Source organism: Triticum aestivum, chromosome 2D (assembly GCF_018294505.1).
Source record: "Triticum aestivum cultivar Chinese Spring chromosome 2D, IWGSC CS RefSeq v2.1, whole genome shotgun sequence".
NCBI lineage: Eukaryota > Viridiplantae > Streptophyta > Magnoliopsida > Poales > Poaceae > Triticum > Triticum aestivum.
Genome location: NC_057799.1, coordinates 638875182 through 639019360, shown reverse-complemented (window position 1 = coordinate 639019360; position 144179 = coordinate 638875182). Strand labels below are relative to the sequence as shown.

At 43.1% G+C, this 144179-nt stretch overlaps 8 protein-coding genes and 3 pseudogenes across 8 annotated transcripts; all 11 read left to right on the top strand.

Moving 5' to 3' along the window:
• Positions 1-5278: 5278 nt before the first annotated feature.
• LOC123050675 (probable indole-3-pyruvate monooxygenase YUCCA10) lies at positions 5279-6873 on the top strand. Its single transcript, XM_044473434.1, has 4 exons — positions 5279-5890; positions 6159-6392; positions 6478-6600; positions 6694-6873. Exons 1-4 carry the CDS (start codon positions 5279-5281, stop codon positions 6871-6873), a joined length of 1149 nt encoding a protein of 382 aa, XP_044329369.1.
• Positions 6874-26297: 19424 nt separating this feature from the next.
• Positions 26298-27838, top strand: LOC123056125 (probable indole-3-pyruvate monooxygenase YUCCA10). Its single transcript, XM_044479851.1, has 5 exons — positions 26298-26472; positions 26740-26855; positions 27124-27357; positions 27443-27565; positions 27659-27838. The coding sequence occupies exons 1-5, from the start codon at positions 26298-26300 to the stop codon at positions 27836-27838; spliced, it is 828 nt and encodes a 275-aa protein (XP_044335786.1).
• A 14162-nt stretch (positions 27839-42000) lies between these two features.
• Positions 42001-43595, top strand: LOC123050674 (probable indole-3-pyruvate monooxygenase YUCCA10; annotated as a pseudogene).
• A 15050-nt stretch (positions 43596-58645) lies between these two features.
• LOC123050673 (probable indole-3-pyruvate monooxygenase YUCCA10) lies at positions 58646-60240 on the top strand. Its single transcript, XM_044473433.1, has 4 exons — positions 58646-59257; positions 59526-59759; positions 59845-59967; positions 60061-60240. The coding sequence occupies exons 1-4, from the start codon at positions 58646-58648 to the stop codon at positions 60238-60240; spliced, it is 1149 nt and encodes a 382-aa protein (XP_044329368.1).
• Positions 60241-66626: 6386 nt separating this feature from the next.
• LOC123050672 (probable indole-3-pyruvate monooxygenase YUCCA10) lies at positions 66627-68221 on the top strand. The gene is made up of 4 exons (XM_044473432.1): positions 66627-67238; positions 67507-67740; positions 67826-67948; positions 68042-68221. Exons 1-4 carry the CDS (start codon positions 66627-66629, stop codon positions 68219-68221), a joined length of 1149 nt encoding a protein of 382 aa, XP_044329367.1.
• A 6355-nt stretch (positions 68222-74576) lies between these two features.
• Positions 74577-76171, top strand: LOC123050671 (probable indole-3-pyruvate monooxygenase YUCCA10). Its single transcript, XM_044473431.1, has 4 exons — positions 74577-75188; positions 75457-75690; positions 75776-75898; positions 75992-76171. The coding sequence occupies exons 1-4, from the start codon at positions 74577-74579 to the stop codon at positions 76169-76171; spliced, it is 1149 nt and encodes a 382-aa protein (XP_044329366.1).
• Positions 76172-82553: 6382 nt separating this feature from the next.
• Positions 82554-84148, top strand: LOC123050670 (probable indole-3-pyruvate monooxygenase YUCCA10). The gene is made up of 4 exons (XM_044473430.1): positions 82554-83165; positions 83434-83667; positions 83753-83875; positions 83969-84148. Exons 1-4 carry the CDS (start codon positions 82554-82556, stop codon positions 84146-84148), a joined length of 1149 nt encoding a protein of 382 aa, XP_044329365.1.
• A 7068-nt stretch (positions 84149-91216) lies between these two features.
• On the top strand, positions 91217-92811 carry LOC123050669 (probable indole-3-pyruvate monooxygenase YUCCA10; annotated as a pseudogene).
• A 7083-nt stretch (positions 92812-99894) lies between these two features.
• LOC123050668 (probable indole-3-pyruvate monooxygenase YUCCA10) lies at positions 99895-101483 on the top strand. Its single transcript, XM_044473428.1, has 4 exons — positions 99895-100506; positions 100775-101008; positions 101094-101216; positions 101310-101483. Exons 1-4 carry the CDS (start codon positions 99895-99897, stop codon positions 101481-101483), a joined length of 1143 nt encoding a protein of 380 aa, XP_044329363.1.
• A 28165-nt stretch (positions 101484-129648) lies between these two features.
• On the top strand, positions 129649-136501 carry LOC123050667 (probable indole-3-pyruvate monooxygenase YUCCA10; annotated as a pseudogene).
• Positions 136502-141255: 4754 nt separating this feature from the next.
• On the top strand, positions 141256-142935 carry LOC123050666 (probable indole-3-pyruvate monooxygenase YUCCA10). The gene is made up of 4 exons (XM_044473427.1): positions 141256-141954; positions 142221-142454; positions 142540-142662; positions 142735-142935. The coding sequence occupies exons 1-4, from the start codon at positions 141256-141258 to the stop codon at positions 142933-142935; spliced, it is 1257 nt and encodes a 418-aa protein (XP_044329362.1).
• The last annotated feature ends 1244 nt before the right edge of the window (positions 142936-144179 follow it).

Below are 144179 nucleotides of genomic sequence, written 5' to 3'. Positions count from 1 at the left end.
TTCAGTCCATCGCTTTTATCAACTGACTCGTTGGACTTTACTGACTTCCAACACTAAATATACTCGGATGGAAAAGATTGCTGATGCCAAAATTGAATTGGCTGAAAGCTACTATAACTTTTTTTGATGGAAGAAAGGTACTATAACTAGTAACTGAAAGATGATCATAAGACTCGTGGATTGGCGGAGTGTACCTCTGTATTTTATTTCCCCTTTTCCTATATTTCTTAAAATTATATATTATATATTATTATTTAATATATGTACACGAACTCCCTACTGTTCACAGCAAAGAAGAAACGCAAGGCTAACATATCTATAATAGGTAAAGGCTGAAGTTCAAACTACGAGGTGATACAAACATCAAAAATTCGTTGCCATGTAGTGCTTAATTCACGTTACTGTGAGCCGTCAAGATGGAACAAATAACCAATTTCAAAAATAAATGACAATGCACTAACAAAGAACGACAATTAGCCATGGTAGATTCCGTTTTCTGCCATTGTCTTCTCACCTTCTATCTCAGTGTTTTGGAACTGAAAAAAAAATCATAAGACCAGCTGCCGTTATTTTCCCTCTGAGGTTACCTGCTGCCAAATAGTAGTATATACTAGGTACTAGTAGATTATTTTAGCGACTATATATACTAGTTCTGATTTTTTTAGAATACATACAACTCCGTAGTTCTTATTTTATTTGAGATAAGTATACTTTTTATATTTGTCTTGCAAAAAAGTACTTCTATATTTAGAATGTTTGCCATTTTTTCATCTTATTTAGAATGTTTAACTTTTTTAGATAAATTTAGAATATTTACTTTTTATAAACATTAATTAGAATGTTACTAGTTCCTATGATCTGTCAAATATATCACATCTTTTTTAGGGGTAAATAGCACATCTAACCTTTTTTTAGACAAAAATAGCACATCTAACTGAGGCATTGTTCCTAAAAAAACTGAGGCATTTTTTGGCCAGCCTCCTGATTATTTATGATATAATGGGCCGGCCCCTTAAGCAAGGAGAAGGAAGCAAGCAAGCCCAGCAATGAGAAGCGAGGCCTCCACAAGTCAACATAAAAAAAACCAGCCAATCCGCTATCCTCCACGTCCTCTAGGGTTTTAAGGCCAACTCCAACGCGCAACCCCATCTTGTCCGCTCGCGTCAGTTTGGGGGTAAACGGACGGATCAGGCCTCCCAATGCGCGGCCGCAAACGGACTGTCGTCCGTTTTCGACCCATTTCCGACTCAAGTTTGGGCCAAACTTGCGGCCGAATGGACACGCGCGGACGGCGCGTGGCGCCTGCCCATGTCCTCCCCTGGCCCGCCCGTTGGGGAGACAGACCCCTCTTTTCTTATCCCCACCGAACCCCTTCCAGCCGCACCCCTCCACTCTCGTCCCTCGCCACCGCCCCCGACATTGCCTCTGTGCAGCTCGGTCGCGTGCTCGCCCCAACCCTAGTCGCAGCCCCCGTTCCCTCGATGCCCCGAGCTACCCAACCACGGCCACCTGATTTGCACTCCCGGCGGTCGGATTTGGAGCGGATCCGGCCGGACTTGAGCTCGCCCGGCTGCGGGAGGCCACGCCGTGGCATGGACTGGCCGGGCACCGGGCCGGAAAGGCCCCGGCAAGGCCGCGTGCAGGTACTGATTCCTCCTCTAGCCGCTCGGATCTACACCTTCGGCGGTTCGCCGACAGATACACGAACGGCCATCGGCCGGGCTCGTTGCTGGCCCAAAAGCTCGTCGGCGAACCGTTGCCACTCATTAAGTGCGATGACTGCCCAGAGAAGGTCTTGCGTCGCGTGTCTACAACGCCGGAACATCCCGGATGGGTGTTCATCAAGTGCTCAACCAATGGGGTATGTGCTACTTAGTTTCGGTTGTGCTCTTGGATTTGACTAGTTGTGCTAACTTAAATTTTTATTTTGTAGAATGGATGCAATTTTTGGTATTGGAAAGAAGAGTACATCGATATATTGATAGAGCGTAATTTAGTAGATGTTCGTGCACTTGTAGCTAGAATAGAGGCTAGAGATGAGACTAGTGCACTTGTTGCTAGAATAGCGGCTAGACATGAGACTAGATGCGAGGAAGCAACGTCTACTTATTTATACTCGAAGAAGAAAGAAGCATGCAAGATCGAGCCTCCGCAGATCAACAATGAATGCATCGAGAAGGCACTAATCCAACTTACGGGAGCAGTTATAGAAGTTGGATATCTTCTAAAATGTCTTCTTGTGGTTCTTGTTTTCTTTGGTCTTGCTATTCTAGTTAAGATTTGGTGATGTGCTTCCATGTATCAAAAATCAATGATGAAAAATTAAAAGATGTGTTTGCGAAAAAATGCATGCGGACGGGATGTGGCCGAAATGCGGCCTTGCGTTGGGCGCACGGCCGGCGCATCCAGAAATCCGGTTGGACACGGCCCATTGTCACCCCCAAACGGATGAAATCCGGACAAAGCGGACATCCATTTGGGGTCGCGCGTTGGAGTTGGCCTTACCACGCAGCCCGGACGTCTTCCTCCCCTCCTCCGTCCTCTGTGTGTGTGTGCGCGCGAGCACTTTAGCTTCTCTATACCGCTTCCAGATTGTTTTACCAAATCTGGCAGAACTGTGTTGAGTGGCATTTTTTCTATGCTAGTTCAGTTATTTGGATGCATGATCCTGACAGCATTGGTTCGCTTTTGTTCTAGGCAGCAACTAGGGCTGCCGATCTTCTTTGTGCGATGCCCTGAATAAGCTAAGCAATGCCCAATTTCCTAACTATGTATGGACGTCCAAGATGCAAAGCCCCTCAAAAATGTTGAACCCGACTCTGCTTGTGGATCTAGTTATTGTCTTAACCATCCACAATCGAAAAGATTGTTCACAGTTGCATATGGTAGCTGTATTATGTGAGTCCTTCATACCCCTCGTGCTCTGAGTTTCAATCTTTGCTGAATGCGCTTCAACAAATATGGTCTTGTAGGGTAGAGTATGAACTCCCAAACCTTATTGTGGAAGCTATTACAAAAGAAAGTCTGTATGGTGCATTTGATAACGGGATCACTGCTGAACAGGTAATCATCTTAATCACACATTTCTACATGATTCATTGTTACATAGATACATGCAGTTATGCTTTATTCTTTTTCTTCTTCAGATAATTTCATTCCTTCAGCAAAATGCCCACCCTTGTGTCATCGACAAAATACCACTAGTCCTAGAGAATGTTACAGATCAGGTAAGCACAGAAACCCATCCCTCATATACCAGACATCATCTGTTCAACGGATATAAAACTGAAGACTACCAATTCTCCGGTGCAGATTAGGCAGTGGGAGAATGACCGTAACAAGGGCGAGATGGTCCTGTCACATGTATACGAGGATTTTCCGAGCAAGGTATAAACCCTTCACCCACCAAACCCTGCCAGCTCCTTGCGGATGGATGGTGCTTGGACACATTTGAAAACATGTACTCTAGTAGTCTGATTACCACTATACTTACATCTGGGTGCCGCTTTGTAAGCTACCAACTTATATGTTTCGAATTGGGGAGGAATTCGCCATGGGAGGCGGATACAAGCTCACACACACACACACACACACATGAGGTTCTGGCCGAAGCCACCAGTTCCTTCCCAGATCCACACGCAACACACGCCAACAGATATATCTCGCGAGTGGGCCAAGCTGCCGGCCCACGAGTCGAATCCTTGGCCTCGCGCGCTCCTGGTTGCTCTGTTCCGGTGCCTTGATTGCTGACACGCTTACTTGTGCAGGACATGTTTGAGCAATGCTGTGACCATGCCAGGGATAACAGGTACTTGCTGTGGGAGGACGCGAAGAAGATGTGATTGATAGTGAACGCGGAGTTCCACCAAGAAATGCGGGAGTTCCTGCGCAGGCAAAGATGATCCAAGGGAAGTGACCATCTTGGAGAGAAGAAAAGAAGCAACTTGTCTGAACCACACGCAACTTCATGTGAGGAAGGCCTGAATCCACCCGCCAACCAGACAAGTCTTTTACAACATCCATCAGCACGACAAGTCTTTACAAGATCCATCACCAGGAGGCAGCGAGGCAGAGTGGTTGTCTGGTAGATGTTGAAATCATTTGAACGCGATGGTCGTAAATCGAGTGTAATCATATGTTTGATAGGTCCAGTCTGCAGTTTGTGTCATGCTAAGTGTAGGTCACAGAAGGTAGTCGATTATCTAGTTAGTCAAATCAAAATTGGATGAACTGTACGTGCTCCACTTCTCCAGTTTAGTTTTGCATGGAAGTCGCGTACAATTGTGATTGGCCTGTGTCAGTCAGTTTGGAACCAGACAAGTTTGCAAAACCGCATCGGGACAGGATTGACAATTTTGATTTTCAGTAAAGTGGTTTAGTATCTTTTTAACAAAATACGTGGGGGTTTATGAGGATTCACACTCTGGTGTGTAGAGTTAAAATACAATGAGCGCTCAATTTGATGTTCAGGCGTAGGACAATATACATGTACCAAAGTTGAAATATGGCCTCACATTAAACGAGTGTTCAGTATAGAAACGAATTTATATTAAAAAAAATTGGTTTCAAATATTTGAACTAAAGTTCCACTTTTTGTTTGTTCACAACATCGAATGGCTCGTTGTGTTGACACCAAAGATATCGTGGCAATGGTCGTCAACTGAACCGGAGGCAAAACTGGCCGTCATACAACTGAACCGGAGGCAAAACTAGCCGGCAAAACCAGTTAACATGGTTGGTACCAAATCCTTCTGAGATGATATTGTTTCCATGTCATCCACATTATGTTAACCTGAGAAATTAAAATAGGACTTTGCCTATAAATGTGTGTTTGGAAATTAGACTTATCCTTATCCTATATCGTATAGAAAGAGGAAGAAACACTTGAATATTAGAGTAGTAATTGTCATTGGTGACGATGCGAAAGGAAAGAAACACGAAGAATCTTTAATCTACACATAAAAAGATGGCCGATAAGTTTCCAATAACAGCAATCGATCAAGAGTGTGTTTCCTGCCTATTTTGTATCAGTACATGTTTTCACACCAACAACGGTTCCATTTTTAGATGGAAATACTCGTACGCACCAGGATTAGACCTCAATAAATATTTACCCTTTTCATCCCTCAATCCAAAAAACAGATTGGCCCATGAAAGATACCAATATATATATGCCCCCATACGCGAGCCTGTCATCCAAAGTTCATCGAGCAAACACACAAACACTGCAGCCTACCACCGGACTTATCCCACAACTTCGTCAACTCTTCCCCTTGAAATGGAGAGTGTTCCAGTGTTGATTGTTGGTGCTGGGCCAGCAGGCCTTGCAACGGCAGCATGCCTTGGTCAATTCTCGATTCCTTATGCCATCGTCGAGCGCGAGAGCTGTAGCGCGTCACTCTGGCGCAACCGTGCATATGATCGCCTCAAGCTGCATCTCGCAAAGGAGTTCTGTGAGTTGCCACACATGTCATACCCTGTAGATGCACCAACATACATACCAAAAACCTTGTTTGTGAAGTACTTGGATGACTATGTTGAGCGTTTCAACATTCAACCAAAGTATCTCACCAGCGTGGAGTCATCCACATATGACAATGATGAAAAATGTTGGTCCATTGTGGCAACGGACATGTCAAAGTGCACCACAGTCAAGTTCACGGCAAAGTTTCTTGTTGTGGCAAGTGGTGAGAATAGTGCAGAGAATATTCCAATGATCCCTGGACTAGAAAACTTTCCAGGTGATGTCATCCACTCCTCAAGCTACAAGTCAGGCAAGAGCTACTCTGGCAAGAATGTATTGGTCGTTGGATCTGGCAACTCCGGGATGGAAATTGCTTATGACCTTGCGACCCATGGTGCCAATACATCGATTGTTATACGAAGCCCGGTATGTACACGCACTTTATATTTTCATTGGGTACATGAACGCAAATTCTTAGTATAGTTACTAATAGAAGAGATGCAATTTTTCAGTGTTATTACTAATAGGAAGTATTGCACATAGAAAAAGAGATGGACAGTTTATATCACACACAAACAACTAAAAAACTAGAGGAACCACATGACAATGTTTTAATTCTTGAAAGAAGAAATTCTATGAAATTTTATTTATCATGCATACTTCAAAAGAGGTGTGACATGTTTTGTGGTTGCAGATTCATGTAATGACAAAGGAATTAATTCGTTTGGGGATGACACTTGCTCACCATCTTCCATTGAATCTAGTGGATAAACTCCTTGTGATGGCAGCGTATTTAATATTTGGAGACCTGTCACGACATGGCATCACAAGGCCAAAAATGGGTCCAATGACCCTCAAATCAGAAACAGGCCGATCTGCGGTGATTGATGTTGGGACTGTTGGATTGATCAAAAAAGGCATCATCAAAGTAAGTATATCCTTGACATGACATAAATTTATAACATATGTTGATTTGATATGCCAAGTTATCAATGTATTTTTATCTCCTATAGGTTCAGGGGAGCATTAGTAAGATCAAGGGCAACATAGTTAAATTTCAATGCAGTAAAAGAATCTCATTTGATGCGATTGTGTTTGCAACTGGATACAAAAGCACGGCAAATATATGGCTCAAGGTAATATAGCTTGTGTTTGAACATGTCTGAGTTTGTTTTCTTGGTGTAACCATTATTAAATCTGCTAACAAGCTCTATGCTTTTTTGATCCAGAATGGTGAGAGCATGTTAAATGGCAACGGACTGCCCATCCAAAAATATCCGAATCATTGGAATGGTGAAAATGGGCTCTACTGTGCTGGCTTAGCGAGGAGAGGATTAGCCGGTATTGCAGCAGGTGCCAAGAATATCGCTAATGACATCAAATCTGTGATAGACTCTATGTCAAGTTAAATCATCTTTTACATGTAGTTTACCATGGCAAGCATGCTAGAAGGTTGATTCTTTGAGAAATATATCCCTTATGTCACCTTTGTATCTAGCTTTTAGACAAGTAGATTTATGTTTATTTCAAGGTTCATATGTGCCCTGAAGAGAGATGTACTATTATACTATAATAAAGGGGTTTGTAATCTTATTGTGCAGAGAGATTTGTCATTTTGCTTGAACCTACCACTGTGTATTATATTTTATTTACTTGAAATTATATGTGCAAAAGGCATGCACTCAATACTCCGTTGTCTATACCAAAATCTCTTGTGGCATGTTTACCCCATCGGTGTATGAGGTAGTAGTCACATCAACCCAAAAAACCCTGCATAGTTCACTACATCCATTACAGTAGGTACTGTGGTGCTATTTAGTCTTAGAATGACACTAATTATCAACCCGTGCAACTACATGGGCTAGCTGACTTACTATAGATCATTAAAAATATCTGTGAACATATTTAGAAACTTAAAACTAAAGGTTAGAACACCATATGATGGAAAACTACTATGTAGAACATGTATTTGTGGTTACGTGATACTGGTATCCTTAACTGTTGTGGACACAATTTGTTGTGCCCGAAGCGCAGGGTTTGCAGTATGCAGTAAGTTTTCCATCGGCTGAGATCCAAGGTACCCATCCGTGTAGTCCTGGATATAAATTGCTTATGACCTACCATGGTGTCAATACTTCAATTGTTATACGAAGCCTGATATGTACTACATGCACTGTATAATTTCATTGGGTACATGAACACAATTTTTTAGTATAGTTACCACTAGAAGAGATGCATTTTTTCAGTATTATTACTAATATAAAGTATTTCACACATATAAGAAATGGATTGTTTTATATCATGCACAGACAATGAAACAACTAGAGGAACTAAATGAAAAAAAAATTAACTCTTGAAAGAAGAAATTCTATGAAATTTCGTTTTATCATGCATGCTTCAAAAGATGCATGCCATGTCTATTGGTTGCAAATTCATGTGATGACAAGAGAATTAATTCAGTTGGGTTGACACTTGCTCACTATCTTTCACTAAATATAGTGGGTGACCTCTTTGTGACGGCGGAGAATGTCATATTTTAAGATCTATCGAGGCATGGCGTCACAAGGCCCAAAACCAAAAACGGGTCGAATGACCCTCAAGTTAGGAACCGACCGACCTATCGATTGAGTTGAGACTGTTGGACTAACAAAAAAAGCACCATCAAAGTATTTGGAATATTCGAAGGAATCCGCCTTAATTAATCATATTTTATAATTAAAAATAATAAGTACACGTTTTCTCTCATAATGTCAATTTTATTTTCTAGTTGGCACTTCTAGAGAGATCCAAGTTATCTACAGAGATAATGTAGACCTGACTCAAATACGCAATTATATATTTCACAAATTAGGCACTTACATGATGAACAAGGCCGCTACTTGCATATATACCGGATGTTCATTATATTTGAAGGCATAGCAAGCAAGCAATCATTCCTTTTCTTTTTGGGGGAAACACCGATATTGTCAATGGAATAGATAGAACATCAATTGAATCAGTACAATAAGAAATGCTATGTTTTTTTACAAGGCAAACTGACGGAATAAAGCATATATAGGGGATGAGCCTCTCCCAATTCAGTCCATCGCTTTTATCAACTGACTCGTTGGACTTTACTGACTTCCAACACTAAATATACTCGGATGGAAAAGATTGCTGATGCCAAAATTGAATTGGCTGAAAGCTACTATAACTTTTTTTGATGGAAGAAAGGTACTATAACTAGTAACTGAAAGATGATCATAAGACTCGTGGATTGGCGGAGTGTACCTCTGTATTTTATTTCCCCTTTTCCTATATTTCTTAAAATTATATATTATATATTATTATTTAATATATGTACACGAACTCCCTACTGTTCACAGCAAAGAAGAAACGCAAGGCTAACATATCTATAATAGGTAAAGGCTGAAGTTCAAACTACGAGGTGATACAAACATCAAAAATTCGTTGCCATGTAGTGCTTAATTCACGTTACTGTGAGCCGTCAAGATGGAACAAATAACCAATTTCAAAAATAAATGACAATGCACTAACAAAGAACGACAATTAGCCATGGTAGATTCCGTTTTCTGCCATTGTCTTCTCACCTTCTATCTCAGTGTTTTGGAACTGAAAAAAAAATCATAAGACCAGCTGCCGTTATTTTCCCTCTGAGGTTACCTGCTGCCAAATAGTAGTATATACTAGGTACTAGTAGATTATTTTAGCGACTATATATACTAGTTCTGATTTTTTTAGAATACATACAACTCCGTAGTTCTTATTTTATTTGAGATAAGTATACTTTTTATATTTGTCTTGCAAAAAAGTACTTCTATATTTAGAATGTTTGCCATTTTTTCATCTTATTTAGAATGTTTAACTTTTTCAGATAAATTTAGAATATTTACTTTTTATAAACATTAATTAGAATGTTACTAGTTCCTATGATCTGTCAAATATATCACATCTTTTTTAGGGGTAAATAGCACATCTAACCTTTTTTTAGACAAAAATAGCACATCTAACTGAGGCATTGTTCCTAAAAAAACTGAGGCATTTTTTGGCCAGCCTCCTGATTATTTATGATATAATGGGCCGGCCCCTTAAGCAAGGAGAAGGAAGCAAGCAAGCCCAGCAATGAGAAGCGAGGCCTCCACAAGTCAACATAAAAAAACCAGCCAATCCGCTATCCTCCACGTCCTCTAGGGTTTTAAGGCCAACTCCAACGCGCAACCCCATCTTGTCCGCTCGCGTCAGTTTGGGGGTAAACGGACGGATCAGGCCTCCCAATGCGCGGCCGCAAACGGACTGTCGTCCGTTTTCGACCCATTTCCGACTCAAGTTTGGGCCAAACTTGCGGCCGAATGGACACGCGCGGACGGCGCGTGGCGCCTGCCCATGTCCTCCCCTGGCCCGCCCGTTGGGGAGACAGACCCCTCTTTTCTTATCCCCACCGAACCCCTTCCAGCCGCACCCCTCCACTCTCGTCCCTCGCCACCGCCCCCGACATTGCCTCTGTGCAGCTAGCTCGCGTGCTCGCCCCAACCCTAGTCGCAGCCCCCGTTCCCTCGATGTCCCGAGCTACCCAACCACGGCCACCTGATTTGCACTCCCGGCGGTCGGATTTGGAGCGGATCCGGCCGGACTTGAGCTCGCCCGGCTGCGGGAGGCCACGCCGTGGCATGGACTGGCCGGGCACCGGGCCGGAAAGGCCCCGGCAAGGCCGCGTGCAGGTACTGATTCCTCCTCTAGCCGCTCGGATCTACACCTTCGGCGGTTCGCTGGCAGATACACGAACGGCCATCGGCCGGGCTCGTTGCTGGCCCAAAAGCTCGTCGGCGAACCGTTGCCACTCATTAAGTGCGATGACTGCCCAGAGAAGGTCTTGCGTCGCGTGTCTACAACGCCGGAACATCCCGGATGGGTCTTCATCAAGTGCTCAACCAATGGGGTATGTGCTACTTAGTTTCGGTTGTGCTCTTGGATTTGACTAGTTGTGCTAACTTAAATTTTTATTTTGTAGAATGGATGCAACTTTTGGTATTGGAAAGAAGAGTACATCGATATATTGATAGAGCGTAATTTAGTAGATGTTCGTGCACTTGTAGCTAGAATAGAGGCTAGAGATGAGACTAGTGCACTTGTTGCTAGAATAGCGGCTAGACATGAGACTAGATGCGAGGAAGCAACGTCTACTTATTTATACTCGAAGAAGAAAGAAGCATGCAAGATCGAGCCTCCGCAGATCAACAATGAATGCATCGAGAAGGCACTAATCCAACTTACGGGAGCAGTTATAGAAGTTGGATATCTTCTAAAATGTCTTCTTGTGGTTCTTGTTTTCTTTGGTCTTGCTATTCTAGTTAAGATTTGGTGATGTGCTTCCATGTATCAAAAATCAATGATGAAAAATTAAAAGATGTGTTTGCGAAAAAATGCATGCGGACGGGATGTGGCCGAAATGCGGCCTTGCGTTGGGCGCACGGCCGGCGCATCCAGAAATCCGGGTGGACACGGCCCATTGTCACCCCAAACGGATGAAATCCGGACAAAGCGGACATCCATTTGGGGTCGCACGTTGGAGTTGGCCTTACCACGCAGCCCGGACGTCTTCCTCCCCTCCTCCGTCCTCTGTGTGTGTGCGCGCGCGAGCACTTTAGCTTCTCTATACCGCTTCCAGATTGTTTTACCAAATCTGGCAGAACTGTGTCGAGTGGCATTTTTTCTATGCTAGTTCAGTTATTTGGATGCATGATCCTGACAGCATTGGTTCGCTTTTGTTCTAGGCAGCAACTAGGGCTGCCGATCTTCTTTGTGCGATGCCCTGAATAAGCTAAGCAATGCCCAATTTCCTAACTATGTATGGACGTCCAAGATGCAAAGCCCCTCAAAAATGTTGAACCCGACTCTGCTTGTGGATCTAGTTATTGTCTTAACCATCCACAATCGAAAAGATTGTTCACAGTTGCATATGGTAGCTGTATTATGTGAGTCCTTCATACCCCTCGTGCTCTGAGTTTCAATCTTTGCTGAATGCGCTTCAACAAATATGGTCTTGTAGGGTAGAGTATGAACTCCCAAACCTTATTGTGGAAGCTATTACAAAAGAAAGTCTGTATGGTGCATTTGATAACGGGATCACTGCTGAACAGGTAATCATCTTAATCACACATTTCTACATGATTCATTGTTACATAGATACATGCAGTTATGCTTTATTCTTTTTCTTCTTCAGATAATTTCATTCCTTCAGCAAAATGCCCACCCTTGTGTCATCGACAAAATACCACTAGTCCTAGAGAATGTTACAGATCAGGTAAGCACAACAACCCATCCCTCATATACCAGACATCATCTGTTCAACGGATATAAAACTGAAGACTACCAATTCTCCGGTGCAGATTAGGCTGTGGGAGAATGACCGTAACAAGGTCGAGATGGTCCTGTCACATGTATACGAGGATTTTCCGAGCAAGGTATAAACCCTTCACCCACCAAACCCTGCCAGCTCCTTGCGGATGGATGGTGCTTGGACACATTTGAAAACATGTACTCTAGTAGTCTGATTACCACTATACTTACATCTGGGTGCCGCTTTGTAAGCTACCAACTTATATGTTTCGAATTGGGGAGGAATTCGCCATGGGAGGCGGATACAAGCTCACACACACACACACACACATGAGGTTCTGGCCGAAGACACCAGTTCCTTCCCAGATCCACACGCAACACACGCCAACAGATATATCCTCGCGTACACCCTTAACGGGCCCAGTTCTGGCCTGCAAGCCACCGGGGAAGATGCCGGTCGCGAGTGGGTAAGCTGCCGGCCCACGAGTCGAATCCTTGGCCTCGCGCGCTCCTGGTTGCTCTGTTCCGGTGCCTTGATTGCTGACACGCTTACTTGTGCAGGACATGTTTGAGCAATGCTGTGACCATGCTAGGGATAACAGGTACTTGTTGTGGGAGGACGCGAAGAAGATGTGATTGATAGTGAACGCGGAGTTCCACCAAGAAATGCGGGAGTTCCTGCGCAGGCAAAGATGATCCAAGGGAACTGACCATCTTGGAGAGAAGAAAAGAAGCAACTTGTCTGAACCACACGCAACTTCATGTGAGGAAGGCCTGAATCCACCCGCCAACCAGACAAGTCTTTTACAACATCCATCAGCACGACAAGTCTTTACAAGATCCATCACCAGGAGGCAGCGAGGCAGAGTGGTTGTCTGGTAGATGTTGAAATCATTTGAGCTCGATGGTCGTAAATCGAGTGTAATCATATGTTTGATAGGTCCAGTCTGCAGTTTGTGTCATGCTAAGTGTAGGTCACAGAAGGTAGTCGATTATCCAGTTAGTCAAATCAAAATTGGATGAACTGTACGTGCTCCACTTCTCCAGTTCAGTTTTGCATGGAAGTCGCGTACAATTGTGATTGGCCTGTGTCAGTCAGTTTGGAACCAGACAAGTTTGCAAAACCGCATCGGGACAGGATTGACAATTTTGATTTTCAGTAAAGTGGTTTAGTATCTTTTTAACAAAATACGTGGGGGTTTATGAGGATTCACACTCTGGTGTGTAGAGTTAAAATACAATGAGCGCTCAATTTGATGTTCAGGTGTAGGACAATATACATGTACCAAAGTTGAAATATGGCCTCACATTAAACGAGTGTTCAGTATAGAAACGAATTTATATTAAAAAAAATTGGTTTCAAATATTTGAACTAAAGTTCCACTTTTTGTTTGTTCACAACATCGAATGGCTCGTTGTGTTGACACCAAAGATATCGTGGCAATGGTCGTCAACTGAACCGGAGGCAAAACTGGCCGTCATACAACTGAACCGGAGGCAAAACTAGCCGGCAAAACCAGTTAACATGGTTGGTACCAAATCCTTCTGAGATGATATTGTTTCCATGTCATCCACATTATGTTAACCTGAGAAATTGAAATAGGACTTTGCCTATAAATGTGTGTTTGGAAATTAGACTTATCCTTATCCTATATCGTATAGAAAGAGGAAGAAACACTTGAATATTAGAGTAGTAATTGTCATTGGTGACGATGCGAAAGGAAAGAAACACGAAGAATCTTTAATCTACACATAAAAAGATGGCCGATAAGTTTCCCATAACAGCAATCGATCAAGAGTGTGTTTCCTGCCTATTTTGTATCAGTACATGTTTTCACACCAACAACGGTTCCATTTTTAGATGGAAATACTCGTACGCACCAGGATTAGACCTCAATAAATATTTACCCTTTTCATCCCTCAATCCAAAAAACAGATTGGCCCATGAAAGATAACAACATATATAAACCCCCATACGTGAGCCTGTCATCCAAAGTTCATCGAGCAAACACACAAACACTGCAGCCTACCACCGGACTTATTGTTGGGAATCGTAGCATAATTTTAAAATTTTCCTACGTTCACCAAGATGCATCTATGGAGTGTACTAGCAACGAGGGGAAGGGAGTGCATCTACATACCCTTGTAGATCGCGAGCGGAAGCATTCCAATGAACGTGGATGACGGAGTCGTACTCGCCGTGATCCAAATCACCGATGACCGAGTGCCGAACGGACGGCACCTCCGCGTTCAACACACGTACGGTGCAGCGACGTCTCCTCCTTCTTGATCCAGCAAGGGGGAAGGAGAGGTTGATGGAGATCCAGCAGCACGACGGCGTGGTGGTGGATGTAGCGGGTCTCGTGCAGGGCTTCGCCGAGCTTCTACGAGAGAGAGAGAGGTGTTGCAGGGGAGGAGGGAGGCACCCAAGGCTGTTGTCTGCTGCCCTCCCTCCCCCCTTTATATAGGCCCCCTGGGGGGGGCGCCGGCCCCTGGAGATCAGATCCAAGGGGGGGCGGCGGCCAAGTGGGGGGGGAAGGGGTGCCTTGCCCCCCAAGGCAAGGGGGAACTCCCCCCTAGGGTTCCCAACCCTAGGCCCATGGGGGGAGGCCCAAGGGGGGCGCCCCAGCCCACTAGGGGCTGGTTCCCTTCCACTTTCAGCCCATGGGGCCCTCCGGGACAGGTGGCCCCACCCGGTGGACCCCCGGGACCCTTCCGGTGGTCCCGGTACAATACCGATAACCCCCGAAACTTTCCCGGTGGCCGAAACTGGACTTCCTATATATAATTCTTCACCTCCGGACCATTCCGGAACCTCTCGTGATGTCCGGGATCTCATCCGGGACTCCGAACAACTTTCGGGTTTCCGCATACATATATCTCTACAACCCTAGCGTCACCGAACCTTAAGTGTGTAGACCCTACGGGTTCGGGAGACATGCAGACATGACCGAGACGCCTCTCCGGTCAATAACCAACAGCGGGATCTGGATACCCATGTTGGCTCCCACATGCTCCACGATGATCTCATCGGATGAACCACGGTGTCGAGGATTCAATCAATCCCGTATACAATTCCCTTTGTCAATCGGTATGTTACTTGCCCGAGATTCGATCGTCGGTATCCCAATACCTTGTTCAATCTCGTTACCGGCAAGTCTCTTTACTCGTACCGCAATGCATGATCCCGTGACTAACGCCTTAGTCACATTGAGCTCATTATGATGATGCATTACCGAGTGGGCCCAGAGATACCTCTCCGTCACACGGAGTGACAAATCCCAGTCTTGATCCGTGCCAACCCAACAGACACTTTCGGAGATACCCGTAATGCACCTTTATAGTCACCCAGTTACGTTGTGACGTTTGGCACACCCAAAGTACTCCTACGGTATCCGGGAGTTGCACGATCTCATGGTCTAAGGAAAAGACACTTGACATTGTAAAAGCTCTAGCAAGCGAAACTACACGATCTTTTATGCTATGCTTAAGTTGGGTCTTGTCCATCACATCATTCTCCTAATGATGTGATCCCGTTATCAATGACATCCAATGTCCATAGTCAGGAAACCATGACTATCTGTTGATCAACGAGCTAGTCAACTAGAGGCTTACTAGGGACACATTGTGGTCTATGTATTCACACATGTATTACGATTTCCGGACAGTACAATTATAGCATGAATAATAGACAATTACCATGAACAAAGAAATATAATAATAACCATTTATTATTGCCTCTAGGGCATATTTCCAACAGTCTCCCACTTGCACTAGAGTCAATAATCTAGTTACATAGTGATGAATCGAACACCCATTGCGTCCTGGTGTTGATCATGTTTTGCCCTAGGGAGAGGTTTAGTCAACGGATCTGCTACATTCAGGTCCGTATGTACTTTACAAATATCTATGTCTCCATTTTGAACACTTTCACGAATGGAGTTGAAGCGACGCTTGATATGTCTGGTCTTCCTGTGAAACCTGGGCTCCTTCGCAAGGGCAATAGCTCCAGTGTTGTCACAGAAGAGAGTCATCGGGCCCGACGCAATTGGAATCACCCCTAGGTCGGTAATGAACTCCTTCATCCAGACTGCTTCCTGTGCTGCCTCCGAGGCTGCCATGTACTCTGCTTCACATGTAGATCCCGCCACGACGCTTTGCTTGCAACTGCACCAGCTTACTGCTCCTCCATTCAAAATATACACGTATCCGGTCTGTGACTTCGAGTCATCCAGATCTGTGTCGAAGCTAGCGTCGACGTAACCCTTTACGACGAGCTCTTGGTCACCTCCATAAACGAGAAACATATCCTTAGTCCTCTTCAGGTACTTCAGGATATTCTTGACCGCTGTCCAGTGTTCCTTGCCGGGATTACTTTGGTACCTTCCTACCAAACTTACGGCAAGGTTTACATCAGGTCTGGTACACAGCATGGCATACATAATAGACCCTATGGCCGAGGCATAGGGGATGACACTCATCTCTTCTATATCTTCTGCCGTGGTCGGACACTGAGCCGTGCTCAATTGCACACCTTGCAATACAGGCAAGAACCCCTTCTTGGACTGATCCATATTGAACTTCTTCAATATCTTGTCAAGGTATGTACTCTGTGAAAGACCAATGAGGCGTCTTGATCTATCTCTATAGATCTTGATGCCTAATATATAAGCAGCTTCTCCAAGGTCCTTCATTGAAAAACACTTATTCAAATAGGCCTTTATACTCTCCAAGAATTCTATATCATTTCCCATCAATAATATGTCATCCACATATAATATGAGAAATGCTACAGAGCTCCCACTCACTTTCTTGTAAACACAGGCTTCTCCATAAGTCTGTGTAAACCCAAACGCTTTGATCATCTCATCAAAGCGAATGTTCCAACTCCGAGATGCTTGCACCAGCCCATAGATTGAGCGTTGGAGCTTGCATACTTTGTTAGCATTCTTAGGATCGACCAAACCTTCCGGCTGCATCATATACAACTCTTCCTTAAGGAAGCCGTTAAGGAATGCCGTTTTGACGTCCATCTGCCATATCTCATAATCATAGTATGCGGCAATTGCTAACATGATTCGGACGGACTTCAGCTTCGCTACGGGTGAGAAAGTCTCATCGTAGTCAACCCCTTGAACTTGTCGATAACCCTTAGCGACAAGTCGAGCTTTGTAGATGGTCACATTTCCATTTGCGTCCGTCTTCTTCTTAAAGATCCATTTGTTTTCTATGGCTCGCCGCTCAACGGGCAAGTCAGTCAAAGTCCATACTTTGTTTTCATACATGGATTCTATCTCGGATTTCATGGCTTCTAGCCATTTGTCGGAATCCGGGCCCGCCATCGCTTCTTCATAGTTCGAAGGTTCACCGTTGTCTAACAACATGATTTCCAGGACAGGGTTGCCGTACCACTCTGGTGCGGAACGTGTCCTTGTGGACCTACGAAGTTCAGTAACTTGATCTGAAGCTTCATGATCATCATCATTAACTTCCTCCTCAGTCGGTGTAGGCACCACAGGAACATTTTCCCGTGCTGCGCTACTTTCCGGTTCGGAAGGGGTGACTATCACCTCATCAAGTTCCACTTTCCTCCCACTCAATTCTTTCGAGAGAAACTCCTTCTCTAGAAAGGACCCGTTCTTGGCAACGAAGATCTTGCCTTCGGATCTGAGGTTGAAGGTATACCCAATAGTTTCCTTAGGGTATCCTATGAAGACGCATTTTTCCGATTTGGGTTCGAGCTTTTCAGGTTGAAGTTTCTTGACATAAGCATCGCATCCCCAAACTTTTAGAAACGACAGCTTAGGTTTCTTCCCAAACCATAATTCATACGGTGTCGTCTCAACGGATTTAGACGGTGCCCTATTTAAAGTGAATGCGGCAGTCTCTAAAGCATAACCCCAAAATGAGAGCGGTAAATCGGTAAGAGACATCATAGATCGCACCATATCTAATAGAGTGCGATTACGACGTTCGGACACACCATTTCTCTGAGGTGTTCCAGGCGGCGTGAGTTGTGAAACTATTCCACATTTCCCTAAGTGTGTACCAAATTCGTGACTTAAATATTCTCCTCCACGATCTGATCGTAAGAATTTTATTTTTCTGTCACGTTGATTCTCAACCTCACTCTGAAATTCCTTGAACTTTTCAAAGGTTTCGGACTTGTGTTTCATTAGGTAGACATACCCATATCTACTTAAGTCATCAGTGAGAGTGAGAACATAACGATATCCTCCGCGAGCCTCAACACTCATCGGACCGCACACATCGGTATGTATGATTTCCAATAAGTTGGTTGCTCGCTCCATTGTTCCGGAGAATGGAGTCTTGGTCATCTTACCCATGAGGCATGGTTCGCACGTGTCAAATGATTCGTAATCAAGAGACTCCAAAAGTCCATCTGCATGGAGCTTCTTCATGCGCTTGACACCAATGTGACCAAGGCGGCAGTGCCACAAGTATGTGGGACTATCGTTATCAACTTTACATCTTTTGGTATTCACACTATGAACATGTGTAACATCACGTTCGAGATTCATCAAAAATAAACCATTGACCAGCGGGGCATGACCATAAAACATATCTCTCAAATAAATAGAACAACCATTATTCTCGGATTTAAATGAGTAGCCATCTCGAATTAAACGAGATCCAGATACAATGTTCATGCTCAAAGCTGGCACTAAATAACAATTATTGAGGTTTAAAACTAATCCCGTGGGTAGATGCAGAGGTAGCGTGCCGACGGCGATCACATTGACCTTGGAACCATTCCCGACGCGCATCGTCACCTCGTCCTTCGCCAGTCTCCGTTTATTCCGTAGTTCCTGTTTTGAGTTACAAATATGAGCAACCGCACCGGTATCAAATACCCAGGAGCTACTACGAGTACTGGTAAGGTACACATCAATTACATGTATATCACATATACCTTTGGTGTTGCCGGCCTTCTTGTCCGCTAAGTATTTGGGGCAGTTCTGCTTCCAGTGACCACTTCCCTTGCAATAAAAGCACTCAGTCTCAGGCTTGGGTCCATTCTTCGACTTCTTCCCGGCAACTGGCTTACCGGGCGCGGCAACTCCCTTGCCGTCCTTCTTGAAGTTCTTCTTACCCTTGCCTTTCTTGAACTTAGTGGTTTTATTCACCATCAACACTTGATGTTCCTTTCTGATCTCCACCTCCGCTGATTTCAGCATTGAATATACCTCAGGAATGGTCTTTTCCATCCCCTGCATATTGAAGTTCATCACAAAGCTCTTGTAGCTTGGTGGAAGCGACTGAAGGATTCTGTCAATGACCGCGTCATCCGGGAGATTAACTCCCAGCTGAGACAAGTGGTTGTGTAACCCAGACATTCTGAGTATGTGCTCACTAACAGAACTATTTTCCTCCATTTTACAGCTGAAGAACTTGTCGGAGACTTCATATCTCTCGACCCGGGCATGAGCTTGGAAAACCATTTTCAGCTCTTCGAACATCTCATATGCTCCATGTTTCTCAAAACGCTTTTGGAGACCCGGTTCTAAGCTGTAAAGCATGCCGCACTGAACGAGGGAGTAATCATCAGCACGTGATTGCCAAGCGTTCATAACGTCTTGGTTCTCTGGGATTGGTGCTTCACCTAGCGGTGCTTCTAGGACATAATCTTTCTTGGCAGCTATGAGGATGATCCTTAGGTTCCGGACCCAGTCCGTATAGTTGCTGCCATCATCTTTCAGCTTGGTTTTCTCTAGGAACGCGTTGAAGTTGAGGACAACGTGGGCCATTTGATCTACAAGACATATTGTAAAGATTTTAGACTAAGTTCATGATAATTAAGTTCATATAATCAAATTATTCAATGAACTCCCACTCAGATAGACATCCCTCTAGTCATCTAAGTGAAACATGATCCGAGTTAACTAGGCCGTGTCCGATCATCACGTGAGACGGACTAGTCAAGATCTTCGTCACCTCCATAAACGAGAAACATATCCTTAGTCCTCTTCAGGTACTTCAGGATATTCTTGACCGCTGTCTAGTGTTCCATGCCGGGATTACTTTGGTACCTTCCTACCAAACTTACGGCAAGGTTTACATCAGGTCTGGTACACAGCATGGCATACATAATAGACCCTATGGCCGAGGCATAGGGGATCACACTCATCTTTTCTCTATCTTCTGCCGTGGTCGGGCATTGAGCCGTGCTCAACTGCACACCTTGCAATACAGGCAAGAACCCCTTCTTGGACTGATCCATATTGAACTTCTTCAATATCTTGTCAAGGTATGTACTCTGTGAAAGACCAATGAGGCGTCTTGATCTATCCCTATAGATCTTGATGCCTAATATATAAGCAGCTTCTCCAAGGTCCTTCATTGAAAAACACTTATTCAAATAGGCCTTTATACTTTCCAAGAATTCTATATCATTTCCCATCATAGTATTTCATCCACATATAATATGAGAAATGCTACAGAGCTCCCACTCACTTTCTTGTAAACACAGGCTTCTCCATAAGTCTGTGTAAACCCAAACGCTTTGATCATCTCATCAAAGCGAATGTTCCAACTCCGAGATGCTTGCACCAGCCCATAGATTGAGCGTTGGAGCTTGCATACTTTGTTAGCATTCTTAGGATCGACAAAACCTTCCGGCTGCATCATATACAACTCTTCCTTAAGGAAGCCGTTAAGGAATGCCGTTTTGACGTCCATCTTCCATATCTCATAATCATAGTATGCAGCAATTGCTAACATGATTCAGACGGACTTCAGCTTCGCTACGGGTGAGAAAGTCTCATCGTAGTCAACCCCTTGAACTTGTCGATAACCCTTAGCGACAAGTCGAGCTTTGTAGATGCTCACATTACCATCCGCGTCCGTCTTCTTCTTAAAGATCCATTTGTTTTCTATGGCTCGCCGCTCATCGGGCAAGTCAGTCAAAGTCCATACTTTGTTTTCATACATGGATTCTATCTCGGATTTCATGGCTTCTAGCCATTTGTCGGAATCCGGGCCCGCCATCGCTTCTTCATAGTTTGAAGGTTCACCGTTGTCTAACAACATGATTTCCAGGACAGGGTTGCCGTACCACTCTGGTGCGGAACGTGTCCTTGTGGACCTACGAAGTTCAGTAACTTGATCCGAAGCTTCATGATCATCATCATTAACTTCCTCCCCAGTCGGTGTAGGCACCACAGGAACATTTTCCCGCGCTGCGCTACTTTCCGGTTCGGAAGGGGTGACTATCACCTCATCAAGTTCCACTTTCCTCCCACTCAATTCTTTCGAGAGAAACTCCTTCTCTAGAAAGGACCCATTCTTGGCAACGAAGATCTTGCCTTCGGATCTGAGGTAGAAGGTGTACCCAATAGTTTCCTTAGGGTATCCTATGAAGACGCATTTTTCCGATTTGGGTTCGAGCTTTTCAGGTTGAAGTTTCTTGACATAAGCATCGCATCCCCAAACTTTTAGAAACGACAGCTTAGGTTTCTTCCCAAACCATAATTCATACGGTGTCGTCTCAACGGATTTCGACGGAGCCCTATTTAAAGTGAATGCGGCAGTCTCTAAAGCATAACCCCAAAATGAGAGCGGTAAATCGGTAAGAGACATCATAGATCGCACCATATCCAATAGAGTGCGATTACGACGTTCGGACACACCATTTCTCTGAGGTGTTCCAGGCGGCGTGAGTTGTGAAACTATTCCACATTTCCTTAAGTGTGCACCAAACTCGTGACTTAAATATTCTCCACCACGATCTGATCGTAGGAATTTTATTTTCCTGTCACGTTGATTCTCAACTTCACTCTGAAATTCCTTGAACTTTTCAAAGGTTTCAGACTTGTGTTTCATTAGGTAGACATACCCATATCTACTTAAATCATCAGTGAGAGTGAGAACATAACGATATCCTCCGCGAGCCTCAACACTCATTGGACCACACACATCGGTATGTATGATTTCCAATAAGTTGGTTGCTCGCTCCATTGTTCCGGAGAACGGAGTCTTGGTCATCTTACCCATGAGGCATGGTTCGCACGTGTCAAATGATTCGTAATCAAGAGACTCCAAAAGTCCATCTGCATGGAGCTTCTTCATGCGCTTGACACCAATGTGACCAAGGCGGCAGTGCCACAAGTATGTGGGACTATCGTTATCAACTTTACATCTTTTGGTATTCACACTATGAACATGTGTAACATCACGTTCGAGATTCATCAAAAATAAACCATTGACCAGCGGGGCATGACCATTAAACATATCTCTCAAATAAATAGAACAACCATTATTCTCGGATTTAAATGAGTAGCCATCTCGAATTAAACGAGATCCAGATACAATGTTCATGCTCAAAGCTGGCACTAAATAACAATTATTGAGGTTTAAAACTAATCCCGTAGGTAGATGCAGAGGTAGCGTGCCGACGGCGATCACATCGACCTTGGAACCATTCCCGACGCGCATCGTCACCTCGTCCTTTGCCAGTCTCCGTTTATTCCGTAGTTCCTGCTTTGAGTTACAAATATGAGCAACCGCACCGGTATCAAATACCCAGGAGCTACTACGAGTACTGGTAAGGTACACATCAATTACTTGTATATCACATATACCTTGGGTGTTGCCGGCCTTCTTCTTGTCCGCTAAATATTTGGGGCAGTTCCGCTTCCAGTGACCACTTCCCTTGCAATAAAAGCACTCAGTCTCGGGCTTGGGTCCATTCTTTGACTTCTTCCCGGTAACTGGCTTACCGGGCGCGGAAACTCCCTTGCCGTCCTTCTTGAAGTTCTTTTTACCCTTGCCCTTCTTGAACTTAGTGGTTTTATTCACCATCAACACTTGATGTTCTTTTCTGATCTCTACCTCAGCTGATTTCAGCATTGAATATACCTTGGGAATGGTCTTTTCCATCCCCTGCATATTGTAGTTCATCACAAAGCTCTTGTAGCTTGGTGGAAGCGACTGGAGGATTCTGTCAATGACCGCGTCATCCGGGAGATTAACTCCCAGCTGAGACAAGCGGTTGTTCAACCCAGACATTCTGAGTATGTGCTCACTAACAGAACTGTTCTCCTCCATTTTACAGCTGAAGAACTTGTCGGAGACATCATATCTCTCGACCCGGGCATGAGCTTGAAAAACCAGTTTCAGCTCCTCGAACATCTCATATGCTCCATGTTTCTCAAAACGCTTTTGGAGACCCGGTTCTAAGCTGTAAAGGATGCCGCACTGAACGAGGGAGTAATCATCAGCACGCTGCTGCCAAGCGTTCATAACGTCTTGGTTCTCAGGGATTGGTGCTTCACCTAGCGGTGCTTCTAAGACATAATCTTTCTTGGCTGCTATGAGGATGATCCTCAGGTTCCGGACCTAGTCCGTATAGTTGCTGCCATCATCTTTCAGCTTGGTTTTCTCTAGGAACGCGTTGAAATTGAGGACAACGTGGGCCATTTGATCTACAATACATAGTGTAAAGATTTAGACTAAGTTCATGATAATTAAGTTCATATAATCAAATTATTTAATGAACTCCCACTCAGATAGACATCCCTCTAGTCATCTAAGTGAAACATGATCCGAATTCGACTAGGCCGTGTCCGATCATCACGTGAGACGGACTAGTCAAGATCGGTGAACATCTCCATGTTGATCGTATCTTCTATACGACTCATGCTCGACCTTTCGGTCTTCCGTGTTCCGAGGCCATGTCTGTACATGCTAGGCTCGTCAAGTGAACCTAAGTGTGTTGCGTGTGTTCCGAGGCCATGTCTGTACATGCTAGGCTCGTCAACACCCGTTGTATTCGAACGTTAGAATCTATCACAACCGATCATCACGTGGTGCTTCGAAACAACGAACCTTCGCAACGGTGCACAGTTAGGGTGAACACTTTCTTGAAATTATTGTAAGGGATCATCCTACTTGCTACCGTCGTTCTAAGCAAATAAGATGCAAAAACATGATAAACATCACATGCAATCAAATAGTGACATGATATGGCCAATATCATCATGCTCCTTTGATCTCCATCTTCGGGGCACCATGATCATCTTCGTCACCGGCATGACACCATGATCTCCTTCATTGTGTCTTCATGAAGTCGTCACGCCAATGATTACTTCTACTTGTATGGCTAACATGTTTAGCAACAAAGTAAAGTAAATTACATGGCGTTATTCAATGACACGCAGGTCATGCAAAAATAATAAAGACAACTCCTATGGCTCCTGCCGGTTGTCATACTCATCGACATGCAAGTCGTGATTCCTATTACAAGAATATGATCAATGTCATACATCACATATATCATTCATCACATCTTCTGGCCATATCATATCACATATATCACTTGCTGCAAAAACAAGTTTAGACGTCCTCTAATTGTTGTTGCAAGTTATTTTTACGTGGTTTGTAGGTTTCTTAGCAAGAACGTTTCTTACCTACGTATGAACACAACGTGATTTGCCAATTTCTATTTACCCTTCATAAGGACCCTTTTCATCGAATCCGTTCCGACTAAAGTAGGAGAGACAGACACCCGCTAGCCACCTTATGCAACTAGTGCATGTCAGTCGGTGGAACCAGTCTCACGTAAGCGTACGTGTAAGGTCGGTCCGGGCCGCTTCATCCTACAATGCCGCCGAAACAAGAAACGACTAGTAGCGGCAAGAAGAATTGGCAAACTCAACGCCCACAACTGCTTTGTGTTCTACTCGTGCATAGTAACTACGCATAGACCTGGCTCATGATGCCACTGTTGGGAATCATAGCATAATTTTAAAATTTTCCTACGTTCACCAAGATGCATCTATGGAGTGTACTAGCAACGAGGGGAAGGGAGTGCATCTACATACCCTTGTAGATCGCGAGCGGAAGCGTTCCAATGAACATGGATGACAGAGTCGTACTCGCCGTGATCCAAATCACCGATGACCGAGTGCCGAACGGACGGCACCTCCGCGTTCAACACACGTACGGTGCAGTGACGTCTCCTCCTTCTTGATCCAGCAAGGGGGAAGGAGAGGTTGATGGAGATCCAGCAGCACGACGGCGTGGTGGTGGATGTAGCGGGTCTCGTGCAGGGCTTTGCCGAGCTTCTACGAGAGAGAGAGGTGTTGCAGGGGAGGAGGGAGGCACCCAAGGCTGTTGTCTGCTGCCCTCCCTCCCCCCCTTTATATAGGCCCCCTGGGGGGGCGCCGGCCCCTGGAGATCAGATCCAAGGGGGGGGGGGGCGGCGGCCAAGTGGGGGGGAAGGGGTGCCTTGCCCCCCAAGGCAAGGGGGAACTCCCCCCTAGGGTTCCCAACCCTAGGCGCATGGGGGGAGGCCCAAGGGGGGCGCCCCAGCCCACTAGGGGCTGGTTCCCTTCCACTTTCAGCCCATGGGGCCCTCCGGGACAGGTGGCCCCACCCGGTGGACCCCCGGGACCCTTCCGGTGGTCCCGGTACAATACCGATAACCCCCGAAACTTTCCCGGTGGCCGAAACTGGACTTCCTATATATAATTCTTCACCTCCGGACCATTCCGGAACCTCTCGTGACGTCCGGGATCTCATCCGGGACTCCGAACAACTTTCGGGTTTCCGCATACATATATCTCTACAACCCTAGCATCACCGAACCTTAAGTGTGTAGACCCTACGGGTTCGGGAGACACGCAGACATGACCGAGACGCCTCTCCGGTCAATAACCAACAGCGGGATCTGGATACCCATGTTGGCTCCCACATGCTCCACGATGATCTCATCGGATGAACCACGGTGTCGAGGATTCAATCAATCCCGTATACAATTCCCTTTGTCAATCGGTATGTTACTTGCCCGAGATTCGATCGTCGGTATCCCAATACCTTGTTCAATCTCGTTACCGGCAAGTCTCTTTACTCGTACCGCAATGCATGATCCCGTGACTAACGCCTTAGTCACATTGAGCTCATTATGATGATGCATTACCGAGTGGGCCCAGAGATACCTCTCCGTCACACGGAGTGACAAATCCCAGTCTTGATCCGTGCCAACCCAACAGACACTTTCGGAGATACCCGTAATGCACCTTTATAGTCACCCAGTTACGTTGTGACGTTTGGCACACCCAAAGTACTCCTACGGTATCCGGGAGTTGCACGATCTCATGGTCTAAGGAAAAGACACTTGACATTGTAAAAGCTCTAGCAAACGAAACTACACGATCTTTTATGCTATGCTTAAGTTGGGTCTTGTCCATCACATCATTCTCCTAATGATGTGATCCCGTTATCAATGACATCCAATGTCCATAGTCAGGAAACCATGACTATCTGTTGATCAACGAGCTAGTCAACTAGAGGCTTACTAGGGACACATTGTGGTCTATGTATTCACACATGTATTACGATTTCCGGACAATACAATTATAGCATGAATAATAGACAATTACCATGAACAAAGAAATATAATAATAACCATTTATTATTGCCTCTAGGGCATATTTCCAACACTTATCCCACAACTTCATCAACTCTTCCCCTTGAAATGGAGAGTGTTCCAGTGTTGATTGTTGGTGCTGGGCCAGCAGGCCTTGCAACGGCACCATGCCTTGGTCAATTCTCGATTCCTTATGCCATCGTCGAGCGCGAGAGCTGTAGCGCGTCACTCTGGCGCAACCGTGCATATGATCGCCTCAAGCTGCATCTTGCAAAGGAGTTCTGTGAGTTGCCACACATGTCATACCCTGTAGATGCACCAACATACATACCAAAAACCTTGTTTGTGAAGTACTTGGATGACTATGTTGAGAATGATGAAAAATGTTGGTCCATTGTGGCAACGGACATGTCAAAGTGCACCACAGTCAAGTTCAGGGCGACGTTTCTTGTTGTGGCAAGTGGTGAGAATAGTGCAGAGAATATTCCAATGATCCATGGACTAGAAAACTTTCGAGGTGATGTCATCCACTCCTCAAGCTACAAGTCAGGCAAGAGCTACTCTGGCAAGAATGTATTGGTCGTTGGATCTGGCAACTCCGGGATGGAAATTGCTTATGACCTTGCGACCCATGGTGCCAATACATCGATTGTTATACGAAGCCCGGTATGTACACGCACTATATATTTTCATTGGGTACATGAACGCAAATTCTTAGTATAGTTACTAATAGAAGAGATGCAATTTTTCAGTGTTATTACTAATAGGAAGTATTTCACATAGAAAAAGAGATGGACAATTTATATCACACACAAACAACTAAAAAACTAGAGGAACCACATGACAAAGTTTTAATTCTTGAAAGAAGAAATTCTATGAAATTTTATTTATCATGCATACTTCAAAAGAGGTGTGACATGTTTTGTGGTTGCAGATTCATGTAATGACAAAGAAATTAATTCGTTTGGGGATGACACTTGCTCACCATCTTCCATTGAATCTAGTGGATAAACTCCTTGTGATGGCAGCGTATTTAATATTTGGAGACCTGTCACGACATGGCATCACAAGGCCAAAAATGGGTCCAATGACCCTCAAATCAGAAACAGGCCGATCTGCAGTGATTGATGTTGGGACTGTTGGATTGATCAAAAAAGGCATCATCAAAGTAAGTATAACCTTGACATGACATAAATTTATAACATATGTTGATTTGATATGCCAAGTTATCAATGTATTTTTATCTCCTATAGGTTCAGGGGAGCATTAGTAAGATCAAGGGCAACATAGTTAAATTTCAATGCTGTAAAAGAATCTCATTTGATGCGATTGTGTTTGCAACTGGATACAAAAGCACGGCAAATATATGGCTCAAGGTAATATAGCTTGTGTTTGAACATGTCTGAGTTTGTTTTCTTGGTGTAATGATTATTAAATCTGCTAACAAGCTCTATGCTTTTTTGATCCAGAATGGTGAGAGCATGTTAAATGGCAACGGACTGCCCATCCAAAAATATCCGAATCATCGGAAAGGTGAAAATGGGCTCTACTGTGCTGGGTTAGCGAGGAGAGGATTAGCCGGTATTGCAGCAGATGCCAAGAATATCGCTAATGACATCAAATCTGTGATAGACTCTATGTCAAGTTAAATCATCTTTTACATGTAGTTTACCATGGCAAGCATGCGAGAAGGTTGATTCTTTGAGAAATATATCCATTATGTCACCTTTGTATCTAGCTTTTAGACAAGTAGATTTATGTTTATTTCAAGGTTCATATGTGCCCTGAAGAGAGATGTACTATTATACTATAATAAAGGGGTTTGTAATCTTATTGTGCAGAGAGATTTTTCATTTTGCTTGAACCTACCACTGTGTATTATATTTTATTTACTTGAAATTTTATGTGCAAAAGGCATGCACTCAATACTCCGTTGTCTATACCAAAATCTCTTGTGGCATGTTTACCCCATCGGTGTATGAGGTAGTAGTCACATCAACCCAAAAAACCCTGCATAGTTCACTACATCCATTACAGTAGGTACTGTGGTGCTATTTAGTCTTAGAATGACACTAATTATCAACCCGTGCAACTACATGGGCTAGCTGACTTACTATAGATCATTAAAAATATCTGTGAACATATTTAGAAACTTAAAACTAAAGGTTAGAACACCATATGACGGAAAACTACTATGTAGAACATGTATTTGTGGTTACGTGATACTGGTATCCTTAACTGTTGTGGACACAATTTGTTGTGCCCGAAGCGCAGGGTTTGCAGTATGCAGTAAGTTTTCCATCGGCTGAGATCCAAGGTACCCATCCGTGTAGTCTTGGATATAAATTGCTTATGACCTACCATGGTGTCAATACTTCGATTGTTATACGAAGCCTGATATGTACTACATGCACTGTATAATTTCATTGGGTACATGAACACAATTTTTTAGTATAGTTACCACTAGAAGAGATGCATTTTTTCAGTATTATTACTAATATAAAGTATTTCACACATATAAGAAATGGATTGTTTTATATCATGCACAGACAATGAAACAACTAGGGGAACTAAATGAAAAAAAATTAACTCTTGAAAGAAGAAATTCTATGAAATTTCGTTTTATCATGCATGCTTCAAAAGATGCATGCCATGTCTATTGGTTGCAAATTCATGTGATGACAAGAGAACTAATTCAGTTGGGTTGACACTTGCTCACTATCTTTCACTAAATATAGTGGGTGACCTCTTTGTGACGGTGGAGAATGTCATATTTTAAGATCTATCGAGGCATGGCGTCACAAGGCCCAAAACCAAAAACGGGTCGAATGACCCTCAAGTTAGGAACCGACCGACCTATCGATTGAGTTGAGACTGTTGGACTAACAAAAAATGCACCATCAAAGTATTTGGAATATTCGAAGGAATCCGCCTTAATTAATCATATTTTATAATTAAAAATAATAAGTACACTTTTTCTCTCATAATGTCAATTTTATTTTCTAGTTGGCACTTCTAGAGAGATCCAAGTTATCTACAGAGATAATGTAGACCTGACTCAAATACGCAATTATATATTTCACAAATTAGGCACTTACATGATGAACAAGGCCGCTACTTGCATATATACCGGATGTTCATTATATTTGAAGGCATAGCAAGCAAGCAATCATTCCTTTTCTTTTTGGGGAAACACCGATATTGTCAATGGAATAGATAGAACATCAATTGAATCAGTACAATAAGAAATGCTAAGTTTTTTACAAGGTGACCTGACGGAATAAAGCATATATAGGGGATGAGCCTCTCCCAATTCAGTCCATCACTTTTATATTTGTCTTGCAAAAAAGTACTTCTATATATAGAATGTTTGCCATTTTTTCATCTTATTTAGAATGTTTAACTTTTTTAGATAAATTTAGAATATTTACTTTTTATAAACATTAATTAGAATGTTACTAGTTCCTATGATCTGTCAAATATATCACATCCTTTTTTAGGGGTAAATAGCACATCTAACCTTTTTTTAGACAAAAATAGCACATCCTACTGAGGCATTGTTCCTAAAAAAACTGAGGCATTTTTTGGCCAGCCTCCTGATTATTTATGATATAATGGGCCGGCCCCTTAAGCAAGGAGAAGGAAGCAAGCAGGCCCAGCAATGAGAAGCGAGGCCTCCACAAGTCAACATAAAAAAACCAGCCAATCCGCTATCCTCCACCTCCTCTAGGGTTTTAAGGCCAACTCCAACGCGCAACCCCATCTTGTCCGCTCACGTCAGTTTGGGGGTAAACGGACGGATCAGGCCTCCCAATGCGCGGCCGCAAACGGACTGTCGTCCGTTTTCTGTCCGCTTTCGACCCATTTCCGACTCAAGTTTGGGCCAAACTTGCGGCCGAATGGACACGCGCGGACGGCGCGTGGCGCCTGCCCATGTCTTCCCTGGCCCGCCCGTTGGGGAGACAGACCCCTCTTTTCTTATCCCCACCGAACCCCTTCCAGCCGCACCCCTCCACTCTCGTCCCTCGCCACCGCCCCCGACATTGCCTCTGTGCAGCTCGGTCGCGTGCTCGCCCCAACCCTAGTCGCAGCCCCCGTTCCCTCGATGCCCCGAGCTACCCAACCACGGCCACCTGATTTGCACTCCCGGCGGTCGGATTTGGAGCGGATCCGGCCGGACTTGAGCTCGCCCGGCTGCGGGAGGCCACGCCGTGGCATGGACTGGCCGGGCACCGGGCCGGAAGGCCCCGGCAAGGCCACGTGCAGGTACTGATTCCTCCTCTGGCCGCTCGGATCTACACCTTCGGCGGTTCGCCGGCAGATACACGAACGGCCATCGGCCGGGCTCGTTGCTGGCCCAGAAGCTCGTCGGCGAACCGTTGCCACTCATTAAGTGTGATGACTGCCCAGAGAAGGTCTTGCGTCGCGTGTCTACAACGCCGGAACATCCCGGATGGGTGTTCATCAAGTGGTCAACCAATGGGGTATGTGCTACTTAGTTTCGGTTGTGCTCTTGGATTTGACTAGTTGTGCTAACTTAAATTTTTATTTTGTAGAATGGATGCAACTTTTGGTATTGGAAAGAAGAGTACATCGATATATTGATAGAGCGTAATTTAGTAGATGTTCGTGCACTTGTAGCTAGAATAGAGGCTAGAGATGAGACTAGTGCACTTGTTGCTAGAATTGCGGCTAGACATGAGACTAGATGCGACAACGTCTACTTCTTTATACTCGAAGAAGAAAGAAGCACGCAAGATCGAGCCTCCGCAGATCAACAATGAATGCATCGAGAAGGCACTAATCCAACTGACGGGTGCAGTTATAGAAGTTGGATATCTTCTAAAATGTCTTCTTGTGGTTCTTGTTTTCTTTGGTCTTGCTATTCTAGTTAAGATTTGGTGATGTGCTTCCATGTATCAAAAATCAATGATGAAAAATTAAAAGATGTGTTTGCGAAAAATGCATGCGGACGGGATGTGGCCGAAATGCGGCCTTGCGTTGGGCGCACGGCCGGCGCATCCAGAAATCCGGGTGGACACGGCCCATTGTCACCCCCAAACGGATGAAATCCGGACAAAGCGGACATCCATCTGGGGTCGCGCGTTGGAGTTGGCCTTACCACGCAGCCCAGACGTCTCCCTCCCCTCCTCCGTGCTCTGTGTGTGTGTGCGCGCGAGCACTTTAGCTACTCTATACCGCTTCCAGATTGTTTTACCAAATCTGGCAGAACTGTGTCGAGTGGCATTTTTTCTATGCTACTTCAGTTATTTGGATGCATGATCATGACAGCATTGGTTCGCTTTTGTTCTAGGCAGCAACTAGGGCTGCCGATCTTCTTTGTGCGATGCCCTGAATAAGCTAAGCAATGCCCAATTTCCTACCGGAGTCAAGCACTAAATCTAGGAATACAAAATGCAGCAAAATTGGATTGCTTATTTGCTTGTTAGCTTATTAACCTAACTATGTATGGACGTCCAAGATGCAAAGCCCCACAAAAATGTTGAACCCGACTCTGCTTGTGGATCTAGTTATTGTCTTAACCATCCACAATCGAAAAGATTGTTCACAGTTGCATATGGTAGCTGTATTATGTGAGTCCTTCATACCCCTCGTGCTCTGAGTTTCAATCTTTGCTGAATGCGCTTCAACAAATATGGTCTTGTAGGGTAGAGTATGAACTCCCAAACCTTATTGTGGAAGCTATTACAAAAGAAAGTCTGTATGGTGCATTTGATAACGGGATCACTGCTGAACAGGTAATCATCTTAAGCACACATTTCTACATGATTCATTGTTACATAGATACATGCAGTTATGCTTTATTCTTTTTCTTCTTCAGATAATTTCATTCCTTCAGCAAAATGCCCACCCTTGTGTCATCGACAAAATACCACTAGTCCTAGAGAATGTTACAGATCAGGTAAGCACAGCAACCCATCCCTCATATACCAGACATCATCTGTTCAACGGATATAAAACTGAAGACTACCAATTCTCCGGTGCAGATTAGGCTGTGGGAGAATGACCGTAACAAGGTCGAGATGGTCCTGTCACATGTATACGAGGATTTTCCGAGCAAGGTATAAACCCTTCACCCACCAAACCCTGCCAGCTCCTTGCGGATGGATGGTGCTTGGACACATTTGAAAACATGTACTCTAGTAGTCTGATTACCACTATACTTACATCTGGGTGCCGCTTTGTAAGCTACCAACTTATATGTTTCGAATTGGGGAGGAATTCGCCATGGGAGGCGGATACAAGCTCACACACACACACACACATGAGGTTCTGGCCGAAGCCACCAGTTCCTTCCCAGATCCACACGCAACACACGCCAACAGATATATCCTCGCGTACACCCTTAACGGGCCCAGTTCTGGCCTGCAAGCCACCGGGGAAGATGCCGGTCGCGAGTGGGCCAAGCTACCGGCCCACGAGTCGAATCCTTGGCCTCGCGCGCTCCTGGTTGCTCTGTTCCGGTGCCTTGATTGCTGACACGCTTACTTGTGCAGGACATGTTTGAGCAATGCTGTGACCATGCCAGGGATAACAGGTACTTGCTGTGGGAGGACGCGAAGAAGATGTGATTGATAGTGAACGCGGAGTTCCACCAAGAAATGCGGGAGTTCCTGCGCAGGCAAAGATGATCCAAGGGAAGTGACCATCTTGGAGAGAAGAAAAGAAGCAACTTGTCTGAACCACACGCAACTTCATGTGAGGAAGGCCTGAATCCACCCACCAACCAGACAAGTCTTTTACAACATCCATCAGCACGACAAGTCTTTACAAGATCCATCACCAGGAGGCAGCGAGGCAGAGTGGTTGTCTGGTAGATGTTGAAATCATTTGAACTCGATGGTCGTAAATTGAGTGTAATCATATGTTTGATAGGTCCAGTCTGCAGTTTGTGTCATGCTAAGTGTAGGTCACAGAAGGTAGTCGATTATCCAGTTAGTCAAATCAAAATTGGATGAACTGTACGTGCTCCACTTCTGTTCAGTTTTGCATGGAAGTCGCGTACAATTGTGATTGGCCTGTGTCAGTCAGTTTGGAACCAGACAAGTTTGCAAAACCGCATCGGGACAGGATTGACAATTTTGATTTTCAGTAAAGTGTTTTAGTATCTTTTTAACAAAATACGTGGGGGTTTATGAGGATTCACACTCTGGTGTGTAGAGTTAAAATACAATGAGTGCTCAATTTGTTGTTCAGGCGTAGGACAATATACATGTACCAAAGTTGAAATATGGCCTCACATTAAACGAGTGTTCAGTATAGAAACGAATTTATATTAAAAAAAATTGGTTTCAAATATTTGAACTAAAGTTCCACTTTTTGTTTGTTCACAACATTGAATGGCTCGTTGTGTTGACACCAAAGATATCGTGGCAATGGTCGTCAACTGAACCGGAGGCAAAACTGGCCGTCATACAACTGAACCGGAGGCAAAACTAGCCGGCAAAACCAGTTAACATGGTTGGTACCAAATCCTTCTGAGATGATATTGTTTCCATGTCATCCACATTATGTTAACCTGAGAAATTGAAATAGGACTTTGCCTATAAATGTGTGTTTGGAAATTAGACTTATCCTTATCCTATATCGTATAGAAAGAGGAAGAAACACTTGAATATTAGAGTAGTAATTGTCATTGGTGACGATGCGAAAGGAAAGAAACACGAAGAATCTTTAATCTACACATAAAAAGATGGCCGATAAGTTTCCAATAACAGCAATCGATCAAGAGTGTGTTTCCTGCCTATTTTGTATCAGTACATGTTTTCACACCAACAACGGTTCCATTTTTAGATGGAAATACTCGTACGCACCAGGATTAGACCTCAATAAATATTTACCCTTTTCACCCCTCAATCCAAAAAACAGATTGGCCCATGAAAGATACCAACATATATATGCCCCCATACGCGAGCCTGTCATCCAAAGTTCATCGAGCAAACACACAAACACTGCAGCCTACCACCGGACTTATCCCACAACTTCGTCAACTCTTCCCCTTGAAATGGAGAGTGTTCCAGTGTTGATTGTTGGTGCTGGGCCAGTAGGCCTTGCAACGGCAGCATGCCTTGGTCAATTCTCGATTCCTTATGCCATCGTCGAGCGCGAGAGCTGTAGCGCGTCACTTTGGCGCAACCGTGCATATGATCGCCTCAAGCTGCATCTCGCAAAGGAGTTCTGTGAGTTGCCACACATGTCACTTTGGCAAAGTTTCTTGTTGTGGCAAGTGGTGAGAATAGTGCAGAGAATATTCCAATGATCCCTGGACTAGAAAACTTTCCAGGTGATGTCATCCACTCCTCAAGCTACAAGTCAGGCAAGAGCTACTCTGGCAAGAATGTATTGGTCGTTGGATCTGGCAACTCCGGGATGGAAATTGCTTATGACCTTGCGACCCATGGTGCCAATACATCGATTGTTATACGAAGCCCGGTATGTACACGCACTATATATTTTCATTGGGTACATGAACGCAAATTCTTAGTATAGTTACTAATAGAAGAGATGCAATTTTTCAGTGTTATTACTAATAGGAAGTATTTCACATAGAAAAAGAGATGGACAGTTTATATCACACACAAACAACTAAAAAACTAGAGGAACCAGATGACAAAGTTTTAATTCTTGAAAGAAGAAATTCTATGAAATTTTATTTATCATGCATACTTCAAAAGAGGTGTGACATGTTTTGTGGTTGCAGATTCATGTAATGACAAAGGAATTAATTCGTTTGGGGATGACACTTTCTCACCATCTTCCATTGAATCTAGTGGATAAACTCCTTGTGATGGCAGCGTATTTAATATTTGGAGACCTGTCACGACATGGCATCACAAGGCCAAAAATGGGTCCAATGACCCTCAAATCAGAAACAGGCCGATCTGCAGTGATTGATGTTGGGACTGTTGGATTGATCAAAAAAGGCATCATCAAAGTAAGTATATCCTTGACATGACATAAATTTATAACATATGTTGATTTGATATGCCAAGTTATCAATGTATTTTTATCTCCTATAGGTTCAGGGGAGCATTAGTAAGATCAAGGGCAACATAGTTAAATTTCAATGCAGTAAAAGAATCTCATTTGATGCGATTGTGTTTGCAACTGGATACAAAAGCACGGCAAATATATGGCTCAAGGTAATATAGCTTGTGTTTGAAAATGTCTGAGTTTGTTTTCTTGGTGTAACCATTATTAAATCTCCTAACAAGCTCTATGCTTTTTTGATCCAGAATGGTGAGAGCATGTTAAATGGCAACAGACTGCCCATCCAAAAATATCCGAATCATTGGAAAGGTGAAAATGGGCTCTACTGTGCTGGGTTAGCGAGGAGAGGATTAGCCGGTATTGCAGCAGATGCCAAGAATATCGCTAATGACATCAAATCTGTGATAGACTCTATGTCAAGTTAAATCATCTTTTACATGTAGTTTACCATGGCAAGCATGCTAGAAGTTTGATTCTTTGAGAAATATATCCATTATGTCACCTTTGTATCTAGCTTTTAGACAAGTAGATTTATGTTTATTTCAAGGTTCATATGTGCCCTGAAGAGAGATGTACTATTATACTATAATAAAGGGGTTTGTAATCTTATTGTGCAGAGAGGTTTTTCATTTTGCTTTAACCTACCACTGTGTATTATATTTTATTTACTTGAAATTATATGTGCAAAAGGCATGCACTCAATACTCCGTTGTCTATACCAAAATCTCTTGTGGCATGTTTACCCCATCGGTGTATGAGGTAGTAGTCACATCAACCCAAAAAACCCTGCATAGTTCACTACAGCCATTACAGTAGGTACTGTGGTGCTATTTAGTCTTAGAATGACACTAATTATCTACCCGTGCAACTACATGGGCTAGCTGACTTACTATAGATCATTAAAAATATCTGTGAACATATTTAGAAACTTAAAACTAAAGGTTAGAACACCATATGACGGAAAACTACTATGTAGAACATGTATTTGTGGTTACGTGATACTGGTATCCTTAACTATTGTGGACACAATTTGTTGTGCCCGAAGCGCAGGGTTTGCAGTATGCAGTAAGTTTTCCATCGGCTGAGATCCAAGGTACCCATCCGTGTAGTCTTGGATATAAATTGCTTATGACCTACCATGGTGTCAATACTTCGATTGTTATACGAAGCCTGATATGTACTACATGCACTGTATAATTTCATTGGGTACATGAACACAATTTTTTAGTATAGTTACCACTAGAAGAGATGCATTTTTTCAGTATTATTACTAATATAAAGTATTTCACACATATAAGAAATGGATTGTTTTATATCATGCACAGACAATGAAACAACTAGAGGAACTAAATGAAAAACAATTAACTCTTGAAAGAAGAAATTCTATGAAATTTCGTTTTATCATGCATGCTTCAAAAGATGCATGCCATGTCTATTGGTTGCAAATTCATGTGATGACAAGAGAACTAATTCAGTTGGGTTGACACTTCCTCACTATCTTTCACTAAATATAGTGGGTGACCTCTTTGTGACGGTGGAGAATGTCATATTTTAAGATCTATCGAGGCATGGCGTCACAAGGCCCAAAACCAAAAACGGGTCGAATGACCCTCAAGTTAGGAACCGACCGACCTATCGATTGAGTTGAGACTGTTGGACTAACAAAAAAAGCACCATCAAAGTATTTGGAATATTCAAAGGAATCCACCTTAATTAATCATATTTTATAATTAAAAATAATAAGTACACTTTTTCTCTCATAATGTCAATTTTATTTTCTAGTTGGCACTTCTAGAGAGATCCAAGTTATCTACAGAGATAATGTAGACCTGACTCAAATACGCAATTATATATTTCACAAATTAGGCACTTACATGATGAACAAGGCCGCTACTTGCATATATACCGGATGTTCATTATATTTGAAGGCATAGCAAGCAAGCAATCATTCCTTTTCTTTTTGGGGGAAACACCGATATTGTCAATGGAATAGATAGAACATCAATTGAATCAGTACAATAAGAAATGCTAAGTTTTTTTACAAGGTGAACTGACGGAATAAAGCATATATAGGGGATGAGCCTCTCCCAATTCAGTCCATCAGTTTTATATTTGTCTTGCAAAAAAGTACTTCTATATTTAGAATGTTTGCCATGTTTTCATCTTATTTAGAATGTTTAACTTTTTTAGATAAATTTAGAATATTTACTTTTTATAAACATTAATTAGAATGTTACTAGTTCCTATGATCTGTCAAATATATCACATCCTTTTTTAGGGGTAAATAGCACATCTAACCTTTTTTTAGACAAAAATAGCACATCTAACTGAGGCATTGTTCCTAAAAAAACTGAGGCATTTTTTGGCCAGCCTCCTGATTATTTATGATATAATGGGCAGGCCCCTTAAGCAAGGAGAAGGAAGCAAGCAGGCCCAGCAATGAGAAGCGAGGCCTCCACAAGTCAACATAAACAAAACCAGCCAATCCGCTATCCTCCACCTCCTCTAGGGTTTTAAGGCCAACTCCAACGCGCAACCCCATCTTGTCCGCTCGCGTCAGTTTGAGGGTAAACGGACGGATCAGGCCTCCCAACGCGCGGCCGCAAATGGACTGTCGTCCGTTTTCTGTCCGCTTTCGACCCATTTCCGACTCAAGTTTGGGCCAAACTTGCGGCCGAATGGACAAGCGCGGACGGCGCGTGGCGCCTGCCCATGTCCTCCCCTGGCCCGCCCGTTGGGGAGACAGACCCCTCTTTTCTTATCCCCACCGAACCCCTTCCAGCCGCACCCCTCCACTCTCGTCCCTCGCCACCGCCCCCGACATTGCCTCTGTGCAGCTCGGTCGCGTGCTCGCCCCAACCCTAGTCGCAGCCCCCGTTCCCTCGATGCCCCGAGCTACCCAACCAGGGCCACCTGATTTGCACTCCCGGCGGTCAGATTTGGAGCGGATCCGGCCGGACTTGAGCTCGCCCGGCTGCAGGAGGCTACGCCGTGGCATGGACTGGCCGGGCACCGGGCCGGAAGGCCCCGGCAAGGCCGCGTGCAGGTACTGATTCCTCCTCTGGCCGCTCGGATCTACACCTTCGGCGGTTCGCCGGCAGATACACGAATGGCCATCGGTCGGGCTCGTTGCTGGTCCAAAAGCTCGTCGGCGAACCATTGCCACTCATTAAGTGCGATGACTGCCCAGAGAAGGTCTTGCGTCGCGTGTCTACAACGCCGGAACATCCCGGATGGGTGTTCATCAAGTGGTCAACCAATGGGGTATGTGCTACTTAGTTTCGGTTGTGCTCTTGGATTTGACTAGTTGTGCGAATTTAAATTTTTATTTTGTAGAATGGATGCAACTTTTGGTGTTGGAAAGAAGAGTACATCGATATATTGATAGAGCGTAATTTAGTAGATGTTCGTGCACTTGTAGCTAGAATAGAGGCTAGAGATGAGACTAGTGCACTTGTTGCTAGAATAGCGGCTAGACATGAGACTAGATGCGACAACGTCTACTTCTTTATACTCGAAGAAGAAAGAAGCACGCAAGATCGAGCCTCCGCAGATCAACAATGAATGCATCGAGAAGGCACTAATCCAACTTACGGGTGTAGTTATAGAAGTTGGATATCTTCTAAAATGTCTTCTTGTGTATCTTGTTTTCTTTGGTCTTGCTATTCTAGTTAAGATTTGGTGATGTGCTTCCATGTATCAAAAATCAATGATGAAAAATTAAAAGATGTGTTTGCGAAAAATGCATGCGGACGGGATGTGGCCGAAATGCGGCCTTGCGTTGGGCGCACGGCCGGCGCATCCAGAAATCCGGGTGGACACGGCCCATTGTCACCCCCAAACGGATGAAATCCGGACAAAGCGGACATCCATCTGGGGTCGCGCGTTGGAGTTGGCCTTACCACGCAGCCCAGACGTCTCCCTCCCCTCCTCCGTGCTCTGTGTGTGTGTGCGCGCGAGCACTTTAGCTACTCTATACCGCTTCCAGATTGTTTTACCAAATCTGGCAGAACTGTGTCGAGTGGCATTTTTTCTATGCTACTTCAGTTATTTGGATGCATGATCATGACAGCATTGGTTCGCTTTTGTTCTTGGCAGCAACTAGGGCTGCCGATCTTCTTTGTGCGATGCCCTGAATAAGCTAAGCAATGCCCAATTTCCTACCGGAGTCAAGCACTAAATCTAGGAATACAAAATGCAGCAAAATTGGATTGCTTATTTGCTTGTTAGCTTATTAACCTAACTATGTATGGACGTCCAAGATGCAAAGCCCCTCAAAAATGTTGAACCCGACTCTGCTTGTGGATCTAGTTATTGTCTTAACCATCCACAATCGAAAAGATTGTTCACAGTTGCATATGGTAGCTGTATTATGTGAGTCCTTCATACCACTCGTGCTCTGAGTTTCAATCTTTGCTGAATGCGCTTCAACAAATATGGTCTTGTAGGGTAGAGTATGAACTCCCAAACCTTATTGTGGAAGCTATTACAAAAGAAAGTCTGTATGGTGCATTTGATAACGAGATCACTGCTGAACAGGTAATCATCTTAATCACACATTTCTACATGATTCATTGTTACATAGATACATGCAGTTATGCTTTATTCTTTTTCTTCTTCAGATAATTTCATTCCTTCAGCAAAATGCCCACCCTTGTGTCATCGACAAAATACCACTAGTCCTAGAGAATGTTACAGATCAGGTAAGCACAGCAACCCATCCCTCATATACCAGACATCATCTGTTCAACGGATATAAAACTAAAGACTACCAATTCTCCGGTGCAGATTAGGCTGTGGGAGAATGACCGTAACAAGGTCGAGATGGTCCTGTCACATGTATACGAGGATTTTTCGAGCAAGGTATAAACCCTTCACCCACCAAACCCTGCCAGCTCCTTGCGGATGGATGGTGCTTGGACACATTTGAAAACATGTACTCTAGTAGTCTGATTACCACTATACTTACATCTGGGTGCCGCTTTGTAAGCTACCAACTTATATGTTTCGAATTGGGGAGGAATTCGCCATGGGAGGCGGATACAAGCTCACACACACACATGAGGTTCTGGCCGAAGCCACCAGTTCCTTCCCAGATCCACACGCAACACACGCCAACAGATATATCCTCGCATACACCCTTAACGGGCCCAGTTCTGGCCTGCAAGCCACCGGGGAAGATGCCGGTCGCGAGTGGGCCAAGCTGCCGACCCACGAGTCGAATCCTTGGCCTCGCGCGCTCCTGGTTGCTCTGTTCCGGTGCCTTGATTGCTGACACGCTTACTTGTGCAGGACATGTCTGAGCAATGCTGTGACCATGCCAGGGATAACAAGTACTTGCTGTGGGAGGACGCGAAGAAGATGTGATTAATAGTGAACGCGGAGTTCCACCAAGAAATGCGGGAGTTCCTGCGCAGGCAAAGATGATCCAAGGGAAGTGACCATCTTGGAGAGAAGAAAAGAAGCAACTTGTCTGAACCACACGCAACTTCATGTGAGGAAGGCCTGAATCCACCCACCAACCAGACAAGTCTTTTACAACATCCATCAGCACGACAAGTCTTTACAAGATCCATCACCAGGAGGCAGCGAGGCAGAGTGGTTGTCTGGTAGATGTTGAAATCATTTGAACTCGATGGTCGTAAATTGAGTGTAATCATATGTTTGATAGGTCCAGTCTGCAGTTTGTGTCATGCTATGTGTAGGTCACAGAAGGTAGTCGATTATCCAGTTAGTCAAATCAAAATTGGATGAACTGTACGTGCTCCACTTCTCCAGTTCAGTTTTGCATGGAAGTCGCGTACAATTGTGATTAGCCTGTGTCAGTCAGTTTGGAACCAGACAAGTTTGCAAAACCGCATCGGGACAGGATTGACAATTTTGATTTTCAGTAAAGTGGTTTAGTATCTTTTTAACAAAATACGTGGGGGTTTATGAGGATTCACACTCTGGTGTGTAGAGTTAAAATACAATGAGTGCTCAATTTGTTGTTCAGGCGTAGGACAATATACATGTACCAAAGTTGAAATATGGCCTCACATTAAACGAGTGTTCAGTATAGAAACGAATTTATATTTAAAAAATTGGTTTCAAATATTTGAACTAAAGTTCCACTTTTTGTTTGTTCACAACATCGAATGGCTCGTTGTGTTGACACCAAAGATATCGTGGCAATGGTTGTCAACTGAACCGGAGGCAAAACTGGCCGTCATACAACTGAACCGGAGGCAAAACTAGCCGGCAAAACCAGTTAACATGGTTGGTACCAAATCCTTCTGAGATGATATTGTTTCCATGTCATCCACATTATGTTAACCTGAGAAATTGAAATAGGACTTTGCCTATAAATGTGTGTTCGGAAATTAGTATCCTTATCCTATATCGTATAGAAAGAGGAAGAAACACTTGAATATTAGAGTAGTAATTGTCATTGGTGACGATGCGAAAGGAAAGAAACACGAAGAATCTTTAATCTACACATAAAAAGATGGCCGATAAGTTTCCAATAACAGCAATCGATCAAGAGTGTGTTTCCTGCCTATTTTGTATCAGTACATGTTTTCACACCAACAACGGTTCCATTTTTAGATGGAAATACTCGTACGCACCAGGATTAGACCTCAATAAATATTTACCCTTTTCACCCCTCAATCCAAAAAACAGATTGGCCCATGAAAGATACCAACATATATATGCCCCCATACGCGAGCCTGTCATCCAAAGTTCATCGAGCAAACACACAAACACTGCAGCCTACCACCGGACTTATCCCACAACTTCGTCACCTCTTCCCCTTGAAATGGAGAGTGTTCCAGTGTTGATTGTTGGTGCTGGGCCAGCAGGCCTTGCAACGGCAGCATGCCTTGGTCAATTCTCGATTCCTTATGCCATCGTCGAGCGCGAGAGCTGTAGCGCGTCACTTTGGCGCAACCGTGCATATGATCGCCTCAAGCTGCATCTCGCAAAGGAGTTCTGTGAGTTGCCACACATGTCATACCCTGTAGATGCACCAACATACATACCAAAAACCTTATTTGTGAAGTACTTGGATGACTATGTTGAGCGTTTCAACATTCAACCAAAGTATCTCACCAGCGTGGAGTCATCCACATATGACAATGATGAAAAATGTTGGTCCATTGTGGCAACGGACATGTCAAAGTGCACCACAGTCAAGTTCACGGCAAAGTTTCTTGTTGTGGCAAGTGGTGAGAATAGTGCAGAGAATATTCCAATGATCCCTGGACTAGAAAACTTTCCAGGTGATGTCATCCACTCCTCAAGCTACAAGTCAGGCAAGAGCTACTCTGGCAAGAATGTATTGGTCGTTGGATCTGGCAACTCCGGGATGGAAATTGCTTATGACCTTGCGACCCGTGGTGCCAATACATCGATTGTTATACGAAGCCCGGTATGTACACGCACTATATATTTTCATTGGGTACATGAACGCAAATTCTTAGTATAGTTACTAATAGAAGAGATGCAATTTTTCAGTGTTATTACTAATAGGAAGTATTTCACATAGAAAAAGAGATGGACAGTTTATATCACACACAAACAACTAAAAAACTAGAGGAACCAAATGACAATGTTTTAATTCTTGAAAGAAGAAATTCTATGAAATTTTATTTATCATGCATACTTCAAAAGAGGTGTGACATGTTTTGTGGTTGCGGATTCATGTAATGACAAAGGAATTAATTCGTTTGGGGATGACACTTGCTCACCATCTTCCATTGAATCTAGTGGATAAACTCCTTGTGATGGCAGCGTATTTAATATTTGGAGACCTGTCACGACATGGCATCACAAGGCCAAAAATGGGTCCAATGACCCTCAAATCAGAAACAGGCCGATCTGCAGTGATTGATGTTCGGACTGTTGGATTGATCAAAAAAGGCATCATCAAAGTAAGTATATCCTTGACATGACATAAATTTATAACATATGTTGATTTGATATGCCAAGTTATCAGTGTATTTTTATCTCCTATAGGTTCAGGGGACCATTAGTAAGATCAAGGGCAACATAGTTAAATTTCAATGCAGTAAAAGAATCTCATTTGATGCGATTGTGTTTGCAACTGGATACAAAAGCACGGCAAATATATGGCTCAAGGTAATATAGCTTGTGTTTGAAAATGTCTGAGTTTGTTTTCTTGGTGTAACCATTATTAAATCTCCTAACAAGCTCTATGCTTTTTTGATCCAGAATGGTGAGAGCATGTTAAATGGCAACGGACTGCCCATCCAAAAATATCCGAATCATTGGAAAGGTGAAAATGGGCTCTACTGTGCTGGGTTAGCGAGGAGAGGATTAGCCGGTATTGCAGCAGATGCCAAGATTATCGCTAATGACATCAAATCTGTGATAGACTCTATGTTAAGTTAAATCATCTTTTACATGTAGTTTACCATGGCAAGCATGCGAGAAAGTTGATTCTTTGAGAAATATATCCATTATGTCACCTTTGTATCTAGCTTTTAGACAAGTAGATTTATGTTTATTTCAAGGTTCATATGTGCCCTGAAGAGAGATGTACTATTATACTATAATAAAGGGGTTTGTAATCTTATTGTGCAGAGAGGTTTTTTCATTTTGCTTGAACCTACCACTGTGTATTATATTTTATTTACTTGAAATTATATGTGCAAAAGGCATGCACTCAATACTCCGTTGTCTATACCAAAATCTCTTGTGGCATGTTTACCCCATCGGTGTATGCGGTAGTATTCACATGAACCCAAAAAACCCTGCATAGTTCACTACATCCATTACAGTAGGTACTGTGATGCTATTTAGTCTTAGAATGACACTAATTATCAACCCGTGCAACTACATGGGCTAGCTGACTTACTATAGATCATTAAAAATATCTGTGAACATATTTAGAAACTTAAAACTAAAGGTTAGAACACCATATGACGGAAAACTACTATGTAGAACATGTATTTGTGGTTACGTGATACTGGTATCCTTAACTGTTGTGGACACAATTTGTTGTGCCCGAAGCGCAGGGTTTGCAGTATGCAGTAAGTTTTCCATCGGCTGAGATCCAAGGTACCCATCCGTGTAGTCTTGGATATAAATTGCTTATGACCTACCATGGTGTCAATACTTCGATTGTTATACGAAGCCTGATATGTACTACATGCACTGTATAATTTCATTGGGTACATGAACACAATTTTTTAGTATAGTTACCACTAGAAGAGATGCATTTTTTCAGTATTATTACTAATATAAAGTATTTCACACATATAAGAAATGGATTGTTTTATATCATGCACAGACAATGAAACAACTAGAGGAACTAAATGAAAAAAAATTAACTCTTGAAAGAAGAAATTCTATGAAATTTCGTTTTATCATGCATGCTTCAAAAGATGCATGCCATGTCTATTGGTTGCAAATTCATGTGATGACAAGAGAACTAATTCAGTTGGGTTGACACTTGCTCACTATCTTTCACTAAATATAGTGGGTGACCTCTTTGTGACGGTGGAGAATGTCATATTTTAAGATCTATCGAGGCATGGCGTCACAAGGCCCAAAACCAAAAACGGGTCGAATGACCCTCAAGTTAGGAACCGACCGACCTATCGATTGAGTTGAGACTGTTGGACTAACAAAAAAAGCACCATCAAAGTATTTGGAATATTCGAAGGAATCCGCCTTAATTAATCATATTTTATAATTAAAAATAATAGGTACACTTTTTCTCTCATAATGTCAATTTTATTTTCTAGTTGGCACTTCTAGAGAGATCCAAGTTATCTACAGAGATAATGTAGACCTGACTCAAATACGCAATTATATATTTCACAAATTAGGCACTTACATGATGAACAAGGCCGCTACTTGCATATATACCGGATGTTCATTATATTTGAAGGCATAGCAAGCAAGCAATCATTCCTTTTCTTTTTGGGGGAAACACCGATATTGTCAATGGAATAGATAGAACATCAATTGAATCAGTACAATAAGAAATGCTAAGTTTTTTTACAAGGTGAACTGACGGAATAAAGCATATATAGGGGATGAGCCTCTCCCAATTCAGTCCATCACTTTTATATTTGTCTTGCAAAAAAGTACTTCTATATTTAGAATGTTTGCCATTTTTTCATCTTATTTAGAATGTTTAACTTTTTTAGATAAATTTAGAATATTTACTTTTTATAAACATTAATTAGAATGTTACTAGTTCCTATGATCTGTCAAAGATATCACATCCTTTTTTAGGGGTAAATAGCACATCTAACCTTTTTTTAGACAAAAATAGCACATCTAACTGAGGCATTGTTCCTAAAAAAACTGAGGCATTTTTTGGCCAGCCTCCTGATTATTTATGATATAATGGGCAGGCCCCTTAAGCAAGGAGAAGGAAGCAAGCAGGCCCAGCAATGAGAAGCGAGGCCTCCACAAGTCAACATAAACAAAACCAGCCAATCCGCTATCCTCCACCTCCTCTAGGGTTTTAAGGCCAACTCCAACGCGCAACCCCATCTTGTCCGCTCGCGTCAGTTTGGGGGTAAACAGACGGATCAGGCCTCCCAATGCGCGGCCGCAAACGGACTGTTGTCCGTTTTCTGTCCGCTTTCGACCCATTTCCGACTCAAGTTTGGGCCAAATTTGCGGCCGAATGGACACGCGCGGACGGCGCGTGGCGCCTGCCCATGTCCTCCCCTGGCCCGCCCGTTGGGGAGACAGACCCCTCTTTTCTTATCCCCACCGAACCCCTTCCAGCCGCACCCCTCCACTCTCGTCCCTCGCCACCACCCCCGACATTGCCTCTGTGCAGCTCGGTTGCGTGCTCGCCCCAACCCTAGTCGCAGCCCCCGTTCCCTTGATGCCCCGAGCTACCCAACCAGGGCCACCTGATTTGCACTCCCGGCGGTCAGATTTGGAGCGAATCCGGCCGGACTTGAGCTTGCCCGGCTGCAGGAGGCCACGCCGTGGCATGGACTGGCCGGGCACCGGGCCGGAAGGCCCCGACAAGGCCGCGTGCAGGTACTGATTCCTCCTCTGGCCGCTCGGATCTACACCTTCGGCGGTTCGCCGGCAGATACACGAACGGCCATCGGTCGGGCTCGTTGCTGGCCCAAAAGCTCGTCGGCGAACCATTGCCACTCATTAAGTGCGATGACTGCCCAGAGAAGGTCTTGCGTCGTGTGTCTACGATGCCGGAACATCCCGGATGGGTGTTCATCAAGTGGTCAACCAATGGGGTATGTGCTACTTAGTTTCGGTTGTGCTCTTGGATTTGACTAGTTGTGCTAACTTAAATTTTTATTTTGTAGAATGGATGCAACTTTTGGTATTGGAAAGAAGAGTACATCGATATATTGATAGAGCGTAATTTAGTAGATGTTCGTGCACTTGTAGCTAGAATAGAGGCTAGAGATGAGACTAGTGCACTTGTTGCTAGAATAGCGGCTAGACATGAGACTAGATGCGACAACGTCTACTTCTTTATACTCGAAGAAGAAAGAAGCACGCAAGATCGAGCCTCCGCAGATCAACAATGAATGCATCGAGAAGGCACTAATCCAACTTACGGGAGGAGTTATAGAAGTTGGATATCTTCTAAAATGTCTTCTTGTGTATCTTGTTTTCTTTGGTCTTGCTATTCTAGTTAAGATTTGGTGATGTGCTTCCATGTATCAAAAATCAATGATGAAAAATTAAAAGATGTGTTTGCGAAAAATGCATGCGGACGGGATGTGGCCGAAATGCGGCCTTGCGTTGGGCGCACGGCCGGCGCATCCAGAAATCCGGGTGGACACGGCGCATTGTCACCCCCAAACGGATGAAATCCGGACAAAGCGGACATCCATCTGGGGTCGCGCGTTGGAGTTGGCCTTACCACGCAGCCCAGACGTCTCCCTCCCCTCCTCCGTGCTCTGTGTGTGTGTGCGCGCGAGCACTTTAGCTACTCTATACCGCTTCCAGATTGTTTTACCAAATCTGGCAGAACTGTGTCGAGTGGCATTTTTTCTATGCTACTTCAGTTATTTGGATGCATGATCATGACAGCATTGGTTCGCTTTTGTTCTTGGCAGCAACTAGGGCTGCCGATCTTCTTTGTGCGATGCCCTGAATAAGCTAAGCAATGCCCAATTTCCTACCGGAGTCAAGCACTAAATCTAGGAATACAAAATGCAGCAAAATTGGATTGCTTATTTGCTTGTTAGCTTATTAACCTAACTATGTATGGACGTCCAAGATGCAAAGCCCCTCAAAAATGTTGAACCCGACTCTGCTTGTGGATCTAGTTATTGTCTTAACCATCCACAATCGAAAAGATTGTTCACAGTTGCATATGGTAGCTGTATTATGTGAGTCCTTCATACCCCTCGTGCTCTGAGTTTCAATCTTTGCTGAATGCGCTTCAACAAATATGGTCTTGTAGGGTAGAGTATGAACTCCCAAACCTTATTGTGGAAGCTATTACAAAAGAAAGTCTGTATGGTGCATTTGATAACGGGATCACTGTTGAACAGGTAATCATCTTAATCACACATTTCTACATGATTCATTGTTACATAGATACATGCAGTTATGCTTTATTCTTTTTCTTCTTCAGATAATTTCATTCCTTCAGCAAAATGCCCACCCTTGTGTCATCGACAAAATACCACTAGTCCTAGAGAATGTTACAGATCAGGTAAGCACATCAACCCATCCCTCATATACCAGACATCATCTGTTCAACGGATATAAAACTAAAGACTACCAATTCTCCGGTGCAGATTAGGCTGTGGGAGAATGACCGTAACAAGGTCGAGATGGTCCTGTCACATGTATACGAGGATTTTCCGAGCAAGGTATAAACCCTTCACCCACCAAACCCTGCCAGCTCCTTGCGGATGGATGGTGCTTGGACACATTTGAAAACATGTACTCTAGTAGTCTGATTACCACTATACTTACATCTGGGTGCCGCTTTGTAAGCTACCAACTTATATGTTTCGAATTGGGGAGGAATTCGCCATGGGAGGCGGATACAAGCTCACACACACACACACATGAGGTTCTGGCCGAAGCCACCAGTTCCTTCCCAGATCCACACGCAACACACGCCAACAGATATATCCTCGCGTACACCCTTAACGGGCCCAGTTCTGGCCTGCAAGCCACCGGGGAAGATGCCGGTTGCGAGTGGGCCAAGCTGCCGGCCCACGAGTCGAATCCTTGGCCTCGCGCGCTCCTGGTTGCTCTGTTCCGGTGCCTTGATTGCTGACACGCTTACTTGTGCAGGACATGTTTGAGCAATGCTGTGACCATGCCAGGGATAACAGGTACTTGCTGTGGGAGGACGCGAAGAAGATGTGATTGATAGTGAACGCGGAGTTCCACCAAGAAATGCGGGAGTTCCTGCGCAGGCAAAGATGATCCAAGGGAAGTGACCATCTTGGAGAGAAGAAAAGAAGCAACTTGTCTGAACCACACGCAACTTCATGTGAGGAAGGCCTGAATCCACCCGCCAACCAGACAAGTCTTTTACAACATCCATCAGCACGACAAGTCTTTACAAGATCCATCACCAGGAGGCAGCGAGGCAGAGTGGTTGTCTGGTAGATGTTGAAATCATTTGAACTCGATGGTCGTAAATCGAGTGTAATCATATGTTTGATAGGTCCAGTCTGCAGTTTGTGTCATGCTAAGTGTAGGTCACAGAAGGTAGTCGATTATCCAGTTAGTCAAATCAAAATTGGATGAACTGTACGTGCTCCACTTCTCCAGTTTAGTTTTGCATGGAAGTCGCGTACAATTGTGATTGGCCTGTGTCAGTCAGTTTGGAACCAGACAAGTTTGCAAAACCGCATCGGGACAGGATTGACAATTTTGATTTTCAGTAAAGTGGTTTAGTATCTTTTTAACAAAATACGTGGGGGTTTATGAGGATTCACACTCTGGTGTGTAGAGTTAAAATACAATGAGCGCTCAATTTGATGTTCAGGCGTAGGACAATATACATGTACCAAAGTTGAAATATGGCCTCACATTAAACGAGTGTTCAGTATAGAAACGAATTTATATTAAAAAAATTGGTTTCAAATATTTGAACTAAAGTTCCACTTTTTGTTTGTTCACAACATCGAATGGCTCATTGAGTTGACACCAAAGATATCGTGGCAATGGTCGTCAACTGAACCGGAGGCAAAACTGGCCGTCATACAACTGAACCGGAGGCAAAACTAGCCGGCAAAACCAGTTAACATGGTTGGTACCAAATCCTTCTGAGATGATATTGTTTCCATGTCATCCACATTATGTTAACCTGAGAAATTGAAATAGGACTTTGCCTATAAATGTGTGTTTGGAAATTAGACTTATCCTTATCCTATATCGTATAGAAAGAGGAAGAAACACTTGAATATTAGAGTAGTAATTGTCATTGGTGACGATGCGAAAGGAAAGAAACACGAAGAATCTTTAATCTACACATAAAAAGATGTCCGATAAGTTTCCAATAACAGCAATCGATCAAGAGTGTGTTTCCTGCCTATTTTGTACCAGTACATGTTTTCACACCAACAACGGTTCCATTTTTAGATGGAAATACTCGTACGCACCAGGATTAGACCTCAATAAATATTTACCCTTTTCACCCCTCAATCCAAAAAACAGATTGGCCCATGAAAGATACCAACATATATATGCCCCCATACGCGATCCTGTCATCCAAAGTTCATCGAGCAAACACACAAACACTGCAGCCTACCACCGGACTTATCCCACAACTTCGTCAACTCTTCCCCTTGAAATGGAGAGTGTTCCAGTGTTGATTGTTGGTGCTGGGCCAGCAGGCCTTGCAACGGCAGCATGCCTTGGTCAATTCTCGATTCCTTATGCCATCGTCGAGAGCGAGAGCTGTAGCGGGTCACTTTGGCGCAACCGTGCATATGATCGCCTCAAGCTGCATCTCGCAAAGGAGTTCTGTGAGTTGCCATACATGTCATACCCTGTAGATGCACCAACATACATACCAAAAACCTTGTTTGTGAAGTACTTGGATGACTATGTTGAGCGTTTCAACATTCAACCAAAGTATCTCACCAGCGTGGAGTCATCCACATATGACAATGATGAAAAATGTTGGTCCATTGTGGCAACGGACATGTCAAAGTGCACCACAGTCAAGTTCACGGCAAAGTTTCTTGTTGTGGCAAGTGGTGAGAATAGTGCAGAGAATATTCCAATGATCCCTAGACTAGAAAACTTTCCAGGTGATGTCATCCACTCCTCAAGCTACAAGTCAGGCAAGAGCTACTCTGGCAAGAATGTATTGGTCGTTGGATCTAGCAACTCCGGGATGGAAATTGCTTATGACCTTGCGACCCGTGGTGCCAATACATCGATTGTTATACGAAGCCCGGTATGTACACGCACTATATATTTTCATTGGGTACATGAACCCAAATTCTTAGTATAGTTACTAATAGAAGAGATGCAATTTTTCAGTGTTATTACTAATAGGAAGTATTTCACATAGAAAAAGAGATGGACAATTTATATCACACACAAACAACTAAAAAACTAGAGGAACCAGATGACAAAGTTTTAATTCTTGAAAGAAGAAATTCTATGAAATTTTATTTATCATGCATACTTCAAAAGAGGTGTGACATGTTTTGTGGTTGCAGATTCATGTAATGACAAAGGAATTAATTCCTTTGGGGATGACACTTGCTCACCATCTTCCATTGATTCTAGTGGATAAACTCCTTGTGATGGCAGCGTATTTAATATTTGGAGACCTGTCACGACATGGCATCACAAGGCCAAAAATGGGTCCAATGACCCTCAAATCAGAAACAGGCCGATCTGCAGTGATTGATGTTGGGACTGTTGGATTGATAAAAAAGGCATCATCAAAGTAAGTATATCCTTGACATGACATAAATTTATAACATATGTTGATTTGATATGCCAAGTTATCAATGTATTTTTATCTCCTATAGGTTCAGTGGAGCATTAGTAAGATCAAGGGCAACATAGTTAAATTTCAATGCAGTAAAAGAATCTCATTTGATGCGATTGTGTTTGCAACTGGATACAAAAGCACGGCAAATATATGGCTCAAGGTAATATAGCTTGTGTTTGAAAATGTTTGAGTTTGTTTTCTTGGTGTAACCATTATTAAATCTGCTAACAAGCTCTATGCTTTTTTTATCCAGAATGGTGAGAGCATGTTAAATGGCAACGGACTGCCCATCCAAAAATATCCGAATCATTGGAAAGGTGAAAATGGGCTCTACTGTGCTGGGTTAGCGAGGAGAGGATTAGCCGGTATTGCAGCAGATGCCAAGAATATCGCTAATGACATCAAATCTGTGATAGACTCTATGTCAAGTTAAATCATCTTTTACATGTAGTTTACCATGGCAAGCATGCTAGAAGGTTGATTCTTTGAGAAATATATCCATTATGTCACCTTTGTATCTAGCTTTTAGACAAGTAGATTTATGTTTATTTCAAGGTTCATATGTGCCCTGAAGAGAGATGTACTATTATACTATAATAAAGGGGTTTGTAATCTTATTGTGCAGAGAGATTTGTCATTTTGCCTGAACCTACCACCGTGTATTATATTTTATTTACTTGAAATTATATGTGCAAAAGGCATGCACTCAATACTCCGTTGTCTATACCAAAATCTCTTGTGGCACGTTTACCCCATCGGTGTATGAGCTAGTAGTCACATCAACCCAAAAAACCCTGCATAGTTCACTACATCCATTACAATAGGTACTGTGGTGCTATTTAGTCTCAGAATGACAGTAATTATCAACCCGTGCAACTACATGGGCTAGCTGACTTACTATAGATCATTAAAAATATCTGTGAACATATTTAGAAACTTAAAACTAAAGGTTAGAACACCATATGACGGAAAACTACTATGTAGAACATGTATTTGTGGTTACGTGATACTGGTATCCTTAACTGTTGTGGACACAATTTGTTGTGCCCGAAGCGCAGGGTTTGCAGTATGCAGTAAGTTTTCCACCGGCTGAGATCCAAGGTACCCATCCGTGTAGTCTTGGATATAAATTGCTTATGACCTACCATGGTGTCAATACTTCGATTGTTATACGAAGCCTGATATGTACTACATGCACTGTATAATTTCATTGGGTACATGAACACAATTTTTTATAGTTACCACTAGAAGAGATGCATTTTTTCAGTATTATTACTAATATAAAGTATTTCACACATATAAGAAATGGATTGTTTTATATCATGCACAGACAATGAAACAACTAGAGGAACTAAATGAAAAAAAATAACTCTTGAAAGAAGAAATTCTATGAAATTTCGTTTTATCATGCATGCTTCAAAAGATGCATGCCATGTCTATTGGTTGCAAATTCATGTGATGACAAGAGAATTTATTCAGTGTGGTTGACACTTGCTCACTATCTTTCACTAAATATAGTGGGTGACCTCTTTGTGACGGCGGAGAATGTCATATTTTAAGATCCATCGAGGCATGGCGTCACAAGGCCCAAAACCAAAAACGGGTCGAATGACCCTCAAGTTAGGAACCGACCGACCTATCGATTGAGTTGAGACTGTTGGACTAACAAAAAAAGCACCATCAAAGTATTTGGAATATTCGAAGGAATCCGCCTTAATTAATCATATTTTATAATTAAAAATAATAAGTACACTTTTTCTCTCATAATGTCAATTTTATTTTCTAGTTGGCACTTCTAGAGAGATCCAAGTTATCTACAGAGATAATGTAGACCTGACTCAAATACGCAATTATATATTTCACAAATTAGGCACTTACATGATGAACAAGGCCGCTACTTGCATATATACCGGATGTTCATTATATTTGAAGGCATAGCAAGCAAGCAATCATTCCTTTTCTTTTTGGGGGAAACACCGATATTGTCAATGGAATAGATAGAACATCAATTGAATCAGTACAATAAGAAATGCTAAGTTTTTTTACAAGGCGAACTGACGGAATAAAGCATATATAGGGGACGAGCCTCTCCCAATTCAGTCCATCGCTTTTATCAACTGACTCGTTGGACTTTACTGACTTCCAACACTAAATATACTCGGATGGAAAAGATTGCTGATGCCAAAATTGAATTGGCTGAAAGCTACTATAACTTTTTTTGATGGAAGAAAGGTACTATAGCTAGTAACTGAAAGATGATCATAAGACTCGTGGATTGGCGGAGTGTACCTCTGTATTTTATTTCCCCTTTTCCTACATTTCTTAAAATTATATATTTTATATTATTATTTAATATATGTACACGAACTCCCTACTGTTCACAGCAAAGAAGAAACGCAAGGCTAACATATCTATAATAGGTAAAGGCTGAAGTTCAAACTACGAGGTGATACAAACATCAAAAATTCGTTGCCATGTAGTGCTTAATTCACGTTACTGTGAGCCGTCAAGATGGAACAAATAACCAATTTCAAAAATAAATGTTAATGCACTAACAAAGAACTACAATTAGCCATGGTAGATTCCGTTTTCTGCCATTGTCTTCTCACCTTCTATCTCAGTGTTTTGGAACTGAAAAAAAACATAAGACCAGCTGCCGTTATTTTCCCTCTGAGGTTACCCGCTGCCAAATAGTAGTATATACTAGGTACTAGTAGATTATTTTAGCGACTATATATACTAGTTCTGATTTTTTTAGAATACATACAACTCCGTAGTTCTTATTTTATTTGAGATAAGTATACTTTTTATATTTGTCTTGCAAAAAAGTACTTCTATATTTAGAATGTTTGCCATTTTTTCATCTTATTTAGAATGTTTAACTTTTTTAGATAAATTTAGAATATTTACTTTTTATAAACGTTAATTAGAATGTTACTAGTTCCTATGATCTGTCAAATATATCACATCCTTTTTTAGGGGTAAATAGCACATCTAACCTTTTTTTAGACAAAAATAGCACATCTAACTGAGGCATTGTTCCTAAAAAAACTGAGGCATTTTTTGGCCAGCCTCCTTATTATTTATGATATAATGGACCGGCCCCTTAAGCAAGGAGAAGGAAGCAAGCAGGCCCAGCAATGAGAAGCGAGGCCTCCACAAGTCAACATAAACAAAACCAGCCAATACGCTATCCTCCACCTCCTCTAGGGTTTTAAGGCCAACTCCAACGCGCAACCCCATCTTGTCCGCTCGCGTCAGTTTGGGGGTAAACGAACGGATCAGGCCTCCCAATGCGCGGCCGCAAACGGACTGTCGTCCGTTTTCTATCCGCTTTCGACCCATTTCCGACTCAAGTTTGGGCCAAATTTGCGGCCGAATGGACACGCGCGGACGGCGCGTGGCGCCTGCCCATGTCCTCCCCTGGCCCGCCCGTTGGGGAGACAGACCCCTCTTTTCTTATCCCCACCGAACCCCTTCCAGCCGCACCCCTCCACTCTCGTCCCTCGCCACCGCCCCCGACATTGCCTCTGTGCAGCTCGGTCGCGTGCTCGCCCCAACCCTAGTCGCAGCCCCCGTTCCCTTGATGCCCCGAGCTACCCAACCAGGGCCACCTGATTTGCACTCCCGGCGGTCGGATTTGGAGCGGATCAGGCCGGACTTGAGCTCGCCCGGCTGCAGGAGGCCACGCCGTCGCATGGACTGGCCGGGCACCGGGCCGGAAGGCCCCGGAAAGGCCACGTGCAGGTACTGATTCCTCCTCTGGCCGCTCGGATCTACACCTTCGGCGGTTCGCCGGCAGATACACGAACGGCCATCGGCCAGGCTCGTTGCTGGCCCGAAAGCTCGTCGGCGAACCATTGCCACTCATTAAGTGCGATGACTGCCCAGAGAAGGTCTTGCGTCGCGTGTCTACAACGCCGGACCATCCCGGATGGGTGTTCATCAAGTGCTCAACCAATGGGGTATGTGCTACTTAGTTTCGGTTGTGCTCTTGGATTTGACTAGTTGTGCTAACTTAAATTTTTATTTTGTAGAATGGATGCAACTTTTGGTATTGGAAAGAAGAGTACATCGATATATTGATAGAGCGTAATTTAGTAGATGTTCGTGCACTTGTAGCTAGAATAGAGGCTAGAGATGAGACAAGTGCACTTGTTGCTAGAATAGCGGCTAGACATGAGACTAGATGCGACAACGTCTACTTCTTTATACTCGAAGAAGAAAGAAGCACGCAAGATCGAGCCTCCGCAGATCAACAACGAATGCATCGAGAAGGCACTAATCCAACTTACGGGTGCAATTATAGAAGTTGGATATCTTCTAAAATGTCTTCTTGTGGTTCCTGTTTTCTTTGGTCTTGCTATTCTAGTTAAGATTTGGTGATGTGCTTCCATGTGTCAAACATCAATGATGAAAAATTAAAAGATGTGTTTGCGAAAAAATGCATGCGGACGGGATGTGGCCGAAATGCGGCCTTGCGTTGGGCGCACGGCCGGCGCATCCAGAAATTCGGGTGGACACGGCCCATTGTCACCCCCAAACGGATGAAATCCGGACAAAGCGGACATCCATCTGGGGTCGCGCGTTGGAGTTGGCCTTAGCACGAGCCCAGTCGTCTCCCTCCCCTCCTCCGTCCTCTGTGTGTGTGTGCGCGCGAGCACTTTAGCTACTCTATACCGCTTCCAGATTGTTTTACCAAATCTGGCAGAACTGTGTCGAGTGGCATTTTTTCTATGCTACTTCAGTTATTTGGATGCATGATCATGACAGCATTGGTTTGCTTTTGTTCTAGGCAGCAACTAGGGCTGCCGATCTTCTTTGTGCGATGCCCTGAATAAGCTAAGCAATGCCCAATTTCCTACCGGAGTCAAGCACTAAATCTAGGAATACAAAATGCAGCAAAATTGGATTGCTTATTTGCTTGTTAGCTTATTAACCTAACTATGTATGGACGTCCAAGATGCAAAGCCCCTCAAAAATGTTGAACCCGACTCTGCTTGTGGATCTAGTTATTGTCTTAACCATCCACAATCGAAAAGATTGTTCACAGCTGCATATGGTAGCTGTATTATGTGAGTCCTTCATACCCCTCGTGCTCTGAGTTTCAATCTTTGCTGAATGCGCTTCAACAAATATGGTCTTGTAGGGTAGAGTATGAACTCCCAAACCTTATTGTGGAAGCTATTACAAAAGAAAGTCTGTATGGTGCATTTGATAACGGGATCACTGCTGAACAGGTAATCATCTTAATCACACATTTCTACATGATTCATTGTTACATAGATACATGCAGTTATGCTTTATTCTTTTTCTTCTTCAGATAATTTCATTCCTTCAGCAAAATGCCCACCCTTGTGTCATCGACAAAATACCACTAGTCCTAGAGAATGTTACAGATCAGGTACGCACAGCAACCCATCCCTCATATACCAGACATCATCTGTTCAACGGATATAAAACTGAAGACTACCAATTCTCCGGTGCAGATTAGGCTGTGGGAGAATGACCGTAACAAGGTCGAGATGGTCCTGTCACATGTATACGAGGATTTTCCGAGCAAGGTATAAACCCTTCACCCACCAAACCCTGCCAGCTCCTTGCGGATGGATGGTGCTTGGACACATTTGAAAACATGTACTCTAGTAGTCTGATTACCACTATACTTACATCTGGGTGCCGCTTTGTAAGCTACCAACTTATATGTTTCGAATTGGGGAGGAATTCGCCATGGGAGGCGGATACAAGCTCACACACACACACACATGAGGTTCTGGCCGAAGCCACCAGTTCCTTCCCAGATCCACACGCAACACACGCCAACAGATATATCCTCGCGTACACCCTTAACGGGCCCAGTTCTGGCCTGCAAGCCACCGGGGAAGATGCCGGTCGCGAGTGGGCCAAGCTGCCGGCCCACGAGTCGAATCCTTGGCCTCGCGCGCTCCTGGTTGCTCTGTTCCGGTGCCTTGATTGCTGACACGCTTACTTGTGCAGGACATGTTTGAGCAATGCTGTGACCATGCCAGGGATAACAGGTACTTGCTGTGGGAGGACGCGAAGAAGATGTGATTGATAGTGAACGCGGAGTTCCACCAAGAAATGCGGGAGTTCCTACGCAGGCAAAGATGATCCAAGGGAAGTGACCATCTTGGAGAGAAGAAAAGAAGCAACTTGTCTGAACCACACGCAACTTCATGTGAGGAAGGCCTGAATCCACCCACCAACCAGACAAGTCTTTTACAACATCCATCAGCACGACAAGTCTTTACAAGATCCATCACCAGGAGGCAGCGAGGCAGAGTGGTTGTCTGGTAGATGTTGAAATCATTTGAACTCGATGGTCGTAAATGGAGTGTAATCATATGTTTGATAGGTCCAGTCTGCAGTTTGTGTCATGCTAAGTGTAGGTCACAGAAGGTAGTCGATTATCCAGTTAGTCAAATCAAAATTGGATGAACTGTACGTGCTCCACTTCTCCAGTTCAGTTTTGCATCGAAGTCGCGTACAATTGTGATTGGCCTGTGTCAGTCAGTTTGGAACCAGACAAGTTTAGAAAACCGCATCGGGACAGGATTGACAATTTTGATTTTCAGTAAAGTGGTTTAGTATCTTTTTAACAAAATACGTGGGGGTTTATGAGGATTCACACTCTGGTGTGTAGAGTTAAAATACAATGAGTGCTTAATTTGTTGTTCAGGCGTAGGACAATATACATGTACCAAAGTTGAAATATGGCCTCACATTAAACGAGTGTTCAGCATAGAAACAAATTTATATTAAAAAAAATGGTTTCAAATACTTGAACTAAAGTTCCACTTTTTGTTTGTTCACAACATTGAATGGCTCGTTGTGTTGACACCAAAGATATCGTGGCAATGGTCGTCAACTGAACCGGAGGCAAAACTGGCCGTCATACAACTGAACCGGAGGCAAAACTAGCCGGCAAAACCAGTTAACATGGTTGGTACCAAATCCTTCTGAGATGATATTGTTTCCATGTCATCCACATTATGTTAACCTGAGAAATTGAAATAGGACTTTGCCTATAAATGTGTGTTTGGAAATTAGACTTATCCTTATCCTATATCGTATAGAAAGAGGAAGAAACACTTGAATATTAGAGTAGTAATTGTCATTTGTGACGATGCGAAAGGAAAGAAACACGAAGAATCTTTAATCTACACATAAAAAGATGGCCGATAAGTTTCCAATAACAGCAATCGATCAAGAGTGTGTTTCCTGCCTATTTTGTATCAGTACATGTTTTCACACCAACAACGGTTCCATTTTTAGATGGAAATACTCGTACGCACCAGGATTAGACCTCAATAAATATTTACCCTTTTCACCCCTCAACCCAAAAAACAGATTGGCCCATGAAAGATACCAACATATATATGCCCCCATACGCGAGCCTGTCATCCAAAGTTCATCGAGCAAACACACAAACACTGCAGCCTACCACCGGACTTATCCCACAACTTCGTCAACTCTTCCCCTTGAAATGGAGAGTGTTCCAGTGTTGATTGTTGGTGCTGGGCCAGCAGGCCTTGCAACGGCAGCATGCCTTGGTCAATTCTCGATTCCTTATGCCATCGTCGAGCGCGAGAGCTGTAACGCGTCACTTTGGCGCAACCGTGCATATGATCGCCTCAAGCTGCATCTCGCAAAGGAGTTCTGTGAGTTGCCACACATGTCATACCCTGTAGATGCACCAACATACATACCAAGAACCTTGTTTGTGAAGTACTTGGATGACTATGTTGAGCGTTTCAACATTCAACCAAAGTATCTCACTAGCGTGGAGTCATCCACATATGACAATGATGAAAAATGTTGGTCCATTGTGGCAACGGACATGTCAAAGTGCACCACAGTCAAGTTCACCACAAAGTTTCTTGTTGTGGAAAGTGGTGAGAATAGTGCAGAGAATATTCCAATGATCCCTGGACTAGAAAACTTTCCAGGTGATGTCATCCACTCCTCAAGCTACAAGTCAGGCAAGAGCTACTCTGGGAAGAATGTATTGGTCGTTGGATCTGGCAACTCCGGGATGGAAATTGCTTATGACCTTGCGACCCATGGTGCCAATACATCGATTGTTATACGAAGCCCGGTATGTACACGCACTATATATTTTCATTGGGTACATGAACGCAAATTCTTAGTATAGTTACTAATAGAAGAGATGCAATTTTTCAGTGTTATTACTAATAGGAAGTATTTCACATAGAAAAAGAGATGGACAGTTTATATCACACACAAACAACTAAAAAACTAGAGGAACCGGATGACAAAGTTTTAATTCTTGAAAGAAGAAATTCTATGAAATTTTATTTATCATGCATACTTCAAAAGAGGTGTGACATGTTTTGTGGTTGCAGATTCATGTAATGACAAAGGAATTAATTCGTTTGGGGATGACACTTGCTCACCATCTTCCATTGAATCTAGTGGATAAACTCCTTGTGATGGCAGCGTATTTAATATTTGGAGACCTGTCACGACATGGCATCACAAGGCCAAAAATGGGTCCAATGACCCTCAAATCAGAAACAGGCCGATCTGCAGTGATTGATGTTGGGACTGTTGGATTGATCAAAAAAGGCATCATCAAAGTAAGTATATCCTTGACATGACATAAATTTATAACATATGTTGATTTGATATGCCAAGTTATCAGTGTATTTTTATCTCCTATAGGTTCAGGGGAGCATTAGTAAGATCAAGGGCAACATAGTTAAACTTCAATGCAGTAAAAGAATCTCATTTGATGCGATTGTGTTTGCAACTGGATACAAAAGCACGGCAAATATATGGCTCAAGGTAATATAGCTTGTGTTTGAAAATGTCTGAGTTCGTTTTCTTGGTGTAACCATTATTAAATCTCCTAACAAGCTCTATGCTTTTTTGATCCAGAATGGTGAGAGCATGTTAAATGGCAACGGACTGCCCATCCAAAAATATCCGAATCATTGGAAAGGTGAAAATGGGCTCTACTGTGCTGGGTTAGCGAGGAGAGGATTAGCCGGTATTGCAGCAGATGCCAAGAATATCGCTAATGACATCAAATCTGTGATAGACTCTATGTCAAGTTAAATCATCTTTTACATGTAGTTTACCATGGCAAGCATGCGAGAAGGTTGATTCTTTGAGAAATATATCCATTATGTCACCTTTGTATCTAGCTTTTAGACAAGTAGATTTATGTTTATTTCAAGGTTCATATGTGCCCTGAAGAGAGATGTACTATTATACTATAATAAAGGGGTTTGTAATCTTATTGTGCAGAGAGCTTTTTCATTTTGCTTGAACCTACCACTGTGTTTTATATTTTATTTACTTGAAATTATATGTGCAAAAGGCATGCACTCAATACTCCGTTGTCTATACCAAAATCTCTTGTGGCATGTTTACCCCATCGGTGTATGAGGTAGTAGTCACATCAACCCAAAAAACCCTGCATAGTTCACTACATCCATTACAGTAGGTACTGTGGTGCTATTTAGTCTTAGAATGACACTAATTATCAACCCGTGCAACTACATGGGCTAGCTGACTTACTATAGATCATTAAAAATATCTGTGAACATATTTAGAAACTTAAAACTAAAGGTTAGAACACCATATGACGGAAAACTACTATGTAGAACATGTATTTGTGGTTACGTGATACTGGTATCCTTAACTGTTGTGGACACAATTTGTTGTGCCCGAAGCGCAGGGTTTGCAGTATGCAGTAAGTTTTCCATCGGCTGAGATCCAAGGTACCCATCCGTGTAGTCTTGGATATAAATTGCTTATGACCTACCATGGTGTCAATACTTCGATTGTTATACGAAGCCTGATATGTACTACATGCACTGTATAATTTCATTGGGTACATGAACACAATTTTTTAGTATAGTTACCACTAGAAGAGATGCATTTTTTCAGTATTATTACTAATATAAAGTATTTCACACATATAAGAAATGGATTGTTTTATATCATGCACAGACAATGAAACAACTAGAGGAACTAAATGAAAAAAAATTAACTCTTGAAAGAAGAAATTCTATGAAATTTCGTTTTATCATGCATGCTTCAAAAGATGCATGCCATGTCTATTGGTTGCAAATTCATGTGATGACAAGAGAACTAATTCAGTTGGGTTGACACTTGCTCACTATCTTTCACTAAATATAGTGGGTGACCTCTTTGTGACGGTGGAGAATGTCATATTTTAAGATCTATCGAGGCATGGCGTCACAAGGCCCAAAACCAAAAACGGGTCGAATGACCCTCAAGTTAGGAACCGACCGACCTATCGATTGAGTTGAGACTGTTGGACTAACAAAAAAAGCACCATCAAAGTATTTGGAATATTCGAAGGAATCCGCCTTAATTAATCATATTTTATAATTAAAAATAATAGGTACACTTTTTCTCTCATAATGTCAATTTTATTTTCTAGTTGGCACTTCTAGAGAGATCCAAGTTATCTACAGAGATAATGTAGACCTGACTCAAATACGCAATTATATATTTCACAAATTAGGCACTTACATGATGAACAAGGCCGCTACTTGCATATATACCGGATGTTCATTATATTTGAAGGCATAGCAAGCAAGCAATCATTCCTTTTCTTTTTGGGGGAAACACCGATATTGTCAATGGAATAGATAGAACATCAATTGAATCAGTACAATAAGAAATGCTAAGTTTTTTTACAAGGTGAACTGACGGAATAAAGCATATATAGGGGATGAGCCTCTCCCAATTCAGTCCATCACTTTTATATTTGTCTTGCAAAAAAGTACTTCTATATTTAGAATGTTTGCCATTTTTTCATCTTATTTAGAATGTTTAACTTTTTTAGATAAATTTAGAATATTTACTTTTTATAAACATTAATTAGAATGTTACTAGTTCCTATGATCTGTCAAATATATCACATCCTTTTTTAGGGGTAAATAGCACATCTAACCTTTTTTTAGACAAAAATAGCACATCTAACTGAGGCATTGTTCCTAAAAAAACTGAGGCATTTTTTGGCCAGCCTCCTCATTATTTATGATATAATGGGCAGGCCCCTTAAGCAAGGAGAAGGAAGCAAGCAGGCCCAGCAATGAGAAGCGAGGCCTCCACAAGTCAACATAAACAAAACCAGCCAATCCGCTATCCTCCACCTCCTCTAGGGTTTTAAGGCCAACTCCAACGCGCAACCCCATCTTGTCCGCTCGCGTCAGTTTGGGGGTAAACGGACGGATCAGGCCTCCCAATGCGCGGCCGCAAACGGACTGTCGTCCGTTTTCTGTCCGCTTTCGACCCATTTCCGACTCAAGTTTGGGCCAAATTTGCGGCCGAATGGACACGCGCGGACGGCGCGTGGCGCCTGCCCATGTCCTCCCCTGGCCCGCCCGTTGGGGAGACAGACCCCTCTTTTCTTATCCCCACCGAACCCCTTCCAGCCGCACCCCTCCACTCTCGTCCCTCGCCACCGCCCCCGACATTGCCTCTGTGCAGCTCGGTCGCGTGCTCGCCCCAACCCTAGTCGCAGCCCCCGTTCCCTCGATGCCCCGAGCTACCCAACCCGGGCCACCAGATTTGCACTCCCGGCGGTCAGATTTGGAGCGGATCCGGCCGGACTTGAGCTCGCCCGGCTGCAGGAGGCCATGCCGTGGCATGGACTGGCCGGGCACCGGGCCGGAAGGCCCCGGAAAGGCCACGTGCAGGTACTGATTCCTCCTCTGGCCGCTCGGATCTACACCTTCGGCGGTTCGCCGGCAGATACACGAACGGCCATCGGCCAGGCTCGTTGCTGGCCCAAAAGCTCGTCGGCGAACCATTGCCACTCATTAAGTGCGATGACTGCCCAGAGAAGGTCTTGCGTCGCGTGTCTACAACGCCGGAACATCCCGGATGGGTGTTCATCAAGTGCTCAACCAATGGGGTATGTGCTACTTAGTTTCGGTTGTGCTCTTGGATTTGACTAGTTGTGCTAACTTAAATTTTTATTTTGTAGAATGGATGCAACTTTTGGTATTGGAAAGAAGAGTACATCGATATATTGATAGAGCGTAATTTAGTAGATGTTCGTGCACTTGTAGCTAGAATAGAGGCTAGAGATGAGACAAGTGCACTTGTTGCTAGAATAGCGGCTAGACATGAGACTAGATGCGAGGAAGCAACGTCTACTTCTTTATACTCGAAGAAGAAAGAAGCACGCAAGATCGAGCCTCCGCAGATCAACAATGAATGCATCGAGAAGGCACTAATCCAACTTACGGGTGCAATTATAGAAGTTGGATATCTTCTAAAATGTCTTCTTGTGGTTCTTGTTTTCTTTGGTCTTGCTATTCTAGTTAAGATTTGGTGATGTGCTTCCATGTATCAAAAATCAATGATGAAAAATTAAAAGATGTGTTTGCGAAAAATGCATGCGGACGGGATGTGGCCGAAATGCGGCCTTGCGTTGGGCGCACGGCCGGCGCATCCAGAAATCCGGGTGGACACGGCCCATTGTCACCCCCAAACGGATGAAATCCGGACAAAGCGGGCATCCATCTGGGGTCGCGCGTTGGAGTTGGCCTTACCACGCAGCCCAGACGTCTCCCTCCCCTCCTCCGTCCTCTGTGTGTGTGTGCGCGCGAGCACTTTAGCTACTCTATACCGCTTCCAGATTGTTTTACCAAATCTGGCAGAACTGTGTCGAGTGGCATTTTTTCTATGCTACTTCAATTATTTGGATTCATGATCATGACAGCATTGGTTCGCTTTTGTTCTAGGCAGCAACTAGGGCTGCCGATCTTCTTTGTGCGATGCCCTGAATAAGCTAAGCAATGCCCAATTTCCTACCGGAGTCAAGCACTAAATCTAGGAATACAAAATGCAGCAAAATTGGATTGATTATTTGCTTGTTAGCTTATTAACCTAACTATGTATGGACGTCCAAGATGCAAAGCCCCTAAAAAATGTTGAACCCGACTCTGCTTGTGGATCTAGTTATTGTCTTAACCATCCACAATCGAAAAGATTGTTCACAGTTGCATATGGTAGCTGTATTATGTGAGTCCTTCATACCCCTCGTGCTCTGAGTTTCAATCTTTGCTGAATGCGCTTCAACAAATATGGTCTTGTAGGGTAGAGTATGAACTCCCAAACCTTATTGTGGAAGCTATTACAAAAGAAAGTCTGTATGGTGCATTTGATAACGGGATCACTGCTGAACAGGTAATCATCTTAATCACACATTTCTACATGATTCATTGTTACATAGATACATGCAGTTATGCTTTATTCTTTTTCTTCTTCAGATAATTTCATTCCTTCAGCAAAATGCCCACCCTTGTGTCATCGACAAAATACCACTAGTCCTAGAGAATGTTACAGATCAGGTAAGCACAGCAACCCATCCCTCATATACCAGACATCATCTGTTCAACGGATATAAAACTGAAGACTACCAATTCTCCGGTGCAGATTAGGCTATGGGAGAATGACCGTAACAAGGTCGAGATGGTCCTGTCACATGTATATGAGGATTTTCCGAGCAAGGTATAAACCCTTCACCCACCAAACCCTGCCAGCTCCTTGCGGATGGATGGTGCTTGGACACATTTGAAAACATGTACTCTGGTAGTCTGATTACCACTATACTTACATCTGGGTGCCGCTTTGTAAGCTACCAACTTATATGTTTCGAATTGGGGAGGAATTCGCCATGGGAGGCGGATACAAGCTCACACACACACACACATGAGGTTCTGGCCGAAGCCACCAGTTCCTTCCCAGATCCACACGCAACACACGCCAACAGATATATCCTCGCGTACACCCTTAACGGGCCCAGTTCTGGCCTGCAAGCCACCGGGGAAGATGCCGGTCGCGAGTGGGCCAAGCTGCCGGCCCATGAGTCGAATCCTTGGCCTCGCGCGCTCCTGGTTGCTCTGTTCCGGTGCCTTGATTGCTGACACGCTTACTTGTGCAGGCCATGTCTGAGCAATGCTGTGACCATGCCAGGGATAACAGGTACTTGCTGTGGGAGGACGCGAAGGAGATGTGATTGATAGTGAACGCGGAGTTCCACCAAGAAATGCGGGAGTTCCTGCGTAGGCAAAGATGATCCAAGGGAAGTGACCATCTTGGAGAGAAGAAAAGAAGCAACTTGTCTGAACCACACGCAACTTCATGTGAGGAAGGCCTGAATCCACCCACCAACCAGACAAGTCTTTTACAACATCCATCAGCACGACAAGTCTTTACAAGATCCATCACCAGGAGGCAGCGAGGCAGAGTGGTTGTCTGGTAGATGTTGAAATCATTTGAACTCGATGGTCGTAAATTGAGTGTAATCATATGTTTGATAGCTCCACTCTGTAGTTTGTGTCATGCTAAGTGTAGGTCACAGAAGGTAGTCGATTATCCAGTTAGTCAAATCAAAATTGGATGAACTGTACGTGCTCCACTTCTCCAGTTCAGTTTTGCATGGAAGTCGCGTACAATTGTGATTGGCCTGTGTCAGTCAGTTTGGAACCAGACAAGTTTGCAAAACCGCATCGGGACAGGATTGACAATTTTGATTTTCAGTAAAGTGGTTTAGTATCTTTTTAACAAAATATGTGGGGGTTTATGAGGATTCACACTTTGGTGTGTAGAGTTAAAATACAATGAGTGCTCAATTTGTTGTTCAGGCGTAGGACAATATACATGTACCAAAGTTGAAATATGGCCTCACATTAAACGAGTGTTCAGTATAGAAACGAATTTATATTAAAAAAATTGGTTTCAAATATTTGAACTAAAGTTCCACTTTTTGTTTGTTCACAACATTGAATGGCTCGTTGTGTTGACACCAAAGATATCGTGGCAATGGTCGTCAACTGAACCGGAGGCAAAACTGGCCGTCATACAACTGAACCGGAGGCAAAACTAGCCAGCAAAACCAGTTAACATGGTTGGTACCAAATCCTTCTGAGATGTTATTGTTTCCATGTCATCCACATTATGTTAACCTGAGAAATTGAAATAGGACTTTGCCTATAAATGTGTGTTTGGAAATTAGACTTATCCTTATCCTATATCGTATAGAAAGAGGAAGAAACACTTGAATATTAGAGTAGTAATTGTCATTGGTGACGATGCGAAAGGAAAGAAACACGAAGAATCTTTAATCTACACATAAAAAGATGGCCGATAAGTTTCCAATAACAACAATCGATCAAGAGTGTGTTTCCTGCCTATTTTGTATCAGTACATGTTTTCACACCAACAACGGTTCCCTTTTTAGATGGAAATACTCGTACGCACCAGGATTAGACCTCAATAAATATTTACCCTTTTCACCCGTCAATCCAAAAAACAGATTGGCCCATGAAAGATACCAACATATATATGCCCCCATACGCGAGCCTGTCATCCAAAGTTCATCGAGCAAACACACAAACACTGCAGCCTACCACCGGACTTATCCCACAACTTCGTCAACTCTTCCCCTTGAAATGGAGAGTGTTCCAGTGTTGATTGTTGGTGCTGGGCCAGCAGGCCTTGCAACGGCAGCATGCCTTGGTCAATTCTCGATTCCTTATGCCATCGTCGAGCGCGAGAGCTGTAGCGCGTCACTTTGGCGCAACCGTGCATATGATCGCCTCAAGCTGCATCTCGCAAAGGAGTTCTGTGAGTTGCCACACATGTCATACCCTGTAGATGCACCAACATACATACCAAAAACCTTGTTTGTGAAGTACTTGGATGACTATGTTGAGCGTTTCAACATTCAACCAAAGTATCTCACCAGCGTGGAGTCATCCACATATGACAATGATGAAAAATGTTGGTCCATTGTGGCAACGGACATGTCAAAGTGCACCATAGTCAAGTTCACGGCAAAGTTTCTTGTTGTGGCAAGTGGTGAGAATAGTGCAGAGAATATTCCAATGATCCCTGGACTAGAAAACTTTCCAGGTGATGTCATCCACTCCTCAAGCTACAAGTCAGGCAAGAGCTACTCTGGCAAGAATGTATTGGTCGTTGGATCTGGCAACTCCGGGATGGAAATTGCTTATGACCTTGCGACCCATGGTGCCAATACATCGATTGTTATACGAAGCCCGGTATGTACACGCACTATATATTTTCATTGGGTACATGAACGCAAATTCTTAGTATAGTTACTAATAGAAGAGATGCAATTTTTCAGTGTTATTACTAATAGGAAGTATTTCACATAGAAAAAGAGATGGACAGTTTATATCACACACAAACAACTAAAAAACTAGAGGAACCAAATGACAAAGTTTTAATTCTTGAAAGAAGAAATTCTATGAAATTTTATTTATCATGCATACTTCAAAAGAGGTGTGACATGTTTTGTGGTTGCAGATTCATGTAATGACAAAGGAATTAATTCCTTTGGGGATGACACTTGCTCACCATCTTCCATTGAATCTAGTGGATAAACTCCTTGTGATGGCAGCGTATTTAATATTTGGAGACCTGTCACGACATGGCATCACAAGGCCAAAAATGGGTCCAATGACCCTCAAATCAGAAACAGGCCGATCTGCAGTGATTGATGTTGGGACTGTTGGATTGATCAAAAAAGGCATCATCAAAGTAAGTATATCCTTGACATGACATAAATTTATAACATATGTTGATTTGATATGCCAAGTTATCAGTGTATTTTTATCTCCTATAGGTTCAGGGGAGCATTAGTAAGATCAAGGGCAACATAGTTAAATTTCAATGCAGTAAAAGAATCTCATTTGATGCGATTGTGTTTGCAACTGGATACAAAAGCATGGCAAATATATGGCTCAAGGTAATATAGCTTGTGTTTGAAAATGTCTGAGTTTGTTTTCTTGGTGTAACCATTATTAAATCTCCTAACAAGCTCTATGCTTTTTTGATCCAGAATGGTGAGATCATGTTAAATGGCAACGGACTGCCCATCCAAAAATATCCGAATCATTGGAAAGGTGAAAATGGGCTCTACCATGCTGGGTTAGCGAGGAGAGGATTAGCCGGTATTGCAGCAGATGCCAAGAATATCGCTAATGACATCAAATCTGTGATAGACTCTATGTCAAGTTAAATCATCTTTTACATGTAGTTTACCATGGCAAGCATGCGAGAAGGTTGATTCTTTGAGAAATATATCCATTATGTCACCTTTGTATCTAGCTTTTAGACAAGTAGATTTATGTTTATTTCAAGGTTCATATGTGCCCTGAAGAGAGATGTACTATTATACTATAATAAAGGGGTTTGTAATCTTATTGTGCAGAGTGGTTTTTCATTTTGCTTGAACCTACCACTGTGTATTATATTTTATTTACTTGAAATTATATGTGCAAAAGGCATGCACTCAATACTCCGTTGTCTATACCAAAATCTCTTGTGGCATGTTTACCCCATCGGTGTATGAGGTAGTAGTCACATCAACCCAAAAAACCCTGCATAGTTCACTACATCCATTACAGTAGGTACTGTGGTGCTATTTAGTCTTAGAATGACACTAATTATCAACCCGTGCAACTACATGGGCTAGCTGACTTACTATAGATCATTAAAAATATCTGTGAACATATTTAGAAACTTAAAACTAAAGGTTAGAACACCATATGACGGAAAACTACTATGTAGAACATGTATTTGTGGTTACGTGATACTGGTATCCTTAACTGTTGTGGACACAATTTGTTGTGCCCGAAGCGCAGGGTTTGCAGTATGCAGTAAGTTTTCCATCGGCTGAGATCCAAGGTACCCATCCGTGTAGTCTTGGATATAAATTGCTTATGACCTACCATGGTGTCAATACTTCGATTGTTATACGAAGCCTGATATGTACTACATGCATTTTTTAGTATAGTTACCACTAGAAGAGATGCATTTTTTCAGTATTATTACTAATATAAAGTATTTCACACATATAAGAAATGGATTGTTTTATATCATGCACAGACAATGAAACAACTAGAGGAACTAAATGAAAAAAAATTAACTCTTGAAAGAAGAAATTCTATGAAATTTCGTTTTATCATGCATGCTTCAAAAGATGCATGCCATGTCTATTGGTTGCAAATTCATGTGATGACAAGAGAACTAATTCAGTTGAGTTGACACTTGCTCACTATCTTTCACTAAATATAGTGGGTGACCTCTTTGTGACGGTGGAGAATGTCATATTTTAAGATCTATCGAGGCATGGCGTCACAAGGCCCAAAACCAAAAACGGGTCGAATGACCCTCAAGTTAGGAACCGACCGACCTATCGATTGAGTTGAGACTGTTGGACTAACAAAAAAAGCACCATCAAAGTATTTGGAATATTCGAAGGAATCCGCCTTAATTAATCATATTTTATAATTAAAAATAATAAGTACACTTTTTCTCTCATAATGTCAATTTTATTTTCTAGTTGGCACTTCTAGAGAGATCCAAGTTATCTACAGAGATAATGTAGACCTGACTCAAATACGCAATTATATATTTCACAAATTAGGCACTTACATGATGAACAAGGCCGCTACTTGCATATATACCGGATGTTCATTATATTTGAAGGCATAGCAAGCAAGCAATCATTCCTTTTCTTTTTGGGGGAAACACCGATATTGTCAATGGAATAGATAGAACATCAATTGAATCAGTACAATAAGAAATGCTAAGTTTTTTTACAAGGTGAACTGACGGAATAAAGCATATATAGGGGATGAGCCTCTCCCAATTCAGTCCATCACTTTTATATTTGTCTTGCAAAAAAGTACTTCTATATTTAGAATGTTTGCCATTTTTTCATCTTATTTAGAATGTTTAACTTTTTTAGATAAATTTAGAATATTTACTTTTTATAAACATTAATTAGAATGTTACTAGTTCCTATGATCTGTCAAAGATATCACATCCTTTTTTAGGGGTAAATAGCACATCTAACCTTTTTTAAGACAAAAATAGCACATCTAACTGAGGCATTGTTCCTAAAAAAACTGAGGCATTTTTTGGCCAGCCTCCTGATTATTTATGATATAATGGGCAGGCCCCTTAAGCAAGGACAAGGAAGCAAGCAGGCCCAGCAATGAGAAGCGAGGCCTCCACAAGTCAACATAAACAAAACCAGCCAATCCGCTATCCTCCACCTCCTCTAGGGTTTTAAGGCCAACTCCAACGCGCAACCCCATCTTGTCCGCTCGCGTCAGTTTGGGGGTAAACGGACGGATCAGGCCTCCCAATGCGCGGCCGCAAACGGAATGTCGTCCGTTTTCTGTCCGCTTTCGACCCATTTCCGACTCAAGTTTGGGCCAAATTTGCGGCCGAATGGACACGCGCGGACGGCGCGTGGCGCCTGCCCATGTCCTCCCCTGGCCCGCCCGTTGGGGAGACAGACCCCTCTTTTCTTATCCCCACCGAACCCCTTCCAGCCGCACCCCTCCACTCTCGTCCCTCGCCACCGCCCCCGACATTGCCTCTGTGCAGCTCGGTCGCGTGCTCGCCCCAACCCTAGTCGCAGCCCCCGTTCCCTCGATGCCCCGAGCTACCCAACCAGGGCCACCTGATTTGCACTCCCGGCGGTCAGATTTGGAGCGGATCTGGCCGGACTTGAGCTCACCTGGCTGCAGGAGGCCACGCCGTGGCATGGACTAGCCGGGCACCGGGCCGGAAGGCCCCGGCAAGGCCGCGTGCAGGTACTGATTCCTCCTCTGGCCGCTCGGATCTACACCTTCGGCGATTCGCCGGCAGATATACGAACGGCCATCGGTCGGGCTCGTTGCTGGTCCAAAAGCTCGTCGGCGAACCATTGCCACTCATTAAGTGCGATGACTGCCCAGAGAAGGTCTTGCGTCGTGTGTCTACAACGCCGGAACATCCCGGATGGGTGTTCATCAAGTGGTCAACCAATGGGGTATGTGCTACTTAGTTTCGGTTGTGCTCTTGGATTTGACTAGTTGTGCTAACTTAAATTTTTATTTTGTAGAATGGATGCAACTTTTGGTATTGGAAAGAAGAGTACATCGATATATTGATAGAGCGTAATTTAGTAGATGTTCGTGCACTTGTAGCTAGAATAGAGGCTAGAGATGAGACAAGTGCACTTGTTGCTAGAATAGCGGCTAGACATGAGACTAGATGCGAGGAAGCAACGTCTACTTCTTTATACTCGAAGAAGAAAGAAGCACGCAAGATCGAGCCTCCGCAGATCAACAATGAATGCATCGAGAAGGCACTAATCCAACTTACGGGAGCAGTTATAGAAGTTGGATATCTTCTAAAATGTCTTCTTGTGGTTCTTGTTTTCTTTGGTCTTGCTATTCTAGTTAAGATTTGGTGATGTGCTTCCATGTATCAAAAATCAATGATGAAAAATTAAAAGATGTGTTTGCGAAAAAATGCATGCGGACGGGATGTGGCCGAAATGCGGCCTTGCGTTGGGCGCACGGCCGGCACATCCAGAAATCCGGGTGGACACGGCCCATTGTCACCCCCAAACGATGAAATCCGGACAAAGCGGACATCCATCTGGGGTCGCGCGTTGGAGTTGGCCTTACCACGCAGCCCAGTCGTCCCCCTCCCCTCCTCCGTCCTCTGTGTGTGTGTGCGCGCGAGCACTTTAGCTACTCTATACCGCTTCCAGATTGTTTTACCAAATCTGGCAGAACTGTGTCGAGTGGCATTTTTTCTATGCTACTTTAGTTATTTGGATGCATGATCATGACAGCATTGCTTCGCTTTTGTTCTAGGCAGCAACTAGGGCTGCCGATCTTCTTTGTGCGATGCCCTGAATAAGCTAAGCAATGCCCAATTTCCTACCGGAGTCAAGCACTAAATCTAGGAATACAAAATGCAGCAAAATTGGATTGCTTATTTGCTTGTTAGCTTATTAACCTAACTATGTATGGACGTCCAAGATGCAAAGCCCCTCAAAAATGTTGAACCCGACTCTGCTTGTGGATCTAGTTATTGTCTTAACCATCCACAATCGAAAAGATTGTTCACAGTTGCATATGGTAGATGTATTATGTGAGTCCTTCATACCCCTCGTGCTCTGAGTTTCAATCTTTGCTGAATGCGCTTCAACAAATATGGTCTTGTAGGGTAGAGTATGAACTCCCAAACCTTATTGTGGAAGCTATTACAAAAGAAAGTCTGTATGGTGCATTTGATAACGGGGTCACTGCTGAACAGGTAATCATCTTAATCACACATTTCTACATGATTCATTGTTACATAGATACATGCAGTTATGCTTTATTCTTTTTCTTCTTCAGATAATTTCATTCCTTCAGCAAACTGCCCACCCTTGTGTCATCGACAAAATACCACTAGTCCTAGAGAATGTTACAGATCAGGTAAGCACAGCAACCCATCCCTCATATACCAGACATCATCTGTTCAACGGATATAAAACTGAAGACTACCAATTCTCCGGTGCAGATTAGGCTGTGGGAGAATGACCGTAACAAGGTCGAGATGGTCCTGTCACATGTATACGAGGATTTTCCGAGCAAGGTATAAACCCTTCACCCACCAAACCCTGCCAGCTCCTTGCGGATGGATGGTGCTTGGACACATTTGAAAACATGTACTCTAGTAGTCTGATTACCACTATACTTACATCTGGGTGCCGCTTTGTAAGCTACCAACTTATATGTTTCGAATTGGGGAGGAATTCGCCATGGGAGGCGGATACAAGCTCACACACACACACACATGAGGTTCTGGCCGAAGCCACCAGTTCCTTCCCAAATCCACACGCAACACACGCCAACAGATATATCCTCGCGTACACCCTTAACGGGCCCAGTTCTGGCCTGCAAGCCACCGGGGAAGATGCCGGTCGCGAGTGGGCCAAGCTGCCGGCCCACGAGTCGAATCCTTGGCCTCGCGCGCTCCTGGTTGCTCTGTTCCGGTGCCTTGATTGCTGACACGCTTACTTGTGCAGGACATGTTTGAGCAATGCTGTGACCATGCCAGGGATAACAGGTACTTGCTGTGGGAGGACGCGAAGAAGATGTGATTGATAGTGAACGCGGAGTTCCACCAAGAAATGCGGGAGTTCCTGCGCAGGCAAAGATGATCCAAGGGAAGTGACCATCTTGGAGAGAAGAAAAGAAGCAACTTGTCTGAACCACACGCAACTTCATGTGAGGAAGACCTGAATCCACCCACCAACCAGACAAGTCTTTTACAACATCCATCAGCACGACAAGTCTTTACAAGATCCATCACCAGGAGGCAGCTAGGCAGAGTGGTTGTCTGGTAGATGTTGAAATCATTTGAACTCGATGGTCGTAAATTGAGTGTAATCATATGTTTGATAGGTCCAGTCTGCAGTTTGTGTCATGCTAAGTGTAGGTCACAGAAGGTAGTCGATTATCCAGTTAGTCAAATCAAAATTGGATGAACTGTACGTGCTCCACTTCTCCAGTTCAGTTTTGCATGGAAGTCGCGTACAATTGTGATTGGCCTGTGTCAGTCAGTTTGGAACCAGACAAGTTTGCAAAACCGCATCGGGACAGGATTGACAATTTTGATTTTCAGTCAAGTGGTTTAGTATCTTTTTAACAAAATACGTGGGGGTTTAGGAGGATTCACACTCTGGTGTGTAGAGTTAAAATACAATGAGTGCTCAATTTGTTGTTCAGGCGTAGGACAATATACATGTACCAAAGTTGAAATATGGCCTCACATTAAACGAGTGTTCAGTATAGAAACGAATTTATATTAAAAAAATTGGTTTCAAATATTTGAACTAAAGTTCCACTTTTTGTTTGTTCACAACATTGAATGGCTCGTTGTGTTGACACCAAAGATATCGTGGCAATGGTCGTCAACTGAACCGGAGGCAAAACTGGCCGTCATACAACTGAACCGGAGGCAAAACCAGCCGGCAAAACCAGTTAACATGGTTGGTACCAAATCCTTCTGAGATGATATTGTTTCCATGTCATCCACATTATGTTAACCTGAGAAATTGAAATAGGACTTTGCCTATAAATGTGTGTTTGGAAATTAGACTTATCCTTATCCTATATCGTATAGAAAGAGGAAGAAACACTTGAATATTAGAGTAGTAATTGTCATTGGTGACGATGCGAAAGGAAAGAAACAGGAAGAATCTTTAATCTACACATAAAAAGATGGCCGATAAGTTTCCAATAACAGCAATCGATCAAGAGTGTGTTTCCTGCCTATTTTGTATCAGTACATGTTTTCACACCAACAACGGTTCCATTTTTAGATGGAAATACTCGTACGCACGAGGATTAGACCTCAATAAATATTTACCCTTTTCACCCCTCAATCCAAAAAACAGATTGGCCCATGAAAGATACCAACATATATATGCCCCCATACGCGAGCCTGTCATCCGAAGTTCATCGAGCAAACACACAAACACTGCAGCCTACCACCGGACTTATCCCACAACTTCGTCAACTCTTCCCCTTGAAATGGAGAGTGTTCCAGTGTTGATTGTTGGTGCTGGGCCAGCAGGCCTTGCAACGGCAGCATGCCTTGGTCAATTCTCGATTCCTTATGCCATCGTCGAGCGCGAGAGCTGTAGCGCGTCACTTTGGCGCAACCGTGCATATGATCGCCTCAAGCTGCATCTCGCAAAGGAGTTCTGTGAGTTGCCACACATGTCATACCCTGTAGATGCACCAACATACATACCAAAAACCTTGTTTGTGAAGTACTTGGATGACTATGTTGAGCGTTTCAACATTCAACCAAAGTATCTCACCAGCGTGGAGTCATCCACATATGACAATGATGAAAAATGTTGGTCCATTGTGGCAACGGACATGTCAAAGTGCACCACAGTCAAGTTCACGGCAAAGTTTCTTGTTGTGGCAAGTGGTGAGAATAGTGCAGAGAATATTCCAATGATCCCTGGACTAGAAAACTTTCCAGGTGATGTCATCCACTCCTCAAGCTACAAGTCAGGCAAGAGCTACTCTGGCAAGAATGTATTGGTCGTTGGATCTGGCAACTCCGGGATGGAAATTGCTTATGACCTTGCGACCCATGGTGCCAATACATCGATTGTTATACGAAGCCCGGTATGTACACGCACTATATATTTTCATTGGGTACATGAACGCAAATTCTTAGTATAGTTACTAATAGAAGAGATGCAATTTTTCAGTGTTATTACTAATAGGAAGTATTTCACATAGAAAAAGAGATGGACAGTTTATATCACACACAAACAACTAAAAAACTAGAGGAACCAGATGACAAAGTTTTAATTCTTGAAAGAAGAAATTCTATGAAATTTTATTTATCATGCATATTTCAAAAGAGGTGTGACATGTTTTGTGGTTGCAGATTCATGTAATGACAAAGGAATTAATTCCTTTGGGGATGACACTTGCTCACCATCTTCCATTGAATCTAGTGGATAAACTCCTTGTGATGGCAGCGTATTTAATATTTGGAGACCTGTCACGACATGGCATCACAAGGCCAAAAATGGGTCCAATGACCCTCAAATCAGAAACAGGCCGATCTGCAGTGATTGATGTTGGGACTGTTGGATTGATCAAAAAAGGCATCATCAAAGTAAGTATATCCTTGACATGACATAAATTTATAACATATGTTGATTTGATATGCCAAGTTATCAGTGTATTTTTATCTCCTATAGGTTCAGGGGAGCATTAGTAAGATCAAGGGCAACATAGTTAAATTTCAATGCAGTAAAAGAATCTCATTTGATGCGATTGTGTTTGCAACTGGATACAAAAGCACGGCAAATATATGGCTCAAGGTAATATAGCTTGTGTTTGAAAATGTCTGAGTTTGTTTCCTTGGTGTAACCATTATTAAATCTCCTAACAAGCTCTATGCTTTTTTGATCCAGAATGGTGAGAGCATGTTAAATGGCAACGGACTGCCCATCCAAAAATATCCGAATCATTGGAAAGGTGAAAATGGGCTCTACTGTGCTGGGTTAGCGAGGAGAGGATTAGCCGGTATTGCAGCAGATGCCAAGAATATCGCTAATGACATCAAATCTGTGATAGACTCTATGTCAAGTTAAATCATCTTTTACATGTAGTTTACCATGGCAAGCATGCGAGAAGGTTGATTCTTTGAGAAATATATCCATTATGTCACCTTTGTATCTAGCTTTTAGACAAGTAGATTTATGTTTATTTCAAGGTTCATATGTGCCCTGAAGAGAGATGTACTATTATACTATAATAAAGGGGTTTGTAATCTTATTGTGCAGAGAGGTTTTTCATTTTGCTTGAACCTACCACTGTGTATTATATTTTATTTACTTGAAATTATATGTGCAAAAGGCATGCACTCAATACTCCGTTGTCTATACCAAAATCTCTTGTGGCATGTTTACCCCATCGGTGTATGAGGTAGTAGTCACATCAACCCAAAAAACCCTGCATAGTTCACTACATCCATTACAGTAGGTACTGTGGTGCTATTTAGTCTTAGAATGACACTAATTATCAACCCGTGCAACTACATGGGCTAGCTGACTTACTATAGATCATTAAAAATATCTGTGAACATATTTAGAAACTTAAAACTAAAGGTTAGAACACCATATGACGGAAAACTACTATGTAGAACATGTATTTGTGGTTACGTGATACTGGTATCCTTAACTGTTGTGGACACAATTTGTTGTGCCCGAAGCGCAGGGTTTGCAGTATGCAGTAAGTTTTCCATCGGCTGAGATCCAAGGTACCCATCCGTGTAGTCTTGGATATAAATTGCTTATGACCTACCATGGTGTCAATACTTCGATTATTATACGAAGCCTGATATGTACTACATGCACTGTATAATTTCATTGGGTACATGAACACAATTTTTTAGTATAGTTACCACTAGAAGAGATGCATTTTTTCAGTATTATTACTAATATAAAGTATTTCACACATATAAGAAATGGATTGTTTTATATCATGCACAGACAATGAAACAACTAGAGGAACTAAATGAAAAAAAATTAACTCTTGAAAGAAGAAATTCTATGAAATTTCGTTTTATCATGCATGCTTCAAAAGATGCATGCCATGTCTATTGGTTGCAAATTCATGTGATGACAAGAGAACTAATTCAGTTGGGTTGACACTTGCTCACTATCTTTCACTAAATATAGTGGGTGACCTCTTTGTGACGGTGGAGAATGTCATATTTTAAGATCTATCGAGGCATGGCGTCACAAGGCCCAAAACCAAAAACGGGTCGAATGACCCTCAAGTTAGGAACCGACCGACCTATCGATTGAGTTGAGACTGTTGGACTAACAAAAAAAGCACCATCAAAGTATTTGGAATATTCGAAGGAATCCGCCTTAATTAATCATATTTTATAATTAAAAATAATAAGTACACTTTTTCTCTCATAATGTCAATTTTATTTTCTAGTTGGCACTTCTAGAGAGATCCAAGTTATCTACAGAGATAATGTAGACCTGACTCAAATACGCAATTATATATTTCACAAATTAGGCACTTACATGATGAACAAGGCCGCAACTTGCATATATACCGGATGTTCATTATATTTGAAGGCATAGCAAGCAAGCAATCATTCAATTTCTTTTTGGGGGAAACACCGATATTGTCAATGGAATAGATAGAACATCAATTGAATCAGTACAATAAGAAATGCTAAGTTTTTTTACAAGGTGAACTGACGGAATAAAGCATATATAGGGGATGAGCCTCTCCCAATTCAGTCCATCACTTTTATATTTGTCTTGCAAAAAAGTACTTCTATATTTAGAATGTTTGCCATTTTTTCATCTTATTTAGAATGTTTAACTTTTTTAGATAAATTTAGAATATTCACTTTTTATAAACATTAATTAGAATGTTACTAGTTCCTATGATCTGTCAAATATAGCACATCCTTTTTTAGGGGTAAATAGCACATCTAACCTTTTTTTAGACAAAAATAGCACATCTAACTGAGGCATTGTTCCTAAAAAAACGGAGGCATTTTTTGGCCAGCCTCCTGATTATTTATGATATAATGGGCAGGCCCCTTAAGCAAGGAGAAGGAAGCAAGCAGGCCCAGCAATGAGAAGCGAGGCCTCCACAAGTCAACATAAACAAAACCAGCCAATCCGCTATCCTCCACCTCCTCTAGGGTTTTAAGGCCAACTCCAACGCGCAACCCCATCTTGTCCGCTCGCGTCAGTTTGGGGGTAAACGGACGGATCAGGCCTCCCAATGCGCGGCCGCAAACGGACTGTCGTCCGTTTTTTGTCCGCTTTCGACCCATTTCCGACTCAAGTTTGGGCCAAATTTGCGGCCGAATGGACACGCGCGGATGACGCGTGGCGCCTGCCCATGTCCTCCCCTGGCCCGCCCGTTGGGGAGACAGACCCCTCTTTTCTTATCCCCACCGAACCCCTTCCAGCCGCACCCCTCCACTCTCGTCCCTCGCCACCGCCCCCGACATTGCCTCTGTGCAGCTCGGTCGCGTGCTCGCCCCAACCCTAGTCGCAGCCCCCGTTCCCTCGATGCCCCGAGCTACCCAACCAGGGCCACCTGATTTGCACTCCCGGCGGTCAGATTTGGAGCGGATGCGGCCGGACTTGAGCTCGCCCGGCTGCAGGAGGCCACGCCGTGGCATGGACTGGCCGGGCACCGGGCCGGAAGGCCCCAGCAAGGCCGCGTGCAGGTACTGATTCCTCCTCTGGCCGCTCGGATCTACACCTTCGGCGGTTCGCCGGCAGATACACGAACGGCCATCGGTCGGGCTCGTTGCTGGTCCAAAAGCTCGTCGGCGAACCATTGCCACTCATTAAGTGCGATGACTGCCCAGAGAAGGTCTTGCGTCGCGTGTCTACAACGCCGGAACATCCCGGATGGGTGTTCATCAAGTGGTCAACCAATGGGGTATATGCTACTTAGTTTCGGTTGTGCTCTTGGATTTGACTAGTTGTGCAAACTTAAATTTTTATTTTGTAGAATGGATGCAACTTTTGGTATTGGAAAGAAGAGTACATCGATATATTGATAGAGCGTAATTTAGTAGATGTTCGTGCACTTGTAGCTAGAATAGAGGCTAGAGATGAGACTAGTGCACTTGTTGCTAGAATAGCGGCTAGACATGAGACTAGATGCGACAACGTCTACTTCTTTATACTCGAAGAAGAAAGAAGCACGCAAGATCGAGCCTCCGCAGATCAACAATGAATGCATCGAGAAGGCACTAATCCAACTTACGGGTGTAGTTATAGAAGTTGGATATCTTCTAAAATGTCTTCTTGTGTATCTTGTTTTCTTTGGTCTTGCTATTCTAGTTAAGATTTGGTGATGTGCTTCCATGTATCAAAAATCAATGATGAAAAATTAGAAGATGTGTTTGCGAAAAATGCATGCGGACGGGATGTGGCCGAAATGCGGCCTTGCGTTGGGCGCACGGCCGGCGCATCCAGAAATCCGGGTGGACACGGCCCATTGTCACCCCCAAACGGATGAAATCTGGACAAAGCGGACATCCATCTGGGGTCGCGCGTTGGAGTTGGCCTTACCACGCAGCCCAGACGTCTCCCTCCCCTCCTCCGTGCTCTGTGTGTGTGTGCGCGCGAGCACTTTAGCTACTCTATACCGCTTCCAGATTGTTTTACCAAATCTGGCAGAACTGTGTCGAGTGGCATTTTTTCTATACTACTTCAGTTATTTGGATGCATGATCATGACAGCATTGGTTCGCTTTTGTTCTAGGCAGCAACTAGGGCTGCCGATCTTCTTTGTGCGATGCCCTGAATAAGCTAAGCAATGCCCAATTTCCTACCGGAGTCAAGCACTAAATCTAGGAATACAAAATGCAACAAAATTGGATTGCTTATTTGCTTGTTAGCTTATTAACCTAACTATGTATGGACGTCCAAGATGCAAAGCCCCTCAAAAATGTTGAACCCGACTCTACTTGTGGATCTAGTTATTGTCTTAACCATCCACAATCGAAAAGATTGTTCACAGTTGCATATGGTAGCTGTACTATGTGAGTCCTTCATACCCCTCGTGCTCTGAGTTTCAATCTTTGCTGAATGCGCTTCAACAAATATGGTCTTGTAGGGTAGAGTATGAACTCCCAAACCTTATTGTGGAAGCTATTACAAAAGAAAGTCTGTATGGTGCATTTGATAACGGGATCACTGCTGAACAGGTAATCATCTTAATCACACATTTTTACATGATTCATTGTTACATAGATACATGCAGTTATGCTTTATTCTTTTTCTTCTTCAGATAATTTCATTCCTTCAGCAAAATGCCCACCCTTGTGTCATCGACAAAATACCACTAGTCCTAGAGAATGTTACAGATCAGGTAAGCACAGCAACCCATCCCTCATATACCAGACATCATCTGTTCAACGGATATAAAACTAAAGACTACCAATTCTCCGGTGCAGATTAGGCTGTGGGAGAATGACCGTAACAAGGTCGAGATGGTCCTGTCACATGTATACGAGGATTTTTCGAGCAAGGTATAAACCCTTCACCCACCAAACCCTGCCAGCTCCTTGCGGATGGATGGTGCTTGGACACATTTGAAACATGTACTCTAGTAGTCTGATTACCACTATACTTACATCTGGGTGCCGCTTTGTAAGCTACCAACTTATATGTTTCGAATTGGGGAGGAATTCGCCATGGGAGGCGGATACAAGCTCACACACACACACATGAGCTTCTGGCCGAAGCCACCAGTTCCTTCCCAGATCCACACGGAACACACGCCAACAGATATATCGTCCTCGCGTACACCCTTAACGGGCCCAGTTCTGGCCTGCAAGCCACCGGGTAAGATGCCGGTCGCGAGTGGGCCAAGCTGCCGGCCCACGAGTCGAATCCTTGGCCTCGCGCGCTCCTGGTTGCTCTGTTCCGGTGCCTTGATATCTGACACGCTTACTTGTGCAGGACATGTTTGAGCAATGCTGTGACCATGCCAGGGATAACAGGTACTTGCTGTGGGAGGACGCGAAGAAGATGTGATTGATAGTGAACGCGGAGTTCCACCAAGAAATGTGGGAGTTCCTGCGCAGGCAAAGATGATCCAAGGGAAGTGACCATCTTGGAGAGAAGAAAAGAAGCAACTTGTCTGAACCACACGCAACTTCATGTGAGGAAGGCCTGAATCCACCCACCAACCAGACAAGTCTTTTACAACATCCATCAGCACGACAAGTCTTTACAAGATCCATCACCAGGAGGCAGCGAGGCAGAGTGGTTGTCTGGTAGATGTTGAAATCATTTGAACTCGATGGTCGTAAATTGAGTGTAATCATATGTTTGATAGGTCCAGTCTGCAGTTTGTGTCATGCTAAGTGTAGGTCACAGAAGGTAGTCGATTATCCAGTTAGTCAAATCAAAATTGGATGAACTGTACGTGCTCCACTTCTCCAGTTCAGTTTTGCATGGAAGTCGCGTACAATTGTGATTGGCCTGTGTCAGTCAGTTTGGAACCAGACAAGTTTGCAAAAAACCGCATCGGGACAGGATTGACAATTTTGATTTTCAGTAAAGTGGTTTAGTATCTTTTTAACAAAATACGTGGGGGTTTATGAGGATTCACACTCTGGTGTGTAGAGTTAAAATACAATGAGTGCTCAATTTGTTGTTCAGGCGTAGGACAATATACATGTACCAAAGTTGAAATATGGCCTCACATTAAACGAGTGTTCAGTATAGAAACGAATTTATATTAAAAAAATTGGTTTCAAATATTTGAACTAAAGTCCCACTTTTTGTTTGTTCACAACATCGAATGGCTCGTTGTGTTGACACCAAAGATATCGTGGCAATGGTCGTCAACTGAACCGGAGGCAAAACTGGCCGTCATACAACTGAACCGGAGGCAAAACTAGCCGGCAAAACCAGTTAACATGGTTGGTACCAAATCCTTCTGAGATGATATTGTTTCCATGTCATCCACATTATGTTAACCTGAGAAATTGAAATAGGACTTTGCCTATAAATGTGTGTTTGGAAATTAGACTTATCCTTATCCTATATCGTATAGAAAGAGGAAGAAACACTTGAATATTAGAGTAGTAATTGTCATTGATGACGATGCGAAAGGAAAGAAACACGAAGAATCTTTAATCTACACATAAAAAGATGGCCGATAAGTTTCCAATAACAGCAATCGATCAAGAGTGTGTTTCCTGCCTATTTTGTATCAGTACATGTTTTCACACCAACAACGGTTCCATTTTTAGATGGAAATACTCGTACGCACCAGGATTAGACCTCAATAAATATTTACCCTTTTCACCCCTCAATCCAAAAAACAGATTGGCCCATGAAAGATACCAACATATATATGCCCCCATACGCGAGCCTGTCATCCAAAGTTCATCGAGCAAACACACAAACACTGCAGCCTACCACCGGACTTATCCCACAACTTCGTCAACTCTTCCCTTGAAATGGAGAGTGTTCCAGTGTTGATTGTTGGTGCTGGGCCAGCAGGCCTTGCAATGGCAGCATGCCTTGGTCAATTCTCGATTCCTTATGCCATCGTCGAGCGCGAGAGCTATAGCGCGTCACTTTGGCGCAACCGTGCATATGATCGCCTCAAGCTGCATCTCGCAAAGGAGTTCTGTGAGTTGCCACACATGTCATACCCTGTAGATGCACCAACATACATACCAAAAACCTTGTTTGTGAAGTACTTGGATGACTATGTTGAGCGTTTCAACATTCAACCAAAGTATCTCACCAGCGTGGAGTCATCCACATATGACAATGATGAAAATTTTTGGTCCATTGTGGCAACGGACATGTCAAAGTGCACCACAGTCAAGTTCACGACAAAGTTTCTTGTTGTGGCAAGTGGTGAGAATAGTGCAGAGAATATTCCAATGATCCCTGGACTAGAAAACTTTCCAGGTGATGTCATCCACTCCTCAAGCTACAAGTCAGGCAAGAGCTACTCTGGGAAGAATGTATTGGTCGTTGGATCTGGCAACTCCGGGATGGAAATTGCTTATGACCTTGCGACCCGTGGTGCCAATACATCGATTGTTATACGAAGCCCGGTATGTACACGCACTATATATTTTCATTGGGTACATGAACGCAAATTCTTAGTATAGTTACTAATAGAAGAGATGCAATTTTTCAGTGTTATTACTAATAGGAAGTATTTCACATAGAAAAAGAGATGGACAGTTTATATCACACACAAACAACTAAAAAACTAGAGGAACCACATGACAAAGTTTTAATTCTTGAAAGAAGAAATTCTATGAAATTTTATTTATCATGCATACTTCAAAAGAGGTGTGACATGTTTTGTGGTTGCAGATTCATGTAATGACAAAGGAATTAATTCGTTTGGGGATGACACTTGCTCACCATCTTCCATTGAATCTAGTGGATAAACTCCTTGTGATGGCAGCGTATTTAATATTTGGAGACCTGTCACGACATGGCATCACAAGGCCAAAAATGGGTCCAATGACCCTCAAATCAGAAACAGGCCGATCTGTAGTGATTGATGTTGGGACTGTTGGATTGATAAAAAAAGGCATCATCAAAGTAAGTATATCCTTGACATGACATAAATTTATAACATATGTTGATTTGATATGCCAAGTTATCAATGTATTTTTATCTCCTATAGGTTCAGGGGAGCATTAGTAAGATCAAGGGCAACATAGTTAATTTTCAATGCAGTAAAAGAATCTCATTTGATGCGGTTGTGTTTGCAACTGGATACAAAAGCACCGCAAATATATGGCTCAAGGTAATATAGCTTGTGTTTGAACATGTCTGAGTTTGTTTTCTTGGTGTTACCATTATTAAATCTGCTAACAAGCTCTATGCTTTTTTAATCCAGAATGGTGAGAGCATGTTAAATGGAACCGGACTGCCCATCCAAAAATATCCGAATCATTGGAAAGGTGAAAATGGGCTCTACTGTGCTGGGTTAGCGAGGAGAGGATTAGCCGGTATTGCAGCAGATGCCAAGAATATCGCTAATGACATCAAATCTGTGATAGACTCTATGTCAAGTTAAATCATCTTTTACATGTAGTTTACCATGGCAAGCATGCTAGAAGGTTGATTCTTTGAGAAATATATCCATTATGTCACCTTTGTATCTAGCTTTTAGACAAGTAGATTTATGTTTATTTCAAGGTTCATATGTGCCCTGAAGAGAGATGTACTATTATACTATAATAAAGGGGTTTGTAATCTTATTGTGCAGAGAGATTTGTCATTTTGCCTGAACCTACCACCGTGTATTATATTTTATTTACTTGAAATTATATGTGCAAAAGGCATGCACTCAATACTCCGTTGTCTATACGAAAATCTCTTGTGGCACGTTTACCCCATCGGTGTATGAGCTAGTAGTCACATCAACCCAAAAAACCCTGCATAGTTCACTACATCCATTACAGTAGGTACTGTGGTGCTATTTAGTCTTAGAATGACACTAATTATCAACCCGTGCAACTACATGGGCTAGCTGACTTACTATAGATCATTAAAAATATCTGTGAACATATTTAGAAACTTAAAACTAAAGGTTAGAACACCATATGACGGAAAACTACTATGTAGAACATGTATTTGTGGTTACGTGATACTGGTATCCTTAACTGTTGTGGACACAATTTGTTGTGCCCGAAGCGCAGGGTTTGCAGTATGCAGTAAGTTTTCCACCGGCTGAGATCCAAGGTACCCATCCGTGTAGTCTTGGATATAAATTGCTTATGACCTACCATGGTGTCAATACTTCGATTGTTATACGAAGCCTGATATGAACTACATGCACTGTATAATTTCATTGGGTACATGAACACAATTTTTTAGTATAGTTACCACTAGAAGAGATGCATTTTTTCAGTATTATTACTAATATAAAGTATTTCACACATATAAGAAATGGATTGTTTTATATCATGCACAGACAATGAAACAACTAGAGGAACTAAATGAAAAAAAATTAACTCTTGAAAGAAGAAATTCTATGAAATTTCGTTTTATCATGCATGCTTCAAAAGATGCATGCCATGTCTATTGGTTGCAAATTCATGTGATGACAAGAGAACTAATTCAGTTGGGTTGACACTTGCTCACTATCTTTCACTAAATATAGTGGGTGACCTCTTTGTGACGGTGGAGAATGTCATATTTTAAGATCTATCGAGGCATGGCGTCACAAGACCCAAAACCAAAAACGGGTCGAATGACCCTCAAGTTAGGAACCGACCGACCTATCGATTGAGTTGAGACTGTTGGACTAACAAAAAAAGCACCATCAAAGTATTTGGAATATTCGAAGGAATCCGCCTTAATTAATCATATTTTATAATTAAAAATAATAAGTACACTTTTTCTCTCATAATGTCAATTTTATTTTCTAGTTGGCACTTCTAGAGAGATCCAAGTTATCTACAGAGATAATGTAGACCTGACTCAAATACGCAATTATATATTTCACAAATTAGGCACTTACATGATGAACAAGGCCGCTACTTGCATATATACCGGATGTTCATTATATTTGAAGGCATAGCAAGCAAGCAATCATTCCTTTTCTTTTTGGGGGAAACACCGATATTGTCAATGGAATAGATAGAACATCAATTGAATCAGTACAATAAGAAATGCTAAGTTTTTTTACAAGGCGAACTGACGGAATAAAGCATATATAGGGGACGAGCCTCTCCCAATTCAGTCCATCGCTTTTATCAACTGACTCGTTGGACTTTACTGACTTCCAACACTAAATATACTCGGATGGAAAAGATTGCTGATGCCAAAATTGAATTGGCTGAAAGCTACTATAACTTTTTTTGATGGAAGAAAGGTACTATAACTAGTAACTGAAAGATGATCATAAGACTCGTGGATTGGCGGAGTGTACCTCTGTATTTTATTTCCCCTTTTCCTACATTTCTCAAAATTATATATTTTATATTATTATTTAATATATGTACAAGAACTCCCTACTGTTCACAGCAAAGAAGAAACGCAAGGCTAACATATCTATAATAGGTAAAGGCTGAAGTTCAAACTACGAGGTGATACAAACATCAAAAATTCGTTGCCATGTAGTGCTTAATTCACGTTACTGTGAGCCGTCAAGATGGAACAAATAACCAATTTCAAAAATAAATGTCAATGCACTAACAAAGAACGACAATTAGCCATGGTAGATTCCGTTTTCTGCCATTGTCTTCTCACCTTCTATCTCAGTGTTTTGGAACTGAAAAAAAATCATAAGACCAGCTGCCGTTATTTTCCCTCTGAGGTTACCCGCTGCCAAATAGTAGTATATACTAGGTACTAGTAGATTATTTTAGCGACTATATATACTAGTTCTGATTTTTTTAGAATACATACAACTCCGTAGTTCTTATTTTTTTTGAGATAAGTATACTTTTTATATTTGTCTTGCAAAAAAGTACTTCTATATTTAGAATGTTTGCCATTTTTTCATCTTATTTAGAATGTTTAACTTTTTTAGATAAATTTAGAATATTTACTTTTTATAAACGTTAATTAGAATGTTACTAGTTCCTATGATCTGTCAAATATATCACATCCTTTTTTAGGGGTAAATAGCACATCTAACCTTTTTTTAGACAAAAATAGCACATCTAACTGAGGCATTGTTCCTAAAAAAACTGAGGCATTTTTTGGCTAGTCCTGATTATTTATGATATAATGGGCCGGCCCCTTAAGCAAGGAGAAGGAAGCAAGCAGGCCCAGCAATGAGAAGCGAGGCCTCCACAAGTCAACATAAACAAAACCAGCCAATCCGCTATCCTCCACCTCCTCTAGGGTTTTAAGGCCAACTCCAACGCGCAACCCCATCTTGTCCGCTCGCGTCAGTTTGGGGGTAAACGAACGGATCAGGCCTCCCAATGCACGGCCGCAAACGGACTGTCGTCCGTTTTCTGTCCGCTTTCAACCCATTTCCGACTCAAGTTTGGGCCAAATTTGCGGCCGAATGGACACGCGCGGACGGCGCGTGGCGCCTGCCCATGCCCTCCCATGGCCCGCCCGTTGGGGAGACAGACCCCTCTTTTCTTATCCCCACCGAACCCTTTCCAGCCGCACCCCTCCACTCTCGTCCCTCGCCACCGCCCCCGACATTGCCTCTGTGCAGCTCGGTCGCGTGCTCGCCCCAACCCTAGCCGCAGCCCCCGTTCCCTCGATGCCCCGAGCTACCCAACCACGGCCACCTGATTTGCACTCCCGGCGGTCAGATTTGGAGCGGATGCGGCCGGACTTGAGCTCGCCCGGCTGCGGGAGGCCACGCCGGGCACCGGGCCGGAAGGTCCCGGCAAGGCCGCGTGCAGGTACTGATTCCTCCTCCAGCCGCTCGGATCTACACCTTCGGCGGTTCGCTGGCAGATACACGAACGGCCATCGGCGAGGCTCGTTGCTGGCCCAAAACCTCGTCGGCGAACCGTTGCCACTCATTAAGTGCGATGACTGCCCAGAGAAGGTCTTGCGTCGCGTGTCTACAACGCCGGAACATCCCGGATGGGTGTTCATCAAGTGCTCAACCAATGGGGTATGTGCTACATAGTTTCGGTTGTGCTCTTGGATTTGACTAGTTGTGCTAACTTAAATTTTTATTTTGTAGAATGGATGCAACTTTTGGTATTGGAAAGAAGAGTATATGGATATATTGATAGAGCGTAATTTATTAGATGTTCGTTCACTTGTAGCTAGAATAGAGGCTAGAGATGAGACTAGTGCACTTGTTGCTAGAATAGCGGCTAGACATGAGACTAGATGCGAGGAAGCAACGTCTACTTCTTTATACTCGAAGAAGAAAGAAGCACGCAAGATCGAGCCTCCGCAGATCAACAATGAATGCATCGAGAAGGCACCAATCCAACTTACGGGAGCAGGTATAGAAGTTGGATATCTTCTAAAATGTCTTCTTGTGGTTTTTGTTTTCTTTGGTCTTGCTATTCTAGTTAAGATTTGGTGATGTGCTTCCATGTATCAAAAATCAATGATGAAAAATTAAAAGATGTGTTTGCGAAAAAATGCATGCGGACGGATGTGGCCGAAATGCGGCCTTGCGTTGGGCGCACGGCTGGTGCATCCATAAATCCGGGTGGACACGGCCCATTGTCACCCCCAAACGGATGAAATCCGGACAAAGCGGACATCCATTTGGGGTCGCGCGTTGGAGTTGGCCTTACCATGCAGCCCGGACGTCTCCCTCCCCTCCTCCGTCCTCTGTGTGTATGCGCGCGAGCACTTTAGCTTCTCTATACCGCTTCCAGATTGTTTTACCAAATCTGGCAGAACTGTGTCGAGTGGCATTTTTTCTATGCTAGTTCAGTTATTTGGATGCATGATCCTGACAGCATTGGTTCGCTTTTGGTCTAGGCAGCAACTAGGGCTGCCGTTCTTCTTTGTGAGATGCCCTGAATAAGCTAAGCAATGCCCAATTTCCTACCGGAGTCAAGCACTAAATCTAGGAATACAAAATGCAGCAAAATTGGATTGCTTATTTGCTTGTTAGCTTATTAACCTAACTATGTATGGACGTCCAAGATGCAAAGCCCCTCAAAAATGTTGAACCCGACTCTGCTTGTGGATCTAGTTATTGTCTTAACCATCCACAATCGAAAAGATTGTTCACAGTTGCATATGGTAGCTGTATTTTGTGAGTCCTTCATACCCCTCGTGCTCTGAGTTTCAATCTTTGCTGAATGCGCTTCAACAAATATGGTCTTGTAGGGTAGAGTATGAACTCCCAAACCTTATTGTGGAAGCTATTACAAAAGAAAGTCTGTATGGTGCATTTGATAACGGGATCACTGCTGAACAGGTAATCATCTTAATCACACATTTCTACATGATTCATTGTTACATAGATACATGCAGTTATGCTTTATTCTTTTTCTTCTTCAGATAATTTCATTCCTTCAGCAAAATGCCCACCCTTGTGTCATTGACAAAATACCACTAGTCCCAGAGAATGTTACAGATCAGGTAAGCACAGCAACCCATCCCTCATATACCAAACATCATCTGTTCAACGGATATAAAACTGAAGACTACCAATTCTCCGGTGCAGATTAGGCTGTGGGAGAATGGCCGTAACAAGGTGGAGATGGTCCTGTCACATGTATACGAGGATTTTCCGAGCAAGGTATAAACCCTTCACCCACCAAACCCTGCCAGCTCCTTGCGGATGGATGGTGCTTGGACACATTTGAAAACATGTACTCTAGTAGTCTGATTACCACTATACTTACATCTGGGTGCCGCTTTGTAAGCTACCAACTTATATGTTTCGAATTTGGGAGGAATTCGCCATGGGAGGCGGATACAAGCTCACACACACACACACACACATGTGGTTCTGGCCGAAGCCACCAGTTCCTTCCCAGATCCACACGCAACACACGCCAACAGATATATCATCGCGTACACCTTAACGGGCCCAGTTCTGGCCTACAAGCCACTAGGGAAGATGCCGGTCGTAAGTGGGCCAAGCTGCCGGCCCACGAGTCGAATCCTTGGCCTCGCGCGCTCCTGGTTGCTCTGTTCCGGTGCCTTGATTGCTGACACGCTTACTTGTGCAGGACATGTTTGAGTAATGTTGTGACCACGCCAGGGATAACAGGTACTTGCTGTGGGAGGACGCGAAGAAGATGTGATTGATAGTGAACGCGGAGTTCCATCAAGAAATGCGGGAGTTCCTGCGCAGGCAAAGATGATCCAAGGGAAGTGACCATCTTGGAGAGAAGAAAAGAAGCAACTTGTCTGAACCACACGCAACTTCATGTGAGGAAGGCCTGAATCCACCCACCAACCAGACAAGTCTTTTACAACATCCATCAGCACGACAAGTCTTTACAAGACCCATCACCAGGAGGCAGCGAGGCAGAGTGGTTGTCTGGTAGATGTTGAAATCATTTGAACTCGATGGTCGTAAATCGAGTGTAATCATATGTTTGATAGGTCCAGTCTGCAGTTTGTGTCATGCTAAGTGTAGGTCACAGAAGGTAGTGGATTATCCAGTTAGTCAAATCAAAATTGGATGAACTGTACGTGCTCCACTTCTCCAGTTCAGTTTTGCATGGAAGTCGCGTACAATTGTGATTGGCCTGTGTCAGTCAGTTTGGAACCAGACAAGTTTGCAAAATCGCATTGGGATAGGATTGACAATTTTGATTTTCAGTAAAGTGGTTTAGTATCTTTTTAACAAAATACGTGGGGGTTTATGAGGATTCACACTCTGGTGTGTAGAGTTAAAATACAATGAGCGCTCAATTTGATGTTCAGGCGTAGGACAATATACATGTACCAAAGTTGAAATATGGCCTCACATTAAACGAGTGTTCAGTATAGAAACGAATTTATATTAAAAAAAATTGGTTTCAAATATTTGAACTAAAGTTCCACTTTTTGTTTGTTCACAACATCGAATGGCTCGTTGTGTTGACACCAAAGATATCGTGGAAATGGTCGTCGACTGAACCGGAGGCAAAACTGGCCGTCATACAACTGGAACGGAGGCAAAACAAGCCGGCAAAACCAGTTAACATGGTTAGTACCAAATCCTTCTGAGATGATATTGTTTCCATGTCATCCACATTATGTTAACCTGAGAAATTGAAATAGGACTTTGCCTATAAATCTGTGTTTGGAAATTAGACTTATCCTTATCCTATATCGTATAGAAAGAGGAAGAAACACTTGAATATTAGAGTAGTAATTATCATTGGTGACGATGCGAAAGGAAAGAAACACGAAGAATCTTTAATCTACACATAAAAAGATGGCCGATAAGTTTCCAATAACAGCAATCGATCAAGAGTGTGTTTCCTCCCTATTTTGTATCAGTACATGTTTTCACACCAACAACGGTTCCATTTTTAGATGGAAATACTCATACGCACCAGGATTAGACCTCAATAAATATTTACCCTTTTCATCCCTCAATCCAAAAAACAGATTGGCCCATGAAAGATACCAACATATATATGCCCCCATTCGCGAGCCTGTCATCCAAAGTTCATCGAGCAAACACACAAACACTGCAGCCTACCACCGGACTTATCCCGCAACTTTGTCAACTCTTCCCCTTGAAATGGAGAGTGTTCCAGTGTTGATTGTTGGTGCTGGGCCAGCAGGCCTTGCAACGGCAGCATGCCTTGGTCAATTCTCGATTCCTTATGCCATCGTCGAGCGCGAGAGCTGTAGCGCGTTACTCTGGCGCAACCGTGCATATGATCGCCTCAAGCTGCATCTCGCAAAGGAGTTCTGTGAGTTGCCACACATGTCATACCCTGTAGATTCACCAACATACATACCAAAAACCTTGTTTGTGAAGTACTTGGATGACTATGTTGAGCGTTTCAACATTCAACCAAAGTATCTCAACAGCGTGGAGTCATCCACATATGACAATGATGAAAAATGTTGGTCCATTGTGGCAACGGACATGTCAAAGTGCACCACAGTCAAGTTCACGACAAAGTTTCTTGTTGTGGCAAGTGGTGAGAATAGTGCAGAGAATATTCCAATGATCCCTGGACTAGAAAACTTTCCAGGTGATGTCATCCACTCCTCAAGCTACAAGTCAGGCAAGAGCTACTCTGGCAAGAATGTATTGGTCGTTGGATCTGGAAACTCCGGGATGGAAATTGCTTATGACCTTGCGACCCATGGTGCCAATGCATCGATTGTTATACGAAGACCGGTATGTACACACACTATATATTTTCATTGGGTACATGAACGCAAATTCTTAGTATAGTTACTAATAGAAGAGATGCAATTTTTCAGTGTTATTACTAATAGGAAGTATTTCACATAGAAAAAGAGATGGACAGTTTATATCACACACAAACAACTAAAAAACTAGAGGAACCACCTGACAAAGTTTTAATTCTTGAAAGAAGATATTCTATGAAATTTTATTTATCATGCATACTTCAAAAGAGGTGTGACATGTTTTGTGGTTGCAGATTCATGTAATGACAAAGGAATTAATTCGTTTGGGGATGACACTTGCTCACCATCTTCCATTGAATCTAGTGGATAAACTCCTTGTGATGGCAGCGTATTTAATATTTGGAGACCTGTCACGACATGGCATCACAAGGCCAAAAATGGGCCCAATGACCCTCAAATCAGAAACAGGCCGATCTGCAGTGATTGATGTTGGGACTGTTGGATTGATCAAAAAAGGCATCATCAAAGTAAGTATATCCTTGACATGACATAAATTTATAACATATGTTGATTTGATATGCCAAGTTATCAATGCATTTTTATCTCCTATAGGTTCAGGGGAGCATTAGTAAGATCAAGGGCAACATAGTTAGATTTCAATGCAGTAAAAGAATCTAATTTGATGCGATTGTGTTTGCAACTGGATACAAAAGCACGGCAAATATATGGCTCAAGGTAATATAGCTTGTGTTTGAACATGTCTGAGTTTGTTTTCTTGGTGTAACCATTATTAAATTTGCTAACAAGCTCTATGCTTTTTTAATCCAGAATGGTGAGAGCATGTTAAATGGCAACGGAGTGCCCATCCAAAAATATCCGAATCATTGGAAAGGTGAAAATGGGCTCTACTGTGCTGGGTTAGCGAGGAGAGGATTAGCCGGTATTGCAGCAGATGCCAAGAATATCGCCAATGACATCAAATCTGTGATAGACTCTATGTCAAGTTAAATCATCTTTTACATGTAGTTTACCATGGCAAGCATGCTAGAAGGTTGATTCTTTGAGAAATATATCCATTATGTCACCTTTGTATCTAGCTTTTAGACAAGTAGATTTATGTTTATTTCAAGGTTCATATGTGCCCTGAAGAGAGATGTACTATTATACTATAATAAAGGGGTTTGTAATCTTATTGTGCAGAGAGATTTGTCATTTTTCTTGAACCTACCACCGTGTATTATATTTTATTTACTTGAAATTATATGTGCAAAAGGCATGCACTCAATACTCCGTTGTCTATACCAAAATCTCTTGTGGCATGTTTACCCCATCGGCGTATGAGGTAGTAGTCACATCAACCCAAAAAACCCTGCATAGTTCACTACATCCATTACAGTAGGTACTGTGGTGCTATTTAGTCTTAGAATGACACTAATTATCAACCCGTGCAACTACATGGGCTAGCTGACTTACTATAGATCATTAAAAATATCTGTGAACATATTTAGAAACTTAAAACTAAAGGTTAGAACACCATATGACGGAAAACTACTATGTAGAACATGTATTTGTGGTTACGTGATACTGGTATCCTTAACTATTGTGGACACAATTTGTTGTGCCCGAAGCGCAGGGTTTGCAGTATGCAGTAAGTTTTCCATCGGCTGAGATCCAAGGTACCCATCCGTGTAGTCTTGGATATAAATTGCTTATGACCTACCATGGTGTCAATACTTCGATTGTTATACGAAGCCTGATATGTACTACATGCACTGTATAATTTCTTTGGGTACATGAACACAATTTTTTAGTATAGTTACCACTAGAAGAGATGCATTTTTTCAGTATTATTACTAATATAAAGTATTTCACACATATAAGAAATGGATTGCTTTATATCATGGACAGACAATGAAACAACTAGAGGAACTAAATGAAAAAAAAAATAAACTCTTGAAAGAAGAAATTCTATGAAATTTCGTCTTATCACGCATGCTTCAAAAGATGCATGCCATGTCTATTGGTTGCAAATTCATGTGATGACAAGAGAATTAATTCAGTTGGGTTGACACTTGCTCACTATCTTTCACTAAATATAGTGGGTGACCTCTTTGTGACGGCGGAGAGTGTCATATTTTAAGATCTATCTAGGCATGGCGTCACAAGGCCCAAAACCAAAAACGGGTCGAATGACCCTCAAGTTAGGAACCGACCGACCTATCAATTGAGTTGAGACTGTTGGACTAACAAAAAAAGCACCATCAAAGTATTTGGAATATTCGAAGGAATCCGCCTTAATTAATCATATTTTATAATTAAAAATAATAAGTACACTTTTTCTCTCATAATGTCAATTTTATTTTCTAGTTGGCACTTCTAGAGAGATCCAAGTTATCTACAGAGATATGTAGACCTGACTCAAATACGCAATTATATATTTCACAAATTAGGCACTTACATGATGAACAAGGCCGCTACTTGCATATATACCGGATGTTCATTATATTTGAAGGCATAGCAAGCAAGCAATCATTCCTTTTCTTTTTGGGGGAAACACCGATATTGTCAATGGAATAGATAGAACGTCAATTGAATTAGTACAATAAGAAATGCTAAGTTTTTTTACAAGGCAAACTGACGGAATAAAGCATATATAGGGGATGAGCCTCTCCCAATTCAGTCCATCACTTTTATCAACTGACTCGTTGGACTTTACTGACTTCCAACACTAAATATACTCGGATGGAAAAGATTGCTGATGCCAAAATTGAATTGGCTGAAAGCTACTATAACTTTTTTTGATGGAAGAAAGGTACTATAACTAGTAACTGAAAGATGATCATAAGACTCGTGGATTGGCGGAGTGTACCTCTGTATTTTATTTCCCCTTTTCCTATATTTCTTAAAATTATATATTTTATATTATTATTTAATATATGTACACGAACTCCCTACTCTTCACAACAAAGAAGAAACGCAACGCTAACATATCTATAATAGGTAAAGGCTGAAGTTCAAACTACGAGGTGATACAAACATCAAAAATTCGTTGCCATGTAGTGCTTAATTCACGTTACTGTGAGCCGTCAAGATGGAACAAATAACCGATTTAAAAAAATAAATGACAATGCACTAACAAAGAACGACAATTAGCCATGGTAGATTCCGTTTTCTGCCATTGTCTTCTCACCTTCTATCTCAGTGTTTTGGAACTGAAAACAAATTCATAAGACCAGCTGCCGTTATTTTCCCTCTGAGGTTACCTGCTGCCAAATAGTAGTATATACTAGGTACTAGTAGATTATTTTAGCGACTATATATACTAGTTCTGGTTTTTTTTAGAATACATACAACTCCGTAGTTCTTATTTTATTTGAGATAAGTATACTTTTTATATTTGTCTTGCAAAAAAGTACTTCTATATTTAGAATGTTTGCCATTTTTTCATCTTATTTAGAATGTTTAACTTTTTTAGATAAATTTAGAATATTTACTTTTTATAAACATTAATTAGAATTTTAGTAGTTCCTATGATATGTCAAATATATCACATCCTTTTTTAGGGGTAAATAGCACATCTAACCTTTTTTTAGACAAAAATAGCACATCTAACTGAGGCATTGTTCCTAAAAAAACTGAGGCATTTTTTGGCCAGCCTCCTGATTATTTATGATATAATGGGCCGGCCCCTTAAGCAAGGAGAAGGAAGCAAGCAGGCCCAGCGATGAGAAGCGAGGCCTCCACAAGTCAACATAAACAAAACCAGCCAATCCGCTATCCTCCACCTCCTCTAGGATTTTAAGGCCAACTCCAACGCGCAACCCCATCTTGTCCGCTCGCGTCAGTTTGGGGGTAAATGGACGGATCAGGCCTCCCAATGCGCGGCCGCAAACGGACTGTCGTCCGTTTTCTGTCCGCTTTCGACCCATTTCCGACTCAAGTTTGGGCCAAATTTGCGGCCGAATGGACACGCGCGGACGGCGCGTGGCGCCTGCCCATGTCCTCCCCTGGCCCGCCCGTTGGGGAGACAGACCCCTCTTTTCTTATCCCCACCGAACCCCTTCCAGCGGCGCCCCTCTACTCTCGTCCCACGCCAGCGCCCCCGACATTGCCTCTGTGCAGATCGGTCGCGTGCTCGCCCCAACCCTAGTCGCAGCCCCCGTTCCCTCGATGCCCCGAGCTACCCAACCACGGCCACCTGATTTGCACTCCCGGCGGTCGGCTTTGGAGCGGATCCGGCCGGACTTGAGCTCGCCCGGCTACGGGAGGCCACGCCGTGGCATGGACTGGCCGGGCACCGGGCCGGAAGGCCCCGGCAAGGCCGCGTGCAGGTACTGATTCCTCCTCTAGCCGCTCGGATCTACACCTTCGGCGGTTCGCCGGCAGATACACGAACGGCCATCGGCCGGGCTCGTTGCTGGCCCAAAAGCTCGTCGGCGAACCGTTGCCACTCATTAAGTGCGATGACTGCCCAGAGAAGGTCTTGCGTCGCGTGTCTACAACGCCGGAACATCCCGGATGGGTGTTCATCAAGTGCTCAACCAATGGGGTATGTGCTACTTAGTTTCGGTTGTGCTCTTGGATTTGACTAGTTGTGCTAACTTAAAATTTTATTTTGTAGAATGGATGCAACTTTTGGTATTGGAAAGAAGAGTACATCGATATATTGAGAGAGCGTAATTTAGTAGATGTTCGTGCACTTGTACCTAGAATAGAGGCTAGAGATGAGACTAGTGCACTTGTTGCTAGAATAGCGGCTAGACATGAGACTAGATGCGAGGAAACAACGTCTACTTCTTTATACTCGAAGAAGAAATAAGCACGCAAGATCGAGCCTGCGCAGATCAACAATGAATGCTTCGAGAAGGCACTAATCCAACTTACGGGAGCAGTTATAGAAGTTGGATATCTTCTAAAATGTCTTCTTGTGGTTCTTGTTTTCTTTGGTCTTGCTATTCTAGTTAAGATTTGGTGATGTGCTTCCATGTGTCAAACATCAATGATGAAAAATTAAAAGATGTGTTTGCGAAAAAATGCATGCGGACGGGATGTGGCCGAGATGCGGCCTTGCGTTGGGCGCACGGCCGGCGCATCCAGAAATCCGGGTGGACACGGCCCATTGTCACCCCAAACGGATGAAATCCGGACAAAGCGGACATCCATTTGGGGTCGCGCGTTGGAGTTGGCCTTACCACGCAGCCCGGACGTCTCCCTCCCCTCCTCCGTCCTCTGTGTGTGTGTACGCGCGAGCACTTTAGCTTCTCTATACCGCTTCCAGATTGTTTTACCAAATCTGGCAGAACTGTGTCGAGTGGCATTTTTTCTATGCTAGTTCAGTTATTTGGATGCATGATCCTGACAGCATTGGTTCACTTTTGTTCTAGGCAGCAACTAGGGCTGCCGATCTTCTTTGTGAGATGCCCTAAATAAGCTAAGCAATGCCCAATTTCCTACCGGAGTCAAGCACTAAATCTAGGAATACAAAATGCAGCAAAATTGGATTGCTTATTTGCTTGTTAGCTTATTAACCTAACTATGTATGGACGTCCAAGATGCAAAGCCCCTCAAAAATGTTGAACCCGACTCTGCTTGTGGATCTAGTTATTGTCTTAACCATCCACAATCGAAAAGTATGTTCCCAGTTGCATATGGTAGCTGTATTTTGTGAGTCCTTCATACCCCTCGTGCTCTGAGTTTCAATCTTTGCTGAATGCGCTTCAACAAATATGGTCTTGTAGGGTAGAGTATCAACTCCCAAACCTTCTTGTGGAAGCTATTACAAAAGAAAGTCTGTATGGTGCATTTGATAACGGGATCACTGCTGAACAGGTAATCATCTTAATCACACATTTCTACATGATTCACTGTTACATAGATTCATGCAGTTATGCTTTATTCTTTTTCTTCTTCAGATAATTTCATTCCTTCAGCAAAATGCCCACCCTTGTGTCATTGACAAAATACCACTAGTCCCAGAGAATGTTACAGATCAGGTAAGCACAGCAACCCATCCCTCATATACCAGACATCATCTGTTCAACGGATATAAAACTGAAGACTACCAATTCTCCGGTGCAGATTAGGCTATGGGAGAATGACCGTAACAAGGTCGAGATGGTCCTATCACATGTATACGAGGATTTTCCGAGCAAGTATAAACCCTTCACCCACCAAACCCTGCCAGCTCCTTGCGGATGGATGGTGCTTGGACACATTTGAAAACATGTACTCTAGTAGTCTGATTACCACTATACTTACATCTGGGTGCCGCTTTGTAAGCTACCAACTTATATGTTTCGAATTGGGGAGGAATTCGCCATTGGAGGCGGATAAAAGCTCACACACACACACATGAGGTTCTGGCCGAAGCCACCAGTTCCTTCCCAGATCCACATGCAACACACGCCAACAGATATATCCTCGCGTACACCCTTAACGGGCCCAGTTCTAGCCTGCAAGCCACCAGGGAAGATGCCGGTTGCGAGTGGGCCAAGCTGCCGGCCCACGAGTCAAATCCTTGGCCTCGCGCGCTCCTGGTTGCTCTGTTCCGGTGCCTTGATTGCTGACACGCTTACTTGTGCAGGACATGTTTGAGCAATGCTGTGACCACGCCAGGGATAACAGGTACTTGCTGTGGGAGGACGCGAAGAAGATGTGATTGATAGTGAACGCAGAGTTCCACCAAGAAATGCGGGAGTTCCTGCACAGGCAAAGATGATCCAAGGGAAGTGACCATCTTGGAGAGAAGAAAAGAAGAACTTGTCTGAACCACACGCAACTTCATGTGAGGAAGGCCTGAATCCACCCACCAACCAGACAAGTCTTTTACAACATCCATCAGCACGACAAGTCTTTACAAGACCCATCACCAGGAGGCAGCGAGGCAGAGTGGTTGTCTGGTAGATGTTGAAATCATTTGAACTCGATGGTCGTAAATCGAGTGTAATCATATGTTTGATAGGTCCAGTCTGCAGTTTGTGTCATGCTAAGTGTAGGTCACAGAAGGTAGTGGATTATCCAGTTAGTCAAATCAAAATTGGATGAACTGTACGTGCTCCACTTCTCCAGTTCAGTTTTGCATGGAAGTCGCGTACAATTGTGATTGGCCTGTGTCAGTCAGTTTGGAACCAGACAAGTTTGCAAAATCGCATTGGGATAGGATTGACAATTTTGATTTTCAGTAAAGTGGTTTAGTATCTTTTTAACAAAATACGTGGGGGTTTATGAGGATTCACACTCTGGTGTGTAGAGTTAAAATACAATGAGCGCTCAATTTGATGTTCAGGCGTAGGACAATATACATGTACCAAAGTTGAAATATGGCCTCACATTAAACGAGTGTTCAGTATAGAAACGAATTTATATTAAAAAAATTGGTTTCAAATATTTGAACTAAAGTTCCACTTTTTGTTTGTTCACAACATCGAATGGCTCGTTGTGTTGACACCAAAGATATCGTGGAGATGGTCGTCGACTGAACCGGAGGCAAAACTGGCCGTCATACAACTGAATCGGAGGCAAAACAAGCCGGCAAAACCAGTTAACATGGTTGGTACCAAATCCTTCTGAGATGATATTGTTTCCATGTCATCCACATTATGTTAACCTGAGAAATTGAAATAGGACTTTGCCTATAAATGTGTGTTTGGAAATTAGACTTATCCTTATCCTATATCGTATAGAAAGAGGAAGAAACACTTGAATATTAGAGTAGTAATTGTCATTGGTGACGATGCGAAAGGAAAGAAACACGAAGAATCTTTAATCTACACATAAAAAGATGGCCGATAAGTTTCCAATAACAGCAATCGATTAAGAGTGTGTTTCCTGCCTATTTTGTATCAGTACATGTTTTCTCACCAACAACGGTTCCATTTTTAGATGGAAATACTCGTACGCACCAGGATTAGACCTCAATAAATATTTACCCTTTTCATCCCTCAATACAAAAACAGATTGGCCCATGAAAGATACCAACATATATATGCCCCCATACGCGAGCCTGTCGTCCAAAGTTCATCGAGCAAACACACAAACACTGCAGCCTACCACCGGACTTATCCCACAACTTCGTCAACTCTTCCCCTTGAAATGGAGAGTGTTCTAGTGTTGATTGTTGGTGCTGGGCCAGCAGGCCTTGCAACGGCAGCATGCCTTGGTCAATTCTCGATTCCTTATGCCATCGTCAAGCGCAAGAGCTGTAGCGCGTCACTCTGGCGCAATCGTGCATATGATCGCCTCAAGCTGCATCTCGCAAAGGAGTTCTGTGAGTTGCCACACATGTCATACCCTGTAGATGCACCAACATGCATACCAAAAACCTTGTTTGTGAAGTACTTGGATGACTATGTTGAGCGTTTCAACATTCAACCAAAGTATCTCACCAGCGTGGAGTCATCCACATATGACAATGATGAAAAATGTTGGTCCATTGTGGCAACGGACATGTCAAAGTGCACCACAGTCAAGTTCACGGCAAAGTTTCTTGTTGTGGCAAGTGGGGAGAATAGTGCAGAGAATATTCCAATGATCCATGGACTAGAAAACTTTCCAGGTGATGTCATCCACTCCTCAAGCTACAAGTCAGGCAAGAGCTACTCTGGCAAGAATGTATTGGTCGTTGGATCTGGCAACTTCGGGATGGAAATTGCTTATGACCTTGCGACCCATGGTGCCAATACATCGATTGTTATACGAAGCGCGGTATGTACACGCACTATATATTTTCATTGGGCACATGAACGCAAATTCTTAGTATAGTTACTAATAGAAGAGATGCAATTTTTCAGTGTTATTACTAATAGGAAGTATTTCACATAGAAAAAGAGAGGGACAGTTTATATCACACACAAACAACTAAAAAACTAGAGGAACCACATGACAAAGTTTTAATTCTTGAAAGAAGAAATTCTATGAAATTTTATTTATCATGCATACTTCAAAAGAGGTGTGACATGTTTTGTGGTTGCAGATTCATGTAATGACAAAGGAATTAATTCGTTTGGGGATGACACTTGCTCACCATCTTCCATTGAATCTAGTGGATAAACTCCTTGTGATGGCAGCGTATTTAATATTTGGAGACCTGTCACGACATGGCATCACAAGGCCAAAAATGGGTCCAATGACCCTCAAATCAGAAACAGGCCGATCTGCAGTGATTGATGTTGGGACTGTTGGATTGATCAAAAAAGGCATCATCAAAGTAAGTATATCCTTGACATGACATAAATTTATAACATATGTTGATTTGATATGCCAAGTTATCAATGCATTTTTATCTCCTATAGGTTCAGGGGAGCATTAGTAAGATCGAGGGCAACATAGTTAAATTTCAATGCAGTAAAAGAATCTCATTTGATGCGATTGTGTTTGCAACTGGATACAAAAGCACGGCAAATATATGGCTCAAGGTAATATAGCTTGTGTTTGAACATGTCTGAGTTTGTTTTCTTGGTGTAACCATTATTAAATCTGCTAACAAGCTCTATGCTTTTTTAATCCAGAATGGTGAGAGCATGTTAAATGGCAACGGACTGCCCATCCAAAAATATCCGAATCATTGGAAAGGTGAAAATGGGCTCTACTGTGCTGGGTTAGCGAGGAGAGGATTAGCCGGTATTGCAGCAGATGCCAAGAATATCGCTAATGACATCAAATCTGTGATAGACTCTATGTAAAGTTAAATCATCTTTTACATGTAGTTTACCATGGCAAGCATGCTAGAAGGTTGATTCTTTGAGAAATATATCTATTATGTCACCTTTGTATCTAGCTTTTAGACAAGTAGATTTATGTTTATTTCAAGGTTCATATGTGCCCTGAAGAGAGATGTACTATTATACTATAATAAAGGGGTTTGTAATCTTATTGTGCAGAGAGATTTGTCATTTTGCTTGAACCTACCACTGTGTATTATATTTTATTTACTTGAAATTATATTTCAAAAGGCATGCACTCAATACTCCGTTGTCTATACCAAAATCTCTTGTGGCATGTTTACCCCATCGGTGTATGAGGTAGTAGTCACATCAACCCAAAAAACCCTGCATAGTTCACTACATCCATTACAGTAGGTACTGTGGTGCTATTTAGTCTTAGAATGACACTAATTATCAACCCGTGCAACTACATGGGCTAGCTGACTTACTATAGATCATTAAAAATATCTGTGAACATATTTAGAAACTTAAAACTAAAGGTTAGAACACCATATGACAGAAAACTACTATGTAGAACATGTATTTGTGGTTACGTGATACTGGTATCCTTAACTGTTGTGGACACAATTTGTTGTGCCCGAAGCGCAGGGTTTGCAGTATGCAGTAAGTTTTCCATCGGCTGAGATCCAAGGTACCCATCCGTGTAGTCTTGGATATAAATTGCTTATGACCTACCATGGTGTCAATACTTCGATTGTTATACGAAGCCTGATATGTACTACATGCACTGTATAATTTCATTGGGTACATGAACACAATTTTTTAGTATAGTTACCACTAGAAGAGATGCATTTTTTCAGTATTATTACTAATATAAAGTATTTCACACATATAAGAAATGGATTGTTTTATATCATGCACAGACAATGAAACAACTAGAGGAACTAAATGAAAAAAATTAACTCTTGAAAGAAGAAATTCTATGAAATTTCGTTTTATCATGCATGCTTCAAAAGATGCATGCCTTGTCTTTTGGTTGCAAATTCATGTGATGACAAGAGAATTAATTCAGTTGGGTTGACATTTGCTCACTATCTTTCACTAAATATAGTGGGTGACCTCTTTGTGACGGCGGAGAATGTCATATTTTAAGATCTATCGAGGCATGGCGTCACAAGGCCCAAAACCAAAAAGGGTCGAATGACCCTCAAGTTAGGAACCGACCGACCTATCGATTGAGTTGAGACTGTTTGACTAACAAAAAAAGAACCATCAAAGTATTTGGAATATTCGAAGGAATCCACCTTAATTAATCATATTTTATAATTAAAAATAATAAGTACACTTTTTCTCTCATAATGTCAATTTTATTTTCTAGTTGGCACTTCTAGAGAGATCCAAGTTATCTACAGAGATAATGTAGACCTGACTCAAATACGCAATTATATATTTCACAAATTAGGCACTTACATGATGAACAAGGCCGCTACTTGCATATATACCGGATGTTCATTATATTTGAAGGCATAGCAAGCAAGCAATCATTCCTTTTCTTTTTGGGGGAAACACCGATATTGTCAATGGAATAGATAGAACATCAATTGAATCAGTACAATAAGAAATGCTAAGTTTTTTTACAAGGCGAACTGACGGAATAAAGCATATATAGGGGATGAGCCTCTCCCAATTCAGTCCATCACTTTTATCAACTGACTCGTTGGACTTTACTGACTTCCAACACTAAATATACTGCTGATGCCAAAATTGAATTGGCTGAAAGCTACTATAACTTTTTTTGATGGAAGAAAGGTACTATAACTAGTAACTGAAAGATGATCATAAGACTCGTGGATTGGCGGAGTGTACCTCTGTATTTTATTTCCCCTTTTCCTATATTTCTTAAAATTATATATTTTATATTATTATTTAATATATGTACACGAACTCCCTACTCTTCACAACAAAGAAGAAACGCAACGCTAACATATCTATAATAGGTAAAGGCTGAAGTTCAAACTACGAGGTGATACAAACATCAAAAATTCGTTGCCATGTAGTGCTTAATTCACGTTACTGTGAGCCGTCAAGATGGAACAAATAACCGATTTAAAAAAATAAATGACAATGCACTAACAAAGAACGACAATTAGCCATGGTAGATTCCGTTTTCTGCCATTGTCTTCTCACCTTCTATCTCAGTGTTTTGGAACTGAAAACAAATTCATAAGACCAGCTGCCGTTATTTTCCCTCTGAGGTTACCTGCTGCCAAATAGTAGTATATACTAGGTACTAGTAGATTATTTTAGCGACTATATATACTAGTTCTGATTTTTTTTAGAATACATACAACTCCGTAGTTCTTATTTTATTTGAGATAAGTATACTTTTTATATTTGTCTTGCAAAAAAGTACTTCTATATTTAGAATGTTTGCCATTTTTTCATCTTATTTAGAATGTTTAACTTTTTTAGATAAATTTAGAATATTTACTTTTTATAAACATTAATTAGAATTTTAGTAGTTCCTATGATATGTCAAATATATCACATCCTTTTTTAGGGGTAAATAGCACATCTAACCTTTTTTTAGACAAAAATAGCACATCTAACTGAGGCATTGTTCCTAAAAAAACTGAGGCATTTTTTGGCCAGCCTCCTGATTATTTATGATATAATGGGCCGGCCCCTTAAGCAAGGAGAAGGAAGCAAGCAAGCCCAGCAATGAGAAGCGAGGCCTCCACAAGTCAACATAAACAAAACCAGCCAATCCGCTATCCTCCACCTCCTCTAGGATTTTAAGGCCAACTCCAACGCGCAACCCCATCTTGTCCGCTCGCGTCAGTTTGGGGGTAAACGGACGGATCAGGCCTCCCAATGCGCGGCCGCAAACGGACTGTCGTCCGTTTTCTGTCCGCTTTCGACCCATTTCCGACTCAAGTTTGGGCCAAACTTGCGGCCGAATGGACACGCGCGGACGGCGCGTGGCGCCTGCCCATGTCCTCCCCTGGCCCGCCCGTTGGGGAGACAGACCCCTCTTTTCTTATCCCCACCGAACCCCTTCCAGCGGCGCCCCTCTACTCTCGTCCCACGCCAGCGCCCCCGACATTGCCTCTGTGCAGATCGGTCGCGTGCTGGCCCAACCCTAGTCGCAGCCCCCGTTCCCTCGATGCCCCGAGCTACCCAACCACGGCCACCTGATTTGCACTCCCGGCGGTCGGCTTTGGAGCGGATCCGGCCGAACTTGAGCTCGCCCGGCTACGGGAGGCCACGCCGTGGCATGGACTGGCCGGGCACCGGGCCGGAAGGCCCCGGCAAGGCCGCGTGCAGGTACTGATTCCTCCTCTAGCCGCTCGGATCTACACCTTCGGCGGTTCGCCGGCAGATACACGAACGGCCATCGGCCGGGCTCGTTGCTGGCCCAAAAGCTCGTCGGCGAACCGTTGCCACCCATTAAGTGCGATGACTGCCCAGAGAAGGTCTTGCGTCGCGTGTCTACAACGCCGGAACATCCCGGATGGGTGTTCATCAAGTGCTCAACCAATGGGGTATGTGCTACTTAGTTTCGGTTGTGCTCTTGGATTTGACTAGTTGTGCTAACTTAAATTTTTATTTTGTAGAATGGATGCAACTTTTGGTATTGGAAAGAAGAGTACATCGATATATTGATAGAGCGTAATTTAGTAGATGTTCGTGCACTTGTAGCTAGAATAGAGGCTAGAGATGAGACTAGTGCACTTGTTGCTAGAATAGCGGCTAGACATGAGACTAGATGCGAGGAAGCAACGTCTACTTCTTTATACTCGAAGAAGAAAGAAGCACGCAAGATCGAGCCTCCGCAGATCAACAATGAATGCATCGAGAAGGCACTAATCCAACTTACGGGAGCAGTTATAGAAGTTGGATATCTTCTAAAATGTCTTCTTGTGGTTCTTGTTTTCTTTGGTCTTGCTATTCTAGGTAAGATTTGGTGATGTGCTTCCATGTATCAAAAATCAATGATGAAAAATTAAAAGATGTGTTTGCGAAAAAATTCATGCGGACGGGATGTGGCCGAAATGCGGCCTTGCGTTGGGCGCACGGCCGGCGCATCCAGAAATCCGGGTGGACACGGCCCAATGTCACCCCCAAACGGATGAAATCCGGACAAAGCGGACATCCATTTGGGGTCGCGCGTTGGAGTTGGCCTTACCACGCAGCGCGGACGTCTCCCTCCCCTCCTCCGTCCTCTGTGTGTGTGTGTGCGCGCGAGCACTTTAGCTTCTCTATACCGCTTCCAGATTGTTTTACCAAATCTGGCAGAACTGTGTCGAGTGGCATTTTTTATATGCTAGTTCAGTTATTTGGATGCATGATCTTGACAGCATTGGTTCGCTTTTGTTCTGGGCAGCAACTAGGGCTGCCGATCTTCTTTGTGAGATGCCCTGAATAAGCTAAGCAATGCCCAATTTCCTACCGGAGTCAAGCACTAAATCTAGGAATACAAAATGCAGCAAAATTGGATTGCTTATTTGCTTGTTAGCTTATTAACCTAACTATGTATGGACGTCCAAGATGCAAAGCCCCTCAAAAATGTTGAACCCGACTCTGCTTGTGGATCTAGTTATTGTCTTAACCATCCACAATCGAAAAGATTGTTCACAGTTGCATATGGCTGCTGTATTTTGTGAGTCCTTCATACCCCTCGTGCTCTGAGTTTCAATCTTTGCTGAATGCGCTTCAACAAATATGGTCTTGTAGGGTAGAGTATGAACTCCCAAACCTTATTGTGGAAGCTATTACAAAAGAAAGTCTGTATGGTGCATTTGATAACGGGATCACTGCTGAACAGGTAATCATCTTAATCACACATTTCTACATGATTCACTGTTACATAGATACATGCAGTTATGCTTTATTCTTTTTCTTCTTCAGATAATTTCATTCCTTCAGCAAAATGCCCACCCTTGTGTCATCGAAAAAATACCACTAGTCCTAGAGAATGTTACAGATCAGGTAAGTACAGCAACCCATCCCTCATATACCAGACATCATCTGTTCAGCGGATATAAAACTGAAGACTACCGATTCTCCGGTGCAGATTAGGTTGTGGGAGAATGACCGTAACAAGGTCGAGATGGTCCTGTCACATGTATACGAGGATTTTCTGAGCAAGCTATAAACCCTTCACCCACCAAACACTGCCAGCTCCTTGCGGATGGATGGTGCTTGGACACATTTGAAAACATGTACTCTAGTAGTCTGATTACCACTATACTTACATCTGGGTGCCGCTTTGTAAGCTACCAACTTATATATTTCGAATTGGGGAGGAATTCGCCATGGGAGGCGGATACAAGCTCACACACACACACATGAGGTTCTGGCCGAAGCCACCAGTTCCTTCCCAGATCCACACGCAACACACGCCAACAGATATATCCTCGCGTACACCCTTAACGGGCCCATTTCTGGCCTGCAAGCCACTGGGGAAGATGCCGGTCGCGAGTGGGCCAAGCTGCCGGCCCACGAGTCAAATCCTTGGCCTCGCGCGCTCCTGGTTGCTTTGTTCCGGTGCCTTGATTGCTGACACGCTTACTTGTGCAGGACATGTTTGAGCAATGCTGTGACCACGCCAGGGATAACATGTACTTGCTGTGGGAGGACGCGAAGAAGATGTGATTGATAGTGAACGCGGAGTTCCACCAAGAAATGCGGGAGTTCCTGCGCAGGCAAAGATGATCCAAGGGAAGTGACCATCTTGGAGAGAAGAAAAGAAGCAACTTGTCTGAACCACACGCAACTTCATGTGAGGAAGGCCTGAATCCACCCACTAACCAGACAAGTCTTTTACAACATCCATCAGCACGACAAGTCTTTACAAGATCCATCACCAGGAGGCAGCGAGGCAGAGTGGTTGTCTGGTAGATGTTGAAATCATTTGAACTCGATGGTCGTAAATTGAGTGTAATCATATGTTTGATAGGTCAGTCTGCAGTTTGTGTCATGCTAAGTGTAGGTCACAGAAGGTAGTGGATTATCTAGTTAGTCAAATCAAAATTGGATGAACTGTACGTGCTCCACTTCTCCAGTTCAGTTTTGCATGGAAGTCGCGTACAATTGTGATTGGCCTGTGTCAGTCAGTTTGGAACCAGACAAGTTTGCAAAACCGCATCGGGACAGGATTGACAATTTGCATTTTCTGTAAATTGGTTTCGTATCTTTTTAACAAAATACTTAGGGTTTTATGAGTATTCACACTCTGGTGTGTAGAGTTAAAATACAATGAGCGCTAAATTTGATGTTCAGGCGTAGGACAATATACATGTGCCAATGTTGAAATATGGCCTCACATTAAAGAGTGTTCAGTATAGAAACGAATTTATATTAAAAAAATCTGGTTTCAAATATTTGAACTAAAGTTCCACTTTTTGTTTGTTCACAACATTGAACGGCTCGTTGTGTTGACACCGAAGATATCGTGGCAATGGTCGTCAACTGAACCGGAGGCAAAACTGGTCGTCATACAACCGAACCGGAGGCAAAACTAGCCGGCAAAACCGGTTAACATGGTTGCTGCCAAATCCTTCTGAGATGATATTGTTTCCCTTGTCATCCACATTATGTCTACTTGATAAATTGAAATAGGACTTTGCCTATAAATGCGTGTTTGTAAATCTGACTTATCCTTATCCTATATCATATAGAAAGAGGAAGAAACATCTTTTTCTTTGAGGGGGAAGAGGAAGAAACACTTGAATATTACAGTAGTAATTGTCATTGGTGGCGATGCGAAAGGAAAGAAACACGAAGAATCTTTAATGTACACATCAAAAAGATGGTCGACAAGTTTCCAATAACAGCAACCGGTCGAGATTGTGTTTCCTGCCTATTTTGTATCAGTACACGCTTTCACACCAACAACAACTCCATTTTTAGATGGAAATACTCCTACACACCAGGATTAGGCCTCAATAAATATTTCGAAATGGAGAGTGTTACAGTGTTGATTGTTGGTGCTGGGCCAGCAGGCCTCGCAACGGCAGCATGCCTTGGCCAATTCTTGATTCCTTATGCCATCATCGAGCGCGAGAGTTGTAGCGCGTCACTCTGGCGCAACCGCGCGTATGATCGCCTCAAGCTGCTTCTCGCAAAGGAGTTCTGTGAGTTGCCACACATGTCATACCCTGTAGATGCACCAACATACATACCAAAAAACTTGTTTGTGAAGTACTGATGACTATGTTGAGCATTTCAACATTCAACCAAAGTATCTCACCAGCGTGGAGTCATCCACATATGACAATGATGAAAATTTTTGGTTCATTGTGGCAAAGGACATGTCAAAGTGCGCCACAGCCAAGTTCACGGCGAAGTTTCTTGTTGTGGCAAGTGGTGAGAATAGTGCAGAGAATATTCCAATGTTCCCTGAACTGGAAAACTCTCCAGGTGATGTTATCCACTCCTCAAGGCAAGTCAGGCAAGAGCTACTCTAGCAAGAATGTATTGGTCGTTGGATCTGGCAACTCCGGGATGGAAATTGCTTATGACCTTGCGACCCATGGTGCCAACACATCGATTGTTATACGAAGCCCGGTATGTACATGCGCTATATATTTTCATTGGGTGCATGAACGATAATTCTTAGTATAGTTATTAATAGAAGAGATGCAATTTTCAGTGTTATTACTAATAGGAAGTATTTCACACAGAAAAAGAGTTGGACTGTTTTATATCACACACAAACAACTAAAAGACTAGAGGAACCACATGACAAAAATTTTATTTCTTGAAAGAAGAAATTCTATGGAATTCTATTTATTTTGCATACTTCAAAAGAGGTGTGACATGTTTTGTGGTTGCAGATTCATGTAATGACAAAGGAATTAATTCATTTGGGGATGACACTTGCTCACCGTCTTCCATTGAATCTAGTGGATAAACTCCTTGTGATGGCAGTGTATTTAATATTTGGAGACCTTTCACAGCATGGCATCACAAGGCCAAAAATGGGTCCAATGACCCTCAAATCAGAAACTGGCCGATCTGCAATGATTGATATTGGGACTGTTGGATTGATCAAGAAAGGCATCATCAAAGTATATCCTTGACATGACATAAATTTATAACATATGTTGATTTGATATACCAAGTTATTAATGTATTTTTATCTCCTAAAGGTTCAAGGGAGCATTAGTAAGATCAAGGGCAACATAGTTAAATTTCAATGCAGTAAAAGAATGTCATTTGATGCAATTGTGTTTGCAACTGGATACAAAAGGACAACAAATATGTGGCTCAAGGTAATATAGCTTGTGTTTCAACATGTCTGAGTTTGTTTTCTTGGTGTAACCATTATTAAATCTGCTAGCAAGCTCTATGTGTTTTTATTCCAGAATATTGAGAGCATGCCAAATGGCAACGGACTGCCATCCAAAAATATCCCAATCATTGGAAAGGTGAAAATGGGATCTACTGTGCTGGGTTGGTGAGTAGAGGATTAGCTGGCATTGCAACAGATGCCAAGAATATCGCTAATAACATCAAATCTGTGATGGACTCTATGTCAAGTTAAATCATCTTCTACATGTAGTTTACCATGGAAAGCATGCTAGAAGGTTGATTCTTTGAGAAATATATCCATTGTGTCACCTTTCTATCTAGCTTTTAGACAAGTAGATTTATGTTTATTGTAAGGTTCATATTTGCCCTCGAGAGAGATGTACTATTATACTATAATCAAGGGCATTGTACTCTTATTACGCGGAGAGATTTCTAATTTTGGTTTAACCTACAACTGTGCATTATATTTTATTTACTTGAAATTATATGTGCAAAAGGCATGCGCTCAATACTCTATTATCTATACCAAAATCTCTTGTGGCGTGTTTACCTTATCAACATACAACTGTAGGAGGTAGTAATCACATCAGCCTAAAATATAGGCGTAGTTCACTACATCCAACATAGTGCTATTCAGTCTTAGAATGGCACTAGTTATCAACCCGTGCATCTGCATGGGGCAGATGACGTACTATAAATCATTAAAAATATTTGTGAACATATTTAGAAACTTAAAATTAAAACTTAGAACACCATATGACGGAAAACTACTATTTAGAACGTGTATTTGTGGTTACGTGATACACGTATCCTTAACTATTGTGGACTGATACGTCTCCAACGTATCTATAATTTTTGAATGTTCCATGCTGTTTTATAATCAATCTTGGATGTTTTATAATCATTTTATAGTTATTTTATATTTTTTTGGTATTAACCTATTGACATAGTGCCAAGTGCCAGTTGCTGTTTTTTTCTATGTTTTTTACATCGCAGGAAATCAATATCAAACGGAGTCCAAATGCCACGAAACTCCACGATGATTTTTATGGGCCAGAAGGAAGGCAATGGGCCCTGGTTGCACCTGCGGGGCGCCCCGAGGGGGGCACAACCCACCAGGGCGCGCCAGGAGGCCCAGGCGCGCCCTGCTGGCTTGTGCCCACCTCGGCTGCCCCCGGACCGCCTATTTGCTCTGTGAATACCCCAAAAATCCCAGAACCCTTGGGGAATTGACAAAATATTCATCCAGCCGCCGCAGAGTCCAGAACCACCAGATCCAATCTAGACACCATCACGGAGGGGTTCACCACTTCCATTGGTGCCTCTCCGATGATGCGTGAGTAGTTCTTTGTAGACCTTCGGGTCCGTAGTTAGTAGCTAGATGGGTTCCTCTCTCTCTTTGGATTCTCAATACAATGGTCTCTTCGAGATCAATATGATGTAAGTCCTTTTGTGGTGTGTTTGTTAGGATCTGATGAACTTCGAGTTTATGATCAGTCATATCTTTTTATATCCATGAAAGTTATTTGAGTTTCTTTGATCTCTTATAGCCTCGTATTTCTTCTCCGATATTTGTGTTTTGTTTGGCCAACTTGATCTATTTATCTTACAATGGGAAGAGGTGCCCGGTAGTGGGTTCGATCTTATGGTGCTTGATCCCAGTGACAGAAAGGGAACCGACACGTATGTATCGTTGCTACTAAGGATAAAAAGATGAGATCTATATCTACCGCCATATAGATAAACAGATCTTCTCTACATCATGTCATCATTCTTATTGCATTACTCCATTTTTCCATGAACTTAATACACTAGATGCATGCTGGATAGCTGTCGATGTGTGGAGTAATAGTAGTAGATGCAGGCAGGAGTTGGTCTACTAATCTTGGACGTGATGCCTATGTAATGATCATTGGATGGATATCGTCATAATTATTTGAACTTCTATCAATTGCCCAATAGTAATTTGTTTACCCACCGTTTGCTATTTTTCTCGAGAGAAGCCACTAGTGAAACCTACGGCCCCCGGGTCTTCTTTCTCATATATTTGCCTTGCGATCTACTTTTCCTTTGCATTTTTATTCAGATATATTAAACCAGAAAAACACAAAAATACTTTGCTGCATTTTATTTTATTTGCGATCTATTATTTCAATCTATTACAATTTTCTCCCGTCTCCTCGCCAATTTCTGGCGTCGTTACCCGAAAGGGATTGACAACCCCTTTGGCACGTCAGGTTGCGAGTGGCTGTTATCTGTGTGTAGGGGCTGTTTACATTTTGTTGCTTGGTTCTCCTACTGGTTCAATACCTTGGTTTCATAACTGAGGGAAATACCTACCCTCGCTGTGCTACATCATCCTCTCCTCTTGGGGGAAATACCGACGTAGTCCTAGCAGACATCATCAAGGGAATTTCTGGCGCCGTTGCCGGGGAGGATCTTCAACATAACCAGGTTCCTAATCACAAATCTCATCTCCTCACAATTTACATTATTTGCCATTTGCCTCTCGTTTTACTCTCCCCCACTTCACAAAAATTTGCCGTTTTATTCGCCTCTCTTTTTCCGTTCGCCGTTTTCTCGTCAGATCTATTCTTTGCTTGCAATCATGAGTGATTTCGGTATGGCACCAACAGATGATGGCCTAACTCCTAAAACTGGAGGTACGAGCAATCTGGATGCTAAAATTTTTATATTGGGGCAAGGGAACGTTATGGGAAAAGAACGTATCCAAGAATTTTTCAATTGTTTTGGAAATCTAAGTATTGATCATGCTCCTATACTTAAAACTACTAGATCTTATATGCGGATGCTATTTCAGCACTAGTTCTAAAACTTGAAAGCAAATTTATCCGTACTCATCCTACTTTGCAAAGATTGTTTTTTGAGCTTCCCGAAATAAACAATCCTAGAGCCAAAAAGTTGGCCACTCTCGTTCTGATGAACGAGTTTGACTACATAATTCATGAAGCTAGGGAAATCTTTGATTTTTATGGTATGAATCGTGAAAAACCTGTGATAGATGAAATTCTTTACAATAGTGACTATGCACTAAGGCATTTGCTTGGGGATAATAAAATCTTTGATGATAATCTTAAAAAGGAGGTCCCCATTCTAGAAATAATCCAATGAGTTTTTAATAATGTTAACCAACACTATTCTTGGATTGTTGCGGGAAATCAAAGGGGTTATGATGAAAACCAACCAATGAATGCTAATGTTTCTATGGAGAATATGTTTTATGTAGTGTTTACAAAACCTCCTGATAAAAATACCCCCAAGAAAATTAAGAATAACAAAGATGACAAAACATAGATCCTTGCTTTATGCCTAGCTAAGGGCGTAAAACTATAGCGCTTGTTGGGAGGCAACACAATAAATAAAATTTATTTTTACTTTTTGCTTTATGTTCTTGAGTGTTTGCACAATTATGTAACTGTTATGATTGTGTTTTTTGTGTTTTAATTAGTTTTTGTGCCAAGTAAAGCCTTTAGGATCTGCTTGTGTGATAGTTGTTTAATCTTACTGAAAAAGACAGAAACTTTGTGCTCACGAAAATAATTTTCATAAATCACAGAAAAGAGCTTTTGCCCTGATTCGTCTTGCAGAAGATTAATATATAAATTAACCTAGCAGTCCTAATTTGGTAGAAGTTTTGGAGTTCCAGAAGTTTTCGGAAGTTCCAGATTACTACAGACTGTTCTGTTTTGACAGATTCTGTTTTCTTGGTGTTGTGTGCTTATTTTGATGACTCTATGGTTTTCTTTGATGAGTTTTTGCCATAGAAAAGTTGGAATACAGTAGATATAATACAAAAACAAAATATGAGTTGGTTTGATACAACACTTATATTAGTGGTTTGCTTTCTTACACTAACGGATCTCACAAAGGTTTTGTTGAGTTTTGTGTGATTGAAGTTTTCAAGTTTTGGGTTATCTTACGATGGATGAAGGAAGGATGTAAGAGCCTAAGCTTGGGGATGCCCCGGCATCCCAAGCTATTATCCAAGAATGAGCAACCAACTAAGCTTGGGGATGCCCCCGAGTGGCATCCCCGCTTTCTTCCAACAACTATCGGTATTTTACTCGAGGCTATATTTTTATTCGTCACATGATATGTGTTTTGCTTGGAGCGTCTTGTATGATATCTGTCTTTGCTTGTTTTATTTTGTGTTTTAAGTCATCAATCCTTGCTGGACACACCTATTTGAGAGAGCCAAAATTATGCCATGACTTGTTAGAATTGCTCTCTATGCTTCACTTAAATCTTTTATGAGCTAGGACTTGCTCTAGTGCTTCACTTATATCTTTTTGAGCACGGTGTGCTTAGTATTTTTGAAGAAATGCTCTCTTGCTTCACTTAGATTTGTTGGAGAGTTAGTAAAATTTTGAAGAAAATTCTCTCTTGCTTCACTTACATTATTTTGAGACAAAGAAAATGTGTTATGCTCATGATGTTCACTTATATTTGTTTTGAGCTTATGAAAAGCAACACATGAAAATTAGTATCAAAGTGATGATATCCAAGAAGGATAAAGAAAAAAGTCATGAAGATCATTGGACAAAATAAACTTGATTCTTAGTAAAAGTTTTGAGATATGATGATGATATGTGAGTTATGTTGATGAGTAATTGTGCTCTAGTAAGAATATTGGTGTTAAGGTTTGTGATTCCCTATGCATGCACGAAAGTAAATAATCATGCAATGAAAATTATATCCTACTTGTGGTGCATTATTCGGTGTTAATTATGCTTAATGCTTGCTTTACAAAATTATTCGTTTCTTGGTTGGTTGCTTCTCAATCTTTTTGCTAGCCTTCATTTTGCACCAAGTATGATCACTACTTGTGCATCCAAAATCCTTTAAACCAGTTTTGCCACATGAGTCCACTATATCTACCTATATGCGGTATTCTTTCGCTGTTCTAAGAAAATTTGCATGTGCCATCTCTAATTTTCAAAATAAACTTCTCTTTTGTGTGTTTGTTTCGCTCGCGGAACGGTAACGGGTGGCTAATATTTTCCATGCTGGATGTGTTATTCTCATGATGAGTGTTTATTCACTTGTCATTGCACGAGAGTAAGGCAAAGGTTTTAGGGTTTCCTAGTCCTGAAATGCAAAAATATATATTACTTTATGTTGTCAAATAATAAATTCCTTGGAAAGTGTTGATATGGAGGGCACCTGTGGATACGGTTAGCCATGTAAAGTGAAAGTATGGTGGAAAAAGGAATAAACTTTATTTTCTGTTTGGGAACCGCCTATGGCATATCTAGCATGGAAAGTGTTCGGAACTCTAGGTCGTTTTCGTTGGTCGGATGGATACACCTCCCAAAATGTTTTTATCTCTATATTTTTCGCTTTGAGCTCTGGCACCTCTACAAATCCCTACTTCCCTTTGCGCAGGGCCTTTCTTTTACTTTATGCAATTTTTACTTTTGAATTTGAGTCCCCATCTTCTCTTACAAAAGCACCAACTAGGAGGCAATACGATAGTGAGTAAGTATTGGGTGTAGCTAATATTCGAGTGTGTTTTATGAATGGATCAATGTTTGAGCATGATGGGCTAGGGATAACTTATTTTAGCGTTGATATTTTGAAAGACATGGTTGCTTCTTGATATGCTTGAGTATCTAAATTATTATGTCAAAACTAGACTATTGCTTTGAATCACATAAAAGTCCCAATGTACATGCTATAAAGAAAAGAATATGATATGACTTGTTGAACAGCACTCCACATCAAAAATTTTGTTTTTATCACTTACCTACTCGAGGACGAGTAGGAGTTAAGCTTGGGGATGCTGATACGTCTCCAACGTATCTATAATTTTTGATTGTTCCATGCTATTTTATTATCAATCATGGATGTTTTATAATCAATTTATAGTTATTTTATATCATTTTTTGGTACTAACCTATTGACATAGTGCCAAGTGCCAGTTGCTATTTTTGATGTTTTTTACATCGCAGGAAATCAATATCAAATGGAGTCCAAATGCCACGAAACTCCACGATGATTTTTTATGGGCCAGAAGGAAGGCAATGGGCCCTGGTTGCACCTGGGGGGGTCCCCTGAGGTGGGCACAACCCACCAGGGCGCGCCCTGGTGGGTTGTGCCCACCTCGGGTGCCCCCCGGACCGCCTCTTTGCTCTAAAAATACCCCAAAAATCCCAGAACCCTAGGGGGAGTCGACGAAATATTCATCCAGCCACCGCAGAGTCCAGAACCACCAGATCCAATCTAGACACCATCATAGAGGGGTTCACCACTTCCATTGGTGCCTCTCCGATGATGCGTGAGTAGTTCTTTGTAGACCTTCAGGTCCGTAGTTAGTAGCTAGATGGCTTCGTCTCTCTCTTTTGATTCTCAATACAATGGTCTCTTGGAGATCCATATGATGTAAGTCCTTTTACGGTGTTTTTGTTGGGATCTGATGAACTTCGAGTTTATGATCAGCCATATCTTTTTATATCCATGAAAGTTATTTGAGTTTCTTTGATCTCTTATATGCGTGATCTCTTATAGCCTCGTATTTCTTCTCCGATATTTGGGTTTTGTTTGGCCAACTTGATCTATTTGTCTTGCAATGGGAAGAGGTGCCTGGTAGTGGGTTCGATCTTACGGTGCTTGATCCCAGTGACAGAAAGGGAACCGTCACGTATGTATCGTTGCTACTAAGGATAAAAAGACGAGATCTATATCTACCGCCATATAGATAAACGGATCTTGTCTACATCATGTCATCGTTCCTATTGCATTACTCCATTTTTCCATGAACTTAATACACTAGATGCATGCTGGATAGGGGTCGATGTGTGGATTAATAGTAGTAGATGTAGGCAGGAGTCAGTCTACTCATCTTGGACGTGATGCCTATGTAATGATCATTGCCTGGATATCGTCATTATTATTTGAAGTTCTATCAATTGCCCAACAGTAATTTGTGTACCCACCGTTTGCTATTTTTCTCGAGAGAAGCCACTAGTGAAACCTACGGCCCCCGGGTCTTCTTTCTCATATATTTGCCTTGCGATCTACTTTTCCTTTGCGTTTTTATTCAGATCTATTAAACCAAAAAAACACAAAAATAATTTGCTGCATTTTATTTTATTTGCGATCTATTATTTCAATCTATTACAATTTTCTCCCGTCTTCTCGCCAATTTCTGGCGCCGTTACCCGAAAGGGATTGACAACCCCTTTAACACGTTTGGTTGCAAGTGGCTGTTATTTGTGTGCAGGGGCTGTTTACGTTTTGTTGCTTGGTTCTCCTACTGGTTCGATACCTTGGTTTCATAACTGAGGGAAATACCTATCGTCGCTGTGCTACATCATCCTCTCCTCTTGGGGGAAATATCAACGTAGTCCTAGCAGACATCATCAAGGGAATTTCTGGCGCCGTTGCCGGGGAGGATCTTCAACATAACCAGGTTCCTAATCACAAATCTCATCTCCTCGCAATTTACATATTAGCCATTTGCCTCTCGTTTTCCTCTCCCCCACTTCACAAAAATTTGCCGTTTTGTTCGCCTCTCATTTTCCGTTCGCCGTTTTCTCGTCATGTCTTTTGGTTGCAGATTCATGTAATGACATCAGAATTTATTCATTTGGGATGACACTTGCTCACCATCTTTCACTAAATCTAGTGAATAACTTCTTTGTGACGGCAGCGAATTTCATATTTGGAGACCTATCGAGGCATGGCATCACAAGGCCCAACACCAAAAATGGATCACAACGACCCTCAAGTTAGAAACCTACCGACCCATAGTGATTGATGTTGGGAGTGTTGGATTAATAAAAAAATCATCATCGGAGTATTTGGAATATTTGAAGGAATCTGCCTTATTATTATATTCTTTCTAGTCGAAAATATTAAGTAGACTTTTTCTCCCATAATGTCGGCTTTGTTTTCTAGTTGCCACTTCTAGAGAGATCCTAGTCATCTATCTAGATAATATAGATCTGACTCAAATGCGCAATTATATATTTCAAAAATAAGGCACTTACATGACGAAGAAGGCGGCTACTTGCATATATACTGAATGTTCATTATATTTGAAGGCATAACAAGCAATCATTTGTTTTCTTTTTGGAGAAACACCGACATTGGATTTATAAAAGTGTCAATGGGATATATAGAACATCATTTGAACCAGAACAATAAGAAATCCTAAGTATTTTTTTACAATGTTAACTGACGGAATAAAATATATAGTGGATGAGCTTCTCCCAGTTTTGTTTATCGCTTTTATCAACTGATGACTCATTGGAATTTACTGACTTCCAAGACAAAATATACTCGGATGGCAAAGATTGCTGATGCCAAACTTGAATTAGCTAAAAGCTACTATAACTAGTAACTGAAAGATGATCTTAACACGCTCGTGGATTGGCGGAGTGTACCTTTGTATTATGTTTTCCCTTTTCAAAAATAACACATTTAACTGATGCATTGTTCGAGCAATCTTCAAATCATTCAATAAAATAATAATCTGAGGCATTGTTCGGCCAGCCTCCTGAGTATGACATGATGGGCCGGCCCCTTAAGCAATGAGAAGAAGACAGCAGGCCTAGCAATGACGAGCGAGGCCTCCACAAGACCATAGAAACAAAACCCGCCAATCCGCCATCCTCCTCCCTCCTCTAGGGTTTTAGTACGCAGAGGTGCCGTCTCCCTCCCCACCTCTGTCCCCCGCCGCCCCGCCTCCTACCCGGCAGAACACCACCGAAGCCCGAGCCAGCGGCCATGACTGGCAAGAAGCGAAGTCCTCCAAGAAGCATCCCAAGGGCAGCCGCCTGCCGCTCGGCGCTGACGCCGGGAAGCGCCGCCGCTCCGGCGCCGCCAAGTGCCACCAGGCCGAGGAGGAGAAGTTCGTGCCCTCCTCCATCAGCGCCAAGATCCTCCGTGAGGCCCTCAAGCAGCAGGAGATCCTCCACGTACTATTCAGTCTTCGAATGGCACTAATTATCAACCTGTGCAACTACATGGGCTAGCTGACGTACTTATAAATCATTAAAAATATCTGTGAACTTATTTATAAACTTAAAGCTAAAAGCTAGAACACCATATGACGGAACACTACTATTTAGAACGTGTATTTGTGGTTACATGATACTGGTATCCTTATATGTTGTTGACACAGTTTGTTGTGCTCGAAGCACGCGTAGGGTTTGCAGTATGCAGTAACTTTTCCATCGGCTGAGATCCAAGGTATCCATCCGTCTAGTCTTGCATATAAATTTCTTATGACCTTGCCACCATGGTGCCAATACTTCGATTGTTATACGGAGCCTGATATGTACTACATGCACTATATATTTTCATTGGGTACATGAACACAATTTTTTAGTATAGTTACCACTAGAAGAGATGCATTTTCTCAGTATTATTACTAATAGAAAGTATTTCACATATATAAGAGATAGACTGTTTTATATCACGCACAAACAACAAAACAACTAGAGGAACTACATGAAAAAATTAACAATTGAAAGAAGAAATTCTATGAAATTTTATTCTACCAGGCATGCTTCAAAAGAGGCGTGACATGTCTTTTGGTTGCAGATTCATGTGATGACAAGAGAACTAATTTAGTTGGGATGACACTTGCTCACTTTTTTCACTAAATCTAGTGGGTGACCTCTTTGTGACGGTGGCGAACGTCATATTTGGAGATCGATCGAGGTATATGGCGTTACAAGGCCCAAAACCAAAAATGGTCGAATGACCCTCAAGTGAGAAACCGACCGACCCACAACGATTGAGTTGGGACTGTTGGATTAATAAACCCTTCACCCATCAAACCCTGCTAGCTCCTTGCGGATGGACGGTGCATGGACACATTTCAAAACATGTACTCTAGTAGTCTGATTACAACTATACTTACATCTGGGTGCCGGACATGTTTGACCAATGCTGTGACCACGCAAATGATAACAGGTACTTGCTGTGGGAGGACGCGAAGAAGATGCGGTTGATAGTGAGTGGGGAGTTCCACCAAGAAATGCGAGAGTTCCTCCGCAGGCAAAAATGATCCAAGGGAAGTGACCATCTGGAAAGAAGAGAAGAAGCTACTTGTCTGTACCACACGCTCCTTCATGTGAGGAAGGCCTGAATCCACCTACCCAGCAGACAAGTCTTTAGAAGATCCAACTGCAGGAGGCAGAGTGGTACTATGGTAGATGTTGAAATCATATGGACTCGATAAGTTCAGTCTGCAGTTTGCGCCATGCTAAATGTAAGTCACAGAAGGTAGTGGATTATTCTGTTAGGCAAATCAAAATCCGATGAACTGTACGTGCTCCACTTCTCCAGTTCAGTTTTGTATGGAAGTTGCATACAATTGTGATTAATCTGTGTCAGTCAGTTTGGAACCAGACAAGTTTGCAAAACCGCATCGAGACAGGATTGACAATTTCGATTTTCAGTAAATTGGTTTATTATCTTTTTAACAAAATATATCCACACTTTGGTGTGTAGAGTTAAAAATACAAAGAGCATTCAATTTGATGTTCAGGCATAGGACAATATGCATGTACCAAGTTGAAATATGGCCTCACATTAAACGAGTGTTCAGTATAGAAACGAATTTATATTAAAAAAACTGGTTTCAAATATTTGAACTAAAGTTCCACTTTTTTTTGTTCACAACATCGAACGGCTCATTGTGTTGACACCAAAGTTATGGCAATGGTCGTCAACTCAACCGGAGGAAAAACCAAAACTGACCATCATACAACTGAAACGGAGGCAAAACTAGCCGACAAAACCAGCTAACATGGCTAACAAATCCTTCTGAGATGATTGTTTCCTTTTGTCATCCACATTACATTAACTAGAGAAAATGAAATAGGACTTTGCCTATAAATGTGTGTTTGGAAATCAGACTTATCCTTATCATATCCTATATCGTATACAAAGAGGTAGAAACACTTGAATGTTGGGGAACGTAGCAGAAATTCAAAATTTTCTACGCATCACCAAGATCAATCTATGGAGTTTACTAGCAACGAGAGGGAAGGAGTGCATCTACATACCCTTGTAGATCGCGAGCGGAAGCGTTCAAGAGAAGGTGGTTGATGGAGTCGTACTCGTCGTGATCCAAATCACCAATGATCCTAGCGCCCAACGGACGGCACCTCCGCGGTCAACACACGTACGGAGCAGCGACGTCTCCTCCTTCTTGATCCAGCAAGGGGGAGGAGAGGTTGATGGAGATCCAGCAGCACGACGGCGTGGTGGTGGAAGTAGCGGGATTCCAACAGGGCTTCGCGAAGCGCTGCGGGAGGAGGGAGATGTGTCACGGGAGGGAGAGAGAGGCGCCAGGGCTTAGGTATTGCTGCCCTCCCTCCCCCCACTATATATAGGGCCAAGGGAGAGGGGGGGCGCAGCCTTGGCCCTTCCTCCAAGGAAGGGTGCGGCCAGGGAGGAGTCCATCCTCCCCAAGGCACCTCGGAGGTGCCTTCCCCCTTTAGGACTCTCCCTTTATCTTATCCCTTGGCGCATGGGCCTCTTGGGGCTGGTTCCCTTGGCCCAAATAGGCCAAGGAGCACACCCCACAGCTCATGTGCCCCCCCGGGGCATGTGGACCCCTTGGTGGACTCCCGGACCCCTTTCGGCACTCCCGGTACAATACCGATAATGCGCGAAACTTTTCCGGCGACCAAAATAAGACTTCCCATATATAAATCTTTACCTCCGGACCATTGCAGAACTCCTCGTGATGTCCGGGATCTCATCCGGGACTCCAAACAAATTTCGGGTTACCGCATACTAATATCTCTACAACCCTAGCATCACCGAACCTTAAGTGTGTAGACCCTACGGGTTCGGGAGACACGCAGACATGACCGAGACGACTCTCCGGTCAATAACCAACAGCGGCATCTGGATACCCTTGTTGGCTCCCACATGTTCCACGATGATCTCATCGGATGAACCACGATGTCGGGGATTCAATTAATCCCGTATACAATTCCCTTTGTCTACCGGTATAGTACTTGCCCGAGATTCGATCGTCGGTATCCCGATACCTTGTTCAATCTCGTTACCGGCAAGTCTCTTTACTCGTTCCATAACACATCATCCCGTGATCAACTCCTTGGTCACATTGTGCACATTATGATGATGTACTACCGAGTGGGCCTAGAGATACCTCTCCGTTTACACGGAGTGACAAATCCCAGTCTCGATTCGTGCCAACCCAAAAGACACTTTCGGAGATACCTGTAGTGCACCTTTATAGCCACCCAGTTACGTTGTGACGTTTGGTACACCCAAAGCATTCCTACGGTATCCGGGAGTTGCACAATCTCATGGTCTAAGGAAATGATACTTGACATTAGAAAAGCTCTTAGCAAACGAACTACACGATCTTGTGCTAGGCTTAGGATTGGGTCTTGTCCATCACATCATTCTCCTAATGATGTGATCCCGTTATCAACGACATCCAATGTCCATGGTCAGGAAACCGTAACCATCTATTGATCAACGAGCTAGTCAACTAGAGGCTTACTAGGGACATGGTGTTGTCTATGTTTCCACACATGTATCTGAGTTTCCTATCAATACAATTCTAGCATGGATAATAAAAGATATCATGAACAAGGAAATATAATAATAACCAATTTATTATTGCCTCTAGGGCATATTTCCAACAGTCTCCCACTTGCACTAGAGTCAATAATCTAGTTCACATCACCATGTGATTAACACTCACAGATCACATCACCATGTGACCAACATCAAAGAGTTTACTAGAGTCAACAATCTAGTTCATATCACTATGTGATTAACACTCAGTGAGTTCTGGTTTGATCATGTTATTCTTGTGAGAGAGGTTATTAATTAGTCAACGGGTCTGAACCTTTCAGATCCGTGTGTGCTTTACGAATATCTATGTCATCTTGTGGATGCTACCACGTGCTACTTGGAGCCATTTCAAATAACTGCTCTACTATACGAATCCGGTCTACTACTCAGAGTCATCCGGATTAGTGTCAAAGTTCGCATCGACCTAACCCTTTACGACAAACTCCTTTTCACCTCCATAATCGAGAAAATTCCTTAGTCCACTAGATACTAAGGATAAGTTCGACCGCTGTCATGTGATCCATTCCCGGATCACTATTGTACCCCTTGACCAACTCATGGCAAGGCACACTTCATGTGCGGTACACAGCATAGCATACTGTAGAGCCTACGTCTAAAGCATAGGGGACGACCTTCCTCCTTTCTCTCTCTTCTGCTGTGGTCAGGTCTTGAGTCTTACTCAATACTCACACCTTGTAACACAGCCAAGAACTCCTTCTTTGCTGATCTATTTTGAACTCTTTCAAAATCATGTCAAGGTGTGCGTTCCTTGAAAGTATCATCAGGCGTCTTGATCTATCTCTATAGATCTTGATGCCCAATATGTAAGCAGCTTTATCCAGGTCTTCCTTTGAAAAACTCCTTTCAAACAACCCTTTATGCTTTCTAGAAATTTTACATCATTTCGGATCAACAATATGTCATTCACATATACTTATCAGAAATGTTGTAGCGCTCCCACTCACTTTATTGTAAATACAAGTTTCTAACAAACTTTGTATAAACCCAAAAACTTTGATCACTCCATCAAAGCGTATATTCTGACTCCGAGATGCTTGCTCTAGTCCATGGAAGGATCGCTAGAGCTAGCATACCTTTTAGCATCCTTAGGATGGACAAAACCTTTCTGATTGTATCACATACAACCTTTCCTTACGAAAACTGGTAAGGAAACTTGTTTTGACATCCATCTGCCAAATTTCATAAATGCAGCTAATGCTAACATGATTCCGACGGACTTAAGCATCGCTATGGATGAGAAAATCTCATCGTAGTCAACTCCTTGAACTTGTGAAAATACTCTTTGCCACAAGTCGAGCTTCATAGACGGTAACATTACCGTCCATGTCCGTGTTCTTCTTAAAGATCCATTTATCTCAATGGCTTGCCGATCATCGGGCAAGTTCACCAAAGTCCATGATTTGTTCTGATACATGGATCCTATCTCGGATTTCATGGCTTCTAACCATTTGTCGGAATATGGGCCCACCATCGCTTCTCCATAGCTCATAGGTTCATCGTTGTCCAACAACATGACTTCCAAGACAGGATTACGCATTACTCTGAAGTAGTACGCATCCTCGTCGTCCTACGAGGTTTGGTAGTGACTTGATCCGAAGTTTCATGATCACTATCATAAGCTTCCACTTCAATTGGTGTAGGTGCCACAGGAACAACTTCTTGTGCCCTGCTACACACTAGTTGAAGTTATGGTTCAATAACCTCATCAAGTCTCCACCATCCTCCCACTCAATTCTTTCGAGAGAAACTTTTCCTCGAGAAAGGACTCGTTTCTAGAAGCAATTACTTTTGCTTCCAGATCTGAAATAGGAGGTATACCCAACTGTTTTGGGTATTCTATGAAGATGCATTTATCCGCTTTGGGTTCGAGCTTATCAGCCTGAAACTTTTTCACATAAGCATCGCAGCCCCAAACTTTTAAGAAACGATAACTTAGGTTTCTCTAAACGGTGTCGTCTCAACAGAATTGCGTGGTGCCCTTATTTAAAGTGAATGCGGTTGTCTCTAATGCCTAACCCATAAACGATAGTGGTAATTCGATAAGAGACATCATGGTATGCACCATATCCAATAGGGTGCAGTTATGATGTTCGGACACACCATCACATTGTGGTGTTACAGGCGGTATTAATTGTGAAACACTTTCCACTATGTCTTAATTGTGTGCCAAACTCGTAACTCAGATATCGCGATGATCATATCATAGACATTTTATCCTCTTATCACGACGATCTTCAACTTCACTCTGAAATTACTTGAACCTTTCAATAATTCAGACTTGTGTTTCATCAAGTAAATATCCTCAGCATCTACTCAAATCATCTATGAAGTAAGAACATATCGATATCCACTGCGTGCCTCAACACTCATTGGACTGCACACATCAAATGTATTACTTCCAACAAGTTGCTCTCTTGTTCCATCTTACTGAAAGAGGCCTTTCAGTCATCTTGCCCATGTGGTATGATTTGCATATCTCAAGTGATTCAAAATCAAGTGAGTCCAAACGATCCATTTGCATGGAGTTTCTTCATACCAATAGACATGGTTCGCATGTCTCAATCTTTTCAAAAACGAGTGAGTCCAAAGATCCATCTACATGGAGCTTCTTCATGCGTTCTATACCAATATGACTCAAATGGCAGTGCCACAAGTATGTGGTACTATCATTACTACTTTATATCTTTTGGCACGAACATGTGTATCACTGCGATCGAGATTCATTTTAGGTGCAAGACCATTGAAGGTATCATTCAAATAAACAGAGTAACCATTATTCTCCTTAAATGAATAACCGTATTGCGATAAACATAATCCAGTCATGTTTATGCTCAACGCAAACACCAAATAACAATTATTTAGGTTTAACACCAATCTCGATGGTAGAGGGAGCATGCGATGCTTGATCACATCAACCTTGGAAACACTTCCAACACATATCGTCATCTCACCTTTATCTAGTCTCCGTTTATTCCGCAGCTTTTATTTCGAGTTACTAACACTTAGCAACCGAACCGGTATCTAATACCCTGGTGCTACTAGGAGTACTAGTAAAGTACACATTCATATAATGTGTATCCAATATACTTCTGTCGACCTTGCCTGCCTTCTTATCTACCAAGTATCTAGGGTAGTACTGGTTCAGTGACCGTTCCCCTCATTACAGGAGCACTTAGTCTCGGGTTTGGGTTTAACCTTGGGATTCTTCACTAGAGCAGCAAATGATTTGCTGTTTCATGAAGTATCCCTTTTGCCCTTGCCCTTCTTGAAACTAGTGGTTTTACAAACCATCAACAATTGATGCTCCTATTTGATTTCTACTTTCGCGGTGTCAAACATCGTGAATAGCTCAAGGATCATCATATCTATCCCTGATATGTTATAGTTCATCACGAAGCTCTAATAGCTTGGTGGCAGTGACTATGGAGAACCATCACTATCTCATCTGGAAGATTAACTCCCACTCGATTCAAGCGATTGTGGTACTCAGACAATCTGAGCACATGCTCAACGATTGAGCTTTTCTCCCTTAGTTTGCAGGCTTAAGAAACTTGTCAGGGGTCTCATACCTCTTGACGTGGGCACTAGTCTGAAATCCCAATTTCAGTCTTCGGAACATCTCATATGTTCTGTGACGTTTCAAAACGTCTTTGGTGCCACAATTCTAAACCGTTAGCATTACGCACTGAACTATCACGTAGTCATCAAAACGTGTATGCCAGATGTTTCGCAACATCTACAGACGACGCTGAGTTTCAGCACACCGAGCGGTGCATTAAGGACATAAGCCTTCTGTGCAGCAATGAGGACAATCCTCAGTTTACGGACCCAGTCCGCATAATTGCTACTATCAACTTTCAACTAAATTTTCTCTAGGAACATATCTTAAACAGTAGAGCTAAAGCGTAAGCTATGACATAATTTGCAAAGACCTTTTGACTATGTTCATGATAATGAAGTTCATCTGATTATTTAATGAACTCCCACTCAGATAGACATCCCTCTAGTCATCTAAGTGATACATGATCCGAGTCAAACTAGGCCGTGTCCGATCATCACGTGAGACGGCCTAGTCATCATCGGTGAACATCTCCATGTTGATCGCATCTACTATACGGCTCATGTTCGACCTTTCGATCTCTTGTGTTCCGAGGCCATGTCTGTACATGCCAGGCTCGTCAAGTCAACATAAGTGTTTCGCATGTGTTCCGAGGCCATGTCTATACATGCTAGGCTCGTCAACACCCGTTGTATTCGAATGTTAGAATCTATCACACCCGATCATCACGTGGTGCTTCGAAACAACGAACCTTCGCAACGGTGCACAGTTAGGGGGAACATGTCTCTTGAAATTTTAGTGAGGGATCATCTTATTTATGCTACCGTCGTTCTAAGCAAATAAGATGTAAACATGACAAACATCACATGCAAATCATAAAGTGACGTGATATGGCCAATATCATCTTGCGCCTTAGATCTCCATCTTCGAGGCGCGGCATGATCACCTTCGTCACCGGCATGACACCATGATCTCCATCATCATGATCTCCATCATCGTGTCTTCATGAAGTTGTGTCGCCAACTATTACTTCTACTACTATGGCTAACGGTTAGCAATAAAGTAAAGTAATTACATGGCGTTTTCATTGACACGCAGGTCATACAATAAATTAAGACAACTCCTATGGCTCCTGCCGGTTGTCATACTCATCGACATGCAAGTCGTGATTCCTATTACAAGAACATGATCAATCTCATACATCACATATATCATTCATCACATCCTTTTGGCCATATCACATCACATAGCATACCCTGCAAAAACAACTTAGACGTCCTCTAATTGTTGTTGCATGTTTTACGTGGCTGCTATGGGTTTCTAGCAAGAACGTTTCTTACCTACGCAAAAGCCACAACGTGATATGCTAATTTCTATTTACCCTTCATAAGGACCCTTTTCATCGAATCCGATCTGACTAAAGTGGGAGAGACAGACACCCGCTAGCCACCTTATGCAACTAGTGCATGTCAGTCGGTGGAACCTGTCTCACGTAAGTGTACGTGTAAGGTCGGTCCGGGCCGCTTCATCCCACGATGCCGCCGAATCAAGATAAGACTAGTAACGGCAAGTAAATTGACAACATCGACGCCCACAACTACTTTGTGTTCTGCTCATGCATAGAAACTACGCATAGACCTAGCTCATGATGCCACTGTTGGGGAACGTAGCAGAAATTCAAAATTTTCTACGCATCACCAAGATCAATCTATGGAGTTTACTAGAAACGAGAGGGAAGGAGTGCATCTACATACCCTTGTAGATCGTGAGCGGAAGCGTTCAAGAGAACGAGGTTGATGGAGTCGTACTCGTCGTGATCCAAATCACCAATGATCCTAGCGCCGAACGGACGGCACCTCCGCGTTCAACACACGTACGGAGCAGCGACGTCTCCTCCTTCTTGATCCAGCAAGGGGGGATGAGAGGTTGATGGAGATCCACAGCACGACGGCGTGGTGGTGGAAGTAGCGGGATTCCAACAGGGCTTCGCCAAGCGCTGCGGGAGGAGGGAGATGTGTCACGGGAGGGAGAGAGAGGCGCCAAGGCTTAGGTATTGCTGCCCTCCCTCCCCCCACTATATATAGGGACAAGGGAGAGAGGGGGCGCAGCCTTGGCCCTTCCTCCAAGGAAGGGTGCGGCCAGGGAGGTGTCCATCCTGCCCAAGGCACCTCGGAGGTGCCTTCCCCCTTTAGGACTCTTCCTTTATCTTATCCCTTGGCGCATGGGCCTCTTGGGGCTGGTTCCCTTGGCCCATATAGGCCAAGGCGCACACCCCACAGCCCATGTGCCCCCCCAGGGCATGTGGACCCCTTGGTGGACTCCCGGACCCCTTTCGGCACTCCCGGTACAATACCGATAATGCGCGAAACTTTTCCGGCGACCAAAATAAGACTTCCCATATATAAATCTTTACCTCCGGACCATTCCGGAACTCCTCGTGACATCCGGGATCTCATCCGGGACTCCGAACAACTTTCAGGTTACCGCATACTAATATCTCTACAACCCTAGTGTCACCGAACCTTAAGTGTGTAGACCCTACGGGTTCGGGAGACACGCAGACATGACCGAGACGACTCTCTGGTCAATAACCAACAGCGGGATCTGGATACCCATGTTGGCTCCCACATGTTCCACGATGATCTCATCGGATGAACCACAATATCGGGGATTCAATTAATCCCGTATACAATTCCCTTTGTCTACCGGCATAGTACTTGCCCGAGATTCGATCATCGGTATCCCGATACCTTGTTCAATCTCGTTACCGGCAAGTCTCTTTACTCGTTCCGTAACACATCATCCCGTGATCAACTCCTTGGTCACATTGTGCACATTATGATGATGTACTACCGAGTGGGCCCAGAGATACCTCTCCGTTTACACGGAGTGACAAATCCCAGTCTCGATTCATGCCAACCCAACAGACACTTTCGGAGATACCTGTAGTGCACCTTTATAGCCACCCAGTTACGTTGTGACGTTTGGTACACCTAAAGCATTCCTACGGTATCCGGGAGTTGCACAATCTCATGGTCTAAGGAAGAGATACTTGACATTAGAAAAGCTCTTAGCAAACGAACTACACGATCTTGTTCTAGGCTTAGGATTGTTTCTTGTCCATCACATCATTCTCCTAATGATGTGATCCCGTTATCAACGACATCCAATGTCCATGGTCAGGAAACCGTAACCATCTATTGATCAAGGAGCTAGTCAACTAGAGGCTTACTAGGGACATGGTGTTGTCTATGTATCCACACATGTATGTGAGTTTCCTGTCAATACAATTCTAGCATGGATAATAAACGATTATCATGAACAAGGAAATATAATAATAACCAATTTATTATTGCCTCTAGGGCATATTTCCAACATTGAATATTATTAGAGTAGTAATTGACATTGGTGACGATGCGAAAGGAAAGAAATATGAAGAATCTTTAATCTACACATAAAAAAGATGGTCGATAAGTTTCCAATACCAACAATCGATCAACGGTGTGTTTCCTACCTATTTTGTACCAGTACACGCTTTCACAACCAACAACGGCTCCATTTTTAGATGGAAATACTCCTACACACTAGGATTAGGCCTCAATAAATATTTACCTTTTTCATCCCTCTATCCATAAAACAGATTGGCCCATGAAGGATACCAGTATATGTATGCCCCCATACACGAGCATGGCATCCAAAGTTCATCGAGCAAACACACAAACACTGGACTACCACCGAACTTATCCCACCACTTTGTCAAGTCTTCTCTTTGAAATGGAGTGTGTTACAGTGTTGATTGTTGGTGCTGGGCCAGCATGCCTCGCAATGGCAGCATGCCTTAGCCAATTCTCAATTCCTTATGCCATCGTCGAGCGCGAGAGCTGTAGCGCGTCACTCTGGCGCAACCGCGCGTATGATCGCCTCAAGCTGCATCTCGCAAAGGAGTTCTGTGAGTTGCCACACATGTCATACCCTATAGATGCACCAACATACATACCAAAAACCTTGTTTGTGAAGTACTTGGATGACTATGTGGAGCGTTTCAACATTCAACCAAAGTATCTCACCAGCGTGGAGTCATCCACATATGACAATGATGAAAAATGTTGGTCCATTGTGGAAAAGGACATGTCAAAGTGCACCACAGTCAAGTTCACGGCGAAGTTTCTTGTTGTGGCAAGTGATGAGAATAGTGCAGAGAATATTCCAATGTTCCCTGGACTGGAAAACTTTCCAGGTGATGTTATCCACTCCTCAAGATACAAGTCAGGCAAGAGCTACTCTGGCAAGAATGTATTGGTCATTGGATCTGGCAACTCCGGGATGGAAATTGCTTATGACCTTGCGACCCATGGTGCCAACACATCGATTGTTATACGAAGCCCGGTACGTACATGCACTATATATTTTCATTGGGTGCATGAACGCAAATTCTTAGTATAGTTATTAATAGAAGAGATGCCATTTTCAGTGTTATTACTAATAGGAAGTATTTCACATAGAAAAAGAGATGGACTGTTTTATATCACACACAAACAACTGAAAGAATAGAGGAACCACATGACAAAAATGTCTTGCTTGAAAGAAGAAATTTTATGAATTTTTTTATCATGCATACTTTAAAAGAGGTGTGACATGTTTTGTGGTTGCAGATTCATGTGATGACAAAGGAATTAATTCGTTTGGGGATCACACTTGCTCACCGTCTTCCATTGAATCTAGTGGATAAAATCCTTGTTATGGCATCGTATTTAATATTTGGAGACCTGTCACAGCATGGCATCACAAGGCCAAAAATGGGTCCAATGACCCTCAAATCAGAAACAGGCCGATCTGCAGTAATTGATGTTGGGACTGTTGGATTGATCAAAAAAGGCATCATCAAAGTAAGTATATCCTTGACATGACATAAATTTATAACATATGTTGATTCGATATGCCAAGTTATCAATGTATTTTTATCTCCTAAAGGTTCAAGGGAGCATTAGTAAGATCAGGGGCAACATAGTTAAATTTTTGTTGCCGGAATCGCTACAGTAACTGTAATTTTGAAGAAGTTCAGAGGAGAGGTGGAGACGAACGACAGTGGTTTTTGTGCCGCACTGAAAGTTGCAGCGTTTTCTGTTATTACTCTCTGCTATATCTCTTGTTACAGTAGTTGACTACTAGCTAGCTACCTCCCGATCCGCCGGATATGATCCGATTTTGCTGCGCCATCCCACAGCCTCGTCTCACAGCTTTTGCGGATCGGAAGAACAGGTAAAACGCGGGATCGTGTGCAGAGTGCAGCACGCCCGTCCTAGCTACTTGCACGGGCCACATGCGGCCATGCATTATTAACAGAAAACTAAACTAACCATCGTGACAACAGAGATTACAGGAAGCTAACATTTCACCCCCTTAATCTCTTTGTCCATTCCCAATCCTAGCTACTCCCAGACGCTGCCGTAGCTTGATGAACTGCACCCTGCCCAACGCCTTCGTCAGAAGATCAGCTAGTTGGTCCTTGGTGCCCACATGATCAATTTGCACTTTTCTGGTTTCCATGCAGTCACAGACATAGTGAAACTTGATGTCAATGTGTTTGCTGCGGTCATGGTGAACAGGGTTTTTGCTTAGCTCAATCGCTGATTTATTGTCCACCATCAGTTTGAAGCTCTCCGGTGTCTCTCCCTTCATGTCTGCGAGCAGACTGTTGAGCCACACACCCTGACATGTTGCTGCGCATGCTGCCACATATTCTGCTTCACAAGAAGAGAGAGCAACAATTCTCTGTTTCTGGGAGCTCCATGTGATCAGGTTCTTACCGAGGAAGAAGACTTGACCTGATGTGCTCTTTCGATCTCCAACATCTCCCCCATGATCAGAATCACTGAACCCAAGCAAGTGTGCACTGCTGTTTCCTGCTCTGTAGGTGCAGCCATAGCTCATTGTGCCCTTTATGTAACGCAGAATTTGCTTGACGGCTGCCCAATGATGAGTACTTGGTTTCTCCATGAAGCGACTGACGATCCCAACGGCATGAGCTATGTCAGGACGGGTGTTTACCAGGTAACGTAGACTGCCAATAACTCTGCGATACAGTGTTGCATCCACAGGTTTGCCCCCGTCTTCCTTAACCAGCTTCAGTCTGCACTCCATGGGAGTGGTGCAGCTGTTGCAATCACTCATACCAGCCACTTCCAGGATCTTTCCGGCGTAGCTCTGCTGTTTGAGTGTGATCACCCCATCTCCTTGTTCCACTTCTATGCCCAAATAGTAACTGAGACGGCCAAGATCACTCATCTGAAATAACTGGCACATTTGTCGCTTGAATTCCTCGATCTCTGTCAGACTTGTTCCTGTGATGACAAGGTCGTCTACATAGACACCCACCAGCAAGAAGGATTGCTTGTCACCACGGCGATACACTGCATGTTCGAGAGGGCTTCGGGTAAAACCCAATGACGCCATGGAATCATCAAACTTTGCATACCATGCTCGTGGAGCCTGTCGTAGGCCATACACTGCCTTCCGCAGCTTCAACACACTCTGCTCCTTGCCAGCGATGACGTATCCCGGTGGCTGGGCCACATAAACCTCTTCACTGAGCTCGCCGTTCAGAAATGCCGATCTTACGTCCATGTGATGAACTTCCCAACCAGAGTGTGCGGCGAGCGCGAGCAGCAGTCTGACAGTTTCAATCCGCGCCACAGGAGCAAAAACTTCCTCAAAGTCCACCCCCTGACGCTGTACATATCCCTTGGCGACAAGGCGGGCTTTGTGCTTGACGATGTTGCCCGCTGGATCGCGCTTGACCCGGTACACCCACTTGAGGCCGATCGCCTTGTGTCCGGCAGGCAGCGAGACAAGTTCCCAGGTCTTGTTGTCGATGATGGACTACATCTCGCTGTCCATGGCGCCCTTCCATGCCTTGTCCGTGAGGGCCTCATCCACGTCTCGCGGCTCCTTGGCGCTGAACAGACAGCGCACGAGCAAGCAGCTGTCGAACTGATCGTAGACGGCCTCATCCTCTGTTTCAGCCATCACCCCGGACATGCGCCGGTAGCGGCGTGGCTGTCCACTCTCCACGTCGCACCCATCATCGTGCGTGAGCGGCGTGGCCCACTTCGAGTCTCGAGTCGCCACGGGTGTGCTCAAGGCCGGCGAAGCTGGGTGTGCTGCTGGAGTGGAGGGCCCGGTGTCATGTGCGCCCGGAGTGCATGGCGTTGGCGTCACGGGCGCCGTGGCCGTCACGGAGCGCGGCGTACAGGTGAACGCTTCTCCCGTGTCAACCTTCGTGGTGCCGTGCTCGGTGATGTACTCGACGGTGAACGTGCGTGGTGCGGTGACCACGCTCGGAGCGCTGTGTGCCTCCCAGTTCCAAGCCCTGCTTTCCTCAAACAGCACATCACGCGTCACCTGCACCTTGTTAGTACTGGGATCATACACCCTGTACCCTTTTGTACCTTCCTCATAGCCAACGAACACCATGGGAGTTGAGCGATCAGAGAGTTTTGTGACGCCGGGGCCGATTCTCTTGACATGCACCGTGCAACCAAATGTACGCATGTGCTGCACAGTGGGCGGTCGTCCACGCCACGCCTCGTATGGCGTCACTCCGGTGAGACTCCTCGTCGGCGTCCTGTTGAGGATGTACACAGCCGTCCTCACCGCCTCCGCCCAGAAGAGCGCCGGCATGGCCATGCTTTTCAGCATGCACCGCGCCATCTCGACGACGGTTTGGTTGCGGCGCTCGACAACCCCGTTCTGCTGGGGTGTGTACGGGGCTGTGGTGTAGTGCTTGACGTCATGGTTGATGCAGAACTCCGCGAACTCGCTGGAGTTGAACTCGCCGCCCCGGTCCGAGCGGAACACGCGCAGTTTGCACTGGCCCTCGGCCATGGTCTTGATCCTTTTGAAGCGCTCGAGCGCCTCGTCTTTCGACTTCAGAAGCTCCACCCACATATAGCGGCTATGATCATCAACGACGAGGATAAAGTACTTGTTACCTCTCGGCGTCGCCGGCGATATCGGGCCGCACAAGTCGGTGTGGACGAGCTCCAGCCCTTTCTCCGCTCGATACTCTGTGGCCCGCGGGAACGGCGATCTGTGTTGTTTCCCAAGTACGCAGCCGTCGCAGTATTCCACCACGCGGTCGATCTCCGGCATGCCCTTGACCATGCCCTTTGTGGACATGGCGCGCAGCGCCCGGAAGTGAAGATGACCCAGGCGCGCATGCCAGCGCCAGGTCACGTCGTCGCTCTTCGAGAGCAAACAAGTGTGCGTGTCGATCGTGAGTACGCCGGTGTACAGGCGCGTCACCGTGCGCTTGACGCGGGCTAGGACACGCCGCACTGGATCCTGGATCGTCATGATGCCGTCCCTGATGTCGACCGTGCACCCGCCCTCATCGAGCTAACCCACGGAGAGTATGTTACTCCGCAGGCTAGGGATGTAGAACACCCCAGTGAGTGCCCGCTGGTCTCCACTCTGGCCGCGGAACACGACGGAGCCACGTCCGCGTATCGCCACGGTCGATCCGTCCCCGAACTTGACAGTGCCATGCACGGTCTCGTCCAGCGTCGCGAACACGTGCCGCTCACCGGTCATGTGGCTGCTCGCCCCTGTGTCGAAGTACCACACGCCCTCCGGCGACGGCACTGGGACGAGCTTCTCCTCGTTGAGGTAGACGGCCTGCGGCGCGACGACGTGGGTCGTGCTGATGCCGGTGACCATGGCCATGAACAGGCCCTGGTCGTGTTCGTCGCCGGCGCGCACTAAATTGGCCTGTTCTTGCTTGCCCGCTTGCTCCTGCTCCCGCAGCCAAGTCCTGCACTCTTTCTTCCAGTGCCCTGGGATGCCACAGTGGTGGCACTTTCCTTTCTTTCTCTTGCCGCTGGATCCGCCAGAGCCGCCTGCCCCGGCGTTCCCCGGCGCGCTCTTGCCAGCGCCCTGGGCCTTGGCCTTGCCGGGCGCATTGCTCTTGCCGATGTTGCCGCCGCCACCGCCTGACGACGAGCCTCCGCCGCCGCCCGCCTTCTCGCGGGCCAGCCACTCCTCATGAGTGAGCAAGAGGCGCCCGGCGTTCTGTGCTCCATCGTCGAGGTCGTAGTGGTCCTCGCAGGCGGAAAGGCGGCCGACGAGCTCCTCGATGGTCATGGTTTTCAGATCGATCGGGGACTCAATCGCCATGGCCATCGGGCGGTACCGCCGCGGCACCACGCGAAGGAATTTCTGGACCGCCTTGTGCTCGGAGACCGGGTCGCCGTACAGCTCCAGATCGGTGACTAGGGCCGAAAGCCGCAACCCGAAATCCTCGACGGACTCGCCGTCCTTGAACCTGAGATCTTCGAACTCCCGCCGGCGCACCTGCGCCTTGGCCTCGCGGGCGCGCTCACTGCCCATGCGCATGGTCTTGATTGTCTCCCACGCCTTCTTCGCCGTGTCCTTGGCGGCCAGCACGCGCAGCATCTCCGGTGGGACGCCGGTCAGAAGGATCTGTAGCGCGCGCCGGTCATCGTTCTCGTCGGCGGCGTCGTCGGTCACCGCACACCAGACGCGGGCGACCTGCAGCTTGACCTGCATCACTAGCGCCCACTCCTGGTAGTTGGTGCGCGTCAGCATCATCGACGTCCCGGCTCCTTGCGCACGACGCGCTCCACCACACGGAGCTCGCCGCTGCCGGTGAGGCGCGCGAGCGGCGCCTTGGACGACGGTGTCTTCCTCTTCTTCTCCTCCGTTTCTGAGTCCGACATGACCGCAATGGATCAAACACCACTCGATCAACCAGGCGCAAGATCAAACACCTGCTGCTCTAATGCCAACTGTTGTTGCCGGAATCGCTACACTAACTGTAATTCTGAAGAAGTTCAGAGGAGAGGTGGAGACGAACGATAGTGGTTTTTGTGCCGCACTGAAAGTTGCAGCCTTTTCTGTTATTACTCTCTGCTATATCTCTTGTTACAGCAGTTGACTACTAGGTAGCTACCTCCCGATCCGCCGGCTATGATCCGATTTTGCTGCGCCATCCCACAGCCTCGTCTCACAGCTTTTGCGGATCGGGAGAACAGGTAAAACGCGGGATCGTGTGCAGAGTGCAGCACGCCCGTCCTAGCTACTTGCACGGGCCACATGCGGCCATGCATTATTAACAGAAAACTAAACTAACCATCGTGACAACAGAGATTACAGGAAGCTAACATAAATATCAATGCAGTAAAAGAATGTCATTTGATGCAATTGTGTTTGCAACTGGATACAAAAGCACGGCAAATATGTGGCTCAAGGTAATATAGCTTGTGTTTGAACATGTCTGAGTTTGTTTCTTGGTGTAACCATTATTAAATCTGCTAACAAGGTCTATGTGTTGTTAATCCAGAATGGTGAGAGCATGTTAAATGGCAATGGACTGCCCATCCAAAAATATCCGAATCATTGGAAAGGTGAAAATGGGCTCTACTGTGCTGGGTTGGCGAGGAGAGGATTAGCTGGTATTGCAACAGATGCCAAGAATATCGCTAATGACATCAAATCTGGGATGGATTCTATGTCAAGTTAAATCATCTTTTACATGTAGTTTACCATGGCAAGCTGCTAGAAGGTCGATTCTTTGAGAAATATATCCATTGTGTCACCTTTGTATCTAGCTTTTAGACAAGTAAATTTATGTTTATTTTAAGGTTCATATGTGCCCCGGAGAGAGATGTACTATTATACTATAATCAAGGGCTTTGTACTCTTATTACGCGGAGAGATTTCTAATTTTGGTTGAACCTACAACTGTGTATTATATTTTATTTACTTGAATTTATATGTGCAAAAGGCATGCGCTCAATACTCTATTATCTATACCAAAATCTTGTGTGGCGTGTTTACCCCATCAACATACAACTGTAGGAGGTAGTAATCACATCAGCCTAAAATAAATGCATAGTTCACTGCATCCATCGCCAGTGCTGTAGTGCTATTCAGTCTTAGAATGGCACTAGTTATCATCCCGTGCATCTGCATGGGGTAGCTGACGTACTATAAATCATTAAAAATATTTGTGAACATATTTAGAGACTTAAAACTAAAACTTAGAAGACCATATGACGGAAAACTACTATTTAGAACGTTTATTTGTGGTTACGTGATACACGTATCCTTAACTGTTGTGGACACAGTTTGTTGTGCCCGAAGCGCAGGGTTTGCAGTATGCAGTAAGTTTTCCATCGGCTGAGATCCAAGGTATCCATCCGCATAGTCTTGGATATAAATTGCTTATTACCTTGCGACCATGGTGCCAATACTTCGATTGTTATACGAAGGCTGATATGTACTACATGCACTATATATTTTCACTGGGTACATGGACACAATTTTTTAGTATAGTTACCACTGGAAGAGATCCATTTTTTTAGTATTATTACTAATAGAAAGTTTTCACATATATAAGAGATGGACTGTTTGATATGACGCACAAACAAACAAACGACTAGAGGAACTACATGACAAACAATTAACTTTGGAAAGAAGAAATTCTATGAAACTTCGTTTTATCATGCATGCTTCAGAAGAGGTGTGACATGTCTTTTGGTTGCAGATTCATGTAATGACAATAGAATTTATTCAGTTGGGATGACACTTGCTCACCATCTTTCACTAAATCTAGTGAATAACCTCTTTGTGACGGCAACGAATTTCATATTTGGAGACCTATCGAGGCATGGCATCACAAGGACCAAAACCAAAAATGGATCACAATGACCCTCAAGTTAGAATCCTACCGATCCATAGTGATTGATGTTGGGACTGGTGGATTAATAAAAAAATCATCAGAGTATTTGGAATATTTGAAGGAATCTGCCTTATTAGTCATATTTTTTATAGTTGAAAATAATAAGTAGACCATTTCTCTCATAATGTTTTTTTTCTAGTTGGCACTTCTAGAGAGATCCTAGTCATCTACCTAGATAATATAGATCTGACTGAAATGCGCAATTATATATTTCAAAACTAAGGCACTTACATGACGAAGAAGGCGGCCACTTGCATATATACTGAAAGTTCATTATATTTGAAGGCATATCAAGCAATCATTTGTTTTCTTTTTGGAGAAACACCGACATTGGATTTATAAAAGTGTCAATGGGATATATAGAACATCATTTGAATCAAGACAATAAGAAATCCTAAGTACTTTTTTTTACAATGTGAACTGACGGAATAAAGCATATATAGTGGATGAGCTTCTCCAAGTTTTGTCTATCGCTTTTATCAACTGATGACTCATTGGAATTTACTGACTTCCAAGACAAAATATACTCGGATGGCAAAGATTGCTGATTCCAAACTTGAATTAGCTAAAAGCAACTATAACCAGTAACTGAAAGATGATCTTAACACGCTCGTGGATAGGTGGAGTGTACCTATGTATTCTGTTTTCCCTTTTCAAAAATAGCACATTTAACTGATGCATTGTTCGAGCAATCTTCAAATCATTCAAAAAATGATAATCTGAGGCATTGTTCGGCCAGCCTCCTGAGTATGACATGATGGGCCGGCCCCTTAAGCAAGGAGAAGAAGCAAGCAGGCCCAGCAATGACGAGCGAGGCCTCCATAAGTCCACAAGTCCACAGAAACAAAACCCGCCAATCCGCCATCCTCCTTCCTCCTCTAGGGTTTTACTATGCAGCGCCGCCGCCTCCCTCCCCACCTCCGTGCCCCGCCGCCCCGCCTCCTACCCGGCAGACCACCACCGAGGCCCGATCCAGCGGCCATGACCGGCAAGAAGCACAAGTCCTCCAAGTAGCAGCCCAAGGGCAGCCGCCTGCCGCTCGGCGCCGACGCCGGGAAGCGCCGTCAATCCGGCGCTGCCAAGTGCCACCAGGCCGAGGAGGAGGAGTTCGTGCCCTCCTCCATCAGCGCCAAGATCCTCCGCGAGGCCCTCAAGCAGCAGCAGGAGGAGATCCTCCACGTACTATCCAGTCTTCGAATGGCAAAAGTTATCAACCTGTGCAACTACATGGGCTAGATGACGTACTAATAGATCATTAAAAATATTTGTGAACTGATTTAGAAACTTAAAACTAAAAGTTAGAACACCATATGACGGAAAACTACTATTTAGAACGTGTATTTGTGGTTACATGATGCTGGTATCCTTATATGTTGTGGACATAGTTTGTTGTGCCCGAAGCACCCAGGGTTTGTAGTATCCAGTAAGTTTTCCATCGGCTGAGATCCAAGGTATACATCCGTCTAGTCTTGGATATAAATTGCTTATGACCTTGCGACCATGGTGCCAATACTTCGATTATTATACGGAGCCTGATATGTACTACATGCACTATATATTTTCATTAGGTACATGAACACAATTTTTTAGTATAGTTACCACTAGAAGAGATGCATTTTTTCAGTATTATTACTAATAGAAAGTATTTCACATATATAAGAGATGGACTATTTTATATCACGCACAAACAACAAAACAACTAGAGGAACTACATGACAAAAAATTAACAATTGAAAGAAGAAATTCTATGAAATTTTATTCCATCAGGCATGCTTCAAAAGAGGCGTGACATGTCTTTTGGTTGCAGATTCATGTGATTACAAGAAAATTAATTTAGTTGGGATGACACTTGCTCACTTTCTTTCACTAAATCTAGTGGGCGACCTCTTTGTGACGGCTGCGAATGTCATATTTGGAGATCGATCGAGGTATATAGCGTCACAAGGCCCAAAACCAAAAATGGTCGAATGACCCTCAAGTTAGAAACTGACCGACCCACAACGATTGAGTTGGGACTGTTGGATTAATAAACCCTTCACCCGTCAAACCCTGCCAGCTCCTTGCGGATGGACGGTGCTTGGACACATTTCAAAACCTGTACTCTAGTAGTCTGATTACCACTATACTTACATCTGGGTGCCGCTTATTTGCGCAGGACATATATGACCAATGTTATGACCACGCAAGGGATAACGGGTACTTGTTGTGGGAGGACGCGAAGAAGATGCGGTTGATAGTGAGTGGGGAGTTCCACCAAGAAATGCGGGAGTTCCTCCGCAGGCAAAAATGATCCAAGGGAAGTGACCATCTGGAAAGAAGAGAAGAAGCGACTTGTCTGTACCACACGCTCCTTCATGTGAGGAAGGCATGAATCCACCTACCTAGCAGACAAGTCTTTAGAAGATCCAACTGCAGGAGGCAGAGTGGTAGTCTGGTAGATGTTGAAATCATTTGGACTCGACGGTCGTAAATCGAATTTAATCATATGTTGATAGGTTTAGTCTGCAGTTTGCGCCATGCTAAATGTAAGTCACAGAAGGTAGTGGATTATTCTATTAGGCAAATCAAAATCCGATGAACTGTACGTGCTCCACTTCTCCAGTTCAGTTTTGCATGGAAGTTGCGTACAATTGTGATTAACCTGTGTCAGTCAGTTTGGAACCAGACAATTTTGCAAAACCGCATCCTGACAGGATTGACAATTTCGATTTTCAGTAAATTGTTTTATTATATTTTTAACAAAATATATTCACACTCTGGTGTGTAGAGTTAAAAATACAATGAGCGTTCAATTTGATGTTCAGGCATAGGACAATATGCATGTACCAAAGTTGAAATATGGCCTCACATAAAACGAGTGTTCAGTATAGAAATGAATTTATATTAAAAAAACTAGTTTCAAATATTTGAACTAAAGTTCCACTTTTTTTGTTCAAAACATCGAACAGCTCGTTGTGTTAACACGAAAGTTACGGCAATGGTCGTCAACTCAACCAGAGGCAAAACCAAAACTGACCGTCATACAACTGAAACGGAGGCAAAACTAGCCGACAAAACCGATTAACATGGTTGGTAACAAATCCTTCTGAGATGATTGTTTCCTTTTGTCATCCACATTATATTAACTAGAGAGAATGAAATAGGACTTTGCCTATAAATGTGTGTTTGGAAATCAGATTTATCCTTATCATATCCTATATCGTATACAAAGAGGAAGAAACACTTGAATATTATTAGAGTAGTTATTGTCATTGGTGATGATGCGAAAGGAAAGAAACATGAAGAATCTTTAATCTACACATAAAAAAGATGGTCGATAAGTTTCCAATACCAACAATCGATCAACGGTGTGTTTCCTACCTATTTTGTATCAGTACACGCTTTCACAACCAACAATGGCTCCATTTTTAGATGGAAATACTCCTACACACTAGGATTAGGCCTCGATAAATATTTACCTTTTTCATCCCTCTATCCATAAAACAGATTGGCCCATGAAGGATACCAATATATGTATGCCCCCATACACGAGCATGGCATCCAAAGCTCATCGAGCAAACACACAAACACTGGACTACCACCGAACTTATCCCACAACTTTGTCAAGTCTTCTCTTTGAAATGGAGTGTGTTACAGTGTTGATTGTTGGTGCTGGGCCAGCAGGCCTCCCAATGGCAGCATGCCTTAGCCAATTCTCAATTCCTTATGCCATCGTCGAGCGCGAGAGCTGTAGCGCGTCACTCTGGCGCAACCGCGCGTATGATCGCCTCAAGCTGCATCTCGCAAAGGAGTTCTGTGAGTTGCCACACATGTCATACCCTATAGATGCACCAACATACATACCAAAAACCTTGTTTGTGAAGTACTTGGATGACTATGTGGAGCGTTTCAACATTCAACCAAAGTATCTCACCAGCGTGGAGTCATCCACATATGACAATGATGAAAAATGTTGGTCCATTGTGGCAAAGGACATGTCAAAGTGCACCACAGTCAAGTTCACGGCGAAGTTTCTTGTTGTGGCAAGTGGTGAGAATAGTGCAGAGAATATTCCAATGTTCCCTGGACTGGAAAACTTTCCAGGTGATGTTATCCACTCCTCAAGCTACAAGTCAGGCAAGAGCTACTCTGGCAAGAATGTATTGGTCATTGGATCTGGCAACTCCGGGATGGAAATTGCTTATGACCTTGCGACCCATGGTGCCAACACATCGATTGTTATACGAAGCCCGGTACGTACATGCACTATATATTTTCATTGGGTGCATGAACGCAAATTCTTAGTATAGTTATTAATAGAAGAGATGCCATTTTCAGTGTTATTACTAATAGGAAGTATTTCACATAGAAAAAGAGACGGACTGTTTTATATCACACACAAACAACTGAAAGAATAGAGGAACCACATGACAAAAATGTATTGCTTGAAAGAAGAAATTTTATGAATTTTTTTATCATGCATACTTCAAAAGAGGTGTGACATGTTTTGTGGTTGCAGATTCATGTAATGACAAAGGAATTAATTCGTTTGGGGATGACACTTGCTCACTATCTTCCATTGAATCTAGTGGATAAAATCCTTGTTATGGCATCGTATTTAATATTTGGAGACCTGTCACAGCATGGCATCACAAGGCCAAAAATGGGTCCAATGACCCTCAAATCAGAAACAGGCCGATCTGTAGTAATTGATGTTGGGACTATTGGATTGATCAAAAAAGGCATCATCAAAGTAAGTATATCCTTGACATGACATAAATTTATAACATATGTTGATTTGATATGCCAAGTTATCAATGTATTTTTATCTCCTAAAGGTTCAAGGGAGCATTAGTAAGATCAAGGGCAACATAGTTAAATTTCAATGCAGTAAAAGAATGCCATTTGATGCAATTGTGTTTGCAACTGGATATAAAAGCACGGCAAATATGTGGCTCAAGGTAATATAGCTTGTGTTTGAACATGTCTGAGTTTGTTTTCTTTGTGTAACCATTATTAAATCTGCTAACAAGGTCTATGTGTTTTTAATCCGGAATGGTGAGAGCATGTTAAATGGCAACGGACTGCCCATCCAAAAATATCCGAATCATTGGAAAGGTGAAAATGGGCTCTACTGTGTTGGGTTGGCGAGGAGAGGATTAGCTGGAATTGCAACAGATGCCAAGAATATCGCTAATGACATCAAATCTGTGATGGACTCTATGTCAAGTTAAATCATCTTTTACATGTAGTTTACCATGGCAAGCATGCTAGATGGTCGATTCTTTGAGAAATATATCCATTCTGTCACCTTTGTATCTAGCTTTTAGAGAAGTAAATTTATGTTTATTTTAAGGTTCATATGTGCCCCGGAGAGAGATGTACTATTATACTATAATCAAGGGCTTTGTACTCTGATTACGCGGAGAGATTTCTAATTTTGGTTGAACCTACAACTGTGTATTATATTTTACTAGTAAACATGCCCGTGCGTTGCAACGGAGAAAAAATTGCGCACGCTCTTAGCTACCCGTCCGTGTTTCCTCTTCGCCATCCACTCATGAATATTCCAAGATGGTGAGACATAGCAAAAAGAATCTGTGCGTTACCTATGGCAATTATTTTTGCTTAGATATAAGGAGGAGCGTGCGCAAAAAAATCAGTACCATCTCAAATAGAAAAATCTCAAAATGCAAATAAAAAATAATAATATGGGCCAATGCATCAAAAAATTGGAGAAACAAACCTTGCTTTATTAGTAGGTTGGCAAAAAGACTTGTGCCTTGAAATGGGAGATATATATCACACACCCTAACATGATAATAATGCCTCAAGATCTTTCTTCCGTGCGGCGTGAGCTTTCAACTGGTGTTGCAAAGGAGTGCATCGGTGACAAGCAACAACTGGATCATCAATGAAGACGTGGCGGCATGTCATGCACTACACATATCTTATACATGTCCTCCACAGGATGATGGCGTAACGCCCGCCCATCTCTGCTACCGCCGCAGCTAACCCACACATCTTTCTCCTGCTAGAACGAACATCGAGCAGGGCGAAGATGTGGAAAAATATATTATCATCTCAACGGTCGACCGATCTTGTACAAATGCAGCAAAAATTTAGAGTAGCATCAATGCATCATGGGGGTATTTACTCTCCTTTCATGAACCCATATAAATATAAGCCGATAAAAAATTACGTGTCATATTTCGCAAGCAAATAGTAGATGGTAGATCTTATTTTCACTTATTTTAAATGTGCGAATATATTAGGATTAGTGGCCGATACACTTATACAAACATTTCTTTTGCAATTTAGACCTTATATAAATTGATTTTTTGGTCTAGATTTAGATTTAAAAGCCGTTTTATATTTTATTACACAGGTAGTATATGGGGCATGAGTTGCCAATCAGTCCATCCTTTTAGTATGCATTTTTTTCATCTCATCCGTGTTCCTAAAAGTAAAGGTATAT

What these genes read in the sequence shown, in the direction of transcription:
- LOC123056125 (XM_044479851.1), top strand. Translation starts at nt 26,298, where the DNA reads ATGGAGAGTGTTCCAGTGTTGATTGTTGGTGCTGGGCCAGCAGGCCTT. An exon ending in TCAAAAAAGGCATCATCAAA is followed by an intron (nt 27,358 to 27,442) that starts GTAAGTATAACC and finishes TATCTCCTATAG; the next exon opens with GTTCAGGGGAGCATTAGTAA. An exon ending in CGGCAAATATATGGCTCAAG is followed by an intron (nt 27,566 to 27,658) that starts GTAATATAGCTT and finishes TTTTTGATCCAG; the next exon opens with AATGGTGAGAGCATGTTAAA.
- LOC123050671 (XM_044473431.1), top strand. Translation starts at nt 74,577, where the DNA reads ATGGAGAGTGTTCCAGTGTTGATTGTTGGTGCTGGGCCAGCAGGCCTT. An exon ending in CGATTGTTATACGAAGCCCG is followed by an intron (nt 75,189 to 75,456) that starts GTATGTACACGC and finishes TTGTGGTTGCAG; the next exon opens with ATTCATGTAATGACAAAGGA. An exon ending in TCAAAAAAGGCATCATCAAA is followed by an intron (nt 75,691 to 75,775) that starts GTAAGTATATCC and finishes TATCTCCTATAG; the next exon opens with GTTCAGGGGAGCATTAGTAA.
- LOC123050673 (XM_044473433.1), top strand. Translation starts at nt 58,646, where the DNA reads ATGGAGAGTGTTCCAGTGTTGATTGTTGGTGCTGGGCCAGCAGGCCTT. An exon ending in CGATTGTTATACGAAGCCCG is followed by an intron (nt 59,258 to 59,525) that starts GTATGTACACGC and finishes TTGTGGTTGCAG; the next exon opens with ATTCATGTAATGACAAAGGA. An exon ending in CGGCAAATATATGGCTCAAG is followed by an intron (nt 59,968 to 60,060) that starts GTAATATAGCTT and finishes TTTTTGATCCAG; the next exon opens with AATGGTGAGAGCATGTTAAA.
- LOC123050670 (XM_044473430.1), top strand. Translation starts at nt 82,554, where the DNA reads ATGGAGAGTGTTCCAGTGTTGATTGTTGGTGCTGGGCCAGCAGGCCTT. An exon ending in CGATTGTTATACGAAGCCCG is followed by an intron (nt 83,166 to 83,433) that starts GTATGTACACGC and finishes TTGTGGTTGCAG; the next exon opens with ATTCATGTAATGACAAAGGA. An exon ending in TAAAAAAAGGCATCATCAAA is followed by an intron (nt 83,668 to 83,752) that starts GTAAGTATATCC and finishes TATCTCCTATAG; the next exon opens with GTTCAGGGGAGCATTAGTAA.
- LOC123050668 (XM_044473428.1), top strand. Translation starts at nt 99,895, where the DNA reads ATGGAGAGTGTTCTAGTGTTGATTGTTGGTGCTGGGCCAGCAGGCCTT. An exon ending in CGATTGTTATACGAAGCGCG is followed by an intron (nt 100,507 to 100,774) that starts GTATGTACACGC and finishes TTGTGGTTGCAG; the next exon opens with ATTCATGTAATGACAAAGGA. An exon ending in TCAAAAAAGGCATCATCAAA is followed by an intron (nt 101,009 to 101,093) that starts GTAAGTATATCC and finishes TATCTCCTATAG; the next exon opens with GTTCAGGGGAGCATTAGTAA.
- LOC123050672 (XM_044473432.1), top strand. Translation starts at nt 66,627, where the DNA reads ATGGAGAGTGTTCCAGTGTTGATTGTTGGTGCTGGGCCAGCAGGCCTT. An exon ending in CGATTGTTATACGAAGCCCG is followed by an intron (nt 67,239 to 67,506) that starts GTATGTACACGC and finishes TTGTGGTTGCAG; the next exon opens with ATTCATGTAATGACAAAGGA. An exon ending in TGGCAAATATATGGCTCAAG is followed by an intron (nt 67,949 to 68,041) that starts GTAATATAGCTT and finishes TTTTTGATCCAG; the next exon opens with AATGGTGAGATCATGTTAAA.
- LOC123050675 (XM_044473434.1), top strand. Translation starts at nt 5,279, where the DNA reads ATGGAGAGTGTTCCAGTGTTGATTGTTGGTGCTGGGCCAGCAGGCCTT. An exon ending in CGATTGTTATACGAAGCCCG is followed by an intron (nt 5,891 to 6,158) that starts GTATGTACACGC and finishes TTGTGGTTGCAG; the next exon opens with ATTCATGTAATGACAAAGGA. An exon ending in TCAAAAAAGGCATCATCAAA is followed by an intron (nt 6,393 to 6,477) that starts GTAAGTATATCC and finishes TATCTCCTATAG; the next exon opens with GTTCAGGGGAGCATTAGTAA.
- LOC123050666 (XM_044473427.1), top strand. Translation starts at nt 141,256, where the DNA reads ATGGCATCCAAAGCTCATCGAGCAAACACACAAACACTGGACTACCAC. An exon ending in CGATTGTTATACGAAGCCCG is followed by an intron (nt 141,955 to 142,220) that starts GTACGTACATGC and finishes TTGTGGTTGCAG; the next exon opens with ATTCATGTAATGACAAAGGA. An exon ending in TCAAAAAAGGCATCATCAAA is followed by an intron (nt 142,455 to 142,539) that starts GTAAGTATATCC and finishes TATCTCCTAAAG; the next exon opens with GTTCAAGGGAGCATTAGTAA.